This window comes from Geotrypetes seraphini, chromosome 5, assembly GCF_902459505.1.
Source record: "Geotrypetes seraphini chromosome 5, aGeoSer1.1, whole genome shotgun sequence".
Classification (NCBI taxonomy): Eukaryota; Metazoa; Chordata; class Amphibia; order Gymnophiona; family Dermophiidae; genus Geotrypetes; species Geotrypetes seraphini.
Window position 1 is genome coordinate 92,622,594 of NC_047088.1, and position 141,009 is coordinate 92,763,602.

The 141,009-nt window shown below is 43.9% G+C and overlaps 2 protein-coding genes across 4 annotated transcripts; both read right to left on the reverse strand.

Moving 5' to 3' along the window:
- Positions 1-6,835: 6,835 nt before the first annotated feature.
- On the reverse strand, positions 6,836-70,338 carry LOC117361351 (venom serine protease inhibitor-like). The gene is made up of 4 exons (XM_033946550.1): positions 70,288-70,338; positions 58,932-58,982; positions 43,648-43,740; positions 6,836-7,378 (listed from the first exon to the last, which is right to left on the reverse strand). Exons 2-4 carry the CDS (start codon positions 58,966-58,968, stop codon positions 7,179-7,181), a joined length of 330 nt encoding a protein of 109 aa, XP_033802441.1. The 5' UTR covers positions 58,969-58,982; positions 70,288-70,338; the 3' UTR covers positions 6,836-7,178.
- Positions 70,339-97,050: 26,712 nt separating this feature from the next.
- Positions 97,051-137,815, reverse strand: LOC117361562 (chymotrypsin inhibitor-like). 3 transcript variants are annotated; one of them, XM_033947079.1, is made up of 6 exons: positions 137,748-137,815; positions 136,965-137,088; positions 136,100-136,128; positions 129,902-129,952; positions 117,978-118,010; positions 97,051-97,594 (listed from the first exon to the last, which is right to left on the reverse strand). In XM_033947079.1, exons 2-6 carry the CDS (start codon positions 137,076-137,078, stop codon positions 97,570-97,572), a joined length of 252 nt encoding a protein of 83 aa, XP_033802970.1. In that variant the 5' UTR covers positions 137,079-137,088; positions 137,748-137,815; the 3' UTR covers positions 97,051-97,569. The 3 variants fall into 3 exon arrangements, with proteins under 3 accessions (XP_033802970.1, XP_033802969.1, XP_033802968.1); XM_033947078.1 differs by lacking the exon at positions 137,748-137,815 and having other exon boundaries at positions 136,965-137,022; XM_033947077.1 differs by lacking the exons at positions 136,100-136,128; positions 136,965-137,088; positions 137,748-137,815 and adding an exon at positions 132,166-132,336.
- Between the last annotated feature and the right edge of the window lie 3,194 nt (positions 137,816-141,009).

Sequence of the window (141,009 nt, forward strand, 5' to 3'; positions counted from 1 at the left end):
AGTTTGAGCGGGTGCCCCCTTGTGACTGAAGGTCCCTTAGGAAAGAATATGTCATTTTCCACTTCGACACGACCCGTGACGTACTTAAATGTCTCAATCATGTCACCCCTCTCCCTGCGCTCCTCTAGAGAGTAGAGCTGTAACTTGCCCAGTCTTTCCTCGTATGAGAGACCCTTGAGTCCAGAGACCATCCTAGTGGCCATTCGCTGGACTGACTCAGCTCGAAGTACATCTTTACGGTAATGTGGCCTCCAGAATTGCACACAGTTGTTCAATCTCACTAGTTATTCCCATCTCTAGATCATTGATCAATATATTTAAATTGTGAGCTTCTTCAGATGGTGTACCAGAACAACCCATGGCGTAGTAAAGGGTGGTGGGACAATCCACCCCGTGCGCCATCTTGGTGGGGGCACTGGCCCCTCTATGACCCCCTGCCGCACATGCACCTTCCCTTCCTTCCCTCATACCTACTTAGAGCCAGATGCATAAGCTCCAATACCACGGTAAAAAATACTGTGGTGGGAGCGAATTTTCTTTTACCAGTGATGCTCAGCATAATAGCATGCATATTATCTGCATGCTATTCGTGTAGAGAATCGTGGATAAAAGGAGGGAGAAACTGTGTCTAGCACTTGTTCCTCCTCCTGCCTGCCCTGTCAAAAAAGCATCCCCTGCTCTCCCTGCCTGTCAATACAGCTGATTAAGGTAGGGGAATCCTCCATCATCTGAGCCTGCAGTCCTGCCAGCTCAGATGATCAGGAATTTCCCTTCACTGATCAGCTCAAGCAGCAGGAAAGGGCTGCTTTTTTTTTTTTTTAATTCTTTATTTATTTTCAATATTACATTAAGTGTTAAATATATTAATTTCAGATTAACATTAACTACATCACTTACAAACAATCATTGATATATTACATAAAAACATATCCCTTCCCTTTTCCCACCCAACCCACCCTTATATTCCATTATCATATAAAACATATAAAACTTATAATGACCGGTGTTGCCATTCAGCAAATTACATATAATTGGAAGGATCGGAGGAGATTAAATTATAACTTCTGGTGGAACTCTTTATGCCATATTTATAAAATGGAAAGGTTTATTGCATTGCAACGGGGATACTTTAAGAAGTTTCAGGATGTGTGGAAACCATTAACAAAGTATTGTAAAGATTAATTTGAAATTGTTTCCCTTATACTTATTGATTTAAGGGGTAGGGAGGGGGGAATTTTATTGTTACATGTTATAAGGGCTGCTTTTTTTTGTTTTCTTTAATGGGCATAGCTGTTGTGGTCACACAGCTGCACCCATTAAAAAAACTTAAGAAGTGGAGTGCATGGGTCGGTGGGTGGGGGGATGGAGATTGCTGTTTTTCCTGAAAGGTTTCTTTAGTCCCCGCGAAGAAACCACGCAGTGGACTCTTTTATCCTGAGTTTTGGTTTATGGTTATGTGTTTCCAGAATGTTATCTTAATTCTCTTGACTTTTAAAATAAAAATATTTACAAATAAAATAAAAAAATAAAGAAGTCTCATGAGCTCAAAAGCAGGACTCTCTAACACCCCCTACCAAGCTCCCAGACACCAAGAACCCTGCCTGCTGATCTCCCCCGACCCCTCCCACCACTCCAAAACAAAATCCTAGTAGTCTAGTTTGCTGGGGGAAGAGTTGGGTAAGACCCCCCCTCCCAGCTCAAGGACTCTCCAACTCTGACACCGCTCTCTGTACCTTTTGTGAAACATCAGGCAGAAGGGATGCCCACTCCCTTCTGCCTGAAGGGCTATCTCTTCAAAATGGTGGTCTTTCTCCCTCAGGGCATCCTGGGGTGCACTGGGAGGGGCCTAAGGCTCTGATTGGCTCAGGCAACTAAGAGTCTTTTTTTGAGGAAGGGTCTTATGTGTCTGAGCCTATCAGAACCTTAGGCACCTCCCAGTGCAGGTTGGTGATGAACAGGGAAGAGCCTATGGTCCTGATTGGCTCAGCCAATTGGAACCTTAGGCCCCTCCCAGTACATCTCAAGATGCATTAGGAGGGGGATTGGTTGCCATTTTGAAGATGTGGCCCTTCAAGGCAGGGGGAAGTGGACATCTCTCCTGACTGATTTTGACAAAAGGTATATTGGTGGTGACGGGGGTGAAGGATCCTTGAGCTGAGGTGGGTCTGACCACCTCTCAGCCCACTAGACCACAAGGATTTTGTTTTGGTGTGGTGGGAGTGGTTGAGGATATCGGAAGGGGAGGGCTTAGTTTCGGGGGAGTAGGTGTCAGGGGGTCCCAGTTTTGGGTCCCCTTGCTAGCAGGGCTGCATTTTTTTTAATGCTATTATGCCTGTGTTGTGTGTGCACAACAGTTGCAGCTCTAGAGCTGCCAGTAATTAGAAACTAGAAATGAGGGTTCCCTTTTGTACATCATTAGGAAAGCTCATTTAAATACTAATGACCTTCTAGCAATGTACTTGCATAGGGTTCTCAGTGGTACAGGGGGGTTGAGAAGGGGCGGAGACAATGGCGTACCTAGGGTATGTGGCACCCGGGGCTCATCATTTTTTGACACCCCCCCACCTCCCATGTAAAAAAATATTTTTTGTAATAACCATGAAACGGAATAAATGGTTAGAAAGAAACAGGCAGTGAAAATTTTCTTTTATTGAACCTCATATATGTAACCATTATTCCAAACATATCATAAATTATGTCTGAATTGTCATGACATCAGAAGTACATATGGATTAGTTGAGGGTGATGCTTGGGACAGTTCTGATTGTGTTAGTTCAGTTTTATGTGTTTTTTGAATAGAAGGGTGTTTATTTCTTTTTTGAAGGTTTTGTGTCTATGGTCGAGGTCAATAGGTTATAGAGTTGGGGGTTGAGTATTGCAGCTCGAATGGCTAGGAGGTTGTCGAACAGTTTTTTATTTTGACGTTTTTGGTTGGAGGGCGTGTGAATGGTGTCTGGTTGAGGTGGATTGAATTATTTAGCTGAAGAAATTAGTTACCCTCCCATTCCACACACATTAATTCTCTTCCATTTTTGTTCCCATTATAAAATACACTGATAAGTTCCCAGAAAAAAAAAACATTAAAATAAGAAAGTGAAAACAAAGGCCCTACAGATGAGAACATAACATAAGAATAGCCTAACTGGGTCAGACCAATGGTCCATATGCCCAGTAGCCCATTCTCATGGTAGCCAATCCAGGTCACTAGTACCTGGTCAAAACCCAAAGAGTAGCAACATTCCATGCTACTGATCCAGGGCAAGCAGACACTTCCCCCATGTCTTAATAACAGACTATGGACTTTTCTTCGAAGAATGTGTCCAAATCTTTCTTAAAACCAGCTGCTTTTACCATAACTTCTGGCCACTTCATTTTTAAGCTTAGATCTTTCCTTCCAAACAGAGACCTTGCTAGATGTCAAATACAGCACAAGGTAACTTCACACGGACTTAGTTGTGCAGGAAATGTGAATCTCCTCATATACCCACCATATAGTGCAAAAATGTGCAAAGGTCTGTTTTTTTCTTTTGATCACTACATAGTCTAATGCCACACAAGCAGCGCTGTAACAAACATATTCTGAAGGTCAATGCTAAGGTTAACAAAGTTTCCTTCCTTGGACCACAAGGAGATACTGACAAACCACTGAAAGAGATCCCAAAACAACTACCCAGGCACAACACCTAAAAACCCACTCAGTGTGTGAACCAGTTGAGTGGAGTGGACTAACTGGGGGGCGGAAATGGGCCCGGAGTTTGCTCAGCAGAATTTCCCAGACCACCTCTTCCTTTCAACACATTGACACGCTGCCACCACCACCACCACCACTAGGAACACCTCACCGGGTAGGCCAGCAATGCTTATAAACTTTATAAAACACATTATTATATTTTCTTATAAAGCACATATTTTAACTGAACTCTCTGACATCCTCAGCCTTGCCATTCACAAAAATAGAAGGAAGAAAAGGTCCCATTTCCTGCTGTCTCATGTCCCTGACCTATACAATATTTTTGTTCTGCAGACCCTTCAAAAATCTGAACAAATCCTCATTTCACTTGCATTATAAAGTATTGAGGATGCCATCTCTCCCCAATCCCAGGTCCTAAAGTCTAAGACAGTAGCGCAAACTAGTGCTGCCTGATTTAGGAAAAATAATTTCGATTCGATTCAGCCTATTGAACTGGTTTTTTGATTTGATTTTCCTGCCCAATTGGGTGTTTTTTTCAAACATCCTGGTAGATTTATTTTATAGCTTTTTCACCCCCCTTTGGCTTCTCCTAACCACACTGGCGCTGTGGTGTAAATAAAATAAAGAAACAAAAAGGACTTTTCCTCTCTCTGTTAAATCCTAGCTCACATTTGCGGTCTAACACCAGCTCTGGCAGGATACACATTTCAAATCTGACATATTGTAATCACAAAACAGAAAATAAAATTAGTTTTCCTATCTTTTGTTGCCTGGTTATTTTTCAAATCTTGTTGGTCCAAGGCTCTGGTTGTCTTCTGATAACTTGCTTGGCAGGGTCTCCTTCTTTCTTCTTTCTGAATGCTAACCATCCATCCGGCATCTTTCCCTCTTTCCCCACCACCCCAGGTTCCACCATCTCTCCCTTTCTTTTCTCAACTACCCTCCTATCCAGTATCTCTATCCCCCCCTACACACCATCCCTTGTGTCCAACTTCTCTCTCTTTCTGTTCCTTCCCTCCCTAAATCCCATGGTCCATCATCTCTCTCCCTCTCCTCTATTTTCAGACCCATTATTTCTTCCCCCCAAAGTCTTTTTGAACCCCCCTTCCCTCCGTGTACTTCTACACCAGGGCCCCCCTCCCCTGAAGGCCTGTCCCCCCTTAAAGATCTGCATCCCACCCCTGAAGGCCTGTTCCCTCCTTGAAGGCCTGCACCCCCCCGAAGGCCTGTTGCCCCCCCTTGAAGGCCTGACCCCCCCTTGAAGGCCTGTCCCTCCCTTGAAGGCCTACCTGCCTGTCCCCTTTGAAGGCATGTCCCCCCTGAAAGCCTGTCTCCCCCCCATGAAGGCTTGTCTCCCCCTTGAAGGCCTGCAACCCACCTGGAGGCCTCTCTCCCCCTGAAGACCTGCCTGCCCGCCCCACCCTGAAGGCCTGCTGCCCAACCCTGAAGGACCGCTCACCCCCCTATCCCGAAGGACCACTCGCCCCCCACTCCAAAGGACCGCTCATCCCCCTGGCCTCCCTGCACCATTTACCATAGAGAAGCAGCCTGCAGCAAAATCATGAGCCAGCGATCTTTGCGCTGCTTCGTGCTGTTTCCTCTGCCACGGTCCCGCCCCCCTCCTCTGACATCATAGGAGGGGCGGGACCGCAGCAGAGGAAACAGCACCGAAGCAGTGCATAGATCGCTGGCTCGCGATCTTGCTGCAGGCTGCTTCTCTATGGTAAATGGTGTGGGGAGGCCAGGGCGGGAAATCCGGACGCCAGACGCCAGGAGGAGAACCGGACGTTGGTGGGGGAAGAAGGGACCGGACGCCAATGACTGCAAGGCCGGGAGCACCCCCTCAGGGCTTGCACCCGTGGCGGATCGCCCCCTCCGACCCCCCCTTGGTACGCCACTGGGCGGAGACACACACACTTTGGGAAGTGTGCCTCCACCCTGGCAACCTCCTACCCTCACGTCACTGAGAACAACTCTACCACTTTTAAGCAGAAATTCTTCTAAATCTTTTTACCTATTGAACTTCAGATGTTCAATTCCTTGTCTCTAAGAAGTACAATTTCTGCTCTGCATATTAATCCTTCCTGGTTCTTGCTTTAAAAAAAAAAATTCAATCTCTGAAGGCACTCTAAACATATGTACTTCATATGTGATCTATAGCACTGATATTGTCAAAACACTGATATTTTCAAGTCTTGACTCAATGTGATAAGTTTTTTTTTTTTATCATGGGTCAAGTTACATTTTAATCTTAATCATTTTGGCAGCATTGTGATATCTTCAAAGCTGAGAAAAGACATGACATGCTTCTCTTTCAACCCATTTATTCATATCAATTAGTAACATGCATCCTCGCTGATTGTGTTTTAGGTGTCTTTGCTTATTGGAATACTAACCATGGAGCAGATAATAAAATTGGTGGATATGTTTTCTTTGGGGAGGGAAACACCACAGGTTATCTAAAGAGGCAATGTGTAAATTTAAAGGGGAGGGAGGACTGGGGATTCTTTCCCAACCTGAAAAGATGATATAGCAGCTCAATTTCAGGTGGTGGTGGAATAGCATTGACAGGCTCAGCCTCTTAAGCAATGGTTGGAAATTGCCTCACTTGGGATACTTGCGATGGGTAGATCTGAATTTAGTGAGCAGTGACTATAAATCAAGAATATCCCCCCCCCTCCTCACCTTTTAGGGGGAAATGTTAAATATAAACTGAGGTTTTTTATTGAAGTGCCAGTTGGCTCCGCACTCACCCACTCTCCCACTTAGACCCCCACAGGCCTCTCCCTGGACCTGTCTTTAGGTCAGGTGGTCTAGTGGTGACCCAAGACAAGAGCACTAAACCCCCCTCTCCTTTCACAAAACCATGCATGCAAGCCGGTCCGCTGAATGTTCTGTGTTGCTCCGACGCTCATAGGAACTCTATGAGTGTCGGAGCAACGTAGAGCATTAGTACAAGGCTGGCGCTAAAAACCACTTGTGCAGTTTTGTAAAAGGAGGGATAAGTTATCTGCATGTGATAGTCTGAGGGCTCTACTTGATTGAATTTGTTTCTATTTTTGCTGGCTGTGTTTTGTTGCTAGTTGTACTTTTATTGATGTTCTTTCAATCAAAATAAAAGACAAAAAACACTAATAGGTTTAAAATGTTTATTTGCAATGCCTTAGGCCCATAAAATTGCATAAAATCATCTTTCTGCTATGAGCGGGGAGATGCAGGGAAGAAAATTAAGACAGCAGGGACAGAGATGAAAATGCAGGGAGGAGACGGGAATGAATCTTTGTCTCCATGTCACTCTCTGATGGGAACCATAAAGCAGCCAGGTAGACAGGCAGCAGCTAAACAGAATAGTAATGGAACAGCAGCCCAAGAAAGCCACTGCCAGCAACAGTACAAGCAACAAAAACAATTAGTTATCGGGAGGCAAACATGCAGCTGGACACATTTGCCCAACAGGGCAAGGCTAGCAAAGAGGTCATGGCTATTGCTATGGACAAATTGTGTTAGAAGTAGAACACTCGCTCTTAAGTATACACAGATCAGATGCATTACATCTCCGCACATAATCCTGGTTGCAGACACAGCCCGGCTTACACATCTTGTTGCAGATTCTTGTTTGATTCTTACAGGTCTCAGGGCAGCTCGTGACACAGGTAGTATAATGCATGTTCGATGAACAATTTGTATCTGAGGGAGAGAAGAGCAAGTGAAAATGAAAGGGAATGCCTAAAATTAAAAACTGCTTTAAACAGGATTGATAATGAACCTGGAGAAAGTTAGAGCTTTAGCAGGACTCCAGTGGAAGTTTCTTTACTTGATCTGAGGAAAGGTAGGTTAATTCTGGAAAGCTACTGAAGAAGGAGGTGATTGTAGAAGGTTTGCATGTTTAAAAGACACTATTGGCACACATATTTAAGTACCCCCAAATAGGGGGTAGAAAGGGGGTGCGTCTTATGAACCGAATACACTGCGCCCCCCCCACCCCGGTACCTGTTTTAGTGTTGGTCCAACGCGATCTCCAGGACGGCTGCCTGTGTCTTTAGAAGAGCGATGCAGCCCGCAGCCACCAGAAGCCTGAAGCCGCCCGCAGCCATCCGAAGCCTGAAACCATCTTCAGCCATCCGAAGCCTGAAACCGCCCAAAGCCTGAAGCTAAAAAAAGCCACCAGAAGCCCCCCCCATACCTTTTTTTAGTGTTGGTCCAGCATGGTCTCCAGGATGGCTGCCTGTGTCTTTAGAAGAGCAACGCAGGAGCATGACCTGTGCGTTTCCAGTCAGAAAGCGCACAGGTCATGCTGCTGCATCGCTCTTCTAAAGACACAGGCAACCGTCCTGGAGACCATGCTGGACCAACACTAAAAAAAGGTACAGGGGGGGCTTCTGGCATTTCAGGCGGCTGCGGGTGATTTTAGGCTTTGGGTGGCTGTGGGCGGCTGTGGGTGTCTTAGGACTTCTGATAGTTTCTGGCAGTTGTGGGCAACTTTGGGCGGCGGGCTGCGGGCTTACCAGCACCAGAAGCACCAGACCACCAGACGCACCAGAACACCAGAGGCACCTACATGTAGAGAAGTAAAAACCAAGAAGAAGACGATTCTGAACCAAATTTTTTTTTCTTGGTTCTTCCTCCTCTGCAGGTGGGTGCGTCTTATGGTCCAGTGCGTCTAATGGTCCAAAAATAACGATAATAATTTTAGAAAATGTGCTACTTATACATGTGTACAACAAGAACACTCAGATTTGAAGGGTTGTAAATTTTCAATTTCTCAAGAGAAAATGCTTAAACAAACCTCAACAACAAAAATCACTATTGGTGTTTATAGCTGCCCTGGGGCATCCATAGCTATCAACTGCTCAATTGGACCTGGGATATGGAAGAGTTGTTATGTTCATCTGTCCATTGTTCAAAACCACCTTAAAATAGTGGCAAGGGGGGAAAACATGCATAATCCCTGGCCTCTTATGGTACCTTATGGTTGGTTAAGTGCACAGGAGATAGGCCAGAAGAACATTATAAGGTAAAAAGAGGTTGAATAGGGCAAATAGAAATTCCCCCTTTACTAGTATATTCAGGATTCAACTTATAGGATGTATAGAGGTAGTCAGCTACTTAGAGAAATTCTCTGCCAACTCCCACAAAACTACTAACCAGAGAGAGACAAGCTGCTTCTCCCTATTCCAAACTACTCCCTTCCCCTTCTCACTCCAATTGCTATCTGTCTCTCTCTACACCAGGGGTGTCAAACTCATTTTCATAAGGGGCATAAATCTAAAACATAGGCTAAGTCACAGGCCAAATTTTTAATTAAGATACTTAGGGGTCCATTTATTAAGGTACGCTAACCAATTTAGCACGCGCTAAGGAGTAAATTCTCTATTAGTACGTTTAACTTAGGCGTGCTTTGGACGTCCGGTAAACGTAAATAACAATTAACTATATTTAGGCGTGAGATAGACGTCCCGCAAAAGCAAAATAGACGTCCCTCAAAATAGACGTGCGCAAAATAGACGCAGGTTTCTGAACCGTCTCTAATGGACCCGTGATAGACGTGAGTACGGGTTTGTTTTTTATTTGTTTTTTTTTAAAATTATACTTTATATATACTCTTTATTATCACACATTCAGCATTGATAAGTATAGGATGATGAAAAACATAACTAAAACACTGTATCAGAATTGTACAATTTACCATTAATACAAGGAAAAGAAATATGTTATGTTTCAAAGGAAAACTAGAAAATGAAACGTACCGAGTGGGTGTTGAACTTACATTATCAGTAATGGAAGGTGGGAACCAGTAGATGTGTGCTACACAGAAAGCTATACAGGAATGTCATACTCACCTCCTATTAGAAGTGGAAAGGATAGGACTTTGAACACCATATAGACTTTTTATAAACTTCGTTTAACTTCCACAAAGACTGGCAGGAAAGGCACCCTAAGTCATCCAATAAGCTTTCTCTCGATTTGCCAGAGACATTATTTCAGAGAGGATAGTTTAGAAGTGATATCTTGCTCCAAAGAACACTCTCCTGGTCTTAAAACATTCCTACTATCAGCTCATTCTTCACAACAAGAAACACAATCAAAACACAGATTCAACCTGAATGTGGCTTCCAGTTCACAGGAAGAGGAAATAGCAAGCAGCACAATGCTGATCTCATTGTGACATCATCAAGGTGCACCTGGAAGGTAGATATGCCACAAGTAAAAGACAAGCCGGGACTTGAACTCACAACCTACAGATGATCGAGATAGTGCTTTTACTTACTGACCTACACCTGTGTCTCTAATTCCTCTGTCATAGCATACCTTAGTAATGTGCTAAAGTATACTCTACTTAGCTATCATATCACAGTCAGTTGAGGCAAAAGACTGGTAGCTCAATGGTGTAAAGCACTGTTGTCACGGATGCAACACCCATATTCTTAAGTATGGTTCAATAAATGTAATACAGAGTCAAAATTATGCTGTTTATTTTATCAAACCCAAGCTCAACTTTTTAATGTATTGTGTATAGTCTCGCTAATGTGTTTGTGATGAAAATTAGATGTGATACGTGTATATATATAAACCCTAGCCACGCATGCGCACATACCTACGTGCTTCTCTGATCTCTGCTCTGTGATCAGTAGGTCTGTGGCCAGCAGGAGTGCAGATGCAGCAGCCAGGTGACTCCCCCCCTCCCTCCCTCCCTCCCTCACCACCAAAATCACCACCGCCAAAGCTTCCTCCTTCTGGCCAGCCGGGAGGAGGGCTCCGAGTTGCTGAAGACCCAGATCGCTCATAAATTAACCTTTTCATCTGAGGTGTGAGGCTGCGGTGACCTTGCTCCCCGGCTCACTAAGGTTTCATCTTAAGAAATTCAAATGCATTGTAGAAAATGCAAGTGACTATTCTGTGTCATCCTAGACACCCCTGCAACACCCCAACAACACACTCCTGCAGCATAAACCCCTCATGTTATAATCAAGTAAAAGACAAGCTGCGAGTTGAACTCATAACCTATGGATAACTGGTACAGCTTGTTTACTAACTGAGCTACCGAGCTACTTAACTGTAGCCCTAACCCTAACCATAAAGTAGCATCTGACATTATAGAAGCCGTTAGAATTTTGAAATCGTTTTGGACGTTCATTGGGTGTTCTTAGATCAAATATACCTGTAGATACTTGCAATGATTACCCCTTGTCAAAGCTTGTACCTAAAGCCATTTCTGGAGACTCCCATTCCCAAGTCCCCAACATAGCTCAGTGCTTAAAAGCACTGCATGTATGTTCCAAAGGTCAGGGGTTCAAGTCCTGACTAAGGTTACCAAAGACAGAATATTTTTTTTTCCACCCACCCAAACATGCATTATTTAATTTATAACGTCATTGTGTTTGGGGCAGGAGAAGTTTCAATAGGTTTACATGGTAAGCTTCTAAGCGTTCTGCTGTACATTTTTGTATAACAGCGATATCGGCGTCGTTGCGCATGTAATGAACTGTATTGATGTAGAGTATAGTAGCTGCTTCAAGTACGCCCATGAGGCATATATACGTCATCGATGTTTTTTTCTATACTTGTTCTTCATATGCAGTTATTTCCTATAAAATGGCAGCCAGGACACAGCCAAACCAGGCTCTTCCTACCAAACGAGCATCACTACTTTGTAGTGCCTGGCCATCACAGGTCATATCTGCAATTGAGAAACTCCTGGATTTGCCTGACCTGGTGGTATAACAGAAGAGCCTCATGTCCCAGGGAAGTGGAAAGGATAGGACTTTGAACACCATATAGACCTCATATAAACTTCGTTTAAGTTCCACAAAGACTGGTAGAAAAGGCACCTAAGTCATGCAATAAGCTTTCTTTCGATTTGCCAGAGACATTATTTCAGAGAGGTTGCTTGAAAGAAGACTCTCCTGGTCTTAAAACATTGCAACAATCAGCTCATTCTTCACAACAAGAAACAGAATCAAAACACTGATTCAACCTGAATGTGGCTTCCAGTTCACAGGAAGAGGAAGTAGCAAGCAGCACAATGCTGATCTCATTGTGACATCATCAAGGTGCACCTGGAAGGTAGATATGCCACAAGTAAAAGACAAGCCGGGACTTGAACTCACAACCTACAGATGATCGATATAGTGCTTTTACTCACTGACCTACACCTGTGTCTCTGGTTCCCCTGTCATAGCATACCTTAGTGATGTGCCAAGGTATAATCAGCTTAGCTATCATATCACAATTAGCTGACACAAAAAAGTGGTAGGTCAATGGTTTAAAGCACTGCTTTCACTGACTCGAAATCCATATTCTCAAGTATGGTTGAATACATAGTTCAAAAGTGCTGTCTTGATCACACACAAATTCAACTTTTCAAATGTTTTGTATCTGGTATTGCTAATGTGCTGTTTCAGATGAAAATGAGATGTGATTGGTCTGTATCTTGTAATTTTATTCAAATGAGTATTGTGTCAGCTGAAGGAGTTGAGGGTGTTAAAACCGAACTGTACTACTGAATGAATCTATTCCGTTTAGGCGCTTAACATTCGCCGTCCTATATGCTACAATAATGGCATTCCTTTGGTAAGTAATCACAACATCCTTAAGTGGTTTAAGATTTTTATTGTAGAATATTATGTCATTTCATTGACACTCAAAAGTCCAGAAAAGCGGTGTGAAATTGTAACACATGCAACTGCAGTTTGCTGAGATGGATCACAGCTACACCGGTATACAGAGTAAGCCACTCCTAGGTCCAAATCAACTCCCAGCCTACAGGAGGAAAGGGTACAATGTCAGTGCCTGTGAAATATTAAGATTTCCTCATGGTAGGGTAAGGCAGGATGTAGGAAAAAGACAGGAAAGTAAGGAGGTCAGAGAATAAAGGCCAGAGGTTTATGCCAGAGAAGCAAGGGAAATAAAAGCCATCCTCCTTGTTACAGAGTCCATATGTGAGCTAATAACCTACACACACTGGTTGGAATGTTGAAGGTTAGTAGAAGTGAGCACAAATGTCTCATACCTACCTATGCACAAGTATCAGGAATACGTCACAGGATCCGCCCGTATCACAGGAACAGCTTCACGATGAGATGCTAGCCACATGAGGAGGAGGAGGAGATCAGCTGGGCCCGAACACCTGCAAAGAGGGGAAGCATGTTAATACATTGGAAAAGTCCCCCACCTCAAACTGTTACAATACCTACAGTTATCCTATAGCTTCAGTTGAACTTGAAGTACCAGCATGGAGAAGGGAGGGGGGGGGTGCTAGTCTTATTCTACACAGAAACTTGTAGACCCATACCATCATTAACTCCTACAAGGTGTGGAAAGCTGAGCAGCATATAGGCTTCTGATAGCCATAGTTTTAACATTTTAGCAGTATAACTCATCCAATCTGCTTTCTCTGAGCTCCCAATATAGATGTCATTTATACCTAAAACTAAGGGGGTGTTCAATCAACACACATGCTAACCTAACACCAGCATGTGTCGATATACAATTTGTTGTTGGTAAAACAACAAAAAACCAAGAGGTCCTAAACTGCTAGCTCATACCAGGCCATCGAGAAGCACATTACGATGCCCTTGTATGGTGACGATGAAAGTCTTGGACATCCAACCTGCAACAAGAGTATGAAAGCTGTTAGCTATTTGACATGTGGGCAATTCATCATAAAGCCTGCTAATGGAATGATATACAGGAGCAACATAGTGAATGAGGCCAAAAACAAAGATAGCTTACCTATTATTCTACCTTTAATACTTGAGCTGCTACCAATAACTTCTTGCTTTGCTGGTCAGGGACATCTGAACTTTAACTTCAGCCTAGAGAAAGAGGCATCATCACATTCACTCACATGAGACAGAGACAGACAGAGAGAGAGAAGCTGTTTGGGGTTCACATAAATATACTCACCATTATCCCAAGAAATGGGCTCTTATTAGGTTGTCCCTGACCACCTGCCCTCTCCTACGCTCTTTTTGCTCAGATAGAGGCCTGCGTCTAGCTTGGATGTCCTCATCATCGTCACTGTCTTGGACCGGCTCAGGAGGGTCTGGCATCCGTCTTCTCAGCGCTAGGTTATGTAGCATGCAGCAGGCAACAAACATCCTGGACACCTTGTCGGGCCTGTACAGCAGTTGCCCTCCTGAGCGATGTAGACATCTAAAGCGGGACTTGAGCAACCCAAACGCACGTTCCACGATGGTCCTTGTGGTGTTCAGGGCCCGGTTATATCGCTCCTCCTCTGGCTGTTGGGGACGCACAATTGGGGTCATCAACCATGTCCTCAGGGGATAGGCACGATCACCTGCAAGGAGAAACAATATTAGAAAAGGGGCACATATCTGTTGTCCATTGTTCTGCATCACCTCCAAAGTTAGCCATGACCCTGTGGTAAAATGAGAGAAAGGCGGTTAATGTAGCAAAGCTTTATCTGCAGTAGTACGTTAACTCACCAACCAGCCATCCACCTTGGATTTCACCCCTCTGGAACCTGCCACCTAGGCCGGAGTGGGCCAGGATATAAGCGTCGTGGCAGGACCCTGGAAAGCTGGCACACACATCTGTCACCTCCATGGTAGCACTACAGACCACCTGCATGTTCATGGAATGATATGCCCTCCGGTTCCTAAATTGCCTTTCAGTTTCAGCAGGTGGTCTGAGTGCTACGTGTGTGCAGTCTATAGCTCCCAGGACAGAGGGGAAACGTGCCAGTTGAGCAAAACCCCTCATTGTGCGTCGCCGCTCTGCCTCACTCATCGGAAACTGGATATACATAGCAATACGCCTTAAAAAGACTTCCAAAAACTTATTGATTATCCTGGATACAGACGGTTGACTAATGCCAGCCCCAGCTCCCAGGGGCCTTTGGAAGGTTCCTGTAGCCAAAAACCCCAGGGCTGTAGTTACTTGTACATAAACTGGAAGGGAATGTCCCCTAAGAGTGGTGCGCTCCAAATCCACCTGCAGTTGCTCACAGAGATGAACTATGGTCTCCCGATTAAATCTAAAGAGACCAATACACCGCTCATCTGTCATATCAAGGAAGTTTGCCCTGGGCCTATATACCCTGGGGGCCTGGCGTCGGCGTCGGCCTGGGCCTCTGCCTCCAACCTGGCCACGCCCCAGGGCCACAGCCGGACCTCTTCCTCTACCTCTAACCTGCCCACGCCCCGGGGCCGGGGCCAGGGCCAGGGCTGGGGCCGGGGCCGCCACCAGACCCCTTCCTCTGCGCAGCAATCTATCATGGGCCACCACATGTAAGACAAACTCAAACTCATCAATCATCTCTCAAACCAATACCAGACCAAAGACACAACTGACAAGTACACAACAAAAGGGAGAAGATGGGGGAAAGGAGAAACAATACAATCACAGTACAAAGTCACACTATCACAAATCAACCACCAGAAGCACGAACGCACGGGAGTCTAAAGGAGACAAAATAATGATTTTTTAAAGATCCTTATATACTCTCGACGCCGATGTAGCGTCTGACGTCATAACCGTTACAATTTTGAAATCTGTTTGCACAGTCATTGGGTGTGCATAGATCAAATACACCTGTAAATACTTGCAATGATTACCCCTTCTCAAAGCTTGTACCTATAGCCATTTCTGGAGACTCCCATTCCCAAGTCCCCAACATAGCTCAGTGCTTAAAAGCACTGCTTGTATCTTCCCCAAAGGTCAGGGGTTCAAGTCCTGACTAAGGTTACCAAAGACATAATATGATTTTGTTTTTCCACCCACCCATGCATAGCTAAGCTAAAATATGTGAACCTCACTTCCCAATCTTCATTTATTTAATTTACAAATTGTCATTGTGTTTGGGGGAGGTGAAGTTTCATTAGGTTTACATGGTAAGCTTCTAAGCGTTCTGCTGTACTTTTTTGTATAACAGCTATATCGGCGTGGTTTAGGATGTAATCTATAGTGTTGATGTAGCGCGGAGCGGCTGCTGCAAGCACGCCCAAGCGGCACAAACACGTCATCGCGTTTTTATGCGTTGTGACATCATAGAATCGCCCGTTCTTCATACGCAGTTATTTCTCCTAAAATGGCTGCCAGGAGACAGCCAAACTTCACCACTGAAGACTCCAGGCTGCTGGCCAGGCTCTTTTTAGTGCATGAGCACCACTATTTCAGAGTGGCAGGCCATCGCAGGTCATACCTGCAGTTCAGGGACTCCTGGACCCGCCTGACCCGGCGCTACAATCGTAGAGCCTCCTGTCCCAGGGAAGTAAGTATTCCAAGTCAGGCCCTCACAAATAATCATGTAAAATGTAATGATGGAAACCTGTCTCAATCAAATTGTTCATGTTTTTGTGGGTAAATTTTGATTCCTTTTAAAAACTACAATTGTGCATAATAAATCTTTTACATTGAATACTGAAATTAAAGCACATCCCAAAGGAGCAGTAGTAGGATTTCAAATGACAAATTCAGCTCCTAGAAGGCATCTATTCCATTCACAACATGCACACAACTAATTTTTGGGTCACAAGCTTCACATTTGTAATCGAAACATCTTGACATCAACTTTCCCAAAGTGCTGCTATATCATTTCAAATACCTTAAACACTCCTGTATCAATCTGCTGGTCTAGGGAGATAGTGGCATGACGTTTAAAGTGACAGCGTCAGTACCCTGACGTCAGGGGTTTCAAGCCACGCTGCTCCTTCTGACCAAACTATTTTATTGCCCCTGCTGCATGATTGTAAGCTCACCAGGACATGCTGTAATGTGGGGCAGTGCTGATAGGCTACAGCCTCAGCACCCTGGGGTTGTGAGTTCAATCCCACCTCCTCCTTGTGATGCTGTCCATGTCACCTCACACCCCCCCTCCCCCCCCCCACTGTCCCAGGTACAGTAGAGAGATAGCGATGCCTCCAGCACAGAAAGGGGAAATGCTGGTGTACGTGAATAAATTCATGTAAAACATGTGGCAGAAGGGGGTGGAGGCAGACACCAAAGCGGATAGGGGCTCTTGGAGGGCAGTGTACTCCATTTTTTGTGCTTATAGAGGTCAATACTTAAGTAAACATGTTATGCCATAGTGCTAGATGGCACTCATCATATCCCTCCCTCTCTGTTCTTTCTTTCTCTCTATTATCCAGGTTGAGGATCTCAGGAAAAGGGGGCGACTGCTGAGGCGCCAGGAGCGGGCCTTCCTTGAGGGGGTGAGGGAGGAATTGCGTGCACAAGCCGGTGAGTAATGAGTCCAGTGTGTGTTTCTTTGTGATCAGCTTACCAGAATAAATAGATGAAAATGCTTGAGTAGCTGTAAACCATTCTTAATCATAAAATCTGCAGTAAAGCTGCTATTGTGATATCATGTCACAATGGCTTTATGGTGTTCTACTTGCCTCACTTACTTACGCTACATTTTGATGTTTACAGTGGAGTAGGTGCTTTGCATCCTGTTATTAGCATTTGAAGAAAATAACGTAGTAAATAATGTCATGTTCAAAAGTGTTGTGGACATATCTGACTGTATCCTATTTCTCTCTTGTCAAGCAGCAGCGCAGGCACCCCCTCAGGAGGCCCCGCAGGTGATGGAGGGAGCCCCACCCTGGTCCTCGGCAGAGGAGGAAGAGGAGATGGAGGAGGAAGAGGAGGAGATAGAGGAGGAGGAGGAGGCCTGGCAGCCCTCAGGACCGCCCACACCACCACTGCCCCCTGGACCTCCACCACTGCCCCCACCACTGCCCCCTGGACTGCCTGCCCCACCACTGCCCCCTGGACCCCCACCGCCTGCCCCACCACTACCTCCAGGACCACCACCACCATCCCCTGTTGGACCTTCCCCTTCCCCCACCCATAGCCCTTCCCCTCACTCTCCTGCCCTTCCTGTTCCCATCCCACCCCCTTTCCTTGCTGTTCCCCCCCAGGAGCAGCCCGACCAGCCTCAGGAGGGGGTGGCCAGGGAGATGGCGGCCTACTCTGCCATCTTGGAGGAGGTGCAGGTATTGAGAGGGTGTGTGGAGAGGATGGAACATGCCCTCTTGCGGCTGATAGCCGAAAGAGGGCATGGTGCCAGCAGCCATACACCCTCTCAATGACTGCACCTCTTCCGCCCCCCTCGCCTGAGGTAGCTCAAGCTGCTCTTGGGGGGCACCCACCCTCTTTCCCTGTGTTATGTGTATGTAAATAGTTATTTAAAAAAAAAGTTTTCCAAGTTTTAAAAAGTTTATATTTTAATAAAAAAGTTGGTTATGGTTTAAACTTTCCTGTGTGGTTTTAACCTTGTAGCATCAGAAGTTTAGTGGACAGAGTCCAAGGTAGATAGGGGTTCAGGAGGGACTGCTGAATGGGCCCTTTTCAATATAACAACAAGGTGACATATAGAAAGTTTGACAATCTTTATTGGGGTCTGTCATTCATTCTATTACCTGCTAGCCACTTTGATGTCAAATCATTGCAGAATCTAGGAAAAAAGTAAGTGAATGCAAGGGTATATGCAACTGTAGGTAGATGACAACATCTCAGCTATGATGTGCAAAGTAAGCCAGTCCCTGTTCCAAAGTAAATGGCTACATAAGGAAGAGACTATAAGTCACTGTGGTAGATATGTTGTTAACGAATAGGGTTACTGCTAGTATGAGTTGGCTCCACACCAGGAGAATCCAAATGAGACATGTGGGTTTTACTTCCTTTCACGGAAGGTGATGGAAGTAAAGGCCAGATACCTCAATCTATCCTCCTGGTTCTTGAGCTGCACTATTTTGGTAAAGCAGGTGTGGAAACCACAAAGATGCTCACAGCTGCACTGCTCTCAGTACTATAAAAACTCCATCTGACAATACTGCACTTGCCTGTCTAAGACACCTGAAAACAGAAAAGAGGAGAAGCTGGTTTACACAACGTTCACAAACAGGGGGGTTCAACCCCCAAGGTCCTCCCTTCCCTGAAGCAATGTGTTAACCTCATATATGTTGAGCTGCTTAGATGTCACCGTGGTATAGGTGTTAAGGCAATAACCTTAACTTGCTGATGGTGTGGGTTAGTATCACCTGTAATCCTCCACTGCTACTGTTTAGAACTCATGTGAGGGAATAGACTAACTGAAAACAAAAAGTTTGTGTGCATATAACAGCAGGAATGCGTGCCATGGTGTTCTATGAGGACAACATTATCAATTTACTATTGTTCCTGAAAGTCATTAAGGATACCTGTGTGAAGAGTGACTCAAGAGTAAGCAAATAAAGGTTACCATATATCATTCTCACCTACAACTGTTTGGCTAGGTGCAAACTGGTGTGCTGAGCTGCTGCTCTGGTCTGAAATGAAGAATAGAGAGAAACTGTTAACAAAGACCTATGTCTCCTAAATTAAACACTGAAGTTGTGGCAGAACACACACCTAGAAGTAACAGAGCTGCTAACATACCTTTAGAATCCTTATTAAATATGGCAGCCATTAGGCACTCATTAGGAGTTTTCCACCTGAACCATGTTGATTGGATATCCATTGAATGGCAGTGTTCCCCCCCCCCAACATACCCGACCTATTCTTATCAATGAGTTAGTACACAGAACCATTCCTCACCTGATTTTAATTTGCCTGTAATTAGATTCTACAAAGAATTAACTTTAACTCTGAGTAAACCCTCTCAGATGTATGAACACATCCATTTTACTTACATATCCATTTGTGTACCAGCAAAATATATACCAGCATGGTCTTTATCAGTCTTCTGAGTCATTTTTATCAGCCCTGTGGAATGGAGAGTAGGAGATATCAGAAATAAAATAACTAGTATAAACAATAGCACACAATGAAAGGCCATAAAGAGAAGTCACTTTTGGTTGGTTAGTTTCTTTAGTTCTATGATAGTTCAAAGTAGCTTACAAAATATCATTCTCACCTGGACTTACTATCTGAGCTGCTTCTAGAAAAGATAAAACCACATATTAGAATGGCCAGTATTAATGGCTCTGTGGAATAGAGGGAAATGGGAGGCAGAGATAGGGAAAGAAATGTAAAAGACTAAGACAGAGTAAAGTCTCAAACATCTGCATAAGCGATAGGATAGTATAGAAAGGAAACGCTGCTCACCTGGACCTTCTTATACTCATGCACGCCTATGTAGCGTGAGACGTCATCATGGTGGGAAAACTTTCTCTATGCCCATTGGGCGCCGTTCGGGTGCGGTTCCTTAGCCCGCTTCCTAACCATGCCCATCACACCTCATTGGGTGTTGTACAGGGGGTGTTTTTGAACGTGTTCTATAAGTAGCCTGAAAAGATGGCTACACCTTGCAACATGGCTTCAAAGCGAAAATCGAATTTCTTGCATGGAGAGTTGCAGATCCTTGTGGCCCAAGTTGGGGCCAACTATGATTCCCTCTTTGGGAGGGAAGCTGATAGGATTGGGATAGAAGGCCAGCATGCTATCTGGAGAAGAATCTGCAGTGACATAGATGCTGTACACCATCAGGGCCGTGATATAGAGGCTCTGAAAAAACGGTGGCGTGCCCTGCGGAGAGAGGTCCGGCGGAAGCAGGAACGAATTAATGCGCAGGGTCCTTGCGGCAACCTCCAGCTGACTGTCCTGGAGAGTGAGGTGATGGACATAGTGGGTCCTGGAATAGGTCCTGTTGTGGGAGCCATTGATACTTCCCTGGGGCACCAAGGTAAGATCACTTTACATAGAAGCCATTGACTTGTTGGTGTTTTTACTCATATTTTATATCTTTCTAAACTACAACAGTACTATACAACCAATGCAATTCATAGTAATATAATAAAAGCCATTGCCTGTTTTGATACTCTTGGAAGCCTAACATGTGGAATACGTTGCTAATGTTCCATATGTTAGCCTGCATAATACCTTGTAAATGACCAGATGTACAGTATTGTGACCTGTGATGCAATTCAAATGATGTTCTCAGATGTTACCGCTTTCAACTAATACCAATGTGTATTTTCTTGTCTTTTTGCAGAGGCGTCCCATCCTCCTTCTGCTGCTGATAGGGATGAAGGGGATGAGGAGGAGGAGGAGGAGGAAGCAGTGGCTGGAACATCATACGCCACCCCTCCTCCTCAGAACACTGATACACAAGCTGCACCGGCGCCCCCCCTTCATCCCCACGATGACAACAGGGCAGTAGAGGAGGGGGAAGAGTTGGAGGGGGAAGAAGAGGTGGATGAGGTTGGAGCCCTGGGGGAGGAAGATTTCCATCAGGGTGATGAGCTGGAGGCCCCCCCTGATGAGCTCCACCGTCAATTGGTGGAGGTGGGTGACCACATCCACCAGAGACAATCTTTGCTCATCAGGGAGGTGGCTGAGATAAAAGAAGCCACACATGTAATGAACCAGCACCTGGCCTCCCTGGTGGCCCAGCAGTCTGCAATCCTGGAAGAGCAGGCAGGGACTCGCCGGGCGCTGGAGAACATGTGTGGCATTCTTTCACACTTTCTCCCCCAGCTCATCACCCAGACTGCCTCCCATGGGGATCCTGGACCTCAATCCACCTCCCAGACCTCCTCCAGCCAGGCTCCCACCAGGCAAGGTTCCCCCCCGTCCACCCGTGGCCGGAGTCGAGGCCGTGGCCGGGGAAAGGGAAAAGGAAAGGACCCCCATTAGGACCCACTATGTCCTCTGAACACTCCCAGGCCAGTCATGCCGCATGGACCCTGGGGCTCCGCTGGACCTCCTCTGCATGTACACGCCACAGCCTCTATATCACGGTTCAGTCACTGCAGATCTTTCATCCAGATAGCATCCTGGCCTGAGTGCCAATCTTCATCAGCTTCAACTCCCATCGAGGGCATCATAGTTGGATAATAACTATTACACCCTTCCAAGGATCTGTAGCTCTCCAGGAGCCATGTTGCCGACTTCATCTTAAGGTGCAACCCGTTGCCATCTGTTGGCAGCCTGGACATTTGCCTGACTTCATCTTAAGGTGCAACCCGTTGCCATCTGTTGGCAGCCTGGACATTTGCCTGACTTCATCTTAAGGTGCAACCCGTTGCCATCTGTTGGCAGCCTGGACATTTGCCTGACTTCATCTTAAGGTGCAACCCGTTGCCATCTGTTGGCAGCCTGGACATTTGCCTGACTTCATCTTAAGGTGCAACCCGTTGCCATCTGTTGGCAGCCTGGACATTTGCCTGACTTCATCTTAAGGTGCAACCCGTTGCCATCTGTTGGCAGCCTGGACATTTGCCTGACTTCATCCTTGTCACAGGAAATGAAAAACTTTTTTCTTTGAACCAGGAAGCATTTAATTATTAATTGCACACAGCACAGCGGGTTCTCTGAAGAAGCCTCCTTGGCAAAACGCGTCTGAACCCTGCCGGACCATCGCTGTATGGACTTTTAAGTTAAGTTTGCTTGCACGTTTTGAAACTATATTTTTTGGAATCATTGAATACTCACCTATGTTATGGACATGCTAAACAGAATGAAGCACTTTCAATGACCAATCTCTTTAGGGGTTTGTTCCCCATCCTGAGTTTTTTGTATTCCATCCGTGGATTCTGACCACCATCTGAGTTAAATAAGGTATTAAATACTTCTTCAGGCTTGTTCCCTTTTGTTTTTTGTGGTTGCATCCTATATTATGCATATTTCCATCTATTATGTACAACAGCAAGTCAATGGATTTATGTTTTACAATAAAATCCATCAAATAAATGAAACATATATAGCTGACAGTGTGTTTGTGTTTCAGCTTATATTGTATTCGTTAGGTGCTTCCCAGAGCTACATTGCTGTATCATGTGGTTTACAGAGGTATGTCCCAACAGTGTCATGAACGACCACTAGGCCAGTTAAGGGTTTGAGGATACCCCTAATGGATATGCATCGTGGTAGATTTGATGGCTGACACCTCCATTAGATGCAGGTCTCTCATGCATGCTCATTAGCGCTATCCCTTACAATCCTCTTATCCCACCTTTCACAACCTAGCTCCCTATGCATCAACATCTGTCCCTCTCTTTTGTTATTTTCCTTGATGCATACCAGGGGAGGGGAGGAGAGGGCTGGAACCTACATGCCATCTCTCCATTCCACCTCAAAACCTAGTGTTACTCCCTAATCTCCTTCCATCCCCAGTGGCAACCTTTCACCCTTTCTGTTAGCAAATACCCTTGCATCCCTAATCTCTCCTTGCCTCCATGACATCCTCCACCTCTTGCTTTTATCTTTTCTCATTCAAGACTACTATCCAGCATATCTCTGCTCCCCCCTCCCCCAAGTCTGGCCATATCTAGACACCTCTCCTGCATTCAACTTAAGAATCTCATTAATATGTATCCCATCTGGTGCAGTAGCTGCCTTGGTTGATGACATATTTCCCATATTTAAACAAAGGTTCCCATCCATTCCACATGGAGTTAATTGAATGTTGTAGGCCCCCTCTGCTCTTTCTTTTTGGTGTACTCTGCTACTATGGAAAATGGAGGTGGGGCAGACAATGACATTATGAAAGCAGGGAGAGTGGTGGGTGTGGGCATCTGTGTGTAACCTGACCTGGCCCCTTCTTTTCCCTAACAATTTATTCCCCTCCACACTTAACACAAAATTTAAGTCCCCAACAATCCCTCACACCAACACCCAGAAAAATCCATAAACTAAGGAAATACAGATAATGGGGGTGGGGAGGAGTGTCAAAGGCAGAAGGGAGTATAAAGGAGAACAGGCAAGTCATAGCACAAAGTTTCATCATTGAGGAAACAGAACACCACAAACACCAACTCACATGAGGGGGTCTTACATAGGCAAAATGGCTGTGCCAAAGCTTTCTATATACTAAGCACGCCTAATTAGCGGCGGACGTCATAGAAACCGTTAGGATTCAAATCTAATTGGATGTGCATTGGATGTGGTTTTGCAATATACAGCTGTAGTGACGTTGTAGTCATTTCCTTCACATCTCTAAGCTCTATGTTCTAAACAAAGTTACCTCTATAGCTCTATGCCTTAAGGCATTGCTTTTTCATCGTCCATACATCAGGGGGTTCAAGTCTTGAGTAAGGTTAGCAAATAGGTTATATTCATTTCTCAGCCAGGACACCTGGTAACTCTTTAGCCTTGCCTTTACATATCAATATTTTGCTTCAGCTTTTATTATGTGCAGCCCATTGTCTAATAGTTAATGCAACCTGTTCTCTCTCATGCTGAACACCCTCCCCCCACCAAAAACATCCCCCCCTAACTGGATCATTCTTCAACACCTGTCCAAGCCCTCTGAAGTTTGATTTAACTCATAGAAATATGTATTAAAGAATTGCAGCACAAATAACGCCTAAACGGAACAGATTATTTACAGTCCTATATGCATTAGTACAGTGCTCAGAATGAAGATTAGCGTGTAAGAAAAACAGAGCTCCACCTCACATGCATTCAAGCACACTTGGGAATATGGGTTTGGGGCTCAGTGAAAGCAGCGCTTTTAGCCATTGAGCTAACACTCTTTTGTCTCAGCCTACTATGACATTATAGCTAAACTCCTTTTCCCTTAGCACTTCACTAAGATATGATATGACAAGGGAACGAGAGGAATTGGAGGTGTGGGTCAGTGAGGAAAGGCACTCTCTACCAATCGTGCGGCCTTTGAGGGTTCAAATCCCAGCCTGTATTTTACTTGTGGCGTATCAGCCTTCCAGGTGCACTTTGATGATGGTTTCCACTTCTTATAGGAGTTGAATATAACATTTCTCCATTTAAACATGGCATACGTTGTTAGTTTTGATCGTGGTAAAGTATACATTTCTGAAATGGTGAAGAAACAATAATATACAATGTCAGTAAGCGGTATAAGCAAATCCAAACTGCTATAAGCGCAAGAAAGCATTTGTAGCTCAACACGCTAATGCTCCTTTTCTGAGCTTTGCCATCTAAAACTCCCCGGTTTGACTCCCACCTTTGCTCATTTTAATAAGGTCCTAGTTTTTTCCTATTAGATCTTATAACATTTCCCTTTGCAAGATGACATTTGTGGATCGCCTGGTTAATGTGCTCTCATCACTGCTTAGGATGTCCGAGCCATGGTAAGTTGAAAATAGGTTTGCCTGCAAAGGGAAATGTTATAAGATCTAATAGGAAAAAACTAGGACCTTATTAAAATGAGCAAAGGTGGGAGTCAAACCGGGGAGTTTTAGATGGCAAAGCTCAGAAAAGGAGCATTAGCGTGTTGAGCTACAAATGCTTTCTTGCGCTTATAGCAGTTTGGATTTGCTTATACCGCTTACTGACGTTGTATATTATTGTTTCTTCACCATTTCAGAAATGTATACTTTACCACGATCAAAACTAACAACGTATGCCATGTTTAAATGGAGAAATGTTATATTCAACTCCTATAAGAAGTGGAAACCATCATCAAAGTGCACCTGGAAGGCTGATACGCCACAAGTAAAATACAGGCTGGGATTTGAACCCTCAAAGGCCGCACGATTGGTAGAGAGTGCCTTTCCTCACTGACCCACACCTCCAATTCCTCTCGTTCCCTTGTCATATCATATCTTAGTGAAGTGCTAAGGGAAAAGGAGTTTAGCTATAATGTCATAGTAGGCTGAGACAAAAGAGTGTTAGCTCAATGGCTAAAAGCGCTGCTTTCACTGAGCCCCAAACCCATATTCCCAAGTGTGCTTGAATGCATGTGAGGTGGAGCTCTGTTTTTCTTACACGCTAATCTTCATTCTGAGCACTGTACTAATGCATATAGGACTGTAAATAATCTGTTCCGTTTAGGCGTTATTTGTGCTGCAATTCTTTAATACATATTTCATATTTGTTTTCTACTTGAAAACGTTCCAAATCTTTAGGCATTCCTTTGCTTAAACTTATTTGAGTTCATCCTGATATGATACCTAATGAAGCACAGACAGCTCAGTCAAACAGCTGTAGCTCTATCAGTTAGGAGCCCAGCCTATGCTGCTAACATCCAGAGGTTGTGGGTTCAACACCCACCACGTCTTTTAATTGTGGCATATTACTTTGGAAGATGCAGATTGATGAGGTCACAATGAGGTCAGTTTTGTGCAACTGAACACCTCCATTTTGCAATGAGGGAAGCTGGAATGTTAAGGTGTGTATCTGTTTATTCTCTTTTTAAGTGCTGATAATGTGTGCTGGTTTTTCTTTGCTTTCAAAAGAGAGCCGATTGCAGTGCTGTTTGTTGAGACAAAAAAGGGGGTTGTAAAAGCCATGGGAATATTATATTATGGTTTGGGCTGAAATGTGGTTTGTTATCCATGCAATATAATGTGTTCCATTGTTATGGTGTCATTATATTTATTAGGACAGAGAAAAGATGAAAAATACCTATTGAAATTCACTATTGGAATTATTGATAAAAAATACAGCAGACGTCTGCCTCGCGTGTAACAAAGAGCCGCAATTACGATAGTTGAAACGGCATTGAAATCCAAGTTAGACCAGGGTTTCTTACGTCTACATAATTCACTAGAGTTAGACGCACGCGTTCGCCCAGGTAGCGCCTATCCAGCGTCCCCACTTGGCACGCCCATAGACCGCCCATAGACCGCCCACGTCCAGAGCTGCAGACGGGACTATGCTTTCGATAGACGTTAGTTCGTTATGTACTACCTAGGGACGTCTATGTGTCGTCCATTACCCAATTAACATTAATTAAGACCCTTAACTCCATGATTATTCACTTATATCCGACGTCCAAAGCACGCCTAAGTTAAACGCAGTAATAGAGAATTTAGGCCTAAATGTGCACCTTAATAAAAGGACCCCTTAGTCTTAGTAATAGAAGTATAGGGTTACAACCTGGTCATTATTCAAATCATGTTTCCCTTCCCTCCCTCTGTCTTTCATGCTGTCTTAGTGATGTCACATCCTGCTCTTGCTCCTGCTCCTGCTCCAGCTCACCATACCTAGACATAGTAACTGCAACAACTGTAAAGCTCTGTTTACTCATCTGTCCCCCCTATTCCTGACTCTCTCCAACTCATCACTCTCCAAATAGCTCAGCCATTTGTCTTCTCCTTTCTTCTTCTCCTTCCATCATTCAATTCTCCTCTATCCAGATCACTCCCACTGTCTTCGCGGAGAGAGTCCCCAGGAAAGAGATTTGGGAGTACTTGTAGACAAGTCAATGAAACGGTCCGCGGCAGCGAAAAGGGAAAACAGAGTGCTAGGAATGATTAAGAAGGGGATCACAAACAGATCTGAGAAGGTTATCATGCTGCTGTACCGGGCCATGGTATGCCCCCACTTGAAGTACTGCGCCCAACACTAGTCGCCGTACATGTAAAAGAAAATAGTACTACTCGAAAGGGTCCAGAAAAGAGCTGAAAAGAAAAATGGTTAAGGGTCTGGTGGAGTTGGCGTACAATGGGAGGCTAGAGAAACTGGGCATCTTCTCCCTTGAAATGAGAAGACTGAGAGGGGACATGTTCGAAAAATTCAAGATATTGAAGGGAATTGACTTAGTAGAGAAAGAGAGATTGTTTACCCTCTCCAAGGTGAAGAGAATGAGAGGGCACTTGCTAAAGTTAGAAGGGAAAAGATTCCGTACAAACGTAAGGAAGTTCTTCTTCACCCAGAGAGTGGTAGAAATCTGGAACGCTCTTCCGGAGGCTGTTATAGGGGAAAGCACCTATCAGGGATTCAAGAAAAGGTTGGATAGATAAGTTCCTACTGTAGGGGTCTGGAACCTATGGCTCGCGAGCTAGATGTGGCTCTTTTGATGGCTGCATCTGGCTCGCTGCCAACGTGACACTCTGACTTCCGGGGGCGGAGCCAAGGAGAGCGGCCGTACACACTATGAACTCCTCTGCTTCAATGGTGCTCCGTGCATGGTGTGGAAAAACAGAGGATTCGTAGCGCTTCTCTGTGAACATGAAAAGAGACCCATCCTAAGTTTTCACTGCATCCTACATCAGGAGGCACTTTGTGCTCAGATGTGTGGTGAGCAGCATGGTGAGGTGATGTCACTGGTCATTCAGGTGGTCAACTTTATTGTTGCCCGAGCTTTAAATTATCGCCAGTTTAAAACACTGCTGGATAAAGTTGGGAATAATTATCCTGGTCTGCTTCTGCATAGCAATATGCATTGGTTGTCAAGAGGGAAGGTGCTCAGCCGTTTCGCGGCTTGCCTGAGCGAAATCCGGACTTTTCTTAAAATGTCGAGCATCCTGAGTTAGCTAACACTGAGTGGCTCCTGAAGTTCTACTATCTCGTGGACATGACTGAACATCTGAACCAGCTCAATGTGAAAATGCAAGGGTTTGGAATTACAGTCTTATCCCTTCAACAAGCAGTGTTTGCATTTGAAAACAAGCTAGAACTCTTCATCGCAGACATTGGCGAGCAAACATAAGTGGGAAGAAATGAAAAAACTTCAACCCGCAGACCAGCTGATTGTCAAAACTTGGAACGTGCTTTCCGTCACATACCACACACTGCAGCGTGTGAGTATTGCTGTATTGACAATGTTTGGCTCTATGTGTTCATGTGAGCAGTCTTTCTCACATCTAAAGAACATTAAGACCAACCTACGATCACGTTTAACGGATGGAAGTCTCAACGCCTGCATGAAACTTAACCTCACCGTGTATCAACCAGACTACAAAGCCATCAGCAAAACCATGCAGCGCGAGAAGTTGCATTAATGGTAAGAAATACTTTATTCATCACTAGTCTTATAGCCTGTTACATTAACGGGTGCTAGAATATATGTATGTGTGTCTGTCTTTATTTCTTTCTCTCTCTCTCTTCTTAGCCGCTTTCTTTCTTTCTGTCTTTCTTTTTCCTTGGCTGTCCATCACCACCCTTGCCTGCTCCCCCTGTCCATTCTCCCTTCCTTTTACCTCCCCTGTGTCCACCACCACCCATTCACTGCTCTCCTTATGCAGCAGCAGCCTTTCTCCCTTTGTTTTACCTCCCCCCTGTCCAGCAGCACCTCTTTCCTTCTCCCCCTGTCCAACATTAGGCCTCCGTTCCTTTTTCTCCACCCCCCCTGTCCATCAGCACCTCTTTCCTTCTCCCCCTGTCCAGCAGTAGGCATCCCTTCCTTTTCCTTCCCCCCTCCTCCTTCTTATCCCTATGATACACTTATCTTGCTCTGCCCCTGATCAGAAATTCCCAACAGCCGCCCAGTTGCACCCATTGGAAAAGCTCCCTTTGCCGCATCCCGCACCCCTCCTGACGTGACTCACGCTGTCTTTCTTTCTGTCTTTCTCTGTCCCTGGCCCCCTTTTCTGTCTGTCTTTCTGTGTATCTCCCTGTCCCTGTATCTTTCTTCTTTTCTTTCTGTCTCCCTTCCTCCCTCTGTTCAAAGCAGCATTCCATCCCCCTCCATTTCCCTCCCCCCACACCAGTTCCCTGTGCAGCAACATTAGATTTCCTCTACCCCCCTTTCCCTTCCCGTGGTCCCAACTACAAACCATCAGAGACGCGGCAGAGCAAATCAGGGCAATAGAAGGGCCCGAAGCTGCGTGTGAAGACTGCTGCACATGCTGCTTGAATCGCCAGGTTTATAGTCGGGCCCGCGGGAAGGGAAGGGAGGGGCGGCATAGGACTCGGGTCCCGGGCAGCGAGGTCAGCTTAAGAGCCGAGGCGGAAAGTTGCTGGGCTCCTCGGTGGGGGCGCTGAGCGGCCGCGATCCCTCTCCTCTGAGACACCCCCCTCCCCCCCCGCTGGAGGAACAGAGATCGGTGGCTGGCTGCGGTCCCGGCTTGTGGATTCGATCGGCGGCTGGTGACGTACTAAGCGCGCATGCACACTCTTGTGGCCAGATCCCGACGGAACAGGGAACATGGCTTTAGAGTGCGCATGCATGATTACCATTTTATTATTATAGATTGGTTAGCAACAGCATAACAACGTTATTAAAAAGAATTCAGAGACTTATTGCACTTTAAAAGTGTTGGTTTTACATAAAATGCACACATTTAATTGTGTTTAGTTTTAAACATATTGTATGGTTCTCACGGAATTACATTTTAAAATATGTCATCCAAAAAGGTTCCTGACCTCTGTCCTACTGGAACAGAACATATGCAGGTAAGGCTAGACTCAAATAGGGCACTGGTCTTTGACCTAAGGGCCGCCACATGAGCAGACTGCTGGGCATGATTGACCACTGTTCTGACCCAGCAGCGGCAAATCTTATGTTCTACAAGGAAAACTTCCTTTTACCTCCACCTCGCCTCCCCAGTACCCCCCAAATACTAGCACCCCCAATCCCCCCAACCACTGTAATGAGGTTTCAATGGTATTTAAAATCCTTACCACAGTATTTTCAAACAGTTGTCTTATTCTTTAAACTAAAGTCACCGTTCATGAAAATTTTTGCTGTCTGATGCCATTTTCTCTCTTCACAGTGCTCCTGTTTTTTTTAAACTGCGATAGCATTTTTTAGCGCCGGGAGCCGCACTGAATGTTTCACGCTGCTCCCAGTGCTAAAAACTGCTAGTGAAGTTTAGTAAAAGGGGGAACCATTTTGATCACTTCCATCTGTGATGCAAACAAAAGAAAGCAGCCTGCAGAGGAAAGTCGCCACCTCCTCCCACCCAACATAGCACGTTGTCAGTCCAGGACGCTGGAGGGAGGAAAATGGAGTACGCTCACTGCCACTAATGGAGCGTCTGTTGGAGCAGTGACGGACAAGCACGAGGGTCAATGAGGAAGAGTACTGACCCCAGCCATTCACATGTCCTCACGCATTCTCTCTGCCACGGGAAGGAACAGTGGGCCAAATCTCGGACCAGATTGTGAGTTTGACATGTCTGCTCTACACTGTTCTTAGGTTGAAAAAACTGAATCTTTCAAAAGAGTCAATAGTAGCCCTCTGCTCTTGGCAGTGGGAGAAGTCCACACAGTGTGCATGATAGCCTCCCCATCAGAGGCAAAGCAGCTCCTTGCACCTTGAAGCCTCTGAAAGATGCAGTGAACAGAGGAATCCCCCTCCTCACCTGTGTGTAAGTCTGTATTTGAGGAAGAACTGAGATGAGAGGGTACTATGAAATGTGTAGCTCCTTAAATTACTATGTTATGGTAAATCAGTTTACGTATGCTGCAGATGTTAGAACTATTTTTCCCTTATAAATATATATATTGGAGAATTTTGTAGGGACAGAGTTATTTTCCCTTCCACCCCCATCTTATGCAGAAATACCGTGTTTCCCCAATAATAAAACCTACCCCGAAAATAAGCCCTAGCATGATTTTCAGGGTAGGTCTTAATATAAGCCCTACCCCAAAAATAAGTCCTAGGTGAAGCGCTGGGTTCCCCGGTCCCCCCCTGCCACGCAGCTGAACCCTGCTGACCCTCCCATCTTTCCATCTCTCGCTCCCGTCCGAACCCTCCGAACCCTCCCACTGCAAGACGACATACCTTCCTGAAAATGGCAGCGTCGGCAGCAATCTAAACAGGCTGCTTCACGACCTTCTCCCATCGGGGCATTACCTCTGCCGCATCACTAATGATGTCATCAGCAACATGGCACACGGAATGCCCAGGCATGAGAAAGCCATGAAGCAGCCTGTTTAGATTGCTGCCGACGCTGCCATTTGCAGGAAGGTATGTTGTCTCGCGGTGGTTGGGTCAGCAGGGGATTTGGCTGCGTGGGGGGGATGGGAGGGAGGGATAGAAATATGCGGCACGGGGGATGGGAGAGAGGGAGGGATAGAAGCTGTGCAAAGGTTCTGCAGCACAAGGGATGGGAGAGAGGCACCTGGGCCAACCAGAATAAGCCCAGGAACCTTAGGCTCCTCCTGTGGGCGGGGCCTTAAGCACATGGGCCGGGTTGGGTCCATGTGCTTGAGATCCCTCTTGTCCCGATGTCATCGGTGGGGGGGGGAAGGGTGGATTGCGACAGGGGAGATGAGTCATCTCTCCTGCCGCGATCATTGCTGTAGGTGGTAGGCAGGTTGCTGGGGCCGCTGTGCTGATCATAGCAGCCACGATCAGCTCAGCGGCCCCTTTTTGGCACTTATACCTGTTTTGACTTGGTCTAAGTCAAAATGTATAAATGCCGACTAGGCAACCTGCCTAAAGTTTTGGTTATACCTGCTGCACTGCTAGGTCTAGGTCGGCCCACCTCCCGCCCACCGCCCGCCCTTTCCCCTCCTCTAAAAACACCTCTTTTCTCTCTGTGCGTTTAGAGGCAGGGGAAAGGCCTAAGCTGGTTTTAGATACGCCTAAAACCAGCTTTGATTATGGGTACTTGGACGAACAGGCTTTTTGATCGTCCAAGTAGCGATTTAGGCCACTTTTTAGACTTTTTTTTATTATTATGAGCCCCCTAGTGTATTTTTGGGCCCAAAATGAATATGACAGTGTCTTATTTTCCGGGAAAAACAGTATAACTTCTGTAGCACACAAAATTTCTCCAGACTACTTCCTTACTTCCTCCTTTCCTGTGACTACTAGAGCTGCCTTCTGGTGCGCCATACTTACTTCTCATTGGCTAGGTTTTTTTTACAGTCTCTTTGACTAGAACTCTCTTCCAGGGTTCCACCCCTACTGCCTTTGCTGGATCCTACTTACATTCTTGGCAATTTTCAATGGAAAAAAGCAGAGCAGCTGCTCACTCATGGGGAGGAGGGAATAAGTGAATGGCAAATAGAGGTTTTAAACTCAAAAAAAATGTCCAGACATATTACCTATCCTTCTACTTTCTAGACATTAAAGTTCTCCTGACTTCTGGAAAGAACAAAAGAGCTGGTAATGCTGCCACTGCTGGTGATCTAAGTCAACCTGATTGAATTTTTTGATTGGGTGACCAGAGAGCTGGATCGAGGACATATGCTAGATATAATTTACTTGGATTTCAGCAAAGCCTTTGATACAGTTCCTCATAGGAGGCTGTTGAACAAACTTGAAGGGCTGAAGTTAGGACCCAAAGTGGTGAACTGGGTCAGAAACTGGCTGTCGGACAGACGCCAGAGGGTGGTGGTTAATGGAAGTCGCTCGAAGGAAGGAAATGTGACTAGTGGAGTCCCTCAGGGTTCGGTGCTGGGGCCAATCCTGTTCAATATGTATGTAAGTGACATTGCTGAAGGGTTAGAAGGAAAAGTGTGCCTTTTTGCAGATGATACCAAGATTTGTAACAGAGTAGACACCGAAGAGGGAGTGGAAAATATGAAAAAGGATCTGCAAAAGTTAGAGGAATGGTCTAATGCCTGGCAACTAAAATTCAATGCAAAGAAATGCAGAGTAATGCATTTGGGGATTAATAATAGGAAGGAACCGTATATGCTGGGAGGAGAGAAGCTGATATGCACGGACGGGGAGAGGGACCTTGGGGTGATAGTGTCCGAAGATCTAAAGGCGAAAAAACAGTGTGACAAGGCAGTGGCTGCTGCCAGAAGGATTCTGGGCTGTATAAAGAGAGGCGTAGTCAGTAGAAGGAAGAAGGTGTTGATGCCCCTGTACAGGTCATTGGTGAGGCCCCACTTGGAGTATTGTGTTCAGTTTTGGAGACCGTATCTGGCGAAAGACGTAAGAAGACTTGGGCGGTCCAGAGGAGGGCGACGAAAATGATAGGAGGCTTGCGCCAGAAGACGTATGAGGAGAGACTGGAAGCCCTGAATATGTATACCCTAGAGGAAAGGAGAGACAGGGGAGATATGATTCAGACGTTCAAATACTTAAAGGGTATTAACGTAGAACAAAATCTTTTCCAGAGAAAGGAAAATGGTAAAACCAGAGGACATAATTTGAGGTTGAGGGGTGGTAGATTCAGGGGCAATGTTAGGAAATTCTACTTTACGGAGAGGGTGGTGGATGCCTGGAATGCGCTCCCGAGAGAGGTGGTGGAGAGTAAAACTGTAACTGAGTTCAAAGAAGCGTGGGATGAACACAGAAGATTTAGAATCAGAAAATAATATTAAAGATTGAACTAGGCCAGTTACTGGGCAGACTTGTACGGTCTGTGTCTGTGCATGGCCGTTTGGAGGAGGATGGGCAGGGGAGGGCTTCAATGGCTGGGAGGGTGTAGATGGGCTGGAGTAAGTCTTAACAGAGATTTCGGCAGTTGGAACCCAAGCACAGTACCGGGTAAAGCTTTGGATTCTCGCCCAGAAATAGCTAAGAAGAAAAAAAAAAAAAAAAAAAAAAATTTAAATTGAATCAGGTTGGGCAGACTGGATGGACCATTCGGGTCTTTATCTGCCGTCATCTACTATGTTACTAAGTTTGGATAGTGAGCAGCAGGAAGAATGAGAGATACTCAGACCGGGGTGGGGTGCAGGGAGAAGAAGATGATGGCGGGTCCTTCAGGTGAGATACAGAACCCACAGAGGGTGGAGTGTTGGAAATAGGAGAGAGAGGATTGATTACTTGTTGGATTCCTAGGAAGGTGCAGTAGGAACAAGGGAGGAAAGGCAAAGAAGCTGAACATTAGAGAGGGGACAGAAAGAAGGGAAGAACATAAATAAACCCTTTCCAAATACAGGACCATTTGAGAAATGAAACAAGGAATAACTTTATAATATAATAGAACAGAATGAATTACTAATGTATTTTTGACTAACAAATGAATGATGTTAATTATTACAGTGTAATAATAATAGAATCAGTAAGGGGAAACCTGTATCAATGTAGTATCCATACAATGTGTGTGTTTTAGAAATATGAAGAGACAGTAAGGGAGGGGAGAGGCATTCTTGGGATCATTTCTGAAACTGTGAGCACATGAATGCCTCCAGTAACTGCAGAACCTGATGTCTCTCAGCAGTATCAAATAAGGGCTTTGTTCAAGTAACTAGTCGAAGGACGCAGCATGTAGCATGAACGATGAGCTTGTGCTGGGAGGGTTAGATAAGAACCATATATGGGAGATTATAAATAGGGTTGGACGTCTGAGAAATAAGAGAAATAAACAGGGGCAGAGAAAATGGGATTATAGAGGGAAAAATTTGATAGGTTGTTAACTGCTGCTTCTCTAACCAATGAGCTGGTAGGCAGGAGGGACTAAGAAATATATGAACCAACTATATAATGAATGATTGCCTACTTGGCAATTTTTGCATTAGAACCCTGTCTTGCAAGAGGGAAAAATAAATTATTTCTGCTTTACTATAAGACTTTCTGGAGTATCCTTGTGAGCTGTTTCTTGTTTCTCACAGTTAGATAAGATACAGAACCTATAGAAGGTGGAGAGTTGGGAACAGGAGAGAAAGAGGATTACTTGTTGGATTCCCAGGAACGTATAGTAGGAACAAGGAAGGAAAGGCAGAGATGCTGACCATTAGAGTGGGGACAGAAAGAAGGGAAGAACACAGATAAACCCTATGCAAGTACATGACCACAAGCTAAAAGTCCTAATATACCCAAACGAAACATTAAGATGCCAGGTTCTGCATGCAGTACAACACCAAAGAAATATGTTTCTTCCTGAACAGTGCAAAATATAGACTGCAGATGTAAATTCTGAAAACTGACACATTTCAATCACTAAATTGAAAATAAAATCACTTTTCCTACCTTTGTTCTCTGGTGATTTTATTTCTCTATTCATTTATCCCAGTCTCTGGTTTCACTTCCTTTTGTTTGTGCTCTTAACTGTGTTTCTTAACCAATTGCTGTTTTTCTCTCCTTCATTTTCTGCCCTTCATCCATGTTTAACAAAACAAAATCCCTCACTCTTGAAAAATTCTTATTCCCACTATAGCTGAAAAAATGTCTTAATTGTCAAATATTTAAGTTTAATGTGCTCATAGATAGACACATTGACAGGCTGCCATACGATGATACAATCTTAATCATAGCAGTTAAGACACCAGTACAGCAGCCAGATGTTCAAAGGTTGGTAGGAGGTTAATGGCTTATTGGGCAGATTGTCAGAGAAAAGAGGAGATCCCTCTTTCTCGAATCATGGAAGGCAAAGAAACAATCAAAGATGGTGACTAGTTGGTGCTCTATTTCCTTTATTGGATACTATAACACTGACGTGACACAATCGTGTTTTGGCCTAAAAAGGCCTGCTTCAGGAGTTTATATTTGTTCGCCTATCGGCAACAAAGTGTGGTTGTTTGATGTAAAATAAGGTTTAAAGTGTCTGCCTTGTAACTCCATGGGGGTTATTGGGCAGCTTGGGCAGGGATCACTTCAGACTGCTGGGTACTGGAGATTTTTAAGGAGAGGTACAAGCTTGAGTTCTTTCATCCCCTCCTGGACCATTTTGTGGACTCTCCTGCAGGGAGACCAGAAAAAGCAGTCAAGGTTTGAGTGACAGTACAGAAAAGCCACCTGGAAATGACACAATGCTTGGAATATCTAGGGATCCTGTTCGACACAAAGGAAATCCAGGTTTTTTTGCCAAAAACCTGCAGAGTGAAACTCACATGGCAGATCAAGGCGTTTCAGGACAGGTCGGCCCTGACAGCTTGGCATTACCTGCAGGTGCTGGGGTCATTGGTCGCGAATATAGATTTGATCCCCTCAGCAAGAGCATGCTTACGTCATGCCCAGACTGCTTATTTGTCATTGGTGCCTGCAAATGGATGTGTTGCGGATGCATGTACCTTGGACAGCTGAGGCATGGCTCAGTCTGAACTGGTGGCTGGAGCCACAGTCCTTGACCCGAGGGGTTCCACTCCTCATCCCTCATAGGTGATCCTGACTATGGATGCCAGCTTCTACAGCTGGGAAGCGCTGCAGGTGTTCAAACACAAGCTACAGAACAAAGCTGTGTGAATTTTCTCAAGGCAATGGCAGTAGCTTATATCAATTGGCTCTATACCTGGAAGCGCAACTTCCATTTCAGTGGGCAGAGACCCACCTATTGGCGCTCTCGGCGGCACATGTAGCAGGAGTGGACAACGTACAAGTTTATTTGCGTAGCTGAAAAACCCTAGTTCCCACAGAAGGAGAAATTAGATTCTTATCTGCTAATTTTCTTTATTTTAGCTTCTCCAGACCAGTATAGCTGAAATAGTAATCTTACAGATGGGTATATATCTTATCATGACCAGCAGGTGGAGACTGAAACAAAAATTTGGAACTGTACATAATATGTGACTCTCCCTCATTTCTTCAGTTTGCTGAATAGCAAAGCAGAACTAAGAACTATAAACAGAAAACAGGACTACATACATAATATGTGACTCTCCCTCATTTCCTCAGTCTGCCAAATAGCCAAGCAGAACTAAGAACTATAAACAGAAAACAGGACTCTGAACAGGAGTAACAACTAATCAAACCTTAATTCTGTTGGAAAATGCAAAGGAGCAAATGCAAATGCAAATGTCAAAGGTCCCCACAGCTCACCAGCTATGCCAGCAGAGCCACAGCCTCTGCTCTTTGAATACCCTGCCAAGGAAAAATATTAGAACCCACAGAAAAGCAAAATCTTCACGCAAGAACAATACGACAACGGTTTTTCCAGCGTGTCACCTATCGATAGCTATTTATCCAAGGCTTTTTTCTTTTGATAATTTTCCTTTTTATCAAAAGTGGACCCCTGACGAAGGTTTGTCCGAAACACGGACCGTGTTGGGTCCCTTACCTGGTAAAAGGTTTTTAATCAAAGATTCATTTGTCATAATAAAGTCTGCCTGCATCGTGTACCAAGTCTGCAGTTTTTTTGGTTTGTTTGCAAAAGAAAGAAAATTAGCAGGTAAGAACTTAATTTCTCCTTCTTTAGCAAACTCTCCAGACCGATATAGCTGAAATAGTAATCTTATGGATGGGATGTACCAAAGCAGTACTCATCAGGGGTGGGACGCCGGAAGGGCCAACACCAGAACACGATCACCGAACACCACGTCCCGAAGCACCTGAACTTCCATATGGTAGTGCTAGACAAAAGAATACAAGGAGGACCAAACCGCAGCCTTACAAATATCCACTGGAAGTGCCAGCGAAAACTCAGCCCAAGAAACTGCCTGACACCGAGTGGAATGAACCTTGAGAAAATCTGGAACAGGCTTCTTCTGAAGAAGGTATTCGGAAGCAATAGTCTCCTTGATCCAGCATGTAATGGTAGCCTTGGAAGTGCCATTCCCCTTATGAGGATCCGCTAGAAGAACATAAAGATGATATGATTTCTTGATCTCCTGGGTCCTCTACACATAAGAGCGAAGGACCCGACCAACATACAACTTGTGCAACTGTTTCTGATCGGAAGATCCTCCCCGACTACCCAACATTGGGAGGACCACTGCCTGATTGATATGAAAAAGCAAAACTACCTATGGCAGAAAGGAAGGAACAGGGTGCAACACGACCTGCTCCCTCGAAAACTCCAGGAAGGGAGACCTACAAGAGAAAGCGTGCAGCTCAGAAACATGCCTAGTAGAACTAATAGCCACCAAGAAGACCACCTTAAGCGTAAGGTCCTTCAATGAGCAGCCACCCAAGGGCTCAAAAGGTGGGCGCACCAGCATGGACAAAACAAGATTAAGATCCCAAGATGGAATAGATGGATGCACAGGAGGCTTGAGCAATTTGGCTACCCGCAAGAAGCGAATGACATTAGGAATGGCAGTCAGACGCTTACCTCGCAACAACCCAGGAAAGGCTGACAAGGCTGCAAGCTGAGCCCGGAGAGAAGCCCAAGCCAGGCCCCTGTCTAGGCTCTCCTGTAAGAACTCTAAGATCTTAGGCAGGGAAGTGCGAAAAGAGACCACTCCACACAGCGCACACCACTCCTCAAATATATGCCAAACTTGCACATAAGCCCAAGAAGTGGAAAGTCTTGGGACCACCAACAGGGTGGAGATTACTTTATCTGAATCCCTTCTTACCTAGGTGATCCCTTACAAAAACCCAAGCTGTAAGACAAAAGGTACCTGCATTGAACATCTGAATGTGACCCTGTGTCAGAATGTCGGGTGAGAGAGGCAGCGGCAGAGGATGCGCAACCAGATGCCTCACCAGGTCTACATACCACGGTGCCTGGGCCATTCCGGGGCCACCAGAATCACAAGGCCCGGATGATGAACAATGCAGAGAAGATCTCTGACCCACTAATGGCCACAGAGGGAACACTTACAACAGACCATCCGCCGGCCATGGTTGAACCAGAGCATCTAGACCCTTGGCATGACCGTCTCTGTGACGACTGAAGAAGCGGGCGTTTTGGCATTGACACTCTTGGCCATGAGGGTCAGACCCCAAGCTTGCACTATCAACTGAAAGGCCACATGGCTTAGCTACCACTCTACGGGATCTAGCACGTGACGACTGAGGAAGTCCGCTTGAACATTCTTTACTTTTGCTATGTGGAAGACCGAGATATCCTGAAGATGAGACTCTGCCCAGACCATTAGCTGAGCCACCTCTTGTGCCACCAGGGTGTTCTTGTTGTCCCCCTGATTGACATAGGCCACCGCCATAGCATTGTCCGACAGAACCCGGACCGACTTGCCCGTCAAGAAGGAGTGGAAGGCTAGCAGCGCCAGGTGGATGGCTCTGGTCTCCAGAACATTGATCGACCAGGACGCCTCCTCCATGGTCCAGGTGCCCTGAGCTGAGCTCCCCAACTGAGAAGACTGGCATGTTTGAGAAACACCGTCCACTGGGGCTGATCCGGACTCACCCCAAAACTTGATGGGAGGACTGGAGCCACCAACGAAGAGTGCAGCGAGCTAAACCCCTCAGAGGAACATGGAGATCCAGACTATGCCTCTTGGGCAACCACCTCTGAAGTAGAGCATACTGAAGAGGATGCATATGCACCCAAGCCCACTTCACTTCATCTAGGGAAGCTGCCATTGACCCCAAGACTTGGAGGAAATCTTGCACCCGAGGACCCCAGAACATCATAAGCAGGCAAATCTGGGACTGAAATTTACTTATCCGGGCCTCTGGGAGGAAGACCTTCCCCAAGGAGGTGTCGAATACAATCCGAAGGTACTCCAGGCGCTGCAAGGGGGCCAATCGGCTCTTGGCAAGGTTGACAACCCATCCCAGTGACTGCAGAAACTCCATCACCCGAGCTGTGACCCGTGTGCTCTCCTGGAATGACTTTGCACGAATCAACCAGTCGTCCAAGTAGGGATACACTAGAATGCCCTCCTTGGCAAGGCTGCCTTGACGACCACCATAACCTTGGTGAACGTCCGCGGAGCCATGACTAGACCAAAGGGAAGCGCACAGAACTGTTATTGCTGACCCAAAATTGCAAAGCAAAAAAAACACTGATTGAAAACCCGAATTGGAACATGCAAGTAGGCCTCCGTCAGGTCGAGAAAGGTTAGATACTCCCCAGGCTGAAGCAAAAGGATCACCGACCGAAGTGTCTCCACGTGAAAAGATGGAACTTTGAGAGCCCTGTGGACCCCTTTCAAATCTAAGATGGGCTGAAAGGTCCCCTCTTTCTTGGGCACAGCGTCTTCACTACCCGGCCACGAATGCCTCGCGTCTGGAGCATGAGTACTTTTTCCCTTCTAAAGTGCTCATTGCTCCATACGCTAGCTAACTAAAAGAAAAGCGCCAATTAGTTAAAAAATACAGTAATTTACATTAAATTTAAAGGGAAAGCAACCCTTCAGACCGGCACTCCCTCAGGATTTTTTTTTCACAGAACAGACTCCACTGGCTCTCAAAGCAGTATGCCTTACTTGAATTTGGGGCAAGGCTTACTGCTGAGACTCCTCTAAAAAAAATGTTACAGAGGTGGAGGAAAGGGGTAAGGAAGGGGGGAGGAAAGGGGGGGAGGGACCCAGCATGCGACCCGCTAGGTTTGACACCCCCTAGGTTGGACGGATCCTAAGGCTACTGGGTAGATTCCAGTTGGCCCAGGCATCTCAGGCCCCACTTGTGGGCAGGGTTTGAGCCACCTGGGCCAATTAGGCCCTAAGGCCAGCCATTCTGTCCGGCCAATGTTTTTCAGGTATGGGAGGGTGTCAGGAGTGCGGGTGGGGTTGCTGGGTGGGCCGGGGGGGGGGGGGGGGTCTCGCAGGTTGGCCGGTGGGGGAAGGTTTTCTGTGGGCTGATCAGGGGGACGGTCATGGGGGGCTGCATCGGGGCAGGAGGGCCTAGGACCCCTCCTGTCCAGATCTTAATCATTTAAAAAAACTTCTTAAAAGTTATCTTCTTAAAGACGCATTTAATATCTAATTTTAGACGAAGATTTTTGGCTCAGTCTTTTACCCATCCTATTGTTTTTTCCTAGCTTTAATCTTTTTTCTTAAACCATGAACATGTAACTTTGCCCCTCTTTCCCACTTGTTTTGTCTCTGTCTTTGATTTGTAAGTCTGAAGTTACCTTGTTTAAAGTGTATAACATTATTTATATAATTGTAAATCGCTTAGCAACCCGAATAAGCGATTCATCAAATAAATAAAAACTTGAAACTTGAACATGGGCTGTTGCATCGGGGCAGGAGGGGTTGGGCTCCCTCCTGCCTGATTTTTTTTGGGGGGAGGGGTGTCGCGTGGCCAGGAGGGCTTGGGCTGCCTCCTGGCCCGATCGTAATCGTGGGGGGGGAAGGGGTTGCGGATCGCCGGGTCAAGAGGGCTTGGGCTCCCTCTTTTCCCGATCGTAATCGGCGGGGGGGGGGGGGGGGAGGGGGTCGCAGATCGCCAGGGCTGGGAGGGCTTAGGCTCTCTCCTGCCCCGATTGGATCGGGGGAGGGGTGGATCGCTGCAGGAGAGATTGGTCATCTCTCTTGCCGCATTTGGCAGCACTTGGTGGTATTGCTATTGCGGCAGGGGAGATGAGGCATCTCTCCTGCCCCCGATGGTTGCAGTGGGGGGTGGGTAGGTTGCTGGGCCGCTGAGCTGATTGCGCCAGCCGCCATCAGCTCAGCGGTCCCTTTTTTCGGCACATACCAGTTTTGACTTGGTCTAAGTCAAAATGTATAAGTGCCGACTAGGCAACCTGCCTAAAGTTTTGGTTATACCTGCTGTACGCCTATGTCTAGGTCGGCCCACCTCCCGCCCTTTCCCCTCCTCTAAAAATGCCTCTTTTCGTTCTATGCTTTTAGAGGCAGGCGAAAGACCTAAGCTGGTTTTAGATACGTCTAAAACCAGCTTTGATTATGGGTACTTGGACGATCAGGCTTTTTGATCATCCAAGTACCCATTTAGGCCACTTTTTAGATGGTTTTGGGGTTTGTTTTGATTATGAGCTCTATAGAGTTTATCTGAGTTCTGGTAGGAATGAATGCCAAGAATCGTTACTGACCTCATGGCCCAAAGTAGGAACATAAGGTCAGCTCTCCTTCAGCCTTTTTGGACCTCAAATGGCCTTGCTTAAAAATTAGCAAAGATCACTGTCGTAGGTAGAGGCCCGGGTGGTTTTTCAGGAAGTTATTTGCAGAGCAGCAATGTGGTCATTGCTCTGTCCCTTTGTGACACATTTCAGGCTAGACATGGTAGTCAGAGCCCGCTCGAACTTTGATAGAGCCATCATTCAGGGGGACTTTGTCTTCTCCCATCTAGTGAATCTGTATAGGTATGCCCCACTCATTCACTATGGTACCACCTCAGATGACAAGGAAGGTGAGATTATACGAGTCTTGCCTGATAATTTTATTTTCTTTCCTTTAGTAAGGATGTACCAACCTGAGACCCACCCTTTGAAGATTAATGTCTAGGGTTCAAGATATTCTCTGCTCTTTCCCTTTAAAAAAAATTGAGAAGGAGGCATATTTGCAAATGCAGGGTAGCAAGTGTCACATATGTGATATTTTGCTCACTGTGGCTGCAGCGCTTGATGGGGCATGGGTGTGCTCTACAAAGGGATCATCTGCTGATCTGGGGAGAGCGTCAATGGAAACTTTAATAATTTATTTATTTATTTATATACCACTTATAACCAAAGTGGTTTGCATTCAGCTACTCAAGCAATTTTCCCTATCTGTCCCGGTGGGCTCACGCTCTAACTAATGTACCTGAGGCAATGGGGGATTAAGTGACTTGCCCAAAGTCACAAGGAGCAGCATTGATTTGAACCCACAACCTCTGGGTGCTGAGGCTGTAGCTCTAACCACTGTGAGGAAGGTGCTGGGCAGATTTTTATAGTCTGTATCCCGCAAATGATGTGATGGTTTGGATAGGATGGAGCGAGCTTTGATGGCAGCTCCATTAGTTGAAACCCAATGTATGAAGCTTTGACAGTAACTCCAGTAGTTCCAGGTGGACTTCTATGGTCTAGCACTCAAAGAAAAAAAGATAATTCAATTTAAGCATGAATTTTTAAAATGAGTGTAACTGTTGGGCAGACTGTTTAGACCATTCAGGTCTTTATCTGTCATCATTTACTATGTTATTTACCAGAAAAGATCAGTTTTCTCTACCTCCATCTGCAGGTAGGATAATACCTACTCATTCAGGATGGTGTGGCCTGAGTACATGAAAGGAAATTATCAGGTAAGATATAATTACACCATGTTTAACTGCCTTTGGCAACTGAGATTATATTCTTATGTGATTGGAAAATCACTAAAAGATAAGTTTCAAAAAATACTTGATTGAATTATTCTGTTTCACTACCCAAAATTCTCTCAAAGTTCTAAAGCCCTTCTGGTTTTTTCATTGGCGAAAGGTTGTAAATTGAAAAGATATCACGATCGAATGGTTTCATATCAAGCTGCAATTTTGGGACAAGGAGTAAAAACCCCTTACTATTGATGTCTGTCTTATATTTGCATTTTAGGAGACAAGTTTCTGCTGAACAAGAACATGCGCTGGTAGGGCTAGTCTCAGTTAGAGTGCTGGTCTTACAGCAGAAGGCCACCACGTGAGCGGATTGCTGGGCATGATGGACCACTGGTCTGACTCAGCAGTGGCAATTCTTATGTTCCTATGTTCTGATTCTCAACGTTCCTGGGTCCCTAGTTTCTAACTTTCATCTACAGTGTATTCCTAGCTAATCTTTTGTAAACCGCATAGAACTTAAAGGTAAAGAGGATTAGAAATGGATTCTTATGTTTTATGTTTAAAAGATATGTCTCTGCATATAAAATGGAAAACTGCTAGAAATGCTCTCATTTGGAAGTTCATTCTGGCAATTACTGCACAATAACTGCAAAATTTTGCTGCAAGTTAGTACAGAGGCCACAGAGCTCCTTACCTGATGGTGGTGGTGGTAGAGGTGGTGGTGGTGGTGGTGGTGGTGGTGGTGGTGGTGTTGATGTCTGTGGCAATCCTGATTCCAACAGCAATGCTGAAAAGATAAAGTTATTAGAATATCATATTAAAGTTGAATGTATGGACATTGATCGTACAACAGAAGTGAGAACTCATTAAATTTAATTTTAACTTGTTTAGCCTTTCTTCATCAGAATGTTGTTTCTTGAACCATTTCCCATTTTTCTCTATCCTTTTTCAGATAGGATGACCAGAACTGCACACAGTCCCTCCCTCAGTCCAGCGCGAGTCCTCAGGAGCCTGAAAAGTTCTCCCCCACCGAAGTGCAGCCTTTTCTGCTGCACTACCGGCACAGGAGAGGAGAGGAGCGTGGGAGCCCTGCTCCGCCCCTCCCTCAGTCCAGCGCGAGTCCTCGGGAGCCTGAAAGTACTCCCCCACCGAAGTGCAGCCTTTTCTGCTGCACCACCGGCACAGGAGAGGAGAGGAGCGTGGGAGCCCTGCTCAGCCCCTCCCTCAGTCCAGCGCGAGTCCTCGGGAGCCTGAAAGTACTCCCCCACCGAAGTGCAGCCTTTTCTGCTGCACCACCGGCACAGGAGAGGAGAGGAGCGTGGGAGCCCTGCTCAGCCCCTCCCTCAGTCCAGCGCTAGTCCTCAGGAGCCTGAAAGTACTCCCCCACCGAAGTGCAGCCTTTTCTGCTGCACCACCGGCACAGGAGAGGAGAGGAGCGTGGGAGCCCTGCTCAGCCCCTCCCTCAGTCCAGTGCAAGTCCTCGGGAGCCTGAAAGTACTCCCCCACCGAAGTGCAGCCTTTTCTGCTGCACCACCGGCACAGGAGAGGAGAGGAGCGTGGGAGCCCTGCTCAGCCCCTCCCTCAGTCCAGCGGGATCTCCAAGCGGATCTTTTTTCTTTTGCAAGCTCCTCCACAGAGCACAGAGCACTCGGGCTCTCTCTAGCTGCATTCAAATTGCTTACTTCTGCATGCTTAGCCTGCATATATAATTCATGTATAACTGTTTAGCATGCATATACATCTCGTACAAGCTGCACGTTCTTTAACTAATATAACTGCATATTCAGCTTATTATAACTAGCAGCAGTCAGTTATTCAATCCTCATCAACTCAGCTTGTTTGTTCTCTGGTTCCTTTCTTTTTTTTCTGTTTCCTAGCTTCTTTTTTTTTTTTCTTTTCTTCTCTAGTCGCTCCTCCAGTTGTCTCAATAGTAACAATTTGGCTCCAAGCTCCTGGCTTAGCTCAGTCATAGTTGACCCTCCATTAGATTCTAGCTACAACAGTAAGACTTAGCCAGGACTTGATAGTGAGACTCTCTTGAAATCCCTCCGACCCAACTCCTCAAACCCCCATCCTGCCATGCCCCCAACTCTTCAGGCCACCACCTTCCCTGTCCCCCCTCCCACCCACCCCCCTCCTACCACTTCCCCTACACTCCTTACAACACTATACTTCACCATCCCCATTATTACAGGCCAAGGCAGATACGGTGATCTCACCTCCCAACCTAAAAAAGCCGTACCAGAAACCCTGCCAACCTCATCCCCATTCTTCCCTCCCCACAAGCCCCTTCCAGCAATACACTCAAACTGGCACTCATCAATGCAAGATCAGTTAACAACAAATCCTTCCTCCTACACGACCTCATCTATGACAAGACTTGGGACGCCCTCATGATCACCGAAATCTGGCTCCAAGACAATGATGGGATAACACTAGACAAACTATGTCCTCCAGGCTACCAGGCCCTAGCCTGCTCACGTACCTCTGGGAAAGGAGGTGGAGTGACTGCCATTATCAAGACCTCTGCCACACCAAAACTGATAAACTCCATCAATATTCCCTCCCTAGAAGCACTTGCATTCACCATAGGCCACAAACACAAAATCGCCCTCATACTCCTCTACAGAACCCCTAGCTCCCCAGCAGATACCCTAGAGACCCTCCTCGAATTCATCACTGAACTATCCATCTCTCACAAACACGTGACCATCCTGGGAGATTTCAATTTCCCAGACTACCCCAACACCTCAGGACAAATTGACAATTTCCTCTCCTCCCTCACCGACCTGGGATTTCATCAAGCTATAACCACCCCCATGCACTCAGCGGGCAACATCTTAGACTTGCTCTTCACCCTCAGAGACCCAACTACAGAGCCCCAACCAACAACTTATACCACCACACCTGTCCCATGGTCAGACCACCACCTTATTGAATTCGAACTCCCACTCGAAACTACCCTAGCCCCGCGTAAAGACCCTGCCCCTCCCACCCTACGTCAACTCCCTAATTCAGTCAGCCCTCCAGCCATGGCTGCGGGCATTCGCACCCTAAATGAAACCTGCACCCAACATCCCCACTCCATTGACCTGGCAGCCTCCACATGGCACTCCAACATCCAATCCCTCTATAATAGCCTTGCCCAGACAAAAACAACTCAAATAATCACCAACAAAGCACCTGCTCCCTGGTACACCAGTGACCTCCGATCCATAAAACGATCACTGAGGAAAGCAGAAAGGATCTGGATCAAACACCCGAACTCAGAAACCAAAGGCCACTGGAATAACATATCCATCACCTACAAAGCTGCCATCCTAGAAGCGAAAAAGACCTACTACTCTCGCCTCCTACAACTAGCCCCTTCTAGATCCAAACAACTGTTCACCCTCACAAACCAACTCTTCACCAACGCCCAAAGAAAAAGCCACAACAACCAAAAAGAACTTGATAGCGAGACTCTCTCAGACTTCTTCCAGTCCAAAGTACAAACCATCCGTGATAATCTTGACACCAACACCAAACCCACTTCTGCTCAGCCCCAACTGATTCCAAATACCCCATCCTCCGCCACTCTCTCTCAGTTTCATATGGCCACTCATGCCGAGGTTCTCGAAACCCTGAGAGAACTCAAACCCTCCAACACCATCCTCGATCCCTGCCCATCCAGCCTCCTGCTGTCCACAGAAGATGCCATGGCAGAATCCATCCTCCCCATCATTAACACCTCTCTCACCACTGGGACTGTTCCCCTCAGCTGGAAGTCAGCTATTATCAAGCCCACTCTCAAAAAACCCACCCTTGATCCTAACGAACCCGGCAACTATCGCCCAGTCTCCAACCTCCCATTTGTCTCCAAACTCCTTGAACGAATTGTGCTCACCGACTACACCCTTTCATTGAAGAACAAGCTGCTCTATCCCCTGCCCAATCCGGCTTCTGAAAAGGTCACAGCACAGAGTCAGTACTCCTTGACATCATTGATGACAGCTGGTCAATACTCGACAAAGGCAGTGATGCCCTACTAGTCTTACTTGACCTCAGCGCTGCCTTTGACACAGTCGACCACCATCTCCTCACATCCAGACTCTATGACCTCGGAATCAAGGACACAGCCCTCCAATGGGTCACCTCCTTCCTCCATCAAAGGACCCAGACTGTCCTACTAGGGACACACAAATCTAACCCCAAGCCTATCAAATATGGTGTTCCTCAAGGCGCCCTTCTATCCCCTCTCCTATTCAACCTCTACATCAGGCCTGTCATCGATATAGCGCAGAAATATAGCATTAAAATCCACTCTTATGCAGATGACATCCAGCTGCTCCTCCCACTAGGCGAGAACCGGTCGTCCCAAATTGCTAACCTCCAACACTGCCTCTCTGACATGAAAACTTGGATGTCAAACAACAAACTTCAACTGAACGCCTCTAAAACCGAACTCTTATGGATCAGGAAAAAAAGCACCAAATACACACGTCCAACACTAGCATGGGATTCCACTCTACTAATGGCAACAGATCAGGTAGGCAGCCTAGGAGTAACCTTAGACAGACACCTATCCCTATCTTCCCACATATCCCAAGTAGTCTCCACCTCCTTCTACTACCTTCGCCAACTGAGAAGGATCAAACCCTACATCTCCACACCTGACCTCGCCCAACTCCTCTACACATATGTCCTTTCCAGAATGGATTACTATAACTCCCTATTTAATGGACTAACCAAAAATAATCTCAAACGCCTCCAACGGGTCCAAAATGCAGCTATCCGCCTCCTACACAACCTCAACTACCATGATCCCATCTCTCCAGCACTCCGCGCTGAACACTGGCTCCCAATTAACCAGCACTGTGCTTTCAAGGCCCTGGCAATAGCCCACAAGAGAATTTATACCACCACCCCCTCCTACATAAAATCCAAGCTTCCCATCTACACCCCAACTCGCACCCTCCGCTCAAAATTGGAGATACGCCTATGCATTCCCCCCGGAAGGTCCCTCCTCTCAGAAACTGCCCGCAAACGATCCTACAGCCACTTCATTCCACATCTCTGGAACCAACTCACCCCTCAACTCAGATGACAGAACCCATTATTGACATTCCGTAAAATGGTAAAGACCCTCCTCTTCAACTAAAGGTCACCCTTTGTCTACACCCCCCTTAAGCCCCACCTCTCCCTTCTCTCTCCTGTCTATCTTCTCCCTAAAATTCAGTATAGTCCTCTCTTAGTCTGTACTCTGATAAATTGTATCTAAACTCAAATAACTTGTACTTAAACTAAACTACTTATACTTAAACTCTTCTCTTAATTTGCTGTATACTCCCTGTATTTAAACTACTGCACAGTTTTGTATGTCCAAACATTTAAACCTATTGTATATCTTATATGTCTAATTACACTCCATTGTGTATGTTCACTTGTAGACCGTTCTGAGCTACTGGGAGGACGGGATAAAAATCTAAATAAATAAATAGAAATCTATATTGAGGAGATGTTATGATAGTCTCCATTTTCCAACTAACTCCTAACGTTTTGTGTTGTATTGATTGCTACGGGATATAAAGTAGAATTGTACTAATCAGAATGATGTCTACACAGAAAAATATCCTTTAGCTCATCTGATGGTCCAGTACTGGCATAAGTTGCCAATCCATTTCTGAGTCTGAGGTAAGTACACACTGCATTTCTGAGTCTGGGGTAAGTACATACATTGCAAACAGTACTAAAGGAGTCAAAACTTGAGATTGGAACACTGGACCATCTGTTATTCCATTGTCCATTGATACTTACTTTTTGGAGGTCGATATGGAGACATATTAATACCATACTGGAGTTCTCGATTCCATTGACATATGTTGTAGTCATATGTGGTACGATTTTGCATATTAAACCCCATTGGATCGATATAACGGCAGGCTTTCCCTTATAATGACTGGGATAGCTATGCAAATGGTTACTCGTAATTGGAAAAATTGGGATTGCCTTAGTTTTACTTTTTGTTGGGTGAATCTATGCTTATGCCATAAGTATGAGAAGCTAAACGCTGACATGATGGGGCATAATAAATTATTCAAATTAGTTTGGGATCTGTTGACATCTTTTGTTACTTCATTATAGTTGTCTATTTTCTTTTTATTTTTAATGAAAGGTGGGAAAGGAGGGTTATTTTGTATCTTCTATGTCTTAAATGAAGGTATAGGTAGGAAGGGTGGAATTTAATCTTTTTTTGTTAATGATTGATTATAAGTGCTTAATCTGATTGTTATTGTATACCAAATGTTCTGCACGTTTTATTAGCCTTGATACCTTGAAAACTTAATAAAGATTAAAAAAAAAAAAGGTAGCCAGGTTGCTTTAATCAGAAGGGGGAGACGTAATCAAATTTTTTGTGTTGAAAATGATTTTGATGGCTGGATTTTGGACTGTTTGAAGGCGCCTAATTTCTTCCTTTGTAATCACTACTAATAAAACTCTAAGTGCGCATGCACACTCCTACCTGCATGATCCATGATCCGTAGCTCCATGGTACGTAGGAGTGCGCATGAGTGCTTAGGGTTCTATTAGCTTGGGAAGGGCGGCAGCGACAGATGCGGCATGGGCCGACCGGGAAATTGTCGCAAGGCTATGGGTGTCGGAGGAAGAGGAGCACCAGCAGTGGCACTGGCGGCAGAAGCAGGAACTCTGAGGGGAGTCAGGGAAGGAGGTAACAGGAAGGGAGGCCTACTGCTGGACAGGGGGCACAAGGAAGAGGTGCTGCTAGACAGGGGGATAGGTAAAAGGAAGGGAGAAGGCCTCTCTTTGAGCCTCCTACCCTTACTTCACCACTGGTTGGTTGAATGAGGAAGACATGCCATGGGAAAGATATTGTGAGTAATGTACTAAAAGTAAGATTTCAGTTATGTGTAATACTGCACTAGATGGCTTAAGTGACTAAGGCAAAATGCCAGGGCAATAATCTACTGGGGGCTGGATTGTAAGTAGTTTGTTAAGAAAAATGCAGTGGTTAGAAGCCCTGCCCTTTCAAGCTTAGTGGAATAATCTACTAGTGGGGGAGGGGATTAAAACTATTATTCTAAGTGAGGATAAGGGTTGTGTAAAGTGAGCCAAAGCTAACTGAAATAGAAGCAAAGCTAAGGATGCTAGTGTGCCAAAACAGTTTCAGGGCTTAGAAGAGCTGAGAAAACTGGTTGGTATTCAAGTATGATTTGGCATAGAACCTTAAAGCTTATCTGGGAGCCCTGACCTATGTTAGACCCAAAGAAAGGGGAACTTTTGGGAGGGATTAGTGCCATCTTTATTTGGGTGGATAGGCTCCCTTCCCACTGAACCTAAGCATGAGGATAGGTCTGTGGTGGGTTTAATGGGTGCACGAAACAGTGGGATAATTTCCAGTAATAAATTATAATAAAACTCTCAGTGACTTTGAAACAAGAGGAGAAAAGAGGGAGAAGAGACATAACCAGTGTGGCTGAAGAGCCGACCCCAGGCCACAAGTTTGTGACACCCAAGCTCTATGGACTAAGTAGCCCAGGTATACATCCAGAGGAGAGCTTAGCTGTATGAAGGTGGCCAGTGCACATAACTAAATGTTGCTATGGACACTGGAATATTTTTGGACCCGTTTTTTTTTTCAATAGAAGGACTAAGTTGTTTAAAGGTTTTGTGTTGGACATAATCTTCGATTTCTGGGTGGCTAAAAGGAATACCTGTTGCACCTCCAACCAGGTAAATAAACGGTGTTGAACAATTCTGACTGGGCTCAGAGCCAAGTTATTTACAACCACCTGCCGTATCCAATAGGCCACTCCAAATTGCGCTCATCCTAGTGCCTGTGGTGGAAACCGTGGCTGTCTAGAAAGTTGGCTGACTCCTGCCCTACCACAGTATAAAGACACTTCTAATTGTGTTTTTTCCTTGTACCTTCTGGCAACTAAGATGATAACAGGGATAATAGAGTCCTTTACTCTGCCTTCCTCTTAAACACTCTTGGCTTTCTTTCACTATTATTGAAACCTCTCGGTTGGGGCTCCCTAAATATCCTGTTTCAATATTATCTTTCAAGGAAACTTCACATTGAATCATCTGCTCCTGGGTATCTGTGGGCTTTCCCCCTCAATCTTAGTTTACAGGCTGCTCTATCTACTTTTTAAACATTAGTGCCAGCAGCCTGGTTTCAACCTAAGGAAATAATTCTGAAAAGACAATTTAATCTCTTTGATCTTTAAGCAACTCTCTCTCCTTTGTGAAATTCTGTAGGAAGGGGGAGTATGTCTCTACTGAGACCCATATTGATTGTAAAAAAAAATGAACAATGTTTAAACTTGTGAGTACAGTAAAACCTTGTTTGGGAGCATAATTTGTTCCAGAAGCATGCTTGTAGTCCAGGGCACTCATGTACAAAAATATACATACTTGTATTGCAAGCCCTTGCTCGTTTGGAACAGTCACTGCATTCCTGCAGCGTCATATAGAGAGGAACCATTGGCTCAGTTGTGAAAATGTGATGCTTCTATACTGTATGTACGTGTATTGCAAGACGTTGCTGGTATAGCAAGTTAAAATTTAATCATTGCTTGTCTTATAGAACACTCGCAAACCAAGTTATTTGCAATCCAAAGTTTTACTGTATATTTCAATCTTTGTTTTGTATTTCTGTTTATAATCATGTAAGCTTAGGTATAAGAATGTAATTTTTAGGAATGCTTTTTTTATGGAAGTAAATATTTTTGCCAGTCAGATGATAGTGAAGGGACTGAAGCTGAATTTTAGCTTAATTTTACAAGTCAGCTCTTTGGGGTAGGAACCTGATACAGATAGTGGGTCTGCCTTTTAAATTTTCCTGTGGCCATATTTCCACTGATTCCAAGTATGCCTTCCTCGTGTCACCTACCTTGGCTTTCAAATCTCCCAGGGTACCAGGTCCCTTCCTACACCCGTGTCCAGGCTGTCTGTAGTCTCCCTGTCCCTGATAACTGCAAGGCTCTGCGCACCTTTCTCAGTATTGCAGGATACTGTCCCATCTGGATCCTTGATTTCTCTACTATTGCCCACCCTCTGTATGATGCCTCCAAAACTTCTGACTCAGGCCCCTGCCCTCTGGCCCTTCTGCCCAAGCAGCTGAGCTGTATGCCCTCACTTCTGCCCTGGGATATTCTGCTTCTTTAGTCTTGCAACATCTACACTGACTCCAAATATGCTTTCTTTACCTTGCATTCCCATAGGGCCATCTGGAAATATTGAGGTTTCATTACAGCCTCCAGCCGCCTGATCCATCATGCTCCCCTCATTCTTGACCTTCTTGAGGCCGTACAACTACCCTCACGTGTTTCTGTTATGCACTGCCATGCTTACAGATGCTTGACGGACCTTGTCTCTCGTGGCGATGTCCTTGCTGACCGCACAGCCCGAGCTGCCAGTCTTTGCCCCCTCCTTCGGCTCCTCTGTATACAATCATTCCTTTTCTGGATACCCTTACACCCCAGTACACTTCTCAGGAACAGACTTGGGCATGCACTATTTTGGGCCAGTTTGTCCTGAAAGGACACTGATACTTCAAACGTAAGCACAGCGGGTACCCTCATAGTTATTCCTCAACACCTGGCCCTCACGATTGTCAAAAGATTATGGTCCGACAGTGTGTTGTCGGTTCTAGAATAAAATTCCCAATCAGATGACTGCCACCTCTTGAACACCAACCCATTGGAACATATCCGATGCAGGTTCTGTCTGTAGATTTTACCCACATGCCCATTTCCCGTTCCTTCAGTCACTTCCTAGTCTTCACAGACACCCTGACTAGATGGGTCAAAGCCTTTCCTACTCACACTGAGCAACACCTCCTAAATGATATAATTCCGTGCTTTGATCTCCCTGTTTCTATAGGCAGTGACAACGGCCCTGCTTTCATTGCCAATGTTGTCCAACAAAATGCTCAGGCTCTCCAAATTGAATAGAAATTATGTGCTGCTCACCATCCTGAGAGCTCTGGTCAGGTCGAAAGAATGAACAGAACTCTTAAGACCCTTCTCATGAAATGAATTGAAGAAACTAATCTGTCCTGGCCTGTCCTGCTGCCTTCTGTTCTTTTTCAGATTAGATGCACCCCATCTAAACCCACTAAATTATCCCCATTTGAGCTCATGTTCGGCCGGCCACCACCCATTGTGAACCCAGATCCTGGTTCCTTTGCTACTCTGGGATCAGATATCCTCCAGAGTCAGGTCCAATCTTTAGCTAAGGCCCTTCAAGAGCTCCACAAATGGGTCCTGGAAAGGGCCCCACTATCGATAGCTACACAAGTCTATGGGTATATCCCTGGAAATACAGTATGGCTAAAACCTGAAACCTAGGTGGATAGGTCCTTTTACTGTCCTAATTTCTTCTCTTACAGTTGTCAAGGTGTCCGGATATGAAACTTGGTTCCACTACAAAACGGATCTTCAGCTGAAGCTTTCTAAGACCTCAAAAGTTCTGAATATTTACCACTGTACTTAGCAAGTGTTCTGAATATAATTCTTTAGAAGTGTTTGAGTTTAATTGACTGACTGTGGTGCATCACTGCCTTTAGCAAGTGTCTTGAGTATAACTGTTTGAAGTTTTCAAAGTTGTGCCTGAAAGAAAAATGAGCTTCCTATATTAGTGTATATATATATATGATATTTGTGTTGCCCTCACTTATGTGTCTTTCTTCTGTAGTTCTTTCCTATTGTACTTAACAAGTGCAGCCCCTTTTGCCTGATGTTTGTTTGCATGAAGGAGTTAAGTACAGAAAGTGTCAAACATCAGAGGGTATTTTCTGTTTCCAACCTACTGGTGATGAAGTTTAAAAGTGGGCGGAAATCTGCATTGATAATGTTGAGGGTCCACTTATCAACTAGACTCTTATTGTAGACCCCACTCGCCCGGTGTCTTTGTATTGTGATACATGTGTGTTATTTGATGTTTCTCAAGGTCATGGTACTACCCCTAATACAGTTTTGTGTGGCTCCCTAGATTGACAGTGTTATTATACCAAATGTGCTAAGTATATATGTCTGTATAACCTGATGCCTTTAAGAACTGCCCCTATGAGGAAACCTTCACTAATGGTGGAGCCTGTCCTTTATGAGAAAGTGTCTCGTGAGCTACCTACAATAACCCACACAAATACCCCCTCTGCCTCCCTTACTATAGGTCCTAGCTCTGGCCCCTTGTGTACTACAGGCTACTGTAATCCCATGGTTTTCATTATCCCTGACCCACATAACTGGAATGCCAATGTCCAAGTCCAGAAGGCCAGAGACCGCATGGCATTGTATATTGATGGTAAAAGGTGAGACCCAAGTTCTGCTGTATATGTCCGAATTGTATTCCGCTCATGTGCTCCTATCCATCACTCTGTGGTGTTTCCCCAGTTTTATGAAATTATGAAAGTAGATATTGATATCCTATAATCACTAGAAATCTGTTTATACAGTTTGCTGAAACTATAAGTCAGACTCTTAATGTTAGCAATTGTTTTGTATGAGGAGGGGCTGGTATGGGAGAACAGTGGCTATGGGAGGCAAAACAGCTGGACATGTTAAACCTGACTTCACAGACCTTCACTTTTACGTCAGGTCCACGACCTTCACGATGGGCCTTGCGAACCTCCATTGTTGCTTCCTATGAATGATGGTCAGCTCCTGATAATTGATATTGGCTCTGTGATCTGTTTGCCTACTCTTGGTTGCCTGCTAACTGGACTGATACATGTGTACTTTGCATGATCCGTCCCAGCTTCTTCCTGTTACCGCTGGCCGATGGTGAACACCTGGGAGCCCCTGTATTCAACACCAGGGGTCGCCAAAAGCAGTCTACTTCCACCAATTCCCTTAAAATAGGTGAATGGGGTAATGACTGTCCTGCAGAATGGATCATTGCTGTTTACGGACCTGCCACATGGACCGAGGATGACACCTGGGGCTATCAGACCCCAATCTATATGCTGAACTGCATTATTTGTCTACAAGCTGTACTCGAACTGATAATTAAAGAGACCACTCGAGCTTTGAATACCATTGGCAGAGCGAATGCTAAAATGCGCACTGCTATTTCTCAGAACTGCCTAGCTCTAGACAGAAGGTGGTGTCTTTGGTAAATTCAACCTCTCCAACTGCTGCCTTGAACTTGAGTAAAGTGATTGAGGACGATGTGGATCGTATCACCAAACTGGCTCATGTTCCTGACCAGACCTGGCGTGACCTTACTGCAGACTGGATCTCTGGTACCTTCGGCTCCTGGTTGCACTGAAGACCATCTTGCTGGTTGCCGCCCTGTCTTCTCTGCTCCTTTGCTGCCTGCCCTGTGTAGTCCCCATAGCCATAAAGCTGCTCCACTGAACTATGGACTCTGCTGTCAACCGTTCCACTGCTGCATTGGCCCTTGCCCTCTCCCAGTATCGTCCCTTATCCACTTGGAACCCTGACTTTCCTGACCCCTAACTTTATTTTGTCAGGCTTGGCTCCTTAGGTACGCCAGCCTGAAAGGGGGGAATGTAGGGTCATGAAATGGTTAACTGTTGTTTAAAATATTGCTCTGGCCTACATAACTGAAAACAGTGTACAATCTATTGACCTCATCTGCCTGAAATGTATGTCCCTGCCTTACCACATTGTAAGCTAAATAGATAAGAGTTTGAGCCATGATGTACCCTGCCCTTCTGTACATTTAACATTTAGAACTGTAAGAGTTAGATAAGTGACCTGCTAGTGTGAGCTTAGGACCAATAATAATTGTGGAAAAGTTATAGAAGTAACAAATGAAAATTGTAGTTTTTGCATATATTAGTTTGCAAAAAGAGCATAAAAATCCGTGTATTTCCTGTTTCTGACACTCTAGTAGGCAGGCTATTAACTGCACTAGAGTCCGGCTTGCTGTAATAAACTTCTTGTACCTTCTTCACGCCTCTGACTTTGTGTGTCCAAGTGACCTTTCACTGTGACATAATATATAGACACTTCTAATTGTGTTTTTCCCTTGTGCCTACTGGCAGATAAGATGATAACAGGGATAATAGAGTCCTTTACTCTGCCTTCCTCTTAAACACTCTTGGCTTTCTTTCACTATTATTGAAACCTCTCGGTTGGGACTCCCTAAATATCCTGTTTCAATATTATCTTTCAAGGAAACTTCACATTAAATCATCTGCTCCTGGGTATCTGTAGGCTTTCCCCCTCAATCTCAGTTTAAAGGCTGCTCTATCTCCTTTTTAAACATTAGTGCCAGCAGCCTGGTTTCATCCCTGTTAGCATGAGGGGAGGTTCTGGTAGAGAGGACCCCCTTCCACTGTATTCCTGGCTTCAAGTTTTTCTAGTTCAATTTATTTAAATTTGATATATTGCCTAATACAGATTCCTAAGTTGTTCTCAAATTATGAAAACAAGTTAAAAATTAAATTACAAATACAAAACGCATAACAATAACATTATACTAAATCCAGTAAACTTTTATTTATTTATTTAGAATTTGATATACTGCCATTAACTGACGAAGCAAGGCACAGCGGTTTACAAAAATAACATCAATCCTGCAGTAGCTCTGTAAGAGAGTCAGGGCTACTGAAGTTAGAGGGATATTAAAATCTGCTAAGTGCAGAAGGGGGTAAAGGAAAAAGAAAGCTCTGCAATAAGAATGTTCAAATTCTGGCCACCGTGTTGAGCAGACTGGATGGACCCATGCAACTCTTTATCTGTTAACATTTACTATATTACTATGTAAAAGCTCCTTTAAAGAAATTATTGGGGAGGAAGAAGGGCAGTATATAAGTAAAAGAAAGAAAGAGAAGGAACAAGATGCTTCTGGGCTAGACATTTCATTGTACTAGAGAGAGTGAATTGGGTCATGAGATGGACCACACCTCCCACACATTTGTTTCTGCAATCCACATGTAGGATGGAATATTTAGGCCTCCTCCAGGGTTTTGGCTGTATCTCAGTTAAGCTACAAATCTCTGCTTAGAAAGTGGAAAATAATTCAGCTAACAAAGAGTTGGAACAGGGTGAATAGATATTTAGAAGCCAAAGGAAAGTTGAGAAATGAAGGGCAAAGAGAGAAAAAAACTCTGCAAAGGTATAGGAACAAGATGCCGTGGGAATCTGGCAGCCAGTGGGAGGAGGCATTGAGGCAGAATTGAGCAGGCAAAAGGATAGCAAGGGTGTATATCTTCCTATATTTATACCTCTGACTCATTTGTCCTGAATTTACAAGCCTTATTCACTTTTGATACATGCAGAAACCAGTACTTAAATATTTATTTTGTATAAATATCTAAGTACCCATTTAACAAAGCTGGGATAACTATGTCTCAACCCCAAGTGTTTGCAAATGGCAAGGGGGCATTGTTTGGATGGGACAAGGATATGACAGGCTCATAGAAATTTATTCCTCATTTCAGAAGTGGAATAAACATCTATTTCCTACAGAATTGACATTGGGAGTTACACCTGATGCCAGGCCCCAGTGGAATAACTATTGGCCTGTCCGGCCAATCAAAAATGTTCAGCTGCAGACACTTCACTCTCCTCTTTCCCACTCCCGGATACATTTGCCCCTAACTCCCCTCCCCCAGTGCACATACAATCTATCTAAGGATTTTCAAGAGCAGTAGCAACAATGCACATTTACTGCCTGCATTAGTTCCACAGGCTTCCCTCTACTATGTTCCATCCTCATTGACATCACTTCCTGTTTCCTTTCTGGTGGAATACAGCAGAGAGAGCCTGTGAGGCCATGCAAACAATGGATGTGTGTCACTGCCGCCGCAGGAGATATTGTGATAGACCAGTAGAAGTTGCTGGGCCACAACCATCGGGATATAAATCCAGGGCAGAAGAGAGGGATAGAAACGCAGTATAAAGGGTGGTGAATTTTGGAAGGCTTACCTGTTTTAACTGTGGGCCCATCCAATATTACAAGTCTGAATACACCATTGCTAAGCATATTTAGGGTTTTATAAACAGCTGCTACTGAACAACACCCTACTAGAGGAATTGGGGATGGGGTGTCTCCCCCTTAATCTCCCAGTGGATTTTCTTTCACCCGCCCAGCCCCCCAAATGCCAAACTTGCAAGTTAAACTGGATACTGTGATAGCGTTTGGATTATACCCGATTATGTTTTAAAGGTTGTAAAATTAACTGATTTGTTCAAACACATAACTGGTTATGTTACCATTGTACAACTCAACTGGTTACAAGTTGGCTTCCAAACTGTAAATTATTATAAACATTTATTTTTCTAAAATGGATGTTTGTGCTGTACACACCCAGCACATAAATGTCCATTTCTCCTGTATTTTAGAACAGGCTCTACGTTGGCAGTTTCTGTGGTAAAATAATGCTAAACTTGAGACACATGACCTGCATGTGTCAATTCGTACATCTACGACTTGGCTAAAATGTGGTTTCACACCTTTAAATCTCACCAAAGGCAAGGGGGATGAAAGTTACCTGCCCGACCTCTCTTGTTCTCAGTCCACTACTCTAACCACTAGGCCACTCCATTCAAAACATATACTTTCATAGATATCATGCTACCTTACAACCTGCTCTAGAGAAGGGTCAGGCAGAAAGTTATGAACAAAGATTCCAGAGAACCGAGAGAAGGGAAAGGGAAAGTATGAAAGAGACTCTATAGAGGGGCTAGAGAGAGAAAAAAAGAGTATATAGGGATTTGTTTTAGGGGGTCCACAAATGTGTGCCCAGGGCAAGCTGCCTTCTCTTTGCTTTTGTTTTTATATCATTTTATTTAGGAGCAGGTAATCAATCATATGTGATGTAGCCTTTTCCCATTCTAGGCTCCCTTGCAGTCAACAAACTCTGCACTTTTAAAACTAACAAAAGTTTAAAGATACGCTTCATCAGGACTGCTAAGTCCCTTCCTCAGGTAATGTTACTGTAAATATACATTTTTTAATAGCCTCCTTATCTCTGCTCTAGTGTAAGTGACTACTCACCCAAGACAAGAAAAAGGAAAGCAGCAGAGCTTTTCATCGTGAGCTTCCCTTCTGAAATCAAATTCAGAATTCTAGGGTTAAACAACATAAAGGCATTCCATTTAGAGAAGGCTGGAAAACAGAGACAGGCAGGAGAAAGGGTACAAAAAATGAAAGTGAAGAGGGAAATGGGAGAGACATGGAATCTGAGGGAAGCGAGGAGAGAGGAAGGAAGTCAAGAGAGAAAGTTGGAAAAGATAAAACTTTCTGGTGGCTTTTGAACATGGTTTCCAGCAGAGCACATCCTTGGCAATGCTCAGCTTTTGGCAAATTAGGGTATCACAGGGCACATTTTCAAAACAGAAAAACATCACAAGGTGGCATGGCACATGGACATTTTACTCTCCAAAATGTCCAAGTAGCAATTTGCAACCTCTGATTTCAGATGTTTTTCTCCAGTGTGTCCAGATTTCATGGGATGTGGTTTGGGCCAGACATGAGTGGCACCAAAATATAGATGTTTTTTCTGCAATAATGGAAAAAAATGAAAACATTTAAGGACAAAATGAAGACATTTTGGCTAAGCCTTTTTCAATCATGAATAAGACACAAACCAGAGCTGAATGCTCTGCACTGATCCCAACGCTCATAGGAACTCTATGAGTGTCAGGAGCAGCACAAAGCTTTCAGCGTTCCAACCTGCATTAAAACTGCTATCGCGGTTTTGTAAAAAGGGAGGGAAAAATAGCAAATTCTGCAGATTTATTTGTTAAAATTGAAACAATATTTTTGCTAATTACCATATATATTTCATTAAAAACATTTAAAATGAAATGCTTTTCTTCTACCTTTGTTGTCTGGATGTTTTTATTTTTCCATCATGTTGGTTCCACCTTCTCTTTTCTGCTTTCCTTTTGTCTGCTAATTCTCCTTCAAGCAGCTGCTATCCATTTGTCTGTTCTCCTCTCTCCTGTCTATTTCCTCAGTACACCTGCCTTTCACATATTGATCATTCCTTTTTTAGCTCTTTTCTGCCTCTTTTTCACTTTACAGCTACCTATCTAATTTCCATCTTTTCTCTCATTCCCTATCTCATTCCTTCCTTAGCCCTCTATTCCTTTTCCTCTTCAACGTACCCCCCTTACCATATTTCTACCCTCTTTAATATCTGTCCTCTCATCTGTTTCCTCACCACCTTCTCCTTCTCCTCAGGGTTCTACCATTCTTGGAATCTTCTTTCATCATCCCTTATAACCCAGCATCTGCTCCCTCTTCCTTCCCTCTCTACACTTGTAACCTAGCATCTCTCTCTCTCTTTCGTCCTGCACTCTCTCCCCATGGTCCAGCATTTCTCCCACTCTTTTCCCTCACTTCCATTGCCAGGCATTTCTCTCTATCACTCCAATCTGCTCCTGAATCCAAAATCTCCTTACTTCTTCCCCTCCACCTCCTAAATGTACTCTTACTTTCTTCAAAGATTGTAGTTCACCCCTCTTCCCTTTTGTATTGCTAATTTCTTGTATACATACATTGTATGTTTATTTGTATAAATTGTTTTATTTTTGTCTCCTAATTTTAAATTGTTATACGCATTAAAGTATTTGATATTGCGTGTACAACAAACTTTTAATGTACTTGAAACTTGATCACTGCTCTGCTGATGGGAAATAATAAGTCTTTTTTGTATTTTGTCTGGGGTTAAATCTGACTTGCAAGAGCACCTGTGACCCAGGGTAACTATTAGAGATACAATATTTTCTCAAAGTGTCATGGTGCTAACTTGAAGGAGTTCTGGAATATTATAGGCATCAGTACAGGAACTTTCACATTTTCACTTACAGGCCGGTTTTCATTTTGTTGCGAGAAAATTGCAAAAGTCTGCAAGTTAGTTTGCATGTATCAATTTAAAAGAGGTATCTATAGTTCAGTATTTCAAAGTGCAATCTATAGTACAGGAAAAAGTGTCTCTGAAAAAAATCATGCAAGCAGTACAGGAAGACTTTTACCTGATCCTTAAATAGTTGCAGAAATCAAAGACAACAGTGTCCTCTATTCAGCCTCTGAAGATATCTTCTTCACAAGCTAAGTCGCACCTGAGAGCTTCCAAAATTTCTCAGGATTTATAGCTAGGAGCTCAGAAGGTGCTGCTGATGAGCAGCCAATATAATTAGAGTTTTATTTCCTTTATGGCAACAGTGACCTTGAAAGAATTATTTTGACTCAGAGCTAGATTCTCAAAAATTTTCTGTGCCAGTAAGTCAGTGTTTTTGACACAGAAGCTCAGCCTTCGATGCACAAAAGGGTTCTTGGGGGCTGACACCGATCCTGGTAGCAGTCACTGAGAACCCCATGCAAATGCATTACATGGAGCTCTTTAATATTTAGATGAGCTCTCCTTGTGATGCACAAAAGGGAGTGCCCCTCTTTTACGGGGCAAAATTTTCTAGCAGGTCTGGAACTGCCAGTAGCTGTTGTGCTAAGTCCCACACCTATGCACAGGGCACACACATACACAACAGATGTACAACAGCTGCTCCCATATACTAGCTTTAAAAAAAAGGCCTAAACTGCTTCTTCCCCTGCCCTCGATCAGCTGAGCTGGCACTGGAACCGCGATCACTGGATTGTGGCGGGGGAGAAGAGCCACAACCGACTGAGCTGGATCAGTTGATCGCAGCTCCAGTGCTAGCTGAGTTGTTTATCAATTCCTGATGTTTGAGAGACTTTCAATACCAACCTCAGACTCTATTGATATCTGATGAAAAACTGTCCATTGCTCTACTGAACTCTCTGTCAGGAGACTGATGGAATTCCACTTAGTGCCAAGATCCTGAATGAACTGATGCACAGGTTTTCAAAGCCATTTTGAAGAGGGCTTGATTGAATCGTCTCTCAGATGATAAGGAAATAAGTTCCATTCCAAATGGGTCAAAAACAAGAAATATGCGGTAATGAGAGGAAAGGGATGGTATGATTATTTGGATGATATTTTTTGAGTGTGGGTAGGATAATTAAGAGTGACATGGGATAAATAGATAAGTGGGGATTCCTGTGTGAAGTGCTTTATGAAGTAAAACGAGAGTGGTAAATATTCAGCTGGCCGTTGTCAGCATTTTTTTGGCCACTGCCATGCCTGGATTTCCAATGCTGGGTGACATCTGGGCACTGGCATTGAATATCTGGTTATGTGCAGCTGGTTATCCTTTATGTGATTTGGTGTGATATTCAGTGATGGGTAATCCAAGATATTCTTTATAAAAAGACTGATGAACTCAAAGAAATTAAGCCGGCAGAAGCCCTGACAGCAGTGACAGGAAGCTGCTTCTCCTGTCACTACTATCAGGGCTCTGTCCAGACTCAACCACTGACTGAGCGATTGAGTCGGGGATTTGCATGCAATTGATTTGCATCTCCGTGCAAATCATTTGCATGCAATCTTAATAGTGAATCAATCTGTGTTGGAAAATTGGCCAGAGAATCGGTCAACAGCGATTAAGTTGCTATTGTTAGTGAATCTAGGCCTTAGGCAGTAATATGCTGAATATCGCACCTAAAGAGCCGAGTCAGGTCTCACAGATGAGGACAGCAATGCAAACAGAATAGAATAGAAATAGGGGAGTCATGTGAGACAAAAGATGTTACGTATTCAGTGATGGGTAATCCAAGATATTGTTTATTAATAGACAACACGGTGTGGAGTGATGGACTCAAAGAAATTAAGCAATTAGATAGAGATTTTGAACATGGAAGTGAAAGAAAATGCGTCTTACCAAATTGTGGAGATACCGATGCCATTTTATTACAGGAAGAACAGAAAGTCATTTTTGAACTTTAGAGTATTTCCCCAAATGGTCTCAATATAGAAATTGATTACACTGTGTTTCTATAGATTAAGGCTTTCCTATTCAGAGCACCTTAAAAACTCATCTCTAAATACGTTTACACCACATTTTGGTAAGTCGCATTTTCTTTCACTTCCTTGCTCAAAATCTCTATCTGATTGCTTGATTTCTTTGAGTCCATCAGTCCACACCGTGTTGTCTATTAATAAAGAATATCTTGGATTACCCATCACTGAATATGTAACATCTTTTGTCTCACACGACTCCCCTATTTCTATTCTATTCTGTTTGCATTGCTGTCCTCATCTGTGAGACCTGACTCGGCTCTTTAGGTGCGATATTCAGCATATTACTGCCTAAGGCCTAGATTCACTAACAGTAGCGACTCAATCGCTGTTGACAGATTCTCTGGCCAATTTTCCAACAGAGATTGATTCACTATTAAGATTGCATGCAAATGATTTGCACGGAGGTGCAGATCAATTGCATGCAAACCCCCGACTCTATCGCTCAGTGAGTGATTGAGTCAGGACAGAGCCCTGATAGTAGTGACAGGAGAAGCAGCTTCCTGTCATTGCTGTCAGGGCTTCTGCCGGCTTTTTTTCCATTTTTTAAAAAATGGGTTAGATATTTTGCATGTATTACACACGCAAAATATCTGGCCAATAAATAAAAAATTAAAAAAAACCAGGCAGACCACTCCGTAACACAGTTACCGACAGGCTGCAGCAGTCAGGTTTTAGGATTGCAAAACCCGATTCAAAATAGCCAAGCAATTGTTAGTGAATCAATCGCTTGGCTATTTTGCATGGGGTGGATTGGATCGGATAGGAGATTGATCAGGCAGCAGTTTAGTGAATCAGGTCAGGGTCGAGGAACGATCGCAAAACTAGTAAAACTGGTTTTGCAATCGTCATTACAGGATTGGAAGGTTTAGTGAACCTAGGCCTAAGTGAAGCTGAACAAATATGTGATCTGATTTGTTCAGTTAATTCAGGTGATTAAGGCCTGAATATCAGCAGTTAACTGCATAAATGCCAACTCAACCCTCATACTGCTCACAAAATAGTCAGCTACAGCTGCAGCTGTTTGTGCTAATACACAGCAGTGCTAAACATAAGGGAATATTAGTGGATAGCCCTGCACAAGTGATTTAATCAGGGCTGGAGCCTGCTTTGATATCGACCTCAGAAATTGAAGTGAATTCTCTAAGATACAAGAAGCCAGTGTAGTTGTATAAGAGCAGAGGCAATATGATCAGTTCCACTTATACCAGTGAGTAATCTGGTTGCATTATCCTGGAGAAGTTGCAATATTTGAACAGAGAATTGAATCAAATTGCAATAATCAATATGGCTTAAAATCAAAGCAAAGGCCATCTTCCATTCTTCCAGAAAAAAGGGGTTTCACAGAGCAAATTTTGTATGAGTTCAAAATAAGAAGATTCAAGACCTGTGACTCAAAAGTTTGTAAGGAGTCAAATTTAAAGCAAAAGATTGTTTGGTAGTCAAAGAGGGGGAAGGAGTATTATTAATACAGTGCTGCCTCGCATAACGGACGCCTCGCACAGCGAACGCTGCGCACAACGAACTTCAGGTCTTGCTTCCCACAACGAACTTCGTTTCACACAACGAAGTCGCCCGAGCTGCATCCTTAACTGCCCTCTCTCCGCCTGGCTCCCTGTGCAGTGGCGCTACATATTTTAAATCCCCCTGCCGCCGCTGCTGCATATTTTTAAGCCTCTGCCGCCACCGCATATTTTTAAACCTCCCCCCGCCGCCACATAGTTTTTTAAAAAAGCCACCACTGCTGCAACTTTAATCTCACCCGCTCACTCGTAACTGGTGGTCTAGCAAATTTCCCAGCCAGAAGCGCAGAGATCAAGAGCAAGCCTTCTGTGCTACTGCCTGGGCCTGCGCTGATCTCTGAATGGCTGCAGTCAGCTCTCGCGGGACTCACAAGAACTAACTGCAGCCATTCGGAGATCGGCATGGGCCCACACAGGCGTGCAGAGGAATTGCTCCTGATCTCTGTGCTTCTGGCCTGTACGCCACTGGCTGGGAAAGATGGGAGGAATTAAAAAAGGTACCGAGGGGGGATGATTAAAAAGGTACTGGGGAGTATGTGGGGGGTGATTATAATACACAGCAAGGATCAACAAAACCCCTGTCTCCCCTCCCCTTCACATATATCCCCTCTACTATCAAGAAAATTGAATAAGCCAAATTATTATAGAATGCTACACAGAAATATCATGCTAACAGAATACCACAGTCACACATAGCAGGAATAGGGTTAGGGTAGTGCAACTAGGGCAACTGTCCCCCCTGGTCAAAGAGAGCCGTAAGCCTCTGCCTGGACTTTGCAGTCCCCAGTTGTGTCTAACACCAGCTCTAACAAGATAAATTTATCTTTTTTTATGTCATCTTAGCATATTTTATGCTACAGAACAAATTATTTTTTTTAACATGTATTGTTATGGGAAAACGCGTTTCACATAACGAACTTTTCGCATAACAAACTTGCTCCTGGAACCAATTAAGTTCGTTGTGTGAGGCACCACTGTACAAGGTTGAATAGACAACTTGAAATCCTTATCACTTATGAGTTGATGGAGTTGATTTTAATACTCTCCTGGGAAATCCGTCACGATACAGTATCCAGGCAGATCAAGACTGATTGGTCTCTGTAGAAGATAATTTGATTATCTTTAGCAAGTATGTAGTCAAGGCCCAAAATCTGTTTGATAGTAGTAGAGATAGAAAAAATTAAAGTGTCCATTCAAGAATTGTTCCTTGTGGAATTCCAAAGGAAAGATGACAGTATATGTGATTCTGGAGCTAAGAAGAAAAATGAAAACTAGGGGTATGCAGACCTGTCATTTCCAGGTTTTTTTCCATTTTGGTTTTATACATTTTTGTTTCAAGGCAGTTTAGGTTATGGCTCCCCCCCAAAAACCCCAAAAACAAACCCACAACAAAAAACCTAGCTTGTGGCATAACACCACAAACCCCTGGATCAAATCCAGATCCCCTCCCCCCCCATTAATTCATAACACACTACACACATCACCCCTGACCGCCATTGCCAGCCCTTCTCCTGTCACCAGCATTAAGCAATGCATCACCTCCCACCTAACACTGAAGAGTCAGCTGATCTTCCATCACTTACCAGGAATATCAGTGGTATAAGAACATAAGAATTGCCGCTGCTGGGTCAGACCAGTGGTCCATCGCGCCCAGCAGTCCGCTACCGCGGCGACCCCTAGGTCAAATGACCATATTAGTCCTTACTACCGACTGTTACATTGGCTCCCGGTGGAGGCACGAGTACTATTCAAATTCTCTTGCATCTGTTTTACCTTTTCCTATCATAATAAATTTTCTCTGACCAGGGCGACCCTAGTCACGTGACCTAGAGGTGTACTGCAGAGGAAAGTGCTTCCCCTTAATTTAATGACTCTTCTAGTCAGACTGTGATTGTTTGCTGTCTTGCGCTGAGTCATGGGCCTTTATATAGGTTGTTCTGCACTGATGTTCCTCAGCTGATTCTCTCTGCCTTCAGGCCTTGTGGCTTCCTCCAGCACCTTAATCTGAGCCTCAGTGGCACCTGTTTCTTTCTCAAGCTGGAGCACTTTCAAGACAATATCGACAAGTAGCTCTGCCTTTTTGTGTTTTGCGATGACTTCCAATTCCTCATATTCCACTTTCCTACATACAGCAGCTGCAGGTTCTGCTGCCATAGCATTTGAGAACCTTTGCTTTCACAGATTCTGCCTTCATTCGCAGTATAATAGCCATGAAGGCAGTATAGAACCTGCTGAAATGGCTTGTGTGATTTAGACCAGTGTTCTTCAACTGCCGCTCCGCAGAAATTTCCTGCTGGTCCACAGGGCCATCATGTGCATCAGGCCCGAGACAGTGTTCTTCAACCACCAGTCCATGGTGCGATCGATGTGGTGTTATCTTCAGGCCAGTTCCCCTCTTCCTTACTGCCACAGTGCACAAAGCCACGGGCAGCGGCTCATACGCACGTCCTGCACCTGAACCGGAAGCATTCTCTTTGACATCTTAACGTCAGAGGGAAGGCTTCCAGATGATGCGTGGGATGCACGAAGAGTCGTTACCGTGGTTTTGTGCACTGTGGCAGTAAGAAAGAGGGGAGCTGGCCCAAAGATAACATCGGGTCATAAAACAGCTAGGCTTGAGCAGGCCAGAAGGTAAGGCACAGCATGGAGCATACATAGCATGTGTACACTTCTCCCTCGGTATTTGTGGGGAATAGGGGCAGAGCCGGAGAGCGAATTGAAAAAAACTGCGAATAACTTCTCGTCCGGCTCCGACTCACCCCCGCCACCCTCCCACTTTCCCCCTAGCATCCCGGCCTTACCTGGTGGTTTAGCGGGCTTTGGGGCAGGAACGATCTTCCTACGCTCCTGCCCTGTGAAGATCGCCAATAGGAAATGACTGCCGTAAGTACCTGTAGTCACTTGAGACTACAATGGGAGCTCACGGCAGCCATTTCCTATTAGCGATCTACACGGGGCAGGAGTGTAGGAAGATCGCTCCTGCCCCGAAAGCCCGCTAGACCACCAGGTAAGGCTGGGATGCCGGGAGGAAGGTTGGAGGAAGGCGGGAATGTCCTAAACTATGGGGGTTTCTCCCCCCCCAAAAAAAAAATCGTGAATATGCGAAACCGCAAGTGTCTAAACCACAAATAGAGAGGGGGAAGTGTGTAATGAAAAAAAAAACCTGCTCTTTGAGGCCTCACTGCTTGAATAGTATCCTAGGCTAGCTTTCCACTGCCCTATTTTCTAACCTGCTGATTTTTTTACATGGTGGATAAATCATATATCACAATCATTAATTTATTTTTTTAGCACATTGTTGCATGTTTATCCATTAAACGAAGAATTAATTAAGTTAGGCAAAATTGTCTGATTCAGTGTGTCTGATAGAGCCTTTGTTAAAATTGCCTCCTTTTCCCTGTAACGGTTATAGGGAAGGTAAAAGTATAGCTGGTCATGTACTATTTGTCTTTAATTAGAGAAAGAGAAATCTAGTAAAAAAAAAAAAGTTGAGATAGAGAGATTTCATTCAATGATGTAAAAGTGACGTTTAAAATGGTGTGGGTGAATTTAAAAGAATACCCTTTCAGTGAAAAGCATAATAAATGCCTACAACATGCCTAGGGGGGGGGGAGGGGGAAATTTGAACAGACAGAAAGAAAAACCATTGTGAAATATGAATACATACCCTATGAGTCCTAAGTCAAAGAACGTGGATCAAAGGCTGAGAACTAAAAATGGACACATATGAAAGTAAGCCTATATATATGGCAGGACAAGAGTCTAAGACAACTAAAAACCAGATTTAATATAAAATGTATACTTATTACAATAGTCCAATTTATATGTATGAGGCTAATTTGATCATTAAAAATTTTTTTTACATTTAAGGACAAACAAAATTAAAAACAAAATCTAAAAACAATGTAAGCCAAAAAAACAATAAAAATCCGCCAATGGGGACCAAGATAAGATGGATATCCCATATCGAGTGCACTCATGCCAATAATGCAATGATGTAATCAATAAAAATTAACCAGTGTATAAAAGCAAGGCTAAAAAAAGCTAAAAAAAAAAAAAAAGGAGGGGGGGTTTGTCTACATACAGTACATACATACAGTACTGAAGATAGAAATGGTGCACATGTAAAAGGAGTACTGAAAAATCAAAAAGAGACTACCCAGTATATGCATGAAGTGCTAAGATGGAAATGGTGAAAATATAAAAGAATATAGTGCTTACCAGTCTTGCTCGAGAGCTCTGCGCGATAGAGTAATGCTCTAATGCTGTAGAAAAACACGCGTTTGTGCAGGAAGCTGTTTAACCAAGATAGAAAGAGATATGGAGTATGTGGAGCCCTTGGATTGGTCAAAGAAAAAACATGGAGTACGTGGAGCCCTTGGATTGGTCAAAGAAAAACCATCATAGAGACTAGGAGGATCAGAGAAGTGATGTCAGAAAGGGGGGGAGTCTGGAGAATAAAGAGGATGAGCTCAGGGTATGATATCATAAAGGGGAGTGGCTCAGGGTATGATGTCAAAAAAGGCAGTGGAAAAAAGGGGGTCAGAAAAAACTCATACACAACTGATGTAAAAGAGGGATGAAGACAGAACTTAGGTGGCAATGCAAAAAGTAAAAAGAAGTGATGTAATGTGAGAAAAAGTAGATAAAAACAGTTACATAAAAAAACTGTGCTAGGTGACGTGAATAGGGGGGTGGGAAAAAAAACCCACTAAGTATGAACTAAAAGGGAAAGGGTAGTATGCAGGACTAACATAAACTAATACTACCCAACGAAGACTAGTGTACAAGAGAAATAATACTAGATGTATGCCCAAATAGTAACGCCAAAAAAGTGTTCTGTGTGTGTGAGTAGTATAATGGGTACACCTCATGTCAAAATGATTGACAGCTATCAAAGATAAGGATCAACCAATCAGCATTCACTTCTGGGTTAAGCCATGCCCACTCTCTGCCCAAACACCGCCTACCCTCCACCCACTTTTGCTCAAAACCTGCCACTGCCCCACCCACTTTTGCCTTGGCCCCAACCATGCCCCACCCACACCACACCCCATCCAGCCCAGGCCCCAGCTACTCTCTACCCATGACCCGCCCCTCCTATAGGAATGAATGGTGGTGGCTCTGTTCATGCCCCGCCCCCATGCCACATCACCGGAAATGCATTTTCTGATGGCGTCACCGGAAATGGGATAAAAAGTGCCACTGAGTGACCAAATTGTAACTATAAACTAAACATTAAGGGATGGTGAGATAGAGAGATTTCATTCAATGATGTAAAAGTGACGTGTAAAATGGTGTGGGTGAATTTAAAAGAATATCCTTCCAGTGAAAAGCATAATAAATGCCTACAGCATGCCTAAGGGGGGGGGGGGGGGGGAATTTGAATAGACAAAATAGACAGAAAGAAAAACCATTGTGAAATATGAATACATACCCTAAGAGTCCTAAGTCAAAGAACGTGGATCAAAGGCTGAGAACTAAAAATGGACACATATGAAAGTAAGCCTATGTATATGGCAGGACAAGAGTCTAAGACAACTAAAAACCAGATTTAATATAAAACGTGTACTTATTACAATAGTCCAATTTATATGTATGAGGCTAAATTTTTACATCTAAGGACAAACGAAATTAAAAACAAAATCTAAAAACAATGTAAGCCAAAAGAACGATAAAAATCCGCCCATGGGGACCAAGATAAGATGGATAGCCCATATCGAGTGCACTCATGCCAATAAAGCAAGTGATGCAATCAATAAAAATTAACCAGTGTATAAAAGCAAGGCTATAAAAAGGGGGGTCTACCCGGTATATGCATACAATACTGAAAATAGAAGTGGTGAACATGTAAAAGCAGTACTGAAAAAACAAAAAGAGACTGTCCATTATATACATGCAGTGCTAAGATAGAAATGGTGAAAATATAAAAGAATATAGTGCTTACCAGTCCTGCTCGAGAGCTCTGCGCGATAAAGTAATGCTGTAGAAAAACACGTGTTTGTGCAGGAAACTGTTTAACCAAGATAGAAAAAGATATGGAGTATGTGGAGCCCTTGGATTGGTCAAAGAAAAAACATGGAGTACGTGGAGCCCTTGGATAGGTCAAAGAAAAACCATCATGGAGACTAGGAGGATCAGAGAAGTGATGTCAGAAAGGGGGGGAGTCTGGAGAATAAAGAGGATGAGCTCAGGGTATGATATCATAAAGGGGAGTGGCTCAGGGTATGATGTCAAAAAAGGGAGTGGAAAAAAGGGAGTCAGAAATAACTCATACACAACTGATGTAAAAGAGGGATGAAGACAGAACTTAGGTGTCAATGCAAAAAGTAAAACGAAGTGATGTAATGTGAGACAAAGTAGATAAAAACAGTTACATAAAAAACCTTTGTGCTATGTGAGGTGAATAGGGGGTGGGAAAATACCTACTAAGTATGAACTAAAAGGGAAAGGGTAGTATGCCGGACTAACATAAACTAATACAACCCAACGAAGATTACTGTACAAAAGAAATAATACTAGATGTATGGCCAAATATTAACATCAAAAAAGTGTTCTGTGTGTGTGAGTAGTATAATGGGTACACCTCATGTCAAAATGATTGACAGCTGTCAAAGATAAGGATCGACCAATTAGTGTTCACTTCTGGGTTAAGCTACGCCTACTCTCTGCCCACACCATGCCCACTTCTGCCCAAACACAGCCTACCCTCCACCCACTTTTGCCCAAACCCGCCCAAGCCCCACCCACTTTTGCCTTAGCCCTGCCCATGCCCTACCCACACCACACCCTATCCAGCTCAGGTCCCACCTACTCTCTGCCCATGCCGAGCCCCTCCCATAGGAATGAATGGTGGTGGCTGTGCCCATGCCCCGCCCATGCCCTGCCCCATGCCACATCACCAGAAATGCACTTTCTGATGGCATCACCGGAAATGGGGCTTGTTTGACCTCGGAAATATGTTTTCTTATGACGGCGGCGAAATGGGCAAACAGAATACTATTAATGATTAAGAAGGGGATCATGAACAGATCAGAGAAGGTTATCATGCCGCTGTACCGGGCCATGGTACGCCCTTACCTGGAATACTGTGTCCAGCACTGGTCACCGTACATGAAGAAGGACACGGTACTACTTGAAAGGGTCCAGAGAAGAGCGACTAAAATGGTTAAGGGGTTGAAGGAGTTGCTGTACAGTGAGAGATTAGAGAAGCTGGGCCTATTCTCCCTTGAAAAGAGGAGACTGAGAGGGCACATGATCAGTGGCGTACTAAGGGGCGATCCGCCCCGGGTGCAAGCCCTGAGGGGATGCTCCGGCGTCCGTTCCCCCCCTCCCCCCCGACGTCTGGTTCTTCCCCTCTGGCCTCCCCGCACCATTTAGAGTAGAAGCAGTCTGCAGCAAGATCGCAATGTTAGCGATCAAGCGCTGCTTCGTGCTGTCCTCCGCCACGGTCCCGCCCCCTCCACTGACATAAGAGGAGGGGGCGGGTCCGCAGCGGAGGACAGCACAAGCAGCTCAAGATCGCTGACATCGCGATCTTGCTGCAGGCTGCTTCTACTCTAAATGGTGCGGGGAGGCCAGAGGGGAAGAATCGGACGTCTGGATGGGGTGTGGGGGGGGGGGGGCGAGCGGTCCATCGGGGTGGGGCGGGCAGGCAGGCCTTCAGGGGGAGATGCAGGACTTAAAGTGGGGGGACAAGCCTTCATGGGGGGAGACAGGCTTTCGGGGGGGGGACAGGCAGGCAGGCCTTCAAGGGGGGACAGGCAGGCAGGCCTTTAGGGGGGGGACAGGGGGTGGGACAGGCCTTCAAGGGGGGGACAGGCCTTCAAGGGGGTGCAGGCCTTCGGGGGGGTGAAGGCCTTCTGGGGGAGTGCAGCCTTCGGGGGGTGCAGGCCTTCAAGGGGGGTGCAGGCCTTCAAGGGGGGGACAAGCCTTCAGGGGGAGATGCAGGCCTTAAAGGGGGGGGACATGCCTTCATGGGGGAGACAGGCTTTCGGGGGGGGACAAGAAGGCAGGCCTTCAAGGGGGGGGACAGGCAGGCAGGCCTTTAAGGGGGGGACAGGCCTACAAGGGAGTGGGACAGGCCTTCAAGGGGGGTGCAGGCCTTCGGGGCGTGCAGGCCTTCAAGAGGGGTGCAGGCCTTCAAGGGGGTTGGACAAGCCTTCAGGGGGAGATGCAAGCCTTAAAGGGGGGACAAGCCTTCATGGGGGGAGACAGGCTTTCGGGGGAGGGACAGGCAGGCAGGCCTTCAAGGGGGGGACAGGCAGACAGGCCTTTAAGGGTGGGACAGGCCTACAAGGGGTGGGACAGGCCTTCAAGGGGGGGGCAGGCCTTCAAGGGGGTGCAGGCCTTCGGGGGGGTACAGGCCTTCAAGGGGGGACGACAGGCCTTTGAGGGGTACCCTGGTGTAGAAGTACACAGATGGAAGGGGGTGTTCAAAGAGACGTGCATATGCCAGACTTTGGGGAGGAAGAAATAATGGGACTGAAAATAGAGGAGAGGGAGAGAGATGATGGACCATGGGATTTAGGGAGGGAAGGAAGAGAAAGGGAGAGAAATTGGACACAAGGGATGGTTTGGAGGAGGGTTAGAGATACTGGATAGGAGGGTAATTGGGAAACGAAAGGGAGAGATGGTGGGCCCTGGGGTGGTGGGGAAGGAGGGAGAGATGCCGGATGAAAGGGTAGTTAAGAAAAGGTGGATCTGTGGAGGGAGATGAAAAAAAGAAAAGATACCAGACTTCCTGGGGAGGGCAGGGAAATGGAAAGGGAGGACCGAGATGGCAGATGGATGGTTAGCATGAAGAAAGAAGGAGACCCTGGCAAGCAAGTTATCAGAAGACAACCAGAGCCTGGGACCAACAAGATTTGAAAAATAACCAGACAACAAAAGGTAGAAAAATTAATTTTATTTTCTGTTTTGTGATTACAATATGTCAGATTTGAAATGTGTATCCTGCCAGAGCTGGTGTTAGACTGCAAACGTGAGCTAGGATTTAACAGAGAGAGGAAAAGTCCTTTTTGTTTCTTTATTTTATTTACACCACAGTGCCAGTGTGGTTAGGAGAAGCCAAAGGGGGTGAAAAAGCTATAAAACCCACCAGGATTTTTGAAAAAAATCACCCAACTGGGCAGGAAAATCGAATCGAAAAACCAATTAAATAGGCTGAATCGAAATTTTTCTTCCTGAATCAGGCAGTTTGCGCTACTGTCTCAGACTTTAGGACCTGGGATTGGAGAGAGATGGCATTGTCAGTACTTTATAATGCAAGTGAAACGAGGATTTGGTCAGACTTTTGAAGGGTCTGCAGAAGAAAAATATTGTATAGGCCGGGGACATGAGACAGCAGGAAATGGGAACTTTTCTTCCTTCTATTTTTGTGAATGGAAAGGCTGAGGATGTCAGAGAGTTCAGTTAAAATATGTGCTTTATAAAAAAATATAATAATGTGTTTTATAAAGTTTATAAGCATTGCTGGCCTACCCGGTGAGGTGTTCCTAGCGGTGGTGGTAGTGGTGGCAGCATGTCAATGTGTTGAGAGGAAGAGGTGGTCTGGGAAATTCTCCTGAGCAAACTCCGGGCCCATTTCCACCCCCCAGTTAGTCCACTCCACTCAACTGGTTCACACACTGAGTGGGTCTTTGGGTATTGTGCCTAGGTAGTTGTTTTGGGATCTCTTCCAGTGGTTTGTCAGTATCTCCTTGTGGTCCAAGGAAGGAAACTTTGTTAACCTTAGCATTGACCTTTTGTAACAGTGCTGCTTGTGTGGCATTAGGCTACGTAGTGATCGAAAGAAAAAAACAGACCTTTGCACATTTTTGCACTATAGGTGGGTGTATGAGGAGATTCACATTTCCTGCACAGCTAAGTCCATGTGAAGTTCCTTTTTGCTGTATTTGACATCTAGCAAGGTCTCTGTTTGGAAGGAAAGATCTAAGCTTAAAAATGAAGTGGCCAGAAGTTATGGTAAAAGCAGATAGCTTAGCTGGTTTTAAGAAAGATTTGGACGAATTCCTGGAGGAAAAGTCCATAGTCTGTTATTAAGACATGGGGAAGTGTCTGCTTGCCCTGGATCGATAGCATGGAATGTTGCTACTCTTTGGGATTTGACCAGGTACTAGTGACCTGGATTGGCTACCATGAGAATGGGCTACTGGGCATGATGGACCATTGGTCTGACCCAGTTAGGCTATTCTTATGTTATGTTCTCATCTGTAAGGGCCTTTGGTTTCACTTCTTATTTTAATGTATTTTTTTTCTGGGAACTTATCAGTGTTTTTTATAATGGAAACAAAAATGGAAGAGAATTAATGTGTGTGGAATGGGGGGGGGGGTAACTAATTTCTTCAGCTAAATAATTAAATCCACCTCAACCAGACATAGGAGAACTCGCACACCATTCACACACCCTCCAACCAAAAATGTCAAAAGAAAAAATCTGTTCGACAACCTCCTAGCCATTCGAGCTGCAACACTCGACCCCCAACTCTACAACTTATTGACCTCGACCACAAACTACAAAACCTTCAAAAAAGAAATAAAAACCCTTCTATTCAAAAAACACATAAAACCGAACTAACACAATCAGAACTGTCCCAAGCATCAGCTGCAGCTACTCCATACGTACTTCTGATGTCATGACAATTCAGACATAATTTATGTTATGTTATGTTTGGAATAATGGTTACATATATGAGGTTCAATAAAAGAATATTTTCACTCCCTGTTTCTATTCTGACCATTTATACCGTTTCATGGTTATTACAAAAAATATTTTTTACATGGGGGGGTGTCAAAAAATGATGGGCCCCGGGTGCCACATACCCTAGGTACGTCACTGCACATGATCGAAACATTCAAGATAATGAAGGGAATAGACTTAGTAGATAAAGACAGGTTGTTCACCCTCTCCAAGGTAGAGAGAACGAGAGTGCACTCTCTAATGTTAAAAGGGGATAGATTCCGTATAAATGTAAGGAAGTTCTTCTTCACCCAGAGAGTGGTAGAGAACTGGAATGCTCTTCCAGAGTCTGTTATAAGGGAAAACACCCTCCATGGATCAAGATAAGGTTGGATGAGTTCCTGCTGAACCAGAAAGAACTCAAGTAGGGTTGGTCTCGGTTAGGGCACTGGTCTTTGACCTGGGGGCTGCCGTGTGAGCAGACTGCTGAGCGCGATGGACCACTGGTCTGACCCAGCAGCGGCAATTCTTATATTCTTATGTACTTTTTTGGATGTACTTGAAATCACTCTATTTAAGTTTGGTTATGCTTATCTATCACTATTAGTATTTGCTAATATGTTCTTCCGTCAATTATTTATTTATTTATTTAAAATGTCTTTATTCATTTTATAATTACAACAAGTGTACAATAAATATCAAACCAATATATTACAACATCACTTGAAAATCTACAATATCATACAACAAGAAGATTTAACCCCCACCCCCTCCCAAATTCAAATACAATTATATTATATCTCATGAAAATAATATCTTATGTCTTTTATATACGGTAAATATTCTAAATATAAAACCAAGAATCCCCCCCTCCCAAATCCACATAGAAAAATAGAAACATAGAAATAGACGGCAGATAAGGGCCACGGCCCATCTAGTCTGCCCACCCCAATGACCCTCCCTACCTATCTCTGTGAATAGATCCCACATGTCTATCTCATTTGGCCTTAAAATCAGGCACGCTGCTGGCCTCAATGATCTGCAGTGGAAGACTATTCCAGTGATCAACCATCCTTTCAGTGAAGAAGAATTTCCTAGTGTCACTGTGCAGTTTCCCGCCCCTGATTTTCCACGGATGCCCCCTTGTTGCCGCGGGACCCTTGAAAAAGAAGATATCCTTTTCCACCTCGATGCGGCCCGTGAGATACTTGAATGTCTCGATCATGTCTCCTCTCTCTCTGCGTTCCTCGATTGAGTAGAGCTGTAACTTCCCTAGCCCCTCCTCGTATGGGAGATCCTTGAGTCCCGAGACCATCCGGGTGGCCATTCTCTGGACCGATTCTAGTCTCAGCACATCCTTACGGTAATGCGGCCTCCAAAACTGCACACAGTACTCCAGGTGTGGTCTCTCCATGGATCTATACAATGGCATAATGACTTCAGATTTACAGCTGATGAAACTCCTGCGTATGCAACCTATGATTTGCCTTGCTTTGGAGGAAGCTTGCTCCACTTGATTTGCAGTCTTCATGTCCTGACTGACGATCACCCCTAAGTCTCGTTCTGCTTCAGTTCTTGTTAGGATCTCGTCATTAAGAGTGTAAGTCTTGCATGGATTTTGGCTGCCCAGGTGCATGACTTTGCATTTTTTGGCATTGAAACTGAGTTGCCAGGACCTAGACCAGCACTCCAGTAGAAGTAGGTCATGCATCATGTTGTCTGGCATTGAACTTTTGTCTGTTGTGCTTTTGCCCACTACATTGCTTAGTTTGGCGTCATCGGCGAATAATGTTATTTTACCTCGGAGCCCTTCTGCCAAGTCTCTTATATAGATGTTGAAAAGGATCGGGCCCGGGACAGAGCCCTGCGGCACTCCACTTATCACCTCCGACATTTCGGAGGGGGTGCTGTTCACCACTACCCTCTGAAGCCTACCTCCAAGCCAGTTCCCAATCCATTTGGTCAATGTGTCGCCAAATCCTATAGAACTCATCTTGCTCAGCAACCTGCGGTGTGGTACGTTATCAAATGCTTTGCAGAAGTCCAGGTAAACGATGTCCAGGGACTTCCCAACATCCAGCTTCCTCGTCACCCAGTCAAAGAAGCTGATCAGGTTGGATTGGCAGGATCACCCCTTAGTAAATCCATGTTGACGGGAATCCCGTAGATTCTCCTCATGCATGATCATATCCAATTGGCGTTTGATTAGAGTTTCCATTAGTTTGCTCACTATTGATGTGAGACTCACTGGTCTGTAGTTTGCTGTCTCCATCTTGGAGCCTTTCTTGTGGAGTAGAATGACGTTAGCCGTCTTCCAGTCCAACGGGACGTTACCTGTACTAAGGGAGAGATTGAAGAGCGCGGATAGCGGTTCCGCCAAGACATCACACAACTCCCTGAGCACCCTGGGGTGTAGGTTGACAGGCCCCATTGCCTTGTTAACCTTGATTTTTGACAGCTCACAGTAGACGCTGCTGGGTGTAAACTTGAAATTACTAAACGGGTCAACTGATTCAACCCTTGTCTGTAGCTGAGGGCCGAGACCCGGCACCTCGCGGGTGAAGACTGAGCAGAAGTATTCATTTAAGAGTCCTTTTCTACATAGTCTCCGTCTGGTTTTCTGAGACGTACTATTCCGCCTGAGTTCTTATTTCTATCACTGATATACCTGAATAAAGATTTATCTCCTTTCTGGATGTTCTTTGCTATAGACTCCTCCATTGGGAAAAGTGTAAATTATTCATTATAATAATTTAATAACGGTCCCCACACATCCTTAAATTTATTATAATAACCTTTGTGCACTGCCCACGCTCTTTCCATTTTATATACGTGACAAACTGAATTCCGCCAGAAACAATAATTCAGCCTTTTATACTCCTTCCAATTATATGTTATTTGTTGGATGGCAACTCCTGTCAATATCATCAAAAGCTTATTATTAGCAGATATTTGATTTTTAGCTCTCATGGACATGCCAAATAAAATTGTATCATATGACAAAGCAACATGATTATCTAACAAGCAATTTATTTGATCCCAAATAGATTGCCAGAAAGCCTTAATGAATAAAACAATAAATGATCTAAAGTTCCAGCTTCGAGATGACAATGCCAACATCTATTAGACTTAGAGCAATCCAATTTTTGTAAACGAACATGGTCCAGAGTGCTCTATGCAACAAGAAAAACCATGTTTGCCTCATAGACGCAGACATTGTACATTCCATCCTCCAAGACCAAATACGTGTCCATTGAGATGCTTTAATTTGATGCTTAATCTCAATACTCCAAATATCTCTAAGTCCAGTTTTTGGTTTCTTATTTAAATAAGATAATAATTTATACCACTGTGCAGCCTGGTGTCCCAGGAAGTCTGCCTGAAAGCATAAGAAATCTAAACTAAATTGATTATTAAGAAATTTCCATTCAGGGAACCCTGCCTGAATAGCCTGCTTCAGTTGCAACCACTTATAACTTTGTTTTTTATCAAGGCCAAATTTAAGTTGCAACTGTGAAAAGTCCAGCAGTTTACCATTACATATAAAATCATTTAAGGTTCGTATACCTGCTTTAATCCAATCCTTCCAGACAATCTTAAAACCGCCTATTTGGATCCTGGAGTTTAGCCATATATTTTGATAAGTAGATTTTTGAAATTATTAATAAATCGTAAAGTTGTCCATGTGTCCATTAATATTCTATTATTTTTCCGTATTCTAGGCATTTTAATACTGAGAAGATGATGAAGTCTAATGGGAAACATGAGCTGCCATTCCAACCATAACCAATCCGGTTTCTTTCCCATGAGTTCTGGGAGGACCCAATACATACCCTGTCGCCTAATATAGGATTGATGGTACCTATAAAAATTTGGAAAATTTACCCCACCCTCCATAATTGGCTTTTGTAAGGTCACTAAGGCAATTCTCGCCCTTTTACCCAGCCAAATAAACTTAATCAACATACTATTCAACTTTTTATAAAAAGCCCCCTGAAAAAAAACTGGAATCATACCCATTTGATAACAAACAACAGGCAATATCATCATTTTAACAGTTTGGACTCTTCCCCACCAAGACAAATGCAATGGATTCCATTGTTCACATAACTCTGTTACTTTTTGTAATAAAGTCTTTTCATTTATTTTCATTGTCTCTTCAATTGTATTTTTTATCCAAATTCCTAAATACTTTATTCCTTATTCCTTCCAAATAAAAGAAAAAGAATTGAATAAACCTTTTGTACAATGCACATTTAAAGGAAGAACTTCTGATTTAGTCCAACTTATTTTATATCCTGAAATTTTCCCTAATTCTTCAATCAAATTAAGCAAGCAAGGAACGGTTGTTTCAGGATTCCTCAAATGAAGCAATATATCATCTGCATAAGCTGATACCTTATATTCCTTTCCAGAATATGGAATACCTTGTATCTCCTTTACCTGTTGAATAGCTAACAACTATTTTTTATTAATAATTATTTTTTATTGCATTTTATTCATTATATTTTAGTCCTGGATTTTATCATAACGTACAACTTATTATGTTCTCTATGTCATAAGAACATAAGCAATGCCTCCACTGGGTCAGACTTGGGGTCCATCGTGCCCTGCAGCCCGCTCACACGGCGGCCCAACAGATCCAGGACCTGTGCAGTAATCCTCTATCTATACCCTTCTATCTCCTTTTTCAGCAGGAAATTGTCCAATCCTTTCTTAAACCCTGGTACCATACTCTGCCCTATTACATCCTCTGGAAGCGCATTCCAGGTGTCCACCACACGTTGGGTAAAGAAGAACTTCCTAGCATTCGTTTTGAATCTGTCCCCTTTCAATTTTTCCAAATGCCCTCTTGTTCTTTTATTATTTGAAAGTTTGAACAATCTGTCCCTCTCTACTCCCTTCATAATCTTGTAAGTCTCTATCATATCCCCTCTAAGTCTCCTCTTCTCCAGGGAAAAGAGACCCAGTTTCTCCAATCTCTAAGCATATGAAAGGTTTTCCAGCCCTTTAATCAGACGTGTCGCTCTCCTCTGAACTCTCTCGAGTAACGCCATATTCTTCTTAAGGTACGGCGACCAGTATTGGACGCAGTACTCAAGATGCGGACGCACCATCGCCTGATACAGTGGCAGGATAACTTGTTTGTAATACCTTTCTTGATTATACCTAACATTCTATTCGCTCTCTTAGCGGCCGCTGCGCACTGTGCTGTCGGCTTCATTGTCATGTCCATCATTACCCCCAAGTCCCTTTCTTGGGTACTCTCATTCAATAACATCCCTCCCATCGTGTAATTGTACCTCAGGTTTCTGCTTCCCACATGCAATACTTTACACTTCTCAATGTTGAACTTCATCTGCCATCTCGTCGCCCATTCCCCTAGTTTGTCCAAGTCCCTTTGCAGTTCTTCACAGTCCTCCTTTGTCCGAGCTCCACTACATGTCATTTTTATGTCACTTTTTTTTTACGTAACCTGTACTTATCATTGTTATCTAAGTACAATCATGCTGGTTTATTTATCACCATTCATCAATTTGTTATGTACGTGATCACATTCAATACCATTATATATTTTTATAAGTATGTGTTATATTTATACTTTTTATATATTGTGGCTGGGCCAGTCCCCGAGTAGGTGGGAAGTCCGGCTCAGACCACAGGTAGATTCTTGTAGCGCCTTTTATGTGGCTGGTAGAAAGAAAAACCCGGATGCCGGATTACGGGTAAAACAAATCCTCCAAGTTTATTACTGCTCTCAGAAAGAAAGATAAAAAAAAGAATCAAACTGGGGCAATGCACTGTCCTCTGGGCAATCACCACTATCTCAGTCCAAACAATTGGCCTAGTGCTTTCAGGTCAGAAAATAAACTGTTCTCAGCCCCCCGAGGAAAAGAAAAAAAACTCAGATTCAAACACCAAAACCCAAAAATATCTTTAGTTCATTCACTGACCCATATTTCCCTCCTAGGGATTGCTGGCAGCTCCCTGTCACTGTTTCTTCTCACTCCCCCAGTGGAGCACGGTCTGCATTGGCTCCTGAATTGCTTACATGCTTCCTTAGTCCATGTAGCGTACAATTATTAACTTTTCCTCTCTGGTGCTTCTGGCCACCACGCCGTCCCCTCAAAGGATGTGCACAGCTCTGCCTGTCAAGCTGTGCAGGGCAAGCCTCCCTTTTATAAGGTCTCCAGGCCCCCCATTTATGCCCTTATCTGCCTTTGGGTTCAGCTTGCATGGGGCATAGCAAAACAAACTTTAAAGAAATATTTTCCCCTTAATGGGACAGGGTGACTTCTGCCCTGCTCCCATCCTTGCCTTAATTCAGGGTGCAAAATATCCTGGACTGGATTTCCCCTAGGTAGGAGGGAATCATTCATACTTCACTTCCCCCTATTTCCATACCCTCCTCACACTCATTCTCCTCGGGAATACTGCTCATCTCCCATTCATCATTCAGGGACTCAAGGCTGTTTCTCCATACATTTATCTCAGGCTGTTCCTCCCATTCCCCTCTTTGCCTGCCTTCCAGCTCTCTTACAATGTTCCCGGGTCCCCCTCCCAAGACCGGCTAGGCAAGGAACTATACCTCCCAGGGATTACAGTTCCCCTCCTGCTGGGCTGGCCTCCTGTAAACGTTCTTGGCTGAGGAACAGGCACCCTGGGGAAGCTGCAGTCTCGGGGTGTGGCTGGGCTCTCCTGATTAGAGCCATCTGAGCTTCCTTCATTACTCTCCCTGCTTCCTACTTGAGGCTGTTTGATTGGCACACCCCGAGGGCTGACTCCACCAACTCCTTGGTTGGTTTTATGTTTCTGGGCTTGAGGAAAGGAGTAATAGGGGAAATGATTGGTTTTCAGTGCCCTCCCTACCTGGCTTTTAGGAAGTGCTATTACCTGCCTTTTCTCTTTCCCTCCTGGCTGAGCCGGCTGTCCTGGCTCCATGCCAGGTTTTGCAGGGTCCCGGGCTATGTGCTGGATGGATTTAGCAGTCCTTTTTATTGGGACCGGAGCTTCCCTGTCACAATATCCACCCTGTATTGTATATAATTCATTATATTTTTTATGTCAATGTGTTTTACAATATGCAATTTACCAACAGGGGAACAACATTCTTCATATAATAAGACTTTTTACCATTATATGTTCACGAAGCACATTCCAGGACACTTCACTATCACATGTCCATTGATTACCTTTCATAGAGCTAACACATTCACTTATCAATTTATCACTTGCACCATAAACTTGGACCCATTCATCTACTTTATGTATATTATTTATGCATTACAGCATAAGTATTTTGATTTGGGGTTTGTCATTTGGGTGATTCATCCATTCATCTTTTTACACACACACAGAACACTTTTTTGGCGTTACTATTTGGGCATACATCTAGTATTATTTCTCTTATACACTAGTCTTTGTCGGGTTGTATTAGTTTATGTGAGTCCTGCATACTACCCTTTCCCTTTTAGTTCATACTTAGTGTTTTTTCCCACCCCTTTTCACATCACCTAGCATGGGTTTTTTAAAAATGTTTTTTATCTACTTTTTCTCACATTACATCACTTCTTTTTTACTTTTTGCCTTGTCATCTAAGTTCTATCTTCATCCCTCTTTTACATCAGTTGTGTATGAGTTTTCTATGACCCCCTTTTTTCCACTCCTTTTTTTGACATCATACCCTGACTGAACTTCCTGAGTAGAAACAGGCAGGAAGCTGAGCCAGAGGGAAGCTTTGGGCTGAGCACCGCGTTGCCGATCTGAAGTTCTGCTGATGCCGGAGGTAGAAGGAAGCCTGTTGACGATCTTATGTGTCATCGCGGGGGCGGGGCGTTGCCGATCTTGTTGCCAAAATCGGAAAGATGAGAGGAAGGGAGAGAAATGGGCCTGTGGTAGATGGAGAGATTGAGAGAAGGGGGCAGATGATGGAAGTGGGGAGAAGGGGAGAGAGAAGAGGGCAGATGATGGAAGTGGGGAGAGTGAAGAGAGCAGATGATGGAAGTGGGGAGAAGGAGGAGAGAGAAGAGGACAGATGATGGAAGTGGGGAGAAGGGGCAGATGATGGAAGTGGGGAGAGAGAAGAGGGAAGATGATGGAAGTGGAGAGAAGGGGCCGATGATGGAAGTGGGGAGAGAGAAGAGGGCAGATGATGGAAGTGGGGAGAAGGGAGAGCAAATGCTGAATGGAAGTGGAGAAAGAGAACACATACTGGATGGAAGGAGGGATAAAGAAAAAGGACATATGCTGGATGGGGGAAGAAGATAGAGTTAGTGAGATAGTGGAGGGGTGAAGGAAAGGGATGGCATGCTGTGGGTAGACACAGTGAAAAGAGGGAAACTGAGGACTGCATAGTAAGAAAGAATTTAATTTAGACGGAGGCAGAAAATAAAGAAGGAAGACCAGAGAAGAAAAGGGAAGAGAGAGAGGAGAGAGAGATGCCAGAGAATGGAGAAGGAGACAGAGATATAAGATCTGAGTGGAGGAAATGAGAAGAGAGAGATGCTAAAAGCCACAGGGGGGAGGGAAAGAGAGATGAAAGGAGAAAGATGCCAGACCATGAGGGAACATAGAGCAGATGATGGATGCCAGACAAAAGGAGGGGTGGGGGGGTCTAGAGGAGAGATGGCAAGGGGAGATAGACAGTTTCTGGAAGGGGCAGACCTGGATGGAAGGGGCAGATGCTGGATTGAAGAGACAGGGCAGACGCTGGAAGGAAAAGAGTGAAAAGAAGATAAAAGCAGAAACCAGAGACAACCAAAGGTAGAAAAAAATCATTTTATTTCTATTTTGTCATTAGAATATATCAGATTTGAAATATATATCCTGCTAGAGACATAACTGGGGACTGCAAAGCTCAGGCAGTGCTTCTTTAGCTAGATGGAAGGGGTAGAGAAAGAGGGCACATGATGGAAGGAGGGGATAAATAAAAGGAGGGCATATGATGGGGGAAAAGGATTGAGTTAGGGAAATACTGGAGGGGGTGAGGGAAAGAGGTGGCAAGCTGTAGGTAGACAGTAAAAAAGGAAATTGATGATAGGGTAGTAAGAACATAATCTAGATGGATGCAGAAAATAAATTGAAAAGGAAAATGAGGGAAGAAAGGGATTGCAGAAGAGAGGTGTGGGAGAGGGAAGGAGAGGAGAGAGATGCCAGACCAATGGGGGTGAAAGGAGAGATGGAAGGGGGAGGCATACAGTTTCTGGAAGGGGCATAGAAGGAGAGAAGATGCCATATAGGGGCAGAGAGACGGCAGACAGTGGATAGAAGGAAGAGAGTAACAAGAAGATGAGGAAAGCAGAAACCAGAGAAGACAAAGGCAGAACAAAAATTTTCTCTTTATTTATTGCTTTAGGAGACATGTGTCACTGTTTCTGTAGTGTTACATTGTATGCAGAGTCCAGCTTCTTGCTGGTTCAATTTAACCTTTGTCTATGTATTTCTATTTTATCCCCCCTTTTACAAAACTGTGGAGCGTTTTTTAGCGCCAGCTGTAGTGGTAGTAGCTCTGATGCTCAGAATTCTATGAGCGTCAGAGCTGTTACCACTGTGGCTAAAATCCACACTACAGTTTTGTAAAAGGGGGAGTGGTTAGTTTGTGATTACATATTCCAAACTAGGCAAAGATGTTTTCTGTGTTCTGTGTGTTCAAAAAACATGGTTTTCTGTTAGGATTGACGGTGTAGGATTGATCTGTACTAGTCTGACTTGTTTAGTTTTACAATGGGTGTATTGATGTTGTACTGCTCACTGCAGTAGGTACTCATGTGTGACGTGTGGCTTGTTACTAAAAATCATGTTTTTTGTACAGAAGGGGGGTGTCAAAAAATGATGGGCCCTGGGTGTCACATATACTAGGTAGAAACATAGAAATATAGAACATGATGGCAGAAAAGGGCCACGGCCCATCCAGTCTGCCCACACTAATGGCCCACCCACTAACTACCTCCATGAAGAGATCCCACATGCCAATCCCATATTTTCTTAAAATCTGGCCACATCATGGCTTACTTTCATATCTGTCCATTTTTAGTTCTCAGCCTTTGATCCACATTCTTTGACTTAGGACTCTTAGGGTATGTATTCATATTTCACAATGGTCTTTCTTGCTGTCTATTCAATTTTTTCCCCTCCCCCCCCCTTAGGCATACTGTAGGCATTTATTACATTTTTCACTGGAAGGGTATTCTTTTAAATTTACCCACACCATTTTAAACGTCACTTTTACATCATTGAATGAAATCTCTCTATCTCACCATCCACGCTTAGTTTATAGTTATGATTTGGTCACTCAGTGTCACTTTTTATCACAGTTTTGATTCGGTCACCTTTAAGAGATATTTTCAACACTTATACACTCATAGAATATCCTTTATGACACCAGTCACTTTTTTGTCTTTTTAATCACTACACATGACATGTTATCTAATATAATAAAACCCTAAGCGTGCATGCGTACTGTCACCTGCATGGTTCTATTTTCCGTGAGCTGTATGGCCCCGCCGGCAAGAGAGCGCATGCGCGCTTCTACTCCCTCCCTCCCTCCCTGTAAGTTTGCCGCCGTCATTCGTCGCCATCGTCGCCCCCTTCCCCCATGCACCCTTTCACGGCGCACACGAACCCCCATTGACCCTCCCACCGTGAGACACACAAACCTCCCGGCTCCAGCAGTGGCCGCATCACACTAAAGACGCTGCTTCGCGGCCTTCCCATGCTCTGATTTCCTCTGCCGGTGTCTCTGAAAGATCTGATACTAGTGGCCAATTATAGACCCATCTCAACCTAGATGGTAAACTTTTGGCCAAAGTTCTGGCACTTCGCCTGACAAAAGTTTTACCCAAAATAATAGGCACACATCAAATGGGCTTTGTATTGGTCAGACACTCCTCTAATAATACCCGCTTAGCGTTACAACTCATGTCATTGATTGAGACAATGGAATTCCCGGCCTTCTCTGTGTCTTTGGATGCAGAGAAGGCATTTGACAGGGTGGAATGGTCCTTCATGTATAAAGTAATGCAGTGATTTGGTATAGGTGCAGGATTTATACATATGGTCAAAACATTATTTAGCCACTCTAATACCAGAATATGCATAAACAATGTTCTTACTGGAAAGTTTCATCTTTACTGAGGGGTCAGACAGAGATGCCCGCTATTTCCATTGTTATTTGATCTTGTATTAGAGCCTCTTCTTCTGGCTATCGAACAATCAGATAACATTAAGGGAATATTGTATAGAAATGACATGTACAGTATAAGATCTCAGCGTATGCTGATGATATTTTATTATATCTTACAGAACCAGAAACATCTGTACCAGCCTTACTACAGTTGATTGACACCTTCGGATCCTTCTCGGGGTATAAGATCAACTGGAGTAAATCTGAGATATTGCCTTTAAATGTGCATTGTGTAAAATCTTTATTAGACCCATATCCATTTCTTTGGAAGCCTAAAGGTATTAAATATCTGGGAGTAATGTTCCTGCAAAATGTGGGAGACACCATGTCAGCAAATGAGAAGTGTCTTCTCTCCATAATACAAGGATTGTGTGAGAAATGGAGTCCTTTGTATCTTTCCTGGTGGGGCAGGGATCAAATGGTAAAGATGATAATGGCCTCAGTAATACAATATTACATGAGTATGTTACCAATGCTCTTTTTGGAGGGTTGTTATAAACAGATTAATAGCTTACTTACCAAATTTATATGGTTGGGAAAGACTCCTAGAATTGCTATGGCAAAAATTACAAAAAGTTAAAGAATTGGGGGGAGTCAACCTTCCTAATTTCAAACTATACCATCATGCCTACATTTTAAGACAGGGAATGTATTGGATAATACTGGAATTATATGATCAGGTGCCTTACTGGTTACAACTAGAATCTGCTCTGATGTCACTGCTCCAACTTAGCCATTTGACAGGTATACAGATTCCATACATATATAGGGACAATGAAATTTTTTAATTCACATGGCAAGCATTGTTGTTTTTGGATGACTTACGATACTTGTTACTTCAACTAAAAGCTCCACACATATATCCTTATGGCTGAATCCTGCGATTACCATCAATGGCTCAATGATGCTTTGGAAAATTTGGATGCAAGCAGGAATTAGAACCCTGCAAGACTTTTGTAAATCTGTATTAAGAAAGTATGAAGAAATAATAGCATTTAAACATAATTATATAGCTAGCTTCAATAAGACTTGGGCTCCTTTAAATGAATTTTGTAAGGAATTGAGCACCAATATTCTATGACTTCATTATATTGTACGGGAATTATTCAACTTATTATGATGTATTATAGTACTATTGTTTATATGTATAATGTTCTTTTTGCTAAAAAAATTTAATAAAATGGGGGAAAAAAAAGAACCCTGCAAGATGTGATGATTCAAGGATGTTTGATGTCGTTTCAGTCCTTAATTTTAAGTGGCTAGAACTCCAGCACACAATTAAGGTTGGCATCCCATTGCTTAGTACGTTAAAGGATCAACCAAGCTTACCTATCATATGCTATACTGTGGGGGTTCAAGGCCTTGAAGCATCAAGTTGGTATAAGTTCCTATGCTCATAGCTACAAAAAAAACGCTTTCTGGACTTCAGTCTATTTGGTCCAGAGAATTACAATGTTTTGTTCCATCTGAAAACTGGAAGAAAATATGGACTCAAAGGATAAGATGTTCGGCTTTTGCATCACTAAGACAAACTCTTTACTTTGTGCTCCACAGCACATTGCAGACCCCAGTTAAGTTACAGAAATTGGATGCTAACAAGTCCAATGCATGTTAGAGGTGTAAGAAAGAAGTGGGTATATTTGACCACCTATTGTTTTACTTTTCTCTGGTTCAAACATTCTGGCAGGAAGTGTGGAATAACATACAAAACATATTGGAAAATCATATACCTCTTTCTTATGGTATGGTGATATGTGGAGCACATGCTACTTCAACAACCTCATTGTCAGCAAATAAAAATAAATTGTTCCTGATACTATCTGGAGTGGCACTACAGTCAATAGTTAAAAACTGGAAAGATTTCACATTGTTGAATTTTCACTTTTGGTGGGAAACTGTGTGCCTCTTCTATAAATATGAAGCTAATCTAGCGGAGAGATCAGGAAATATGGCATCATTTAAGGATGTTTGGAGCCCTTTAGAGGGTTTTGTAAAACAATGTATGTGATAGAATGATTGACCTGCCAGACAAATGGGAGGGAGGGAAGGTGGGAGGTTTGGGTTAGGAAGGGAAGGGAAGAAAATGTCATGTCTTTTGTTAAGAATTTTCTAATGTATGTTTATATATAATTATAGTATATTTGTGTGTTGCATTTTTTCTGTAAGATGTTAAAACTTAATAAAGATTGAACTAAAAATAAAAGTCATTGGGGGCCAGATCAGGTGAGTAGGGAGGGTGTTCCAATACAGTTATTTGTTTTCTGGCTAAAAACTCCTTCTCTGCTCCTTGGCTCACCCTGTTATGGCCCCACCATGTCCACCCCCACACCCCAGCCCCATGCAAACCATGTCTCTTTCGGGGCGAGCTTGTAGTGCATTTGCACCTGATGCACCTCAGACTCGGCCCTGATCTCAACAGCTTTTCAAAACCCGGACAAAGTGCTATGTTGTGAAAAACCATCTGGATGCCCAGACAGTCCACTAAAAAGAGGGCATGTGCAGGTAAATCCAGACGTCTGGTACAACCGCTGAAACTTGTTTTAAGTTGAGGGCACTTTGCTTTTCTCTGAGTATTTGATCTGACTTCTTATGAGAATAAAAATGGGTAATTTTTGAAAGATGGCATCTACGGTTATTGTTGAATGGATGACTTTTATGCCATGCTTGCAAATTACAAATGTTGCAAGTGTACCGTTTAATATACCTGCCTAAAGTTGAGTTCCCCACCTGTACTCTTAGGAATTCTTTCCACATACGTTGCTGTAGTTATGGAATTTTACTGGAGTACAGTGGTGTAGTAAAGGGGGGGGGCGGTCTACCCTGGGTGCTGTAGTGGTGGGGGCACCAGCTCCTCTCCAACCCACTGGTGTGCACGCACCTTCCCTTCCTTCCCTCATACTTACTTAGGGCCAGATACACAAAGCTCCCCTACCATGGTGAAAAATACTGTGGTGGGAGTGATTTTTCTTTAACCAGCAATGCTCAATACAATAGCATATTATATGCATGCTATTTGTGTGGAGAATCACAGGTAAAAGGGGGCAAGAATTGTGCTTGGTGCTTGCTCCTCCTCATGCCTGCCCTGTCAAAAAAAAAAAAAAGCAAGCAGCCCTTGCTCTCCTTGCCTGCCAGTACAGCTGACCAGAACAGGGGAAAGCTCCATCATCTGAGCCGGCACTGCACATATCCCAAACAGTCCGTAATGGTGTACAAAGGACCAAAACTCAAATACAAAACATTCAGGAAAAACACAATAAAAACAAGCACTTAACGTAAAAGTCTGTCCCAAAATTAAAAACTCTTCAAACTTCTGGACATAACGAGCTGGATTCTGTATAGGACAGCCAGTCTCAGAAGCCGTCTAAGCAGCTTCAGAGAATCACACACGGGTGTCTTATATAGAATCATCTAAGCCTGCCTAACCACCACAATTCTCTAACTGGTGTCCATGTCACAGGCGCCGGTTAGAGCAGTGTTCTTCAACCTTTTTACACCCGTGGACCGGCAGAAATAAAATAATTATTTTGTGGACCGGCAAACTATTGACTGAAATTTTTAAAAAACCATTTCCGCCCCGTCTCCACGAGCTCGGTCCCTGCAAACCATCTGATCCCATCTGCACAAGCCACAGTTATGTTTTTATATTGAACGTATTTTATTAAAGTATAAAAAGAAACAATATTCTGAACAATTGTGATTTTATAAATACAAATATACAGAGCACGGACCAACAAAACCCTTGTCTCCCGTCCCCTTCACATATATCCCCTCTACTATCAAGAACTAAACAAGCCAAATTATTATAGAATGCTACACAGAAATATCAAAATACACAAGAAAATTGACTCAAAAAAATTAGAAAACCATCTACAGAGAGCGATCAAATCTTATATACTCCACTCAGAGATATGAAACTCAAAAAAGGAGACTGAAAAGCCACCTTTAAAAGGAGTTCACCTTCCAGTCATTGCGATGTTTAAGAGTAGCCCGAGAGCTCATCTCGATGGGCTAAGGGTAACACGGGGCTGGGAGACCTATGTAGCCCTCGATAGGGTAGGAGCAGGGGGGGGGGGAGTTGGAATGGGAAGTTAGTTAGTGAGGGGAGGGACGCGCGCCAAAAGGCATGAGCGTGACAGGGCAGAAGGAGAGAGTGGGCGGCGCTGGAGGAGGTCTTGAAAAAGCCGGGACCTTGGAGGACTTGGCTTTTCACGGTCCTCCAGGGCGGCTTTCTCCCCACCCACCCGCCCTTTATTGGTGGCCTTGGTAGCTTGGGAGGCGGGCCTCCTGAGCTACTGGGTGCTGGGGCTCATCCAGCGATGAGCGGAGGGACGGCTGGGAGCCGTGCCTTGGGGTCTACTGACCTGGTTAAAGGGGCATGAGGTCATGCCACCCCTCATACTCTTGCTGTTCATGGCGGAGTCGGGGGCCATTTATTGATGATTACACCGGGTAGCTCGGGAGGAGCTGGCAGATCTTGTTATATGGAAGTTACTGTGTTATGGATGTTAATTTATGCAAATTTATTTAATTGCTGTTTTGATTAATAAATTGAGCTGCGGCTATATTCCAAATTTTGTGTGTGGACTCAGTTATTAGAACAAGGTAGGGGGTGGGTGTATGGGCGGTAATGGGAGCTATCCAGATCCCGCTGTTACAAAAGATCACTCTCTGAGACTTGATGGAAATATTGTATCAAATGTTTCAATAACTTAAAACTGTTTCAATAAATAGTGTCTTCAAAAATGCTTCAATTACTTCCAACAACCATAGTATGCATAGGATATATTGTCCAAAGATAAATGCATTAGAATGAAGGCACTTAACTTGATTATGGGGACTGGAAGGTGAACTCCTTTTAAAGGTGGCTTTTCAGCCTTCTTTTTTGAGTTTCATATCTCTGAGCGGAGTATATAAGATTTGATCGCTCTCTGTAGACAGTTTTCTAATTTTTTGGAGTCAGTTTTCTTGTGTATTTTGAATTATTTTTCTGATCTCCTATTCATTAACCAGTCCCTGGTTTTCTAAGGAAACACAGAAATATCATGCTAACAGAATACTGCAGTCCCCATTTATGCCTCTAGCAGGATATATATTTCAAATCTGATATATTCTAATGACAAAATAGAAATAAAATGATATTTTTTCTACCTTTTGTTGTCTCTGGTTTCTGCTTTCATCTTCTTTTCACTCTATTCCTTCCAGCATCTGCCCTGTCTCTTCAATCCAGCATCTGCCCGTTCCTTCCACTGTCTGCCCTCTCCCCCTTCCATATGTATCTGACTTCTTTCTATGCCCCTCTCCATTGTCCATCCAGCCTGTGCCTCCTCTCTCCTTTTTACATCATTCATTCCAGCTTCACTGCTTTCTTCTTTTTTTTATCTCTCCTACACCAGATCTAGCATCTTTATCCCTCTCTCATTTCTCTGCTGACCCCCTTTCCAGCATCAATCTTTCTCTACTTTCTCATTCCTCTCTCTCCCCTTTCCCTCATCTGATCTCTCCATTCCACCCTAACCCCCTTCCCCTCCTATAATCTCCCTGCCAGCTGTTTCCTTCCTATTTTTCTTTCTCCCTTCCCTCCTTCCTTTTTTCCTTCTCCCTTCCCTCCTCCCCCTATCCAACATAAAACTCTCTTCCCATCCCTTTCCCTTCTCCCCTCCCAGCAGCATCTCTCCTACCTCCCTCCAAGTTCAATAGCAGCTCTCCCTTTATCCAGCAGCTTCCCAGCATCCTACAGTGGCTTCCTCCCCTTCCAGCAGCTCTCAGTACTTGCCTGCAGGAAGTTGCCTGTGAATCACTGCCCTGGCAAGTAGGAGAGCTGCTGGGAGGGGAGACAGCCACTGTGAAGGCTCCCCAGGATCTTGCTCGCACATGCTCACCTTCTTCCTCCACCTCCACCTGTACCTGCAGCTCTCTCCGTTCCACTTGCACCTTCCCCGCGGCCCTCTTCAGCAACTCGGCAGGGGCGGTGATCAAGACAGGCTGCCGACGTCAGGACCTTCACTCTCTAAGTCCTGCCTATTTTGTTTCAACTTCCTGTTTCCGAACAGGCGAGACTCAGAGGGAAGGCCCCGATGTTGGCAGACTGTCTTGATCGCCCAAGGCTGGGAGGAACAGCAGTCGGCAAGAACCGCAGTCAGCCTGAACTTGAACTGCTGACTTGATCTCGCCGGCCTTGCGCGGACCGTCAGAAATTTCCTGTGGACCGGCACCGATCCGTGGACCGGCGGTTGAAGAACAGTGGGTTAAAGGATTGGGTTGCCGCTGAGCTGACCGCAGCAAGGGAATCTCCCTGCTGCGATCAGTTTAGCTTCTGCGGCAGGGAACCCATCCCGCCTCCTCACGTGTGAAGATGACTAGCAGTCCCTCCTGCCAGAACCCCCAAAGCCCCCCTCATGAATGTCAGCAGCAGCAATGTCCTATTCCTCCTGCCACCACTCCCCCCAGACAATCTCTCCCTGTATATTTTATGTTCCTCTAGTCTCCCTTTTTAGTTCATATTTCTGATTCAAATCCGTCCCTCATGCCCCCTCCATACTGCTTGTTTAGATACGAAAGCGACTCAGGGGAGCAGAGGCCAGCGATGAGCTGTATCTCCATGGCACTGACACCTCATCTACAACCTGAATCACTTCCATGCATTCCTCATCCCCTCCCTTCCTCCAAGCAGGTGCAGAAAAAAACTAAAGCTGATGTATATGTTTCCCACTTCTCACCTTCACCTGGCCATGGCTGTTCCAGTGCCATTCGTTTGTGATTGGTCCATTGTGCCCCAGCTGAAAAACTGCAGACGACCTCAGAGTTCCTAAGGTCGTTTGTGATTGGCCCATTGTGCTGCAGCTGAACCAATGAAAAAAAAATCAACAATTACCCTGTAGGAGATCTGGAACCATCACCCACCCAAAATAGCCCATTAGGGTTTGAAAAGAAGCCCAAAAACCCACCCAAGCCTTTTATTTCCCGCCATGGGTTTTAAAATGTAGCCCAATTGGGCGGGAGAACCACCCAACTGGCAACACTGCTTACTGGTGACATTTCTGTATCTGTTACTTACTTTCACTTATGGTTACTGTGTGGGAGATTTTCAGAAACACTTTTTAAAAAAGAAATCTTTATTCATTTTCAAACTTATAATAAGTGTGACAGTAAGTTAAAACATTTTAGCTTTAAATATATCACTTAATATTCAGCAATAATACAAATCATATAACCTTAACCTATAATCTTTCTAATCTATAACTATTGCTGTTTTCTCCCCATGGTCATTGTCAGGGCACTAGTGATAAAAGATGCCAAAATCTATCTATCTACCTTCAAACTTCTAGAGGGATAGATGCTGAATTGGGATTTTGGCACCTGTTATTATCAGTGCCTTGAGCCAGTGCCTCACTTGGTTCAGCAGGAGAGGAAGATGAGAGAGAGGAAGGAAGGTACCAGATCACAGGATGGGGGAGGGGAGACTTACCAGACTGTGGGGTTGGGGGAGTGCCAATGCAGATCCTTTTCTTTGAAAATCTAGCATCATGTAGCTTACTGTAACATAGCAAATGACGGCAGATAAAGTCCTGAACGGTCCATCCAGTCTGCCCATTAGTTCGGGTTCCTCTATCCCACATCCATCATTTTGCACTTGCTCACATTAAAGGTCATCTGCCATTTTGTTGCCCACTCTCACAGTCTCACAAGATCCTCTTGTAGTTTTTCACAGTCTTCTTGCGATTCAATAACAATTAAATTTGCCAATGAAAAAAGTTGTTCAATCTCACTAGTTATTCCCATCTCTAGATCATTGATCAATATATTTAAATTGTGAGCTTCTTCAGATGGTGTACCAGAACAACCCATGGCGTAGTAAAGGGGGGGGGGGGACAATCCACCCCGTGCGCCATCTTGGTGGGGGCACTGGCCCCTCTATGACCCCCTGCCGCACATGCACCTTCCCTTCCTTCCCTCATACCTACTTAGAGCCAGATGCATAAGCTCCAATACCACAGTAAAAAATACTGTGGTGGGAGCGAATTTTCTTTTACCAGTGATGCTCAGCACAATAGCATGCATATTATCTGCATGCTATTCGTGTAGAGAATCGTGGGTAAAAGGAGGGAGAAACTGTGTCTAGCCCTTGTTCCTCCTCCTGCCTGCCCTGTCAAAAAAGCAGCCCCTGCTCTCCCTGCCTATCAGTACAGCTGATTAAGGTAGGGGAATCCTCCATCATCTGAGCCGGCAGGACTCCCTAAAGCCGTCGCAGCTTTGGGGAAGTCCTGCCAGCTCAGATGATCAGGAATTTCCCTTCCCTGATCAGCTCAACCAGCAGGAAAGGGCTGCTTTTTTTTTTTTTTTAATGGGCATAGCTGTTGTGGGCACACACCTGCACCCATTAAAAAACCTTAAAGAAGTGGAGTGCGTGGGTTGGTGGGTGGGGGGATGGACATTGCTCTGTTTTGCCTGAAAGGTTTCTTTAGTCCCTGCGAAGAAACCACGCGGCGGACTCTTTTATTCTGAGTTTTGGTTTATGGATATGTGTTTCCAGAATGTTATCTTATTTCTCTTGACTTTCAAAATAAAAATATTTACAAATAAAATAAAAAAAATAAAGAATTCTCATGAGCCCCAAAGCAGGACTCCCTGATACCCCCTACCCCCTACCAAGCTCCTAGTCATCACGCACCCTGCCTGCTGATCCCCCCTGACCCTTCCCACCCCTCCCACCACTCCTGGTAGTCTAGTGTGCTGGGGAAGAGTTGGGTAAGACCCACCTCCCCAGCTCAAGGACCCTCCAACTCTGACACCGCCCTCTGTACCTTTTGTCAAAAATCAGGCAGAAAGGATTCCCACTCCCTCCTGCCTGAAGGGCTGCCTCTTCAAAATGGTGGTCTTTCCCCCTCCCAGGGCATCCTGGGGTGCACTGGGTGGGGCCTAAGGCTCTAACTGGCTCAGGCACCTAAGAGTCCTTCTTTGAGGAGGGGCCTTATGTGTCTGAGTCAATCAGAGCCTCAGGCCCCTCCCAGTGTATGTCGGTGATGAACAGGGAAGAGCCTATGGCCATGATTGGCTCAGCTACCTGAGCCAATTGGAACCTTAGGTCCCTCCCAGTACATCCCAAGATGCTTCAGGAGGGGGGATGGGTCATCATTTTGAAGATGTGGCCCTTCAAGGCAGGGGGAAGTGGGCATCCCTCATGCCTGATTTTGACAAAAGGTATATTAGTGGTGGCGGGGGTGAAGGATCCTAGAGCTGAGGTGGGTCTGACCACCCCTCAGCCCACTAGACTACCAGGATTTGGTTTTGGTGTGGTGGGAGTGGTTGAGGATATCAGTAGGGGGAGGGCTTGGTTTCTGGGGAGTGGGTATCAGGGGGTCCCAGTTTTGGGTCCCCTTACCAGCAGGGCTGCATTTTTTTTTTTAAATGCTATTATGCCTGTGTTGTGTGTGCACAACAGTTGCAGCACCAGAGCTGCCAGTAATTAGCAACTAGAAACGGGGGTCCCCTTTTGTACATCGTTAGGAAACCTCATTTAAATACTAATGAGCTCCTAGCGATGTACTTGCATACGGTTCTCAGTGGCACAGGGGGTTTGGGAAGGGGCTGGGGAGGGGACACCCACACTTTGGGAAGTGTGCCTCCACCCTGGCTACCCCCTATCCTCACTACGCCACTGAGAACAACTCTTCCATTTTTAAGCAGAAACTCTTCTAAATCTTTTTACCTATTGCACTTCATATTTTCAATTCCTTTTCTCTAAGAAGTACAATTTCTGCTCTGCATATTAGTCCTTTCTGGTTCTTGCTTTTAAAAAAAGAGTTCAATCTCTGAAGGCACTCTAAACATATGTACTTCATATGTGATCGCACTGATATTATCAAAACATTGCTATTTTCAAGTCTTGACTCAATGTGATAAGTTTTGGATTTTTTTTTTATCGTGGGTCAAGTTACATTTTAGTCTTAATCATTTTGGCAGCATTTTAATATCTTGAATCATGAGGTGTTTTCAAAGCTGAGAAAAGACATGACATGCTTCTCTTTCAACCCTTTATTCATATCAATTAGTAACATGCATCCTCGCTGATTGTGTTTTAGGTGTCTTTGTATATTGGAATACTAACCATGGAGCAGATAATAAAATAGATGGATATGTTTTCTTTGGGAAGGGAAACACCACAGGTTAGCTAAAGAGGCAATGTGTAAATTTAAAGGGGAGGGAGGACTGGGGATTCTTTCCCAACCTGAAAAGATAATATAGCAGCTCAATTTCAGGTGGTGGTGGAATAGCATTGGCAGGCTCAGCCTCATAAGCAATGGTTGGAAAATGGCTCACTTGGGATACTTGCGGTGGGTAGATCTGAATTTAGTGAGCAGTGACTAAAAACCAAGAATATCCCCCCCCCCCCCTCACCTTTTAGGGCAAAATGTTAAATATAAACTGAGGTTTTTTATTCAAGTGCCAGTTGGCTCCACATTCACCCACTCCTCCTCTTAGACCCCCATAGGCCTCTCGCTGGATCTGTCTTTAGCCTAGGTGGTCCAGTGGTGAGCCACGACAAGAGCACTAAACCCCCCTCCCCTTTTACAAAACCATGCAAGCAAGCCGGTCCGCTGAATGTTCTGTGCTTCTCTGACGCTCATAGGAACTCTATGAGCGTTGGAGCAGTGTAGAGCATTTAATAGACAGACTGGAGCTAAAAAAACACTTGTGTAGTTTTGTAAAAGGAGGGGTAAGTTATTTGCATGTGATAGTAATGAGGGCTGTACATGATTGAATTTTTTTCTTTTTGCTGGCTGTGTTTTGTTGCAAGTTGTACTTTTATTGATGTTCTTTCAATCAAAATACAAGGAAAAAAACACTGCTAGGTTTAAAATGTTTATTTGTAATGCCTTAGGCCCATAAAATTGCATAAAATCATCTTTCTGCTTTGAGCGGAGAGATGCAGGGAAGAAAATTAAAACAGCAGGGACAGGGATGAAAATGCCGGGACGGTGAGGAGACAGAGATGAATCTTTGTCCCCATGTCACTCTGATGGGAACCATAAAGCAGCCAGGTAGACAGGCAGCAGCTAAACAGAATAGTAATAGGACAGCAGCCCAAGAAAGCCACTGCCAGCAACAGTACAAGCAACAAAAACAATTAGCTGTTGGGAGGCAAACATGCAGCTGGACACATTTGCCCAACAGGGCAAGGCTAGCAAAGAGGTCATGGCTATTGCTATGGACAATTTATGTTAGTACACTCGCTCTGAAGTACACACTGGTCAGATGCTTTACATCTCCGCACATAATCCTTGTCGCAGACACAGCCCAGATTACACTTCTTGTTGCAGATTACCGTTTCATTCTTACAAGTCGTGGGGCAGCTCGAGGCACATGTATCATAATGCATGTTCGGTGGACAATCTGAGGGAGAGAAGAGCAAGTGAAAATGAAAGGGAATGCCAGAAATTAAAAACTGCTTTAAACAGGATTGATAATGAACCTGGAGAAAGTTAGAGCTTTAGCAGGACACCAGTGGAAGTTTCTTTACCTGATCTGAGGAAAGGGATATTAATTCTGGAAAGCTACTAAAGAAGGAGATGATTGTAGAAGGTTTGCATGTTTAAAAGGCACTATTGGCACACATATTTAAGTATCGTATTTTTCAGACTATAAGACGCACTTTTTCCACCCCCAAAAAGGGGGTGCGCCTTATGGACCGAATACACTGTACCCCCCACCCCGCCCCCTGCCCCCCCACCCGGTACCTTTTTTTAGTGTTGGACCAGTGCGGTCTCTGGGATGGCCATCTGTGTCTTTAGAAGAGCGACGCAGCCCGAAGCCACCCAAAACCTGAAGCCGCCCGCAGTCAGCCGAAGCCTGAACCTGTCCGCAGCCACATGAAGCCTGAAACCGCCCGCAGATGCCCGAAGTGCATTTCCTGCCTGGTCCTGTGCCGCTCTGTGATTGGTTGCAGTCAGTTACTGACTGCAGCCAAACACAGAGCGGCCCAGGACCAGGCAAGAAGCGAACAGGTCATGCTGCTGCGTCGCTCTTCTAAAGACACAGGTGGCTGTCCCGGGGACCACGCTGAACCAACACTAAAAAAAAGGTACGGGGGGGGCGCTGCTGAGCCCGCGGGAAATGGCAGCTTGAGGGAAGAGCTCCTGCACCAATCTTTAAAATCGCCATTCTGCTCGCTTAAAATCTTTCTCCCTGCATCTCCGAAGCTACACAGTGACTCAGCATAACATCGCTGCAAATTCTAACATCGCGTTGCTAACTCTACCCCGGGAAATTAAAGAGCATGTCGGACAAGAAGATAAGCAAGCGGCACAAGCCAGAGCCGCCATCGCCATCAAAAACGCCGTTACCGGACTCCCCTGCAGTCAGCAATCGTGAACTTCTGGAGGAAATAAAAGAATTGAAGAGCATGGTGTCTGACACGAAGTCAGACACTGAAGAAATCAATGAAAAGCTGAGCAACCTCACTACAGAATTTTCAGCGATCCAGACACGTGTTACCTCCCTGGAAAACAAAATGGAGGTGAACACCAATAATATAACTGAATTAAGAAAGCAAACTATCCGCATTACAGCCCTGGAACGTGAACTGGAAGACAGCAACAATCGCTCTCGTAGGAGCAATTTCAGAATTCTTGGATTATCTGAGGAAATTCCAGACCGCGACCTGATCAAGTATCTGACAACATGGATCCCTAAAATACTTGATATTACCTTTACACAGGAATTCGAGATAGAAAGGGCTCTCCGAGTACCTTCGCACCGCACCTCTTCGGACCGTTACCCTAGACCGGTGGTGGTGAAACTCCTCCGATACCAGCAGGTCATTGACATAATGCAGCGAGCAAAGATACGCGCTCCTCTAAAGCATGAGGGGGCTGCTATACTTTTCGTTCCTGATCTCAGCAAGACGACGGCATACAAACGTAAGCAGCTCCTCTCCTACCGACCCCAATTGAAGCAGCTCTCTGCCAGGTATGGGCTTCTGTATCCAGCCAGAATGAGAGTGACTCTTAATAACACCACGAAAGATTTCCTAAATCCTGAAGACCTGGCTGCCTTCATTGAACAACATTCACCAACTCCGATCCATCAGGTTTGAAGTGTGCTGTGCATCACTCTGCATGTGTCCCTTTCACTGATTGTTAGGTTTGTTAAGATTAAGTGTCTTTATTAACTGCTTGCTAGCAACTGGGACTCTGCCTGCTGAGCACGCTGTGTTAAAACTCATGTTTTTCTTGCACGGACTGATGCCTGCTCTATCTTCTTGTTTGAACATTGCTAGCATGCTGTTTTACTTAGCATGAATGCATGACACACATAATGATTCTGGCATATGCCTCCACTCTTTTATAAATTACACCACTGTATCTTCATATAGATGACAATCAATTGAACACATTTGATTCATTAATTGAATGTTCTGAAATGGAATGTACTCTCTCATGTGTGTTGCTTGCTCGTTGTTCATTCTTTCATTCTCTGACACCAGATTTTTGCTTCTGACCCATGTTGCTGATATCAAAGGTCTATCTCTGATGCTATTTCTTCTATATTACTGCGATGATTATAGATGCATTTCTCTTAGAGCAGAATAAGCTGTTATGAATTCGTTGCTATAGGTGCTTTCCCCTGCTATCTTTTCGCGGCTCCTTAGCTGTTTTTTCCTCTCCCCACAGGTTTCTCTAGTATTGTGATGTTTTCATCACAACCTCATTGTGTATTGTGTTGCAAGGTTTGCTATTTACATGTGAAAATGCATCATATATTGTCATTTTACTTTAACTCTGTCTATATACAAGGGCTATCTGTTGTTCTAGATTTTCACCGAACTCAGATTGCATTCCATAATACCATATATGCTTATGTCACTTAAGTTGCTATCTTTGAATGCCAAAGGTCTAAACAATAAGATCAAAACACGGAAAATAATGTCGTATGCCGAACAGCTTCACCCAGACATAATCATGCTTCAGGAAACTCATTTAGATGAATGTGCTTCTAAAAAAATACAATTACCTTGGACTTTGCCCCCTTATTTCTCTCCTGCAGTAGAAAAAAAAGGTGGTGTACTAATCCTCATAAAGAAACGACAGGGATTGGCTGTTCTCTCATCCGCCTCTGACCTCCATGGAAGATGGGTAAGGGTACGCATTACTTGTGGTGAGAATGATATTACTATATACAACATTTATGCTCCCAACGCAGATTCTCCGGAATTTTTTCATGAAATCACGACATCTGTTCTTGCACAACCCGGTGGTGCAACTATATTGGGAGGTGATTTCAATATGGTTTTGGACCCTTCCAAGGATCGCAAATCACAGGTCCGTTATAAAAAATCGAGAGCGTGGTTTGCGCTGCAACAAATGTGTGCCAACCTCAAGCTGTCTGACATTTGGAGACTTAAACAGCCTAGCCAAACCAAATACACCTTTTTCTCACACCCTCATCTTTCCTATTCACGAATAGATTATTTTCTCATTGGTCACTCTCTAATATCTGAAGTAACAGAATCTACTATTCACCCAATAACCGTCTCAGATCATGCGGCCATCACTATGACTTTCAACATCACGCTACCTTCAGTTACACAAAAGCTTTGGAGATTTAACTCGTCTCTATTACAAGACCCCAGCTTCCTTAAACATACTAGAACGTCTATAAGCGAATACTTCCATCTTAACCAGCCGGAACATACCTCTTGGATCTCTTGGTGGGATGCATTTAAGGCAACCATTAGAGGACATATCATTTCTTATGTGGCTCATAAACATAAAACTCAGAGAAACAACTTAAATCAAATGGATCTAGAAATTAAACGACTAGAAACTTTACACCAGCAAACTCCAACTGATATGAATCTTTTGATACAATTGGGTAAACAGAAATTTCAATACAACACTTTATTAAGTACATCTGCTGCTCATACGGTCTTTCAAAAATCCACATCATACTTTGCCGAAAATAATAAATGTGGTCATCTACTAGCTACCTATTTGAAAAACAGATCCGAAAAATCTGACATAGCTAGTATAATCTTGGATGATGCAACCATTTTAACTGATTCTGCTGATATTTCTCAAGCCTTCATGAGATATTATCGCACTTTATACACTTCTGAATTACCAGAACACTGTCCTGCTTCTTCCTTTTTGAATGACCTTCCACATCCTAAGCTAGACTCAGTTGACTCTGAAATACTGGATTCACCCATAACTATAGAAGAAATTTCAAGAACACTTGACATGATGGCTGTTGGCAAAGCTCCCGGTCCAGATGGTCTCACTGTAGAATTCTACAAAGAATTTCAGGACTTAATATTACCACAATACCTTAAATTCCTAAATCACCTAATCAATTCTGGTCATCCATCTGGCTCATTTACTGAGGCGAATATAATAGTTCTACCGAAACCTGGCAAAGATCCATCTCAAATTACCAATTACCGACCCCTTTCTTTAATAAATGTAGACGCCAAACTCTATGCTAAACTTCTTGCTAGTAGACTCCAATCAGTCGTTGCTAAACTCATAGATCCTGATCAATGTGGATTCATTAATGGCCGACATTCCTCTAATAACACACATACTTTCTCAACTATAATTTCTTCCATACCCAACATATATTCTTCTACAGATCAGCAACTGTTAGCTGTGGGTCTTGATGCTGAGAAGGCCTTCGATAGGGTTAAATGGTCTTTTCTTTTTAATGTTATGCAATGGTTTGGTTTTTCTTTAGCCTTCATTCAAAAAGTCAGATTATTATATACATCTCCTTCCACTAAGACTTTCATAAATGGTAAATTATCATCCGCATTTAGCCCTAGTAGAGGTACAAGACAAGGTTGTCCTCTTTCTCCACTCTTATTTGATCTTGCCCTTGAACCTTTACTAATTACTATCCAAAACAATTCTCATATCCATAAGTTGAATTTCATGCTTGGTGGAATTCTATTTGTCTAATTGGAAAATATGAAAAGGTATTGGCGGAAAAAAACAACCGAATACAGATTTATACTCTCATTTGGTCACCCCTTATTCATTATTGTGAAACAGTCATTTAAATATATAATTTTCAACCTTTGGCATAACTTTCTGAATTATTATTGTTATTACATCAAATTGCCTTTGTATAACATACTGTGATTCATTTTTATATATATGCATCCAATATCCTGTTTTGTCTATATTACTGCACAATGAGATTTTCTCTGTTATTACTGTTCCATATATTTGTATACTTATTAAAACCAATAAAATATTTTGAACACAAAAAAAAAAAAAAGGTACAAGGGAGCTTCTGGCATTTTGGGCGGTCGCGGGTGATTTCAGGCTTTGGGTGGCTGTGGGCGGCTGTGGGTGGCTTAGGACTTCTGGTAGCTTCTGGCAGCTGTGGGCAGCTTTGGGCGGCAGGCAGCGGGCTTCCCAGCACCAGATGCACCAGACCACCAAATGCACCAGACCACCAGAGGCACCTACATTTAGAGGAGTAAAAACCAAGAAGAAAATTTTTTTTCTTGGTTCTTCCTCCTCTACAGGTGTATCTTATGGTCCAGTGCATCTAATGGTCCGAAAAATACGGTGATAATGTTAGAAAATGTGCTACTTATATATGTGTACAACATGAACACACAGATTTTAAGGGTTGTATATTTTCAATTTCTCAAGAGAATATGCTTAAACAAACCTCAACAACAAAAATCACTATTGGTGTTTATAGCTGCCCTGGGGCATCCATAGCTATCAACTGCTCATTTGGACCTGGGATATGGAAGAGTTGTTATGTTCGTCTGTCCATTGTTCAAAACCACCTCAAAATAGTGGCAAGGGGGGAAAACATGCATAATCCCTGGCCTCTTATGGTATCTTATGGCTGGTTAAGTGCACAGGAGACAGGCCAGAAGAACATTATAAGGTAAAAAGAGGTTGAATAGGACAAATAGAAATTCCCCCTTTACTAATATATTCAGGATTCGAGCTATAGGATGTATAGAGGTAGTCAGCTGCTTAGAGAAATTTTCTGCCAACTCTCACAAAACTACTAACCAGAGAGAGACAAGCTGCTTCTCCCTATTCCAAACTACTCCCTTCCCCTTCTCACTCCAATTGTTATCTGTCTCTCTCTACACCAGGGGTGTCAAACTCATTTTCATAAGGGGCATAAATCAAAAACATAGGCTAAGTCGGGGGCTGAATTTTTAATTAAGATACTTAGGGGTCCTTTTATTAAGGTACGCTAACTGATTTAGCACGCGTTAAATGTGCACCTTAATAAAAGGACCCCTTAGTCTTAGTAGTAGAAGTATAGGGTTACAACCTGGTCATTATTCAAATCATGTTTCCCTTCCCTCCCTCTTTCTTTCATGCTGTCTTCCTTTTGTTACACTTAGTGATGTCACATCCTGCTCTTGCTCCTGTTCCTCCTCCAGCTCACCATACCTAGACATAGTAACTGCAACAACTGTAAAGCTCTGTTGACTTATCTGTCCTCCTATTCCTGTCTCTCTCCAACTCATCACTCTCCAAACAGCTCAGCCATTTGTCCTCTCCTTTCTTCTTCCCCCTCCCTCATTCAATTCTCCTCTATCCAGATCACTACCACTGTCTTCATGGAGAGAGCCCCCAGGAAAGAGACTTGGGAGTACTTGATGACAAGTCAATGAAACCGTCCGCGGCAGTGAAAAGGGCAAACAGAATGCTAGGAATGATTAAGAAGGGGATCACAAACAGATCTGAGAAGGTTATCATGCTGCTGTACCGGGCCATGGTATGCCCCCACCTGGAGTACTGCGCCAAACACTAGTCGCCGTACATGAAAAAGAACATAGTACTACTTGAAAGGGTCTCGAAAGCTGAAAAGAAAACTGGTTAAGGGTCTGGTGGAGTTGGCGTACAATGGGAGGCTGAGAAACTGGGCATCTTCTCCCTTGAAATGAGAAGACTGAGAGGGGACATGATCGAAACATTCAAGATATTGAAGGGAATTGACTTAGTAGAGAAAGAGAGATTGTTTACCCTATCCAAAGTGAAGAGAATGAGAGGGCACTTGCTAAAGTTAGAAGGGAAAAGATTCCGTACAAATGTAAGAAAGTTCTTCTTCACCCAGAGAGTGGTAGATATCTGGAACGCCCTTCCGGAGGCTGTTATAGGGGATAGCACCCTTCAGGGATTCAAGAAATAAGGAATAAGTTGCTACTGCAGGGGTCAGGATTTGAGCTGCCTGGGGCAATCCGGCCCCATTTCTATACTGGCTGGCCTGCCGGACAGGCGGGCTTGGCACCCGTCTGTCCGGCCAACATTTTGTGAGGTACGGGGAAGATGGGTGTGGTGGTGGGGTCGGCGGAGGGGTTGTGGGTTTGCGGGGGGCCATCGGTTTTTAGGGGGGGCGGTCGTTGGAGAGGGGGGTTGTGTCGAGGGCAAGAGGGCCTGGGATCCCTCCTGCCAGTATTTTAGTGGGGGGTGGGGGTTAGAGGTGGTCGCAGGCCAGGAGGGCTTGGGCTCCCTCCTGGGAAGATCCTGTCGGAGAGTTCCGGTATGCCCGGGGCAGGAGGGCTTGGGCTCCCTCCTGCCCCGATCCTGTCAGGGAGTTCAGGGGTACCTGGGGCAGAAGGGCTTGGGCTCCCTCCTGCCCCAATAGTGTTGGGAGGTCAGGGTGCCGCGGGGCAAGAGGGCTTGGGATCCCTCTTGCACCTATGTCATCAGGGGGGGAAGGGTGGATCACGGCAGGGAAGATGAGTCATCTCTCCTGCTGCGATCATTGTTGTAGGTTGTAGGCAGGTTGCTGGGGCTGTATAAGTGCCTGAAGGGACACATATATGCTTTGTAAGTTTCTATCTCTGTTTGTAACACAGACACTGTTTGTTTTCATTCTGCTGACATGATACAAGGTCATTTTATCTTATGTATTTATTATCCTGTTTTGAAGCTAGCTGCTTCCACAGCTGTGTATTTTGGCTGAGAGATTTAGATAAGAAACTTTTGCTAAGAAAGCAACTTTAGAGCACAGTGTCATATGCTATAGTTGTGCTCTCCCCCCCCCCCCCCCCACCTTTCCTTGTGCTTCTTACCTTTTTTTTTTTTAGCTTTTATGTATGCTGTTACCAAATATGGCTTGTACTCACGTCACATGCTGGCAAAACTGACCTATGTAAAATACTATAAAAATGGATGCAGGACTAATAATAAACTGGATATGTTTCTGGAAATAATGGGCGTCTGTTGTTTCTAAGAGATTATCCCCAGATGCATTTGACTTACAAACGACAGAGCATGTGAGGCAGTAATTGGGACCAAATCCTTTTCTGCGCCGACTAGGCAACCTGCCTAAAGTTTTGGTTATACCTGCTGCACAGCTAGGTCTAGGTCGGCCCACCTCCCACCCACTGCCCGCACTTTCCCCTCCTCTAAAAACACCTCTTTTCTCTCTGCGTTTAGAGTCAGGGGAAAGGCCTAAGCTGGTTTTAGATACGTCTAAAATCAGCTTTGATTATGGGTACTTGGAAGAACAGGCTTTTTGATCGTCCAAGTAGCCATTTAGGCCACTTTTTAGACTTTTTTTTATTATTATGAGCCCCCTAGTGTGTTTTTTGGGCCCAAAATTGATATGACAGTGTCTTATTTTCCGGGAAAAACAGTATAACTTCTGTACCACACAAAATTTCTGCAGACTACTTCCTCCTTTCCTGTGACTACTAGAGCTGCCTTCTGATGCACCATACTCACTTCTCATTGGCTAGGTTTTTTTTATAGTCTCTGTGACTAGAACTGTCTTCCAGGGTTCCACCCCTACTGCCTTTGCTGGATCCTACTTACACTCTTGGCTATTTTCAATGGACAAAAGTAGAGCAGCTACTCACTCATGGGGAGGAGGGAATAAGTGAATAGAGGTTTTAAACTCAGAAAAAATGTCCAGACATATTACCTATCCTTCTACTTTCTAGACATTAAAGTTCTCCTGACTTCTGGAAAGAACAAAGGAGCTGGTAATGCTGTCACCGCTGGTGATCTAAATCAAGTTTGGATAGTGAGCAGCAGGAAGAGTGAGAGATACTCAGACCGGGGTGGGGGTGCAGGGAGAAGAAGATGATGGCGGGTCCTGCAGGTGAGATACAGATACAGAACCCACAGAGGGTGGAGTGTTGGGAATAGGAGAGAGAGGATTGATTGCTTGTTGGATTCCTAGGAAGATGCAGTAGGAACAAGGGAGGAAAGGCAAAGAAGCTGAACATTAGAGAGGGGACAGAAAGAAGGGAAGTACACAAATAAACTCTTTGCAAATACAGGACCATTTGAGAAATGAAACAAGGAATAACTTTATAATATAATAGAACAGAATGAATTACTAATGTATTTTTGACTAACAAATGAATGATGTTAATTATTGCAGTGTAATAGTAATAGAATCAGTAAGGGGAAACCTGTATCAATGTAGTATGCATACAATGTGTGTGTTTTAGAAATATGAAGAGACAATAAGGGAGGGGAGAGGCATTCTTGGGATCGTTTCTGAAACTGTGAACACATGAATGCCTCCAGTAACTGCAGAACCTGATGTCTCAGCAGTATCAAATAAGGGCTTTGTTCAAGTAACAAGTCGAAGGACGCAGCATGTAGCATGAAGGATGAGCTTGTGCTGGGAGGGTTAGATAAGAACCATATATGGGAAATTATAAATAGGGTTGGAGGTCTGAGAAATAAGAGAAATAAACAGGGGCAGGGAAAACGGAATTATAGAGGGAAAAATTTGATAGGTTGTTAACTGCTGCTTCTCTAACCAATGAGCTGGTAGGCAGGAGGGACTAAGAAATATATGAACCAACTATATAATGAATGATTGCCTACTTGGCAATTTTTGCATTAGAACCCTGTCTTGCAAGAGGGAAAAATAAATTATTTCTGCTTTACTATAAGACTTTCTGGAGTATCCTTGTGAGCTGTTTCTTGTTTCTCACAGTTAGATAAGATACAGAACCTATAGAAAGTGGAGAGATGGGAACAGGAGAGAGAGAGGATTACTTGTTGGATTCCCAGGAATGTGTAGTAGGAACAAGGAAGGAAAGGCAGAGATGCTGACCATTAGAGTGCGGACAGAAAGAAGGGAAGAACACAGATAAACCCTATGCAAGTACATGACCACAAGCTAAAAGTCCTAATATACCCAAACGAAACATTAAGATGCCAGGTTCTGCATGCAGTACAACACCAAAGAAATATGTTTCTTCCTGAACAGTGCAAAATATAGACTGCAGATGTAAATTCTGAAAACTGACACATTTCAATCACTAAATTGAAAATAAAATCACTTTTCCTACCTTTGTTGTCTGGTGATTTTATTTCTCTATTCATTTATCCCAGTCTCTGGTTTCACTTCCTTTTGTTTGTGTTCTTAACTGTGTTTCTTAACCAATTGCTGCTTTTCTCTCCTTCATTTTCTGCCCTTCATCCATGTTTAACAAAATAAAATCCCTCACCCTTGAAAAATTCTTATTCCCACTACAGCTGAAAAATGTCTTAAATGTCAAATATTTAAGTTTAATGTGCTCATAGATAGACACATCGACAGGCTGCCATGTGGTGATACAATGTCACCTGTGGTGCATAAAATCCTAATCATAGCACATTATAGTGAGCACTAGGCTTCTGGTAGCTTTTAAGATATTCATATAAATGCAAGTCTCAAAGGACTGGATAGATCACCTATCTGAGCTGGTAAGTCTCGACATCAACACGAGCCATGTTTTGCTAGAGCTACATCCTTCTTTCTTTCCCTGGTCTGACATCTTTCTCTTCTTCTCCCACCTCGCCCCACCCAATCCAGCATCTTTCTTACCACCCTCCCCGAGGTCCAGTGCTTTCTTATTCGGCACTGCTGTAAACTCTTCGTATCATCACAAGTACAGCAGCCAGATGTCCAAAGGTTGGTAGGAGGTTAATGGCTTATTGGGCAGCTTGTCAGAGAAAAGAGGAGATCCCTCTTTTTCGAATCATGGAAGGCAAAGAAACAATCAAAGATGGTGACTGGTTGGTGCTCTATTTCCTTTATTGGATACTATAACACTGACTTGACACGATCGTGTTTTGGCCTAAAAAGGCCTGCTTCAGGAGTTTGTATTTGTTCGCCTATCGGCAACAAAGTGTGGTTGTTTGATGTAAAATAAGGTTCAAAGTGTCCACCTTGTAACTCCATGGGGGTTATTGGGCAGCTTGGGCAGGGATCACTTCAGACTGCTGGGTACTGGAGATTTTTAAGGAGAGGTACAAGCTTGAGTTCTTTCATCCCCTCCTGGACCATTTTGTGGACTCTCCTGCAGGGAGACCAGAAAAAGCAGTCAAGGTTTGAGTGACAGTACAGAGGTTGCTGGATCTAGCAGCTGAAGTGCTAGACCTAGAATCGGGCAAAGGCAGATATTCCTTATATTTTATGGTGCCTAAAAGAGACTCAGAAGACAAGACTGATTCTGGATATCAAGTTGGTCAATACGGCTCTCAAAATACCCCGCTTCTGCATGGAGACGGTGAGGTTGGTCATTGCCTCAATGGTGCCAGGGAAATTTCTTGCTCCTCTGGATTTTACAGAGGCCTAGCTGCATATCCAAATCTTTCCAGAGCACTGGAGGTTCTTACAGTTCCATGTTCTGGAGCAGCAATTACAGTTCTCGGCCCAAATGTTTGGCCTGGTCAAAGAACCACGCACCTTCACTAAGGTAATGATGGTAGCGACAGTGCACCTCCGTAACATGGGGATAAAGGTACACCTCCATCTGGACGATTGGCTGATGAAAGCTCCATCCTGCAAGACCTGGGCTGGGTGGTCAACTTTCAGAAATGCCACCTGGAACTGACACAATGCTTGGAATATCTAGGGATCCTGTTCGACACAAAGGAAACCCAGGTTTTTCTGCCAAAAGCCTGCAGAGTGAAACTCACATGGCAGATCATGGTGTTTCAGTACAGGTCGGCCCTAACAGTTTGGCATTACCTGCAGGTGCTGGGGTCATTGGTCGCAAATATAGATTTGGTCCCCTCGGCAAGAGCATGCTTACGTCATGCCCAGACTGCTTATTTGTCATTGGTGCCTGCAAATGGATGTGTTGCGGATGCATGTACCTTGGACAGCTGAGGCATGGCTCAGTCTGAACTGGTGGCTGGAGCCTCAGTCCTTGACCCGAGGCGTGCCACTCCTCATCCGTCATGGGTGATCTTGACTATGGATGCCAGCTTCTACAGCTGGGGAGCACTGCAGGTGTTCAAACACAAGCTACAGAACAAAGCTGTGTGAATTTTCTCAAGGCAATGGCAGTAGCTTATATCAATTGGCTCTATACCTGGAAGCACAACTTCTATTTCAGTGGGCAGAGACCCATCTATTGGCGCTCTCGGCGGCACATGTAGCAGGAGTGGACAATGTACAAGTGTATTTGTGTAGATGAAAAACCCTAGTTCCCGCAGAAGGGAATTTCCCGAAGAAATTAGATTCTTATTTGCTAATTTTCTTTATTTTAGCTTCTCCAGACCAGTATAGCTGAAATAGTAATCTTACAGATGGGTATATATCTTATCATGACCAGCAGGTGGAGACTGAAACAAAAATTTGGAACTGTACATAATATGTGACTCTCCCTCATTTCCTCAGTCTGCTGAATAGCAAAGCAGAACTAAGAACTATAAACAGAAAACAGGACTCTGAATAGGAGTAACAACTACTAAAAACTGAATGCTGTTGGAAAATGCAAAGGAGCAAATGCAAATGTCAAAGGTCCCCATAGCTCGCCAGCCGAGCCACAGCATCTGCTCTTTGATCTCTCTGGCCGTGGAAAAATACTAGAACCCACAGAAAAGCAAAATCTTCACGCAAGAACAACACGACAACAGACAGGGTGGGGTGCTATACCAGTCTGGAGATGCTAAAAGAAAGAAAATTAGCAGATAAGAACTTAATTTCTCCTTCTTTAGCAACTCTCCAGTTATAGCTGAAATAGTAATCTTATGGATGGGATGTACCAAAGCAGTACTCATCAGGGGTGGGATGCCGGAAGGAGCAACACCAGAACACGCTCACCGAACACCGCGTCCCGAAGCACCTGAACTTCCATATGGTAGTGCTAGACAAAAGAATACAAGGAGGACCAAATCGCAGCCTTACAAATATCCACTGGAAGCGCCAGCGAAGACTCAGCCCAAGAAGCTGCCTGACCCCGAGTGGAATGAACCTTGAGAAAATCTGGAACACGCTTCTTCTGAAGAAGGAATTTGAAAGCAATAGTCTCCTTGATCCAGCGTGCAATTGGAAGCACCATTCCCCTTATGAGGATCCGCTAGAAGAACATAAAGATGATATGATTTCTTGATCTCCTGGGTCCTCTGCACATAAGAGCGAAGGACCCGACCAATATACAACTTGCGCAACTGTTTCTGATCGGAAGATCCTCCCCAACTACCCGACATTGGGAGGACCACTGCCTGATTGATATGAAAAGGCAAAACTACCTATGGCAGAAAGGAAGAAACAGGCCGCAACATGACCTGCTCCCTCGAAAACTCCAGGAAGGAAGACCTACAAGAGAAAGCGTGCAGCTCAGAAACACGCCTAGTAGAACTAATAGCCACCAAGAAGACCACCTTAAGCGTAAGGTCCTTCAATGAGTAGGCACCCAAGGACTCAAAAAGGTGGGCGTACCAGCACGGACAAAATAAGATTAAGATCCCAAGATGGAACAGACGGATGCACAGGAGGCTTGAGCAATTTGGCTACCCACAAGAAGCGAATGACATTAGGATTGGCAGTCAGACGCTGACCTCGCAACAACCCAGGAAAGGCTGACAAGGCTGCAATCTGAGCCCAGAGAGAATCCCAAGCCAGGCCCCTGTCTAGGCCCTCCTGCAAGAACTCTAAGATCTTAGGCAGGGAAGTGCGAAAGGAGACCACTCCACACGCCGCACACCACTCCTCAAATATATGCCAAACTTGCATATAAGCCCGAGAAGTGGAAAGTCTAGGGGCCCCCAACAGGGTGGAGATTACTTTATCTGAATCCCTTCTTACCTAGGTGATCTCTTACAAAAACCCAAGCTGTAAGACAAAAGGGACCTGCATCGAACATCTGAATGGGACCCTGTGTCAGAATGTCGGGTGAGAGAGGCAGCAGCAGAGGATGCGCAACTAGATGCCTCACCAGGTCTACATACCACGGGTGCCTGGGCCATTCCGGGACCACCAGAATCACAAGGCCCGGATGATGAACAATGCAGCGAAGAACTCTGCTCACTAATGGCCACAGAGGGAACACTTACAACAGACCATCTGCCGGCCATAGTTGAACCAGAGCATCTAGACCCTCGGCATGACTGTCTCTGTGATGACTGAAGAAGCGGGGCTTGCACTATCAACTGAAAGGCCACATGGATTGCTCAGTAAGGGGCCAAGAAATTTCTGATGGCGGCCCTGGTAAGGATGTAGGGTTATATCTGATGCCCAGTGCAGTTTATCCTTTTTTTATCTTTCTCTGATTATCATTACTCAGAAAGTTTACTGTGAATGGAAATCATCTATCCTTTCATTCCATCTTCATATTATCTAGGGAATCTCTGTTTATCCCACACCTTTTTTGAATTCAGTCACTGTTTTCAACCCCACCACCTCCCTTAGAGGCATTCACCACCCTCTCAGTGAAAATATAATTCCTGTTGTTCCTTTTCATTTTCCCTCCTTGCAACTTCAATTCATGTTTTATAGTTCTATTGCCTCTCTGTTCTTGGAATTTTTTTTTTTTTTTTCGCTCCTTAATATTTTCAAGAATTGAAATGCCAACAGGATATTTCCACTTCATTCATTTCCCGCAAGCGGGGCTTTTTGGCATTGACACTCTTGGCCATGAGGTTCTGACCCCAAGCTTGCCAACCTGAGACCCACCCTTGGAAGATTAATGTCTAGGGTTCAAGATATGCTCTGCTCTTTCCCTTTAAAAAAAATTGAGAAGGAGGCATATTTGCAAATGCAGGGTAGCAAGTGTCACATATGTGATATTTTGCTTACTGTGGCTGCAGCGGTTGATGGGGCATGGGTGTGCTCTACAAAGGGATCATCTGCTGATCTGGGGAGAGCGTCAATGGAAACTTTAGTAATTTATTTATTTATTTATATACCACTTATAACCAAAGTGGTTTACATTCAGCTACTCAAGCATTTTTCCCTATCTGTCCCGGTGGGCTCACACTCTATCTAATATACCTGAGGCAATGGGGGATTAAGTGACTTACCCAAAGTCACAAGGAGCAGCATTGATTTGAACCCACAACCTCTGGGTGCTGAGGCTGTAGCTCTAACCATTGTGAGGAAGGTGCTGGGTGGATTTTTATGGTCTGTATCCAGCAAATGATGTGATGGTTTGGATAGGCTGGAGCGATCTTTGACAACAGCTCCATTAAGAACATAAGAACATAAGAAGTTGCCTCCGCTGGGTCAGAGCAGAGGTCCATCCCGCCCAGCGGTCTGCTCCCGCGGCGGCCCTTCAGGTCTATCATCTGTGCAGTGGTCCCTGACTATTCCTATAACCTACCTCAACTCCTATCTGTACCCCTCAATCCCCTTATCCTCTAGGAACCTATCCAAACCTTCTTTGAAGCCCTGTAACGTGCTCTGGCCTATCACGGCCTCCGGAAGCGCGTTCCATGTGTCCACCACCCTCTGGGTAAAAAAGAACTTCCTAGCGTTTGTTCTAAGCCTGCCACCTCTTAATTTCTCTGAGTGCCCCCTTGTACTTGTGGTTCCCCACAGTGTGAAGAATCTGTCCCTGTCTACCTTTTCTATGCCCTTCAGGATTTTGAAGATTTCTATCATGTCTCCTCTAAGTCTCTGCTTTTCCAGGGAGAATAGCCCCAGCTTTTTCAATCTGTCAGCATATGAGAAGTTTTCCATACCCTTTATAAGTTTAGTCATTCTTCTCTGGACTCCCTCTAGTATTGCCATATCCTTCTTGAGATACGGCGACCAGTACTGGATACAGTACTCCAGATGCGGGCGCACCATTGCACGATACAGTGGCATGATGACTTCCTTCGTCCTGGCCGTGATTCCCTTCTTTATGATGCCCAACATTTTGTTTGCTTTCCTTGAGGCTGTCGCGCTTTGTGCCAACGCCTTCAATGTTGTGTCTACCATCACCCCCAGGTCTTTGTCAAGGTTACTTACCCCTAGCAGTGATCCCCCCATTTTGTAGCTGAACATCGGGTTCTTTTTCCTTGCATTTTTCTATGTTAAAACTCATTTGCCACTTTTTTGCCCACTCTTCCAGTATCGTTAGGTCCTTTTACAGATCCTCGCAGTCTACCGCGGTTCTAACCCTGCTGCAGAGTTTGGTGTCATCCGCAAATTTTATAACCTCACATTTTGTTCCTGCCTCCAGGTCGTTAATAAATATATTGAACAGAAGCGGTCCCAGCACCGACCCCTGCGGAACTCCGCTCGTGACCCATAGCCAGTCTGAGTAATGGCCCTTTACTCCAACTTTCTGTTTCCTGCCTGCCAGTCAGTTTTTGATCCATCGGTGGACATCCCCTTGCACCCCGTGGTTCCACAGCTTCTTAAGCAGCCGTTCGTGGGGTACATTGTCGAAGGCTTTTTTGGAAGTCAAGGTAAATGATGTCTATGGATTCCCCTTTATCCATCTGGCTGTTTATTCCCTCAAAGAAGTACAGTAAGTTTGTGAGGCACGACCTTCCCTTGCAGAAGCCGTGCTGGCTCACCTTCAGCTGTCCATTGTTTTCTATGTGTTCACAGATGCTGTCCTTAACCAGTGCTTCCATCATCTTTCCCGGAACCGAGGTCAAGCTCATCGGCCTGTAGTTTCCTAGGTCACCCCTTGAACCCTTCTTAAAGATGGGCGTAACATTTACTATTTTCCAGTCCTCCGGTATCTCCCCAGTTTTTAAGGATAGGTTACATATTTGGTGAAGTGGTTCCGCTATTTCGTTCCTTAGCTCTTTGAGTACCCTTGGGTGGATGCCGTCCGGACCCAGTGATTTGTCGCTCTTTAGTCTGTCTATCTGTCGGAGGACATCCTCTTGTCTTACCTCTAGTTGGACCAGCTTTTCATCCTGATCCCCATTTATGATCTCCTCGGGTTCTGGAATATTGGATGTGTCCTCTCTCGTGAACATAGATGAGAAGAACTTATTTAACCTGTCAGCTATCTCTTTTTTCTCCTTTACCACTCCCTTCTTGTCTCCATCATCCAATGGTCCCACTTCTTCCCTGGCCGGTTGCTTCCCCTTTACGTACCTGAAGAATGATTTGAAGTTTGTTGCTTCCCCCGCCAGTCTCTCCTCATATTCTCTTTTTGCTTTCCTAACCACTCGGTGACATTTTCTTTGGTGTCTTTTGTGCTCCTTCTGATTGTCCTTTGTTTGGTCCTTCTTCCATTTTCTGAATGATGCTTTCTTGTCACTTATCGCCTTTTTCACTGCATTTGCTATGCACACTGGGTTTTTTGTTCGATTCTTTTTGCACCCTTTCCTGAACCTGGGGACGTACAGGTTCTGTGCCTCGTGCACCATGCCTTTGAGTAGGGACCAGGCTTTTTCTACGGTCTCCATCTTCCCTGAGTTGCCACTGAGTTTCTTTCCCACCATTTTCCTCATGGCATCGTAATTTCCTTTTCTGAAAATGAGTGCTGTCGTTGTGGTTCTTATCACCTTTGATGATCCACTTTCTAGCTTGCACTGGATCATGTTGTGATCGCTGTTTCCTAGTGGTGATAGTACCGCCACCTCCTCTGCGGGTCCCCCTAGCCCATTGAGGATTAGGTCAAGAGTGGCATCTCCCCATGTTAATTCTGTAACCAGCTGTTCCATGAAACAGTCCCTCATAGCCTCCAGGAATTTGGCCTCCCTCGTGCAGTTTGAGTGTCCAAAACTCCAATCTATCCCAGGGTAGTTGAAGTCCCCCATCACCACCACACTTCCACTTTTGCATACCTTTCTCAATTCAGCCTCCAGGTCCTGGTCGATTGTTTCCGGTTGTCCAGGTGGGCGATAGTACAGTCCCAATTTGATGTCTGCTCCAGTTCCCCCTTGTGGCTTAACCCATTGTGATTCCAAGCCGTCCGCCCTTACTGTTGTTTCTATCCTGGTTGAAGGAATGGAGTCCTTTATATATATCACTATTCCTCCACCCTTCTTATGTGTCCTGTCTCTCCTATAGAGTTTGTACCCTGGTATGACCACATCCCATTTGTTGTCATCAGTCCACCATGTTTCTGTGACTCCAATTATGTCCAGGTCCTTTTTACTGGCTATGACTTCCAGCTCTCCCATTTTGGCTCTTAGGCTCCTAGCATTAGTGTATAGGTAATTTAAGTCCCTGTTGTTTGCCTTCCTCGCTGGTTCTCCACGTGATTTGGCGCTTCTGCCGACCCCCTCATGGGTTGCCAGCCCCCGAGCCTTGTTTCGTTCATCCTCATCCTGCGGTGTGTCTATGTTGCCCTCAGCCTGCTTCCCCATGTTTGAATGCCCCTCTGGCTCCTGTTGTTCTCTCTTAGTTCTGCTTGCTAGGTTCATTTGTGCTTTGGGCCCCTGCATTGCGTCCTTGGGTCCTATTTTCAAAAGTTTCCACTCAGTCCCAAGCCCTCTTTTACGATTCTCCTTGTTTGATACTTTGGTCCGATGTGTCGAGGTCAGATCGACTATCGGCTTTCCCCCTTTCCTCAGTTTAAAGCCAAGTCTATGCCGCTCTGGACGTTGCGTGCCAGCATCCTTGTCCCAGCCGTGCTCAGGTGCAGTCCGTCCCTCCTGTAGAACTTGTTCTTCCTCCAAAAAGTTGTCCAGTTCCGTACATAGTGGAAACCCTCCTCTTCGCACCATCTCCTCAGCCAACCGTTTATTGCTTGCAGCTTGGTCTGCCACCTTGCATCTGCCCTCAGTACTGGCAGGATCTCTGAGAAGGCTATTTTCCTTGTCCTCAGCTTCAGTTTCCTCCCCAGGATCTTGAACTGCTCAGTTAGTGTAGTCCTGTTGTAGTTCCTCCTGCTGACGTCGTTGGTTCAAACGTGGATTATTACTGCTGTCTCCTCCGTCTCAGCTCCTTCCTGGATTCTCTCAATTCTGTCGATGACGTCCTTCGTTCTTGCCCCCGGGAGACATGTCACTAGTCGGTCCTCTCTCCCTCCTGCTATGTGACTGTCCATTTCTCTCAGGATTGAGTCTCCCACTATGATTTCAGATTTCCCCTTCCTCAGTTGTTTCTCTGGTCTCAGGTCTGTATCAGTGGCGCGGTCCTCTAATTCTTCCTCCGGGTTCTGTTTGGTCTCCACCTCCTCTGCCTGTCCAGATCCTCCGCAAGGTCCTACTCCCATGGCATCTGGTGGATTCTGACCTCAAACTGTTGTTTCCCTTCTGATTTGCTGGTGGTCCTGTGTCTCCACCATCCTGCAGGCCTCCTCGATGAATTTCTCGAGCTCTCTAACTTGCTCCGTAATGTGGCTCTCTCTGGTGGTATCCTCAGTTGTCCAGCACAGTTCCTCTATGGTGCGGATTCCCTCCAGCTCCTGGACCCTGACCTGCAGTCTCCCGACCTCCTTCCTCAGGCTATCCAGTTCCTGGTATTGACCGCAAATGTACGCCTGCCTCCCGGAGGGGAGGTAGTCATACATATGACACTCGGTGCAGTATACTGGGTAGCTCCGCTGGGTTCCTGCAGCCTCCATTTCTTTTTCCTTGCTGCTATTGTCCCTTGGTGTGTAGGAGTGGTGCCTGGCGTGCAGCTAGCTGTGGCTCAGTTTTCTTCCAGAAATTCAAAATAAAAACATCTCAAAACTACACTATCAATTATTCTTTCCCACACACTCATCAATTTATTTATTCTGACTTTCAAATTTCACTCCTCTCCTATTAAAATGTTCTCTCACACACACAGCATTCACCAGGAGCTCCTTTTCTCTTCAATTCTTCAGTTGAAACCCAATGACAGTAACTCCAGTAGTTCCAGGTGGACTTCTACGGAATAGCACACAAAGAAAAAAAGATAATTCAATTTAAGCATGAATTTTTATAATGAGTGTAACTGTTGAACATACTGGGTAGTCTATTCAGGTCTTTATCTGCCATCATTTACTATGTTATTTACTGGAAAAGATCAGTTTTCTCTACCTCCATCTGCAGATAGGAGGGGGATAACACCCACTTGTTCAGGCATGGCCTGAGTATATGAAAGGAAATTATCAGGTAAGATATAATTTCACCATGTTTAACTGCCTTTGGCAACTGAGATTATATTCTTATGTGATTGGAAAATCACTAAAAGATAAGTTTCAAAAAATACTTGATTGAATTATTCTGTTTCATTACCCAAAATTCTCTTGATGTTCTAAAGCTCTTCTGATTTTTCCATTGGTGAAAGGTTGTAAATTGAAAAGATATTACAATCGGATGGTTTCATATCAGACTGCAATTTTGGGACAAGGAGTTAAAACCTTTGCTATCGATGTCTGTCTCATATTTACATTTTAGGAGACAACTGAAGACTTACTTATTCTCAAAGTTCCTGGGTACCTAGTTTCTAACTTTCATCTACAGTGTATTCCTAGCTAATCTTTTGTAAACCGCAAATAACTTAAAGGTAATGCGGATTAGAAATGGATTTTTATGTTTTATGTTTAAAAGATATGTCTCTGCATACAAAATGGAAAACTGCTAGAAATGCTCTCATTTGGAAGTTCATTCTGGCAATTATTGCACAATAACTGCAAAATTTTACTGCAAGTTAGTAAAGAGGCCTCAGAGCTCCTTACCTGGTTGTGGCAATCCTGATTCCAACAGCAATGCTGAAAAGATAAAGTTATCAGAATATCATATTAAAGTTGAATGTATGGACATTGATCGTACAACAGAAGTGAGAACTCATTAAATTTAATTTTAACTTGTTTAGCCTTTCTTCATCAGAATGTTGTTTCCTGAACCATTTCCCATTGTGCTATATCCTTTTTCAGATAGGATGACCAGAACTGCACACATTAATTAAAATAGTCACACTGGAAATCTATATAGAGGTGTTATGATAGTCTTCATTTTCCAACTAACACCTAACGTTTTGTGTTGTATTGATTGCTACGGGATAAAGAGTAGAATTGTACTAATCAGAATGATGTCCACACAGAAAAATGTGCTTTAGCTCATCTGATGATCCAAATAACTTTATTCATCCAGTAACTCAATGACGTTGACATGAGAGACTACACATTTGTCTATCATTTCAGCTGACATTACTTTGAAGACTCTAAAGACTCTTGAGGCAGGCCTGTTTGACCGAAACATGTACATGTCGAGTCATTGAGTTACTGGATGAATAAAGTTATTTTGACCATCAGATGAGCTAAAGGACTTTTTTTATGTGTGGATATCATTCTGATTAATACAATTCCACTCTATATCCTATACATTTGAGTTTGTGGTTTTGTTTCCCCTGTTTTATTCCTTGTCTTGATTGCTACTACACATTGAGTTGAGGATTTCAATGTACTGTCCTTATTGACTCAGAGATCCTTTTCCTGGGTGGTGACTCCTAATACTGAACCTAACAATCATATAAATAGAATTGGTTTTCCCTAGTTGATCATTTTGTACTTGTCCACATTAAATTTAATTTATCATGTTGACGACCACTTCTCCAGTCTGGCTAAGTCCTTGTGCGGTTCCGCACAATCTTCTGGTGTTGTAACCACCTTAAATATTTTTGTGAAATATGTACATTTAATCTATTTAATTAATAGTAATAATAATAATAACAACAGTTTATATACCGCAATACTGTGAAGTTCTATGCGGTTTACAAAAGATTAAACAAAGGTACAAATTGATTGAACTTAAGAGAGGTGAAGAAAGTGATAAATAAGTCAAGAAACCGTTATTGAGGAGAAAGCGATGTACGAGTCAGTTGTCTAGATACTTCAGGAATAGGTATGTTTTTAGGCGTTTCCTGAATTCCTCATAAGTAGTGGGCGAAAGCAATTGTTCTAGATCTTTGCCCCATAATGCTGCTTGATGTGAGAGGTGTTCATGGTGTTTTTTCAGTTTACAACCTCTAACTGGGGGGAAAAGAAGTTCGAATGTGAGCTTACCCCATCCTTTACTAACGTGTAGCGCGGGTTTTAGCGTCGGCAGCAGCAGTAACTGCTCTGATGCTCATAAGAATATGAGCGTTGGAGCAGTTAACGCTGCTGCCGGCACTAAAATCTGCACTACGCATTAGTAAAGGAGAGAGTTAATCTTGTATACCCTCTTACAAGGGAGTTTATAACAGTTTTATAAAATGTAGAAATCAAAGCATTGAACATAACAATATTCTGTAAAGTCTTCACTTGAAAGCAATAGCCACACCTTATATTTCTTCCAAAGAGTGTAATGAAAGGTGCTACATGGGGGAAACAAGCCAGATGCTAAAAACTAGGATTAATTTACAAAGCCAACTAGGATATCACCTCTGTGGGCAACACTTCAACAAACCAGAACATTGCATCATTGATTTTATGGTGAGAATACTAAAAGGAAATTTTAAAACAATGCAGGAATGATAAAATATTTTGACATCCACCAAATAGGACCCAATAAAGACCTTGGCTTCCTATCACATTACAGACCATAAAGTTTTATGACTTTGTCTCCTTCTTTTCACTTACCCATGTTTTTCTGTCTCTCACCCACACCTCCCTCCTACAGTGGGACTATCACTGAAATGCTTTGATGTTTCACTTATATATACTGGCAGTTATCAACATTTGCTTATTTCTGATCTGAAGAAGGGTTAACTTCGAAAGCTTAGCAAAAATTGACTAAGGGCTAGATTCACTAACCTGCCTGATCGTGTCCAATACGTGTGTGATCCGTGGTAGGCTGACTGATCCACAACAGGTCCTTATTCAAATGGGGGCAATTGGAGGAACACTCCCCACCGACCGAATGGATTGCTGAAGAGCGATCCCGACACATTCCCAGACCATTTTCTTTGCCTGAAGGAGATCTGCGCATGCATTTGCTGTCCGTGTTTGCTTTTTATTTTTTTACTTTTTTACTCGCCAGCCTGTGGTTTTAACCCATAGGTTTAAAGCAGGTTAAATCACGAGCTCACACTGCAGGGAAGGGCGGCAGAGCAGAAGATTCAGGGCTGGAAAGCAGGAGAGTCGGGATGGCAGAGCAGGAGCATCAGGGCAGAGAGCAGGAAAGGACGTGAATGGCTGATCCCCAGCAGTCGCTTCTTTGTTGATTGGCCAGTCCAGTCGGTGTTCCTGATTTTGGTTATTGAATCGAGGCCAAGGTACTTTGCATGTTGTTTCCCCTCATTTGCATGTGTGGATCGGATTGGATCGGAGGATGATCGGCCACGAGGTTAGTGAATCGAATCGGATGAAAATCGGGTCAGCACACGATCGGTGGGCTTAGTGAATATAGCCCTGTTATATTCCAATAAAAAAGGTATTATCTTTATTGTTTTTATTTTGTTTTATTTCTATTTAATTCTATATAAAGCATCATCTACCTCATCATTCAGTGTTATATACTCTAACTCTCCTATTTTATATTTTGGGCTTCTAGCATTTGTATTGTGACAGGGAAAATCCTGGCTTACAACAGGTCTCTCTGGAAACAGTCCCTGTCACCAAGAAAATAGCCAGATCTTGCAAGCCCATAGCAAGTCTCAGAGGTCTCTAGGAAGGGAAGATCAGCCTGTAAATCTCACCAAAGGCAATGGGGATGAAAGTGACTTGCCCAACCTCTTGTTCTCAGTCCACTACTCTAACCACTAGGCTACTCTTCCAGTGCAGGTCAGCCAGGCAAGAACAGGATTTCCACTAGCCATTCCTATTCATCCTTTTATGAGGAGGCTGCTGGCTTACAGCATAAGCCCCAAGTAATGCTTTCTATCCCAGATAGGGTTAAGAATGAGGGTGGGGCAGAGAAAAGGGGTCAGCACAGAGTACATTAGGTTGCTCCTCAGAGAGGGTGCAGTCAGCAGGCGCCCCAACCTGGTAGGAAATTAGCCACACCTGGTGGGTTAATTAAGCAAGCAGAGACTATGAGGAGCGAGAGCTGCACAAGACACCCTGACGAACAAATGGGACGCAAGGAGAGGACCTATTGCTGCCCCAAGGAAACCAAGATAGAATGCCTAAAGAAGCTAGGGGTAATTTAAATCCATGGCAGCCCCAAGCTATTAAAGACCCAGTGCAGGAAAGGGTCTATCCTAAGGAAGTCCAAGGGACCTACATGCTCTCCTGTTCAGAGGAGAAAGTTTATTAAAAATCAAGTTTATTTAAATTTGTTATCCCGCCTTAAACTAAACTAAACCTTAGGTTTGTATACCGCATCCTCGTCACAATAGTAGAGCTCGGCACGGTTTACAGGAGCAGGGATAGAAAAGGAACTCAAATGAAGGGTTATAGGCATTAGTATAAAGAATGTTTAGAAGGGCTTAGTATTACATTTTTGAGAATAGAACTAGTTTTCAGATGTTTACGGAAAAGTTGGAAAAAGCTCAGATTCCGAAGTGGGGAGGTAAGGTTATTCCAGAGCTCAGTGATTCTGAAGGGGAGGGATGTCCCTAGTTTTCCTGCATGGGATATGCCTTTTAATGAGGGGAAGGATAGTTTTAATTTTTGGATGGTCTGGTGGTATTAGGATTTGAGGAATTCCAAGAAAGTGGAATAAAGGGAAGAAGGATGCCGTGTAGGATCTTGAAAGTTAGACAGGCGCATTTAAAGTGGACCCTGGAGATTACTGAAAGCCAGTGAAGCTTGGACAGTTGGGGTGAGACATGGTCAAATTTACTTTTTGCGAAGATAAGCTGAATCTGCTGAAGTCTTTTCTTTGTTAGGATTAAGTAGATAGAGTTGCAGTAGTCCAGTCTGGAAAGGATGATGGATTGTACAAGGATGACAAAGTGTTTTTGATGGAAGCAGGATCTCACTTTCCTCAGCATGTGAAGGCTTATCACAGTTCAAAGTGGTTTTACATAAGGTTAAAATAGAAGGGTAAACAACCTGCAACTAAAGAAAATTCAAAGAAACATAAAAACATAAAATAACAAGACATACAGGACTAACTTGGACAGACTGGCACAAAAGGAAAAGAGACAAATTCCAATCGCTTGGATAGGAAAGAACAAATAAGGAGAAAACAAAAGGGCGTAGGAACAGAGGGATCACCCAGAAAACATGGACTAACATTGGGTTAAAATATCCTTAAAAGGACAGTCATACGTCAAAAACATCTTTAAAAAGAAAGGTTTTTAGACTGGATGTGAACTTATCAATTGTAGTGATCTTTCTTAAGTAGTTTGGGGCTGAGTTCCAGAGCGAGGGGGCAGTAACAGAAAATATATTATTCCTCATCGTATTAATATGTCTTAAGGAAGGGATTGCAAGCAAATTTTGTTTGGAAGATCGAAGAGTGCGCTGAGAGTAAGGTATCAGAAGTCTATTAATAAATTCCAGATGCCCTGCTTTTCTGGGTTTGAATGTCAGCAACATGATTTTGTAAGTGATGCGGTGTTCAATAGGCCTATGCTTCCAGACAGATTTGCTAGGGCATCAGGCAGCCAAGTGGTATAAATTAATATCTGACTTTTTGAATAAGAAACCTAAAACTAAACTAAACTAAACCTTAAGTTATATACCGCATCCTCTCCATAATTATAGAGCTCGGCACAGTTTACAAAAGCTTAATATAAGGAAGGAATAGCGTAATGGGGTTGGAGGTTGAGTATAGGGGGGAAGAGAGCATTACATTTTTGTGAATAGCCTAGTTTTTAGATGCTTTCAGAACAGTTGGAAGGAGCAGAAAGGTTATTCCAAAGCCCTGTGATTCTGAAGAAGAGAGATTTCCCTAATCTTCCGGCATAGAGGATACCTTTTAGCGAGGGGAAGGATAGTTTAAATTTTTGGGTGGTATCGGAACTCAAGGAGTTCCAAGATGTAGTGTCAGCATCTATGAATCAAACATGTTTTTTTTTTGTTACATAGAACTTTCTTGGCCCCAATTCGCTTGCAGAAGTTAGATAGTTCTAAATCTAATAGATGCTGGCACTGTCATCTTGCAATTGGGTCAGTGGACCATCTGTTATTCTATTGCATGTTGATACTTACTTTTTGGAGGTCGATATGGAGACATATTAATATCATACTGGAGTCCTCGATTCCTTTGACATATGTTGTAGTCATATGTGGTACGATTTTGCATATTAAACCCTCATTGGATTGATATAAGTGCCAGCTTTTCCTTATAATGATTGGGATAGTCATGCAAATGGTTACTCGTAATTGGAAAAATTGGGATCGCCTTAGTTTTACTTTTTGGTGGTCGAATCTATGCTTATGCTATAAGTATGAGAAGCTAAACATTGACATGATGGGGCATAATAAATTATTCAAATTAGTTTGGGATCCGTTGACATCTTTTGTTACTTCATTATAATTGTCTATTATCTTTTTTTTGTTATTATATATTTATTGAGTTTCATTATAAATCAAGCATTTTTCACTTATACACAAAGGAAATTCAGCAAGAAATAATAAAATAAGAATTACATTATTAAAGAAATCAAATATAAGCTTAAATTTCTACTCAAGTCCTCAAAAATGATCAAAAATGGATAGTAAGCGAGTATTAAAGAAAATTACATTTACACAAGCAATAAACTAGTTGGGTGAGACTAGGACACCCTTTCCTTTAACAAAGCATTCAGATCTCATCTTTCTCCAAGTGTGACATTGAGAGAAATAATAATCAGTTGTCAGTTGGGACGGCTCAAAGAAAACAAATTTATGAGATCGGTAATGAATTATACATTTACATGGATGACGCAAGTAAAATGTCGCCCCCAAGGCTGTAACACCAGGTTTCATTAATAAGAACTGACGTCTCCTTCTCTGTGTATCTTTAGCCAAATCTGGGAACATCTGTATTTTAAGGACTAAAAATTATTTTAGAGAAAAGTCTCAGCAACCAGTTTTTATCTGGTGCGAGAGCTACCGTTAGAAGTAAAGTTGCTGGAGTCACCAATTCTTTATCAGATAGTTCCAACAGATTTGATATATTAATTGAATCATGTCCCAATTCCTGTTGTCGGTCTTGTGCCACATTTGGAAGGTAATAAACCTGTGTAAATGGAGGTACTCACTCCTCAGGAACCTACAATACTTCCAACATGTAACGTTTCAACATTTCCCTAGGAGCTATCATTGAAGCCCTAGGGAAATTAATCAGGCTAAGATTATTATTTCAAGAAAAGTTCTCCATTGACTCCACCTTCCTTCTCAAATTAATATTGTCCTTAATTAATGTCTCAGTGATTTGCTTGGAGGTTTTTAATTCTTAGTGGACAGTCTGTACAGATGTTTTAGAATCCTCTACTTCAGTCTTTAAATTTTTAATCTGAATTTCTTGAATATTAAGTTTCCCTTCCAGTTGTTGTAACTGTGGGTTTATAGATCTTGCCAAATTGGCTACAAGGTCCCATAAAGAGTCTAGTGTTACTTCCTGGAGCTTCTCAATTTGGGAATAATGTGAATTTAATTAAATTAGCTCACCCACTGGCAGCGTGGCTCGTCGAACGACCTGCTGGGCTTGTTCGTCCCCTACCGCTTCTTCCTCAATCTCCCTGTTCAGATTCCTTTGCATCGGCAAAGAGTCCGACAGCACAATCCCCTTCTCGTTCTCCCTAGCCTCCGGGGCAGGTGCTCTGACATCGGGGCTCAAAGATGTTTCTAATCCCATGGAGATCGCTGCAGTCTGGTCTCCACTGTAAGTCTCCTGCGGGAAGTTCCCCAATGACAATGGCATGCCCTGCAATCTCCTCATTAGCTCTTCAATATTGCCGAAGATGGCCGTTCCAGAACGCTAAGAGCTCTAGCAGTGCTTCGTCCCCTCCTCTTCGGCATTACCCGAAACAGGTAATAAGGCAGCAAAGAAAGTTAAATTGAAGGAGCTTCCAAGGGGGATGTAGTTCAGACAACTTAGTATGTCGCCATCTTGGATCTCCTGTCTATTATCTTTTTATTTTTTAACAAATTCACATATGTCCATGGAAGGGTGGGAAGGTGGCAGGGGAGGGATATTTTGTATCTTCTATGTTTTGAATGAAGGTATTGGAAGGGAGGGGTGGGATTTATTCTTTTTGTATTGTTAATGATTGATTATAAGTTCTTAATCTGATTGTTATTGTATACCAAATGTTCTGCACTTTTTATTAGCCTTAAAAACTTAATAAAGATTAAAAAAAAAAAAAAAAAAAGGTAGCCAGTGTGCTTTAATCAGAAGGGAGGTGACGTGATCAAATTTTTTGCATTGAAAATGATTTTGATGGCTGCATTTTGGACTATTTGAAGATGCCTAATTTCTTCCTTTGTCATTCCCTTATAATGTGCATCACCATAATCTAAACACTAGATAACTAAAGAGTGAATTAGGATGTTTAGAGAAGTTTCTGCCAGAGAGGAATCTATGGAGTCTGTTTCCTCTCCTGATATCTCAGGCAAATTATGTACGCCACACTCGCACCATGCCTCTCCCCCACCCTCTGAGTATATCTTCACTAGTGCGAGCAACTACTGATTATTGCTCGCGCCAGCCTGGCTCCCCTCTGAATCACTTCTGGGTCACGGGGCCAGGAAGTGACAACAGAGGGAAATCCAACACTGGCACTGCAGAAGCCACTCATGCTGCAAAGATTTAGAGGTATGGGTGGGAGGGAGAGCATGAGTGAAGGGGGTAGGAAGGAACGGGGGAGCACATGGAAGGGGCAGGGAAGCAGAGAGGAGGGCGCAGGGGGCACAGGGAAGGCACCACCTCTCTGTACTCACTCAAGGAATGTAGGGAGAGAGGAGACATGATCGAGACGTTTAAGTATATTACGAACCGTATCGAGATGGAAGAAGAGATTCTCTTTCTCAAAGGACCCTTAACCACAAGAGGGCATCCGCTCAAACTCAGGGGCGGGAAATTTCATGGCGACAACAGGAAATATTTCTTAACCGAGAGAGTGGTTGATTCTTGCAACAAGCTCCCGGTGCAGGTGATCGAGGCAAACAGCATGCAAGAATTTAAGAGCAAATGAGATGCCCAGGTTAAGCCAAGGGAACCTGTCACCAGGAGAGGGATCCCTAGGATAGTAGACTTGGGGGTGGGTCAGTAGAGTGGGCAGACCTGATGGGCTATGGCCCTTATCTGCCGTCATCTTTTATGTTTCTATGTTTCTACCGTTACTACACCACTGGTTGGTTGAATGAGGAAGACATGCCATGGGAAAGATATTGTGAGTAATGTACTAAATGTAAGATTTCAGTTATGAGTAATACTGCACTAGATGGCCTAAGTGATTAAGGTATACATTCAGAGGAGAGCTTGGCTGTATGAAGGTGGCCAGTGCACATAACTAAATGTTGCTATGGACACTGGAATATTTTTGGACCTGTTGGTTTTTTCAATAGAAGGAATAAGTTGTTTAAAGGTTTTGTGTTGGACATAATCTTCGATTTCTGGGTGGCTAAAAGGAATACCTGTTGCACCTCCAACCAGGCAAATAAATGGTGTTGAACAATTCTGACTGGGCTCAGAGCCAAGTTATTTACAACCACCTGCCATATCCAATAGGCCACTCCAAGTTGCGCTCATCCTAGTGCCTGTGGCGGAAACCGTGGCTCTCTAGAAAGTTGGCTGACTCCTGCCCTACCACAGTATATAGACACTTCTAATTGTGTTTTTTCCTTGTACCTACTGGCAACTAAGATGATAACAGGGATAATAGAGCCCTTTACTAGTCTGCCGTCCTCTTAAACACTCCTGGCTTTCTTTCACTATTATTGAAACCTCTCGGTTGGGACTCCCTAAATATCCTGTTTCAATATTATCTTTCAAGGAAACTTCACATTGAATCATCTGCTCCTGGGTGTCTGTGGGCTTTTCCCCTCAATCTCAGTTTAAAAGCTGCTCTATCTCCTTTTTAAACATTAGTGCCAGCAGCCTGGTTTCATCCCTGTTATCATGAGGGGGAGGTTCTGGTAGAGAGGACCCCCTTCCACTGTATTCCTGGCTTCAAGTTTTTCAAGTTATTAAATTTGATATATTACCTAATACAGATTCCTAAGTTGTTCTCAAATTATGAAAACAAGTTAAAAATTAAATTACAAATACAAAATGCATAACAATAACATTATACTAAATCCAGTAAACTTTTATTTATTTATTTAGAATTTGATATACTGCCATTAACTGACGGAGCAAGGCACAGCGGTTTATAAAAATAACATCAATTCTGCAGTAGATCTGTAAGGGAGTCAGGGCTACTGAAGTTAGAGGGATATTAAAATCTGATAAGAGCAGAAGGGGGAAAAGGAAAAAGAAAGCTCTGCAATAACAAGGTTCAAATTCTGGCCACCATGTTGGGCAGACTGGATGGACCCGTGTGACTCTTTATCTGCTAACATTTACTATATTACTATGTAAAAACTCCTCTAAAGAAATTATTGGGGAGGAAGAAGGGCAGAAGGAGGAAAGAGAAGGAACCAGACGCTTCTGGGCAAGACGCTTCATTGTACTGGAGATAGTGAATTGGGTCATGAGATGAACCACACCTCCCTCACATTTGTTTTTGCAATCCACATGTGGGAAGGAATATTTAGACCTCCTCCAGGGTTTCGGCTGTATCTCAGTTGAGCTACAAATGTCTGCTTAGAAAGTGGAAAGCAGTTCAACTAACAAAAAGTTTTGGAATAGGGTGACTAGATATTTAGAAGCCAAAGGAAAGTTGAGAAGTGAAGTGCAAAGGTATAGGAACAAGATGCCGTGGGAATCTGGCAGCCAGTGGGAGGAGTCATTGAGGCAGAATTGAGCAGGCGAAAGGATAGCAAGGGTGTATATCTTCCTATATTTATACCTCTGACTCATTTGTCCTGAATTTACAAGCCTTATTCACTTTTGATACATGCAGAAACCAGTACTTAAATATTTATTATGTATAAATATTTAAGTACCCATTTAACAAAGCTGGGATAAGTATGTCTCAAACCCAAGTGTTTGCAAATGGCAAGGGGGCATCGTTTGGGTGGGACAAGGATATGGCAGGCTCATAGAAATTTATTCCTCATTTCAGAAGGGGAATAAACATCTATTTCCTAAAGAATTGACATTGGGAGTTACACCTGATGCCAGGCCCCAGTGGAATAACTATAGGTGGGATCAGGCCCACTCTGTCTGGCCAATCAAAAATGTTCAGCTGCAGACACTTCACTCTCCTCTTTCCCACTCCCGGATACATTTGAACCCAACTCCTGCCCCCCCGCCCCCATGCACATACAATCTACCTAAGGATTTTCAAGAGCAGTAGCAACAATGCACATTTACTGCCTTCATTAGCTCTTCAGTCTTCGCTCTACTGTGTGTCGTCCTTACTGACATCACTTCCTCTTTCCTTTCTGGTGGAATACAGCAGAGAGAGCCTGTGAGACCATGCAAACAATGGATGTGTGTCACTGCCGCCGCAGGAGATATTGTGATAGACCAGTAGAAGTTGCTGGGCCACAACCATCAGGGTATAAATCCAGGGCAGAGGAGAGGGATAGAGACACAGTATAAAGGGTGGTGAATTTTGGAAGGCTTACCTGTTTTATCTGTGGGCCCATCCAATATTACAAGTCTGAATACACCACTGCTAAGCATGTTTAGGGTTTTATAAACAGCTGCTACTGAACAACACTCTACTAGAGGGATTGGGGATGGGATGTCTCCCTCTTAATCTCCCAGTGGATTTTATTTCACCCTCCCAGCCCCCCAAGTGCCATACTTGCAAGATAAACTGGATACTGTGATAGCGTTTGGATTATACCCGATTATGTTTTAAAGGTTGTAAAATTAACTGATTTGTTCAAACACATAACTGATTATGTTACCATTGTACAACTCAACTGGTTACAAGTTGGCTTCCAAACTGTCAATTATTATAAACATTTATTTTTCTAAAATGGATGTTTGTGCTGTACACACCAAGCACATAAATGTCCATTTCTCCTGTATTTTAGAACAGGCTCTACGTTGACACTTTCTATGATAAAATAATGCTAAAACTTGAGACACAGTGACCTGCATGTGTCAATTCGTATAACTATGACCTGGCTAAAACGTGGTTTCATACCTTTAAATCTCACCAAAGGCAAGGGGGATGAAAGTGACCTACCCAACCTCCCTTGTTCTCAGTCCACTACTCTAACCACTAGGCCACTCCATTCAAAACATATACTTTCATAGATATCATGCTACCGTGCAACCTGCTCTAGAGAAGGGTCAGGCAGAAAGTTATGAACAAAGATTCCAGAGAGAAGGGAAAGGGAAAGTATGAAAGAGACTCTATAGATAGGCTGGAGAGAGAAAAAAAGAGTATATAGGGATTTGTTTTAGGGGGTCCACAAATGCGTGCCCAGGGCAAGCTGCCTTCTCTTTGCTTTTGTTTGTATATCATTTTATTTAGGAGCAAGTAATCAATCATATGTGATGTAGCCTTTTCCCATTCTAGGCTTCCTTGCAGTCAACAATCTCTGCACTTTTAAAACTAACAAATGTTTAAAGATACGCTTCATCAGGACTGCTAAGTCCCTTCCTCAGGTAATGTTACTGTAAATATACATTTTTAAATAACCTCCTTATCTCTGCTCTAGTGTAAGTGACTACTCACCCAAGACAAGGAAAAGGAAGGCAGCAGAGATTTTCATCGTGAGCTTCCCTTCTGAAAACAAATTCAGAATTCTAGGGTTAAACAACATAAAGGCATTCCATTTAGAGAAGGCTGGAAAACAGAAACAGGCAGGAGAAAGGGTACAAAAAATGAAAGTGAAGAGGGAAATGGGAGAGACATGGAATCTGAGGGAAGCGAGGGGAGAGGAAGGAAGTCAAGAGAGAAAATTGGAAAAGATTAAAACTTTCTGGTGGCTTTTGAACATGGTTTCCAGCAGAGCACACCCTTGGCAATGCTCAGCTTTTGGCAAATTAGGATATCACAGGGCACATTTTCAAAATAGAAAAACATCACAAGGTGGCATGGCACATGGACATTTTACTCTCCAAAATTTCCAAGTAGCAATTTGCAACCTCTGATTTCAGTTGTTTTTCTCCAATGTGTCCAGATTTCATGGGATGTGGTTTGGGCCAGACATGAGTGGCACCAAAATATAGATGTTTTTTCTGCAATGATGGGAAAAAATGAAAACACTGAAGGACAAAATAAAGACATTTTGGCTAAGCTTTTTTCAATCATGAATAAGACACAAACCAGAGCTGAATGCTCTGCACTGATCCCGACGCTCATAGAAACTCTATGAGTGTCAGAAGCAGCACAAAGCATTCAGCGTGCCAACCTGCGTTAAAACTGCTATCGCGGTTTTGTAAAAAGGGAGGGAAAAATAGCAAATTCTGCAAGTTTATTTGTTAAAATTTCAACAATATTTTTGCTAATTACTATACATATTTCATTAAAAACATTTAAAATGAAATGCTTTTCTTCTACCTTTGTTTGGATATTTTTATTTTTCCATCATATTGGTTCCACTTTCTCTTTTCTGCTTCCTTTTCTCTGCTATTTCTCCTTTCAGCAGCTACTATCCATTTGTCTTTTCTCCTGTCTCCTGTCTATTTCCTCAGTACACCTGCCTCTGACATATTGATCATTCCTTTTTTAGCTCTTTTCTGCCTCTTTTTCACTTTTCAGCTACCTATCTAATTTCCATCTTTTCTTTCATTCCCTTTCTCATTCCTTCCTTAGCCCTCTTTTCCCTTTCATCTTCAACGTGCCCCCATTACCATATTTCTACCCTCTGTAATATCTGTCCTCTCATCTGTTTACTCACCACCTTCTCCTTCTCCTCAGGATTCTACCATTCTTGGCATCTTCTTTCATCTACCCTTATAACCCAGCATTTGCCCCCTTCATACACTTGTAGCCTAACATCTCCCTCTCTCTTCCCTCCTGCACCCTTCCCCATGGTCCAGCATTTCTCCCACTCTTTTCCCTCACTTCTATTGCCAGGCATTTCTCTCTATCACTCCATTCTGCTCCTGAATCCAAAATCTCCTTCCTTCTTCCCCTACACCTCCTATGTATCTCTTCCTCCCTCCCATCCATCCCTGTCAACCTTGATATCAACTGTGCCATAGGAATACACCTAATTTGTGCTAAGTAGCCAGTGTATAGTTTCTAACTTGTTAAAAACCACCTTCCTTTAGCAAAGCTCTTCATCTGTTTGCAGTTTATCACAATGTTGCATGCATTGCTGAGGGAGTGGAGGTGTTCAGCAGCACAACACCCCTAATGCGTGGCACTTTAATTAAAATGTATTACATTCTGGAAAAAGTCCAGCTGTCTACTGTACTGATGTTGTTTTATGCCCTAAATATACTCTTACTTTCTTCAAAGGTTGTAGTTCACCCCTCTTCCCTTTTGTATCGCTAATTACTTGTATACATACATTGCATGTTTATTTGTATAAATTGTTTTATTTTTGTCTACTAATTTTAAATTGTCATACGCATTGAAGTATTTGATATTGCGTGTACAACAAACTTTTAATGAACTTGAAACTTGATCACTGCTCTGCTGATGGGAAATAGTAAGTCTTTTTTGTATTTTGTCTGGGTTAAATCTGACTTGCAAGAGCACCTGTGACCCAGGGTAACTATTAGAGATACAATATTTTCTCAAAGTATCGTGGTGCTAATTTGAAGGAGTTCTGGAATATTATAGGCATCAGTACAGGAACTTTCACATTTTCACTTACAGGCCGGTTTTCATTTTGGTGCGAGAAAATTGCAAAAGCCTGCAAGTTAGTTTGCATGTATCAATTTAAAAGAGGCAAATATAGTTCAGTATTTCAAAGTGCAATCTATAGTACAGGAAAAACGTCTCTGAAAAAAATCATGCAAGCAGATGTACAGGAAGACTTTTACCTGATCCTTAAATAGCTGCAGAAATCAAAGACAACAGTGTCCTCTCTTCAGCCTCTGAAGATAACTTCTTCACAAGCTGAGTCGCAATTGAGAGCTTCCAAAAGTTCTGAGGATTTATAGCTAGGAGCTCAGAAGGTGTTGCTGATGAGCAACCAATATAATTAGAGTTCTATTTCCTTTATGGCAACAGTGATCTTGAAAGAATTATTCTGACTCAGAGCCAGATTCTCAAAAATTTTCTGTGCCAGTAAGATACTTTAAAGTCAGCCTCCGATGCTCAAAAGGGTTCTTGGGGGCTGGCACCGATCCTGGTAGCAGTCACTGAGAACCTCATGCAAATGCATTACAAGGAGCTCATTAGTATTTAGATGAGCTCTCCTTGTGATGCACAAAAGGGAATGCCCCCCCTGTTACGGGGCAAAATTTTCCAGCAGGTATGGAACTGCCAGTAGCTGTTGTGCTAAGTCCCACACCTATGCACAGGGCACACACATACACAACAGATATACAACAGCTGCTCCCATATATTAGCTTTTAAAAAAAGGCCCAAACAGCTTCTACCCCTGCCCTTGATTAGCTGAGCTGGCACTGGAACCGCGATCAGCTGAGCCAGCGGGGGAGAAGAGCCACAACCCAAATGGGTCAAAAACAAGAAATATGCTGTGCAGTAGTATCATTGTAATGAGAGAAAAGGGATGATATGATTATTTCAATGATATTTTTTTGAGTGTGGGTAGCATAATTAAGAGTGACATGGGGTAAATAGACAAGTTGGGATTCAAGTGTGAAGTGCTTTATGAAGTAAAACCAGAGTGGTAAATATTCAGCTGGCCGTTGTCAGCATTTTTGTTGGCCACTGCCATGCCTGGATTTTCAATGCTGGGTTACATCTGGGCACTGGCATTGAATATCTGGTTATGTGCAGCTGACTATCCCTTATGTAGTTTGGTGTGATATTCAGTGATGGGTAATCCAAGATATTCTTTATAAAAAGACTGATGAACTCAAAGAAATTAAGCAATCAGATAGAGATTTTGAGCATGGAAGTGAAAGAAAATGCGTCTTACCAAAATGTGGAGATACAGATGCCATTTTATTACAGGAAGAACATAAAGTCATTTTTGAACTTTAGAGTATTTCCCCAAATGGTCTCAATATAGAAATTGATTACATTGTGTTTCTATAGATTAAGGCATTCCTATTCAGAGCACCTTAAAAACTAATCTCTAAAAACGTTTACACCACATTTTGGTAAGTCGCATTTTCTTTCACTCCCTTGCTCAAAATCTCTATCTGTTTGCTTGATTTCTTTGAGTCCATCATTCCACACTGTGTTGTCTATTAATAAAGAATATCTTGGATTACCCATCACTGAATACGTAACATCTTTTGTCTCACACGACTCCCCTATTTTTATTCTATTCTGTTTGCATTGCTGTCCTCATCTGTGAGACCTGACTCGTCTTTCTAGGTGCGATATTCAGCTGTTGACCGATTCTTTGGCTGATTTTCCAACAGCGATTGATTCACTATTAGGTGTAAATCATTTGCTTGCAAACTTCCAACTCAATCGCTCAGTGAGTGATTGAGTCGGGACAGAGCCCTGACAGTAGTGACAGGAGAAGCAGCTTCCTGTCACTGCTGTCAGGGCTTCTGCCAGCTTTTTTTTCATTTTTAAAAAAATGAGCAGAGAAGGACAACTTGAAATCCTTATCACTTATGAGTTGATGGAGTTGATTTTAATATTAATAATAATAATAATAATAACTTTATTTTTGTATACCGCAGTACCAGAATAGTTCAGAGCGGTTTTCATGACAAGAGACTGTACATCTACAGCGAAATTTACAAATAAGTCAATCAATCAATATAACTTAGCGAGTCAGGAGCAGGCAAGAAGGAGATAAAGAGGTTATAGACAAGTCAATCGGCGTGGCTTAGGAAGTCGGGTGCAGGTAGGTGGGAGGTGCAGGTAGGGAGAAGGCAGGTAGGTGGGAGGTGCATGAAGGTGGGAGGTACAAGGCATAATTAAAAGTAGAGTTACAAGGAGGGCTGGAGTCAGAGATATTTGTCAAAGAGATAAGTTTTGATTGACTTATCTCCTGGGAAATCCATCACAATACAGTATCCAGGCAGTTCAGGAGTAGATTGATCTGTGTAGAAGATAATTTGATTATCTTTAGCAAGTATGTAGTCAAGGCCCAGAATCTGCTTGATAGTAGTAGAGATAGGAAAAATTAAAGTGTCCATTCAAGAATTGTTCCTTGTGGAATTCCAAAGGAAAGATGACAGTATATGTTATTCTGGAGCTAAGAAGAAAATTGAAAACTAGGGATATGCAGACCTGTCATTTCTAGTTTTTTTTCTATTTTATTTTTATACATTTTTGTTTCAAGGCAGTTTAGGCTGTGGCTCCCCCCCAAAAAAAACCAAAAACAAACCCATAACAAAAAAACCTAGCATGTGGCATAACACCACAAACCCCTGGATCAAATCCTGATCCCACCCCCAGCGGTGATGTGTTTAGTGTGATCATAACACACTAAACACATCACCCCTGACTGCCATTGCCAGCCCTTCTGCTGTCACCAGCATTAGGCAATGCATCACCTCCCACCTAACACTGAAAAGTCAGGTGATCTTCCATCACTTACCAGGAATATCAGTGGTATAAGAACATAAGAATTGTCGCTGCTGGGTCAGACTAGTGGTGCATCGCGCCTAGTAGTCCGCTCCCGCGCCGGCCCCTAGGTCAAATGACCATATTAGTCCTTACTACCGACTGTTACATTGGCTCCCGGTGGAGGCACGAGTACTATTCAAATTCTCTTGCATCTGTTTTAACCTAGTTTGGGGATTTACTCCAACTTACCTTTTATCTCATTTCGTATTATACAGCCCAACGAGGAAAACTAGGAATTCCAATCTATTTGCTTATCCAAAAATTACTGGCTGCAGATACAAGACTTTTTTGCATAGGACTCTTGCATTCAAGCAAGTAAGCAGCAGTCCTGGTGGGGTAATTGTATTGGTGGAGTTATGCTGTCTTATGGTGCATTTCAAAAAGTAATTAAGTCAGTGTTGTCCGATAAATTCATTTCCTAAATGTGGATATTACTGTTAACAAAATTTTACATAGAACATATTTAAGAAACTTATTGTATTTTAATTATTTGTATTGTATTTCGCTGATTGACCAGCCTTCTTTTGTGTAAACCGCCTAGAAATTGTTTATGGCGGTATAGAAGAATAAAGTTATGTTATGTTATGTTACGTTATGTAAAGACCAGTGCCCTAACTGAGACCAACCCTACCTGCGTACGCTCCAGTTCAGCAGGTACTTGTCTAACTTTATCTTGAATCCCTGAAGGGCATTTTCCCCTATAACAGCCTCCGGAAGAGCGTTCCAGTTTTCCATCACTCTCTGGGTGAAGAAGAACTTCCTTACGTTTGTACGGAATCTATCCCCTTTTAACTTTAGAGAGTGCCCTTTTGTTCTCCCTACCTTGGAGAGGGTGAACAACCTGTCTTTATCTACTAAGTCTATTCCCTTCAGTATCATACATGTTTCTATCATGTCCCCTCTCAGTCTCCTCTTTTCAAGGGTGAAGAGGCTCAGTTTCTCTAATCTGTCGCTCTATGGCAACTCCTCTAGCCTCTTTACCATTTTAGTCGCTCTTCCCTGGACCCTTTCGAGTAGTACCGTGTCCTTCTTCATGTACGGCGACCAGTGCTGGATGCAGTATTCTTGGTGAGGGCGTACCATGGCCCGGTACAGCGGCATGATGACCTTCTTAGGGCCAGATACACAAAGCTCCCCTACCATGGTGGGAGTGATTTTTATTTTACCAGCGATGCTTAATTCAATAGCATAGAAATTATATGCATGCTATTTGTGCGGAAAATTGCGGGTAAAAGGGGACAGGAACTCTACCTTGGTGCTTGCTCCTCCTCTTGCCTGCCCTGTCAAAAAAAAAAAAAAAATCAGCCCTTGCTCTCCTTGTCTGCCAGTACAGCTGACCGGGACAGGGGAAAGCTCCATCATCTGAGCCGGCACTGCACACATCCCAAACAGTCCATAATAGTGTACAAAAGACGAAAACTCAAATACAAAACATTCAGGAAAAACACAATAAAAACAAGCACTTAACGTAAAAGTCCATCCCCAAATTAAAAGCTCTTCAAACTTCTGGACATAACGGGCTGGATTCTCTATAGGATGCCCAGTCTCAGAAGCCACCTAAGCGGCTTCAGAGAATCACACACGGGCATCCTATATAGAATCGTCTAAGCCTGTCTAACCACCATAATTCTCTAACTGGTGTCCATGTCACAGGCGCCAGTTAGAGGATCGGGTTGATGCTGAGCTGATCACAGCAAGGGAATCTCCCTGCCGCGATCAGTTTAATGGCTGCGGCAGGGAACCCGTCCCGCCCCCCCATGTGAAGATGACTAGCAGTCCCTCCTGAGAACCCCCAAAGTCCCCCCTCCTGAATGTCAGCGGCAGCAGTGTCCTATTCCTCCTGCCTCCACTCCCCCCAGACAATATCTCCCTATATATTTTGTGTTCCTATAGTCTCTCTTTTTAGTTCATATTTCTGATTCAAATCCATCCCTCATTCCCCCTCCATACTGCTAGTTGAGATACGAAAGCGACTCAGGGGAGCAGAGGCCAGGGATGAGCTGTATCTCCATGGCACCGATACCTCATCTGCAACCATACATTCCTCATCCCCTCCCTTCCTCCAAGCAGGTGCAGAAAAAAACTAAAGTTGATGTATATGTTTCCCACTTCTCACCTTCACCTGGCCGTGGCTGTTCCAGTGCCATTCGTTTGTGATTGGTTCATTGTGCCCCAGCTGAAAAACTGCAGATGACCTCAGAGTTCCTAAGGTCGTTTGTGATTGGCCCATTGTGCTGCAGCTGAACCAATGAAAAAAAAAAATCAGCAATTACCCTGTAAGAGGTCTGGAACAATCACTCACCCAAAATAGCCCATTAGGGTTTGAAAAGAAGCCCCAAAACCCGCCCAAGCCCTTTATTTCCCGCCATGGGTTTTAAAATTTAGCCCAATTGGGCGGGAAAACCACCCAACTGGCAACACTGCTTACTGGTGACATTTTTGTATCTGTTACTTATTTTCACTTATGGTTACTGTGTGGGAGATTTTCAGAAACACTTTTCTTTTTTTTTTTAATCTTTGTTCATTTTCAAACTTATAATAAGTGTGACAGTAAGTTAAAACATTTTAACATTAAATATATCACTTAATATTCAGCAATAATACAAATCATATAACCTTAACCTATAACCTTTCTAATCTATAGCTATTGCTGTTTTCTCCCCATGGTCGTTGCCAGGGCTGGCTCAACCTATGAACCAGGGCACTAGTGATAAAGGATGCCAAAATCTATCTATCTACCTTCAAATTTCTAGAGGGATAGATGCTGAATTGGGATTTTGGCACCTGTTATTATTAGTGCCTTGAGCCAGTGCCTCACTTGGTTTAGCAGGAGAGGAAGATGAGAGAGAGGGAGGAAGGTACCAGATCATAGGTTGGGGGAGGGGAAGGAGAGACTTACCAGACTGCGGGGTTGGGGGAGTGCCAATGCAGATCCTTTTCTTTGAAAATCTAGCATCATGTAGCTTACTGTAACATAGCAAATGACGACAGATAAAGACTTGAACGGTCCATCCAGTCTGCCCATTAGTTTGGGTTCCTCTTTGCCACATACATCACTTTGCACTTGCTCACATTAAAGGTCATCTGCCATTTTGTTGCCCACTCTCACAGTCTCACAAGATCCTCTTGTAGTTTTTCAGTCTTCTTGCGATTCAATAACAATTAAATTTGCCAATGAAAAAAGTTGTTCAATCTCACTAGTTATTCCCATCTCTAGATCATTGATCAATATGTTTAAATTGTGAGCTACCTCAGATGGTGTACCAGAACAATCCATGGCGTAGTAAAGGGTGTGTGTGTGTGGGGGGGGGGCAGTCCAGCGCCGTGCGCCATCTTTGTGGGGGCACTGGCCCCCCTCTATGACCCCCTGCCGCGCATTCACCTTCCCTTCCTTCCCTCATACCTACTTAGAGCCAGATGCATAAGCTCCAACACCACGGTCCCTTTTTTGCCTGTTGTTGAAAAGTTACAATCCTTATCTGTGTCCTGTGGTTGTGAGTTCTTATTCTCTTTACCAATAAAAAAGAAATGAAAATAAATAAATACTGTGGTGGGAGCGATTTTTCTTTTACCAGTGATGCTCAGCACAATAGCAAGCATATTATCTGCATGCTATTCGTGTAGAGAATCGTGGGTAAAAGGAGGGAGCAACTGTGTCTAGCCCTTGTTCCTCCTCCTGCCTGCCCTGTCAAAAAAGCAGCCCCTGCTCTCCCTGCCTGTCAAAACACCTGATTGAGGTAGGGGAATCCTCCATCATCTAAGCTGGCAGGATTCCCCAAAGCCACTGCAGTTGTGGGGAAGTCCTGCCAGCTCAGATGATCAGGAATTTCCCTTCCCTGATTAGCTCAACCAGCAGGAAAGGGCTACTTTTTTTTTTTTTTTTTTTAAATGGGCATAGCTGTTGTGGTCACACAGCTGCACCCATTAAAAAACCTTAAGAAGTGGAGTGCGTGGGTGTGTGGGTGGGGGGATGGACATTGCTCTGTTTTGCCTGAAAGGTTTCTTTAGTCCCCGTGAAGAAACCACACGGTGGAGTCTTTTATTCTGAGTTTTGGTTTATGGATATGTGTTTCCAGAATGTTATCTTATTTCTCTTGACTTTCAAAATAAAAATATTTACAAATAAAATAAAAAAATAAAGAAGTCTCATGAGCCCCAAAGCAGGACTCCCTGACACCCCCTACCCCCTACCAAGCTCCCAGACACCAAGAACCCTGCCTGCTGATCTCCCCTGACCCCTCCCACCACTCCAAAACAAAATCCTGGTAGTCTAGTGTGCTGGGGAAGAGTTGGGTAAGACCAACCCCCCAGCTCAAGGACCCTCCAACTCTGACAACACCCTCTGTACCTTTTGTCAAACATCTGGCAGAAGGGATGCCCACTCCCTCCTGCCTGAAAGGCTGCCTCTTCAAAATGGTGGTCTTTCCCCTCTCCCAGGGCATCCTGTGTTGCTCTGGGAGGGGCCTAAGACTCTGATTGGCCCAGGCATCTAAGAGTCTTTATTTGAGGACGGGCCTTATGTGTCTGAGCCAATCAGAGCTTTAGGCCCATCCCAGTGCATATCAGTGATGAACAGGGAAGAGCTAATGGCTGTGATTGGCTCAGCCACCTGAGCCAATTGGAACCTTAGGCCCCCTCCCAGTACATCCCAGGATGCATCAGGAGTGGGGATAGGTTGCCATTTTGAAGATGTGGCCCTTCAAGGCAGGGGGAAGTGGGCATCCCTCCTGCCTGATTTTGACAAAAGGTATATTGGTGGTGGCGGGGGTGAAGGATCCTCGAGCTGAGGTGGGTCTTACCACCCCTCAGCCTACAAGACTACCAGGATTTTGTTTTGGTGTGGTGGGAGTGGTTGAGGATATCGGAAGGGGGAGGGCTTGGTTTTGGGGGAGTGGGTGTCAGGGGGTCCCAGTTTTGGGTCCCCTTACCAGCAGGGCTGCATTCTTTTATAATGCTATTATGCCTGTGTTGTGTGTGCACAATAGTTGCAGCTCCAGAGTTGCCAGTAATTAGCAACTAGAAACGGGGGTTCCCTTTTGTACATCATTAGGAAAGCTCATTTAAATACTAATGAGCTCCTAGCGATGTACTTGCATAGGGTTCTCAGTGGTACAGGGGGTTTGGGAAGGGGCTGGGAAGGGGACACCCACACTTTGGGAAGTGTGCCTCCACCCTGGCTGCCCCCTATCCTCACTACGCCACTGAGAACAACTCTTCCATTTTTAAGCAGAAACTCTTCTAAATCTTTTTACCTATTGCACTTCAGATTTTCAATTCCTTTTCTCTAAGAAGAACAATTTCTGTTCTGCATATTAGTCTTTTCTGGTTCTTGCTTTTAAAAAAAGAGTTCAATCTCTGAAGGCACTCTAAACATGTACTTCATATGTGATCGCACTGATATTATCAAAACATTGCTATTTTCAAGTCTTGACTCAATGTGTTAAGTTTTGTTTTATTTTTATCGTGGGTCAAGTTACATTTTAGTCTTAATCATTTTGGCAGCATTTAATATCTTGAATCATGAGGTGTTTTCAAAGCTGAGAAAAGACATGACATGCTTCTCTTTCAACCCATTTATTCATATCAATTAGTAACATGCATCCTCGCTGATTGTGTTTTAGGTGTCTTTGTATATTGGAATACTAACCATGGAGCAGATAATAAAATTGATGGATATGTTTTCTTTGGGGAGGGAAACACCACAGGTTAGCTAAAGAGGCAATGTGTAAATTTAAAGGGGAGGGAGGACTGGGGATTCTTTCCCAACCTGAAAAGATAATATAGCAGCTCAATTTCAGGTGGGGGTGGAGTAGCACTGGCAGGCTCAGCCTCATAAGCAATGGTTGGAAAATGGCTCACTTGGGATACTTGCGGTGGGTAGATCTGAATTTAGTGAGCAGTGACTATAAATCAAGAATATCCCCCCCCCCTCACCTTTTAGGGCGAAATGTTAAATATAAACTGAGGTTTTTTATTGAAGTGCCAGTTGGCTCCGCACTCACCCATTCCCCCTCTTAGACCCCCACAGGCCTTTCCCTGGACCTATCTTTAGCCCAGGTGATCCAGTGGTGATATTATAAGAACACTAACTCCTCCCCCCCTCTTATACAAAACCACACAAGCCGGTCCGCTGTATGTTCTGTGCTGCTTTGACGCTCATA

Coding starts and splice junctions, on each gene's coding strand:
- LOC117361351 (XM_033946550.1), bottom strand. CDS start 58,968: ATGAAAAGCTCTGCTGCTTTCCTTTTTCTTGTCTTGG. Junction 43,741..58,931: donor TTTCCTTTTTCTTGTCTTGG/GTGAGTAGTCAC, acceptor TTATCTTTTCAG/CATTGCTGTTGGAATCAGGA. Junction 7,379..43,647: donor TCTACCACCACCACCATCAG/GTAAGGAGCTCT, acceptor TCTCTCCCTCAG/ATACAAATTGTTCATCGAAC.
- LOC117361562 (XM_033947078.1), bottom strand. CDS start 129,938: ATGAAAATCTCTGCTGCCTTCCTTTTCCTTGTCTTGG. Junction 118,011..129,901: donor CTTCCTTTTCCTTGTCTTGG/GTGAGTAGTCAC, acceptor TTATCTTTTCAG/CATTGCTGTTGGAATCAGGA. Junction 97,595..117,977: donor ATCAGGATTGCCACAACCAG/GTAAGGAGCTCT, acceptor TCTCTCCCTCAG/ATTGTCCACCGAACATGCAT.